Source organism: Myodes glareolus, chromosome 15 (assembly GCF_982192425.1).
Source record: "Myodes glareolus chromosome 15, mMyoGla1.1, whole genome shotgun sequence".
Taxonomy (NCBI): domain Eukaryota; kingdom Metazoa; phylum Chordata; class Mammalia; order Rodentia; family Cricetidae; genus Myodes; species Myodes glareolus.
Genome location: NC_142040.1, coordinates 38,594,397 through 38,738,575, shown reverse-complemented (window position 1 = coordinate 38,738,575; position 144,179 = coordinate 38,594,397). Strand labels below are relative to the sequence as shown.

Below are 144,179 nucleotides of genomic sequence, written 5' to 3'. Positions count from 1 at the left end.
TTTTTTTCCTAGAAGAGATTCTCAAAGTCTTACCCCTCTTATGCTCTCATTCACTATTTTGTTCTTTGCATAATGAAATATAATCAATAGCACGTAGACCATCTATGGAATGAATGGTGGTTGCTTTGCTGGGGGATTATGATGGCCAGATTAGACGCTTTGCCAGACCAATTTGCTGAGTAACCTTGGGAAGATAGGGAGACCTCTTGATGCTTCCGTTGACACATTCCCACAGTAATCCTGTTCAAGAACAAGATTGTCACCCTTTTAAAGCCCGAGAGGGAGACCTTGATTAAGACCATGTGGCAGAGGCAGCTGGACTGAGCTAAGGACATTCCTGAGTCCCAGCTCAACACTCAAGAAGGCAGCCCTGTATTTTCAGGGGAGGATGAGGGCCTTGAGCTTTCTTTTTTATAAATGCTGAGATGTCTGGATTAAAAATGACACATGCAAGCTTATTGCTAATACCAAATCAGTAAAGTCAGGTGGTCACAAGATTAGGAGAAGCAGGGGTGGTTCCAGAAGGAGAATTAGAGGGCTGAGGTACCCTTTGCCCTTTACCAACTCTTCCCTGGCATGTTTTCTTTTTCACAGCCACTGTCTCCAGCATTTTGGCTCTTGTCCCTCGAGGCTTTTGCTATGCTCTATGTACATCAAGCGGATCTCAGATTACACCCATTATTTCTTTGCAAACTGCAACTGGATTTTGTCACTTCCGTGCTCCTCTGGGGCAAATCATGCTTGCTTCCGACCCAGCCGGTCCACGGTCATCTACTTTATCACCCAGGATTCTTTTCTCTCAGCAAACAAGTCAGCCCCCATGGCTGAGCTGATCTCTGAGATGCCCCTGCTGGAGAAAGGAATGTGCAAATTAAGACACTACAAATCAGTTTGAAAACTCACTGACTCCTGCCCATAAATCTGTATCCTTGATATTAAAAATCATTTGGAGGTGCTGAAAAGACAGAGAAGTGGTCGCTACAGAAAACAGTAGTTCCGCTCTTTCCGGGGTACCAATTAGTAGTGGAGAGGGGTTAGGCAGACCCAAATCCATATTCTGGTACCAAAAATAGAAAAAAGGAAACCTTTGAAGCTAAAGAAGGCCTAAGAATAACTGTCAGCAAAGAGAGAGCCACACAGACAGGAAGCTACGCTCGAGTGGCAGTTCTGTGCTGCCGTACCCGCCTGCCCCTGGGCTTTTCACCTCCAGCCTGTTAAAAAAGAGCCTTCAAAGTCCCGGCTTCAGCTCGGACAAGTCGGCCTGCACAGTCCGCCCTTCCACAGCAGCTCGGGGCCAGCTCTGAATGCTGCCTGCACGCAGCCCTGGGGTTCGGTGTCACTTCCCTGGTGGCTCCTCTCAATCTGTTTTTAAAGCCGAACAGTGGCCGTTTCAGAGGCTGCGCTGCACGGACAGCCCTCAGTAGGAAACAGTTGGCCGAGAAAACACTCATTTCCTGTTCGCCGCCTCTTCGTTCTACGTTGCAACCCAACCTAGCTTTCATCTCTGGGTTGTTCTGTACTTGGGAAAGTCAAAATGAGTGCGTCGAATTCATGAGGTTTGTGCGATCGTTAGGGCCTTAAAAGACACTAGACAAACATATCATTGAATATATCCTATAAAAGCTATTAGTGGTAGAAGAGGCCTTGGGGAGGGCTTGGTAATGACTGGCTGGACAAGTGGAGGACCAAGTGGGAGAAAGGGCTTGGATTAAGAGGTGGAGAAGGAGCCTAGTGTCCACAGTGAGAAATCAGTGGGTAGGGGCTGAGAGATAAGAAAGGCAAGGAAGGGGACATCAGGGGGTCAGTGAGTCCTCTATGCAGCTGAAGCACAAGTCGGAAATGAGTGCTACTTCCTTTGAGCACAGCCGTAAGCCCTACAAGGCGCCAGTCTGAGATTTTATTCCAGGTCTTTCCACAAGGCATAGCCTGCACCGTGCCTTACATGGGGGCCTCAGACAAAAAAACGTTCATAAGAGATTTAAAGGCCCAAATGAGGAACTAAAGACATACTAGAAGAGTGTGTGTGTGTGTGTGTGTGTGTGTGTGTGTGTGTGTGTGTGATAGATGCTTCAGTAGCATATCGGAAATCTGGCTGAAGTCAGATTTTTTTCTGACGGTTGGGGTTTAGTGGAGGAGAGTTAGCAAAATTGAACTCTTTGAAGCAGTAAGGTGAAATTATGTCTCATTTTTCTTCTGGTGCCAGTAGTATTGGTTTTCAAGGAGCTCCGTTGTCAGTCTCACTCAGTGAACAACTTCCAGAACTAATATTCATATGCTTTTTGTATTTGCTTGACAGGATCGAGATCTCTGTTTAGATACAAACAGCTCCAATTATCATCTAAGCCTGACTCTCAACTAAATCACATCATTTGAGCTTCATATGGTGACTGGAAATTCTTTTTCTTTTTAAAATATTCATTCGTGTGTGTGTGTGGAGTGTGTGTGAGTGTGCAGGTCCTCCCTAGGGCCAGAAGAGGGTGTAGGGTCCCCTGGAGCTGGTTACCGGTAGTTGTGAGCTGCTCAACTTGGGTGCTGGAAATCAAGCCCAGGTCCTCAACAAGAGTAGCAAATGCTCCTAACCACTGAGCCTTCTCTCCAGGGAATTTTTATCTGGTCTTATCTCAAAGTTTAAGGAATGTTCTACTGAAACAACTGGCAGCCCCACATCACTTAGACTGAATTTCTATTGTCTTTATTTGCAAGACCCTGGACTTGAATTTGTACAACAAATTCTTGCCAAATTGTTCAGGTTAGATCCATGAGTGACATTATGACCAGGAAAAGAGAAGATGACAAGAACAACGTGTGAGAGAAAACAAAAGGACAAAGATTAAAGCAGGTCCTTAAACGTTTACTACTGAAACACAGTGTTTAAGCACTGAGGCTAAAGCTCGGTGGTAGAGTGCTGGTCTCATGTGTAAAATGTGGGCCTGGTTTCCTTCACCACACCATCAAGCATCCATACACACTCACACTCACACAACAGTGTGTCCCTCTGGTGGTGACAGGTGACATGCTCAGAGAGGTTGGGAAGTGGGCAGGGGGCACTTGGGAGCCTTATTCTTTTTGCTTAATTTTGTTATGGGCCTTCTCATAAAATTAAAAAGCCTATTAAGCAAACACAGTCGGTAAAAGGCTTGTCTTCCAAAACATATCAGATGGATCGACCTGGTGACAACCGCCCTTGCAATGCTGCCATTTGCCCTCCACATCTACATGCAGTTTAGGCAGTGTGTATTCTGAACCTGTTGGCACACTCATCAGCTGTCGTCTTTGGGATTCACTCTTCCTGTCGACCAGGCTGGCCTCAAACTCAGAGAGATCTGCTTGACTTTTTTTTATTAATTTTCTAACATCAGCAAGATTCTTGAGAACTAGGGTTTCTGGGCTTCTCACTGACTTAATGCGCTGTTCAGTCCACCTTCCAGAATCGTCCATTCTTACGTGGAATGAGTATCATAGAAACAGATTTCCTGTCCACATTTTTCCAGGGACTCTCTGTCATCTATGAAGCAGGGAGCAATAAATATGGTAGTTTCTGGCGGGTTGTTTTTTTCCCACTTAAGGAAACTACTTAGTGTGAAATAAATAAGTATATACATACATAAAATTTTGGCTTACAAATATTAGACTTTTTAGCTCAAAATTTCCCTGGCAAAACCAAAGACTATGAAATATTAGTCACAAGAGACTTCTGTTGTGCTTTAAATGGAGAGTTCTCTAGTGGTCTAGAAAACCCCTCTAAGCATCCTATCTGAAGTCTGGGTTTGGAGGCAGCTGGAGACGTATTAGTTCATTTGTTTTATTTTGTTCTAACCTAATTTCTCTTTACTATTTTTTCCCATGCAGCTTCTCTTCACACAGTCTAAACAGTCTATTGCTTAGGCCTTCATTCCATGACTAAGAGGGAGCCATTAGTGTGTGTATATACCGTTTACACATTTATAGATCCTACTGTTCCTTTTACAGACACCATCTCACTAAGAGCTCAGACAGCTCTTTGAACAAAGCATCGCCTTGTCACTACCTCTTAGTAGATGAGGAAATAAAAGACGTGGACAGGCTGAGAGTCTCATCCATGACCATGCAACAGCAACTGACAGAACTGGGACTCGGTCCTGGCCTTCCACCCGGATGGGTGATCCTGCTCACGTAGCAGCTTTCTGGATCCCCTAAGGGATCCCCTAAGACATCCCCAACAGTCTTGTGCATCATGGGCAGGTTCCTTGACTCCCAGGATGACAAACATTCAGCCTGATGGGTGAAGGGGTGAGCAGTAACAAACACTGGCAACCTCGTGACTCAGCTTCCAGAAGATGTTAGCACAGACTACTGCATTCTCTATTGCCGCTGACTCAGGAGGGTAACAACCAACATAAAAGATCTGGCATTATGTTGATGGAATTGTAAAGCCAAAAGCAATATTAATTAAGGTTGTACTTCAAACTGGACAGGTTTCCTGGGGTTTTATGTTAAGTCTGGAACTGGTTTGGTGCAGTTAAATGTGATAGTTGCTCTAACCTGATTGCATTTAATGGAAGCTACAGTTTGGATCTGGACTGTCTCCCTAAGGTCTATATATTATAGAAGTTTACTCAACAGCTTGCTGCCATTGGGGGATGGTGGAACATGTAAGAGGTGGGGCCTGGCAGGTAGTCTTAGGTCATTAGTATATGTCCTTGTGGAGGAGAGTAGGAATCCAACCCCTCCCTCTCTCTCTTTTACAAGACCCCACCATGAGATGAAAAGCTTTGCTTTTCCACACAATTTCCATTATGATGTGATGTTCTGCCTCACCAGATGCCCAAAGTAACAGGATCAACTGACACCTCTGAAACTGTGAGCTAAAGCAAAGCTTTCATCTTCGTAAACATATATTGTCTTAGATTGTTTGTTACAGTGTTGGAAAGCTGACAACCACAATGGAGGTGAAAGCAGGTCTTGTCAAGTACATGGGACCAGTGAGATGACTCAGTGAGTGAAAGAGAGGTGCTTGCCACCAAGTCTGACAACCCGAGTTTCATACCCAGGACCCACATAATGTATGAAGAAAACTGACTCCCATGAATTGTCCTCTGACCCATGCGCACATGTATGTACACATGAACATTTAGCAAATATAGTTTTAAAGGTTTTTTAAGACTTTTGTGGTATTTTGGGAATGACCCTCGTAGGCTCACATATGTGCCACTGTTGGAGGAAGTGTGTCACTTGGGGACGGGCTTTGGGGTCTCAAATTCTCAAGCCAGGCCAAGATCCCTGCTGCCTTCAGATCCAGATGTAAACTCTCAGCTAACTTGTTCAGCAAAACATCTGCCTGTGCGCTGCCATGTTTCCCACCATGACCACAATGGACTAAACTTCAGAATGGAAGCAAACCCCAACTAAATGTTTTCCTTTATAAGAGTTGCAGTGGCCATGGTGTCTCTTCACAAAAATAGAACATTGACTAAGACAATGTTAGAAACAACCTAGCTGTCTCTTATTGGAGAAATAAATTTAAAACTGTAAGTCAGTTTGGATAGAGAGGAAGGCTATACAGTAAATAAAACAAGTACACACATTCCAGAATGATTATAAAATAAATTGCAAAATAAAGAAACACAACCTCTCAAGGCAAGCCTACAAAGCAAGTTCCTGGGCTGTTACACAGAGAAACCCTGTCTGGGGGGGGGGGGGAGAGAAAGAAAGAAAGAAAGAAAGAAAGAAAGAAAGAAAGAAAGATGCATGCTGTTCAGTATTCCTTTACAATGTGTAAATATATGTCGCTGTGATTGGTTTAATAAAGAAACTGATTGCCAATAGCTGGACAGGATAAGGTTAGGCAGAAAAATCAAACTAAGGACTGGGAAGAAGGAAGGCAGAGTCAGGAGTTGCCAGCCAGATGCAGTGGGAGCAAGAGATGAATGTGCTATGCTAATAAAGGTACTGTCATGTGACAGAGAGTAAATAAGGAATATGGGCTAACTTAAAATGTAAGAGCTAGTTAGTAATAAACCTGAGCTATTGGCCAAGCATTTACAATAAATATATCTCTGTGTGGTAATTTGGAAGTGTCTCCTGGGATGGAGAAAACTCTGTCTTCATATACATAAAAATGTGATAAATGTATGAAAATACTCCTGGGAATTATGTACACCAATTTCACAGGTGTCCTGTGGAGAAGGATAGAAACTGTAAAGCGAAGGTGTTCTATCAATATTCTTAGAAACTCTGTCGATGATTTTACTTTTTACAGTATTTAAAACAGCACAGTATTTGCATGAAAGTAGGCAGAACAACCAATAAAATAAAATAAGGGGTTCTAAAATGTCCTCAAGGCATAGTCAGATGGCTTGCAAGAGGAGAACAGGCACCAAACTGGGAAAAAGTCTGCAGCAAATAGCACTGAGAAAATTGAACACCAACATTTAGAAGAATAAAGTTAGGCCATCATTTATTCCATATTTATAGATAAAGTCAAAGTGAATCAAAGAATTAAACATAGATGCTTAGAAGAAAGGATGGGAGGAAAGCATCACAGCTTGGGGCTCAACAATGATTTATTGCAACACCAAAAGTTTAGGCCACAAAGCATATCTAAATTGAGTTTCATTAAAATTTAAAACTTATATACTTCAAAGAATACAGTTAAAAAATAAAAAGGCCGTCCCCAGTGCTGGAAAGCAGTCGAAGGCAATATATCTGGTAAAGGGTTAATGTCCAGGCTTTCGGAGAAAAGTACACAAGCCACAACTTTAAAATAGCCCTGTCTCAATAAATAAATAACTAAATGGTCAAAGAACTTGACAACATTCCCGCAAAGAAGATAAATAGATAGCAAGTTAAAAGGTGCTCACTACCACCGGTCACTAGAGAACGCACCTTGGTGAGATGCCACTTCCCAGCCGTGAAGACGAGACAGGTCCGGAAGAGAGGATATGTTGAAGATACTGTTGAGAAACGGAAGTGCGGCCACTCTGAGAAACAGCCACACTGTAAAACTGAAGCCCAGAGCCGTTATGGGACCTGTGCATTCCGATTCTGGATAAGTTTAAAAAATAAATTGATAAGAGGACTCAAAAAGACATTTATACATCAATATTCATAGCAACATGATTCACAAAAGGTGGTGGAAAGCACCTAAAAGTTCACCAACCAATGAGTACAAAGATAAACAAGCTATGATGTAAATATTCTATGGAGTATGGTTCTGCCTTTAAAAGAAAAGAAAATTACTGGTGCAAGTCAACATGAATGAACCTTGGAAGCATTATGATAAGTGAAGAAAAAAAACAGCCAAAAGAACACATGCCTCCAATTTCACTTAGTGGAGTTACCTAGACTAGGAAGATTCACAAACTAAAATAGTAGTGGCCACAGACCAGGGGAAGGAACAATTGCTACTGCTTGGTGGGTCAGAGTTTCACTTTTTCACTTAGGAGTGCTGAATGAAGGTTCTCAGATGGACAGAGGTGGCATGGCCTCACATGTGAGCATGTTTATTTGACTGTCTCTCTCCCTGCTCTCCATCATGTCACAAGATCAGGGTGAAAAGGAGAACCCCATGCGGGAACTTCGAATCGAATCTGCAAGCTCTGCCTCAGTATCTGTCTGTGTTGGTGGGAGCGGAGACAGGCTGACCCGGGGAAGCCAAGGTGTTAGAGCAGCTCACAGGACAGACACCCGTATTTTCCAAAGCTAGATACACCGCTAGGTCCTTAGGCACAAGAGAAATGAAAAGATTGCTGTTCACTGCCCTGTCCATGGAGCCAAGGTAGAATGAATCCTGGAGAAAGGCCTGAAGGCTCAGGAGTATGAGTTACGGAAAAAATAACTTCTCAGATACTGGAAACTTTGACTTTGGGATTCAAGAACACATTGACCTGGGCATCAAATCTGACCCCAGCAATGGGATCTACGGCCTGGACTTCTGTGTGGTTCCAGGCAGGCCAGGTTTCAGTATTGAAGACAAGAAGTGCAGGAAAGGGTGCATTTGGGGCCAAACACTGAATCAGTCAAGAGGAGGCCTTGCACTGCTCCCAGCAGAAGTGTGAGGGGGTCCATCCTTCCTAGCAAATAAATTGTATCCAAAAGGCCAATAAAATTCTCTCAGAGAAAATAATTTATTTGACTGAATTATACATTTATATATATATAGTTCATTTTATATATATTGTTATGTATTTATATATATATAATCTCAATAAAAGTGTTTTTAATCAAGAGACATAAGTCAGATATAACAAGTAGTTAAAATTAGACCTAGCTACACCAAGCGGTGGGCAGTGCTGTTTCCGAGTTCCTGCATTTTCCCTGTGCATTTCAAATGCCTCACCTTAATTGTGAACTGTTGGCAATTTTGAAAGAAAGTGTCCAAAAACTCCTTCTGAAGAATCTGGGGCTCTGCTTGCCTGCTGGGCGCTCTGATCACATGATTAGCCTAAAGCAAAGCCTCCTAGAGCTGGTGTACAAACAAATGACCTTGCGATTGTGTTAAAATGCCAGCCCAGTTGGTCTGAAGAGGCCTGGGAGTCTCTGTTTCTAATTCCCAGGTGATAATGATGTTAAGTCCAAGTTGTGAGTAGCAAAAATCCAAAGAATGATAGTTAGATTAAGTAACTTAGATTAATTTAGAAAACCTGATGTTTTCCTTTTATTTGCTTGGTTTGGGCTGTTTTTTGAGATAAGGACTTGTGGGAGAGCTGGGCTAGCCTGGAACTTCCTATGTAGCCCAGGATGTCTCAAACTCATGAAACAGTCTTAACAACTGTCCTAGTTCGAGTTGGGGCAGATTGACGCAATTTCGAGTCCGTCTGACAGGAGGGAACCCAAGCTGAGGACATGCCCCCATCAGATTAGCCCAAGGGGCACTTTCTAGATTGACAGTTGTTGTAAAAGGGCTAGCCCAGTGTGGGCAGTGCCAAGCAGCCCTGGAGAGTATAAGAAAGCGAGCTGACCAAGCCATGAGGAGCAAGCCAGTACACAGCGTTCCTCTGTAGTTTCTGCTTCGGTTCCTTGCCCCCACTTCCCTCGGCGATGGAGGATAACTTGCGAATTATACAACTCTCAATGAACCCTTTCCTCCCAAGTTCTTTCTGGTCATGGTGTTTTATCACAGCAATAGAAACAAGTCAATTACATACCACTCAATAATAAAGAGCTGGAATGAGCCGTCAGGACTCTTGCATATAAAATGCTAGCATCTGCTCATTTGTTAGATAGATAAGCCTAAGATCAAATTAGAATTAAACCCTAGCCATATTGGAAACGTTACAAGCTTCAGCTTACTGCCTGGAAACTTCTGGCTCTGCTGCCAAAATCTAAAACAAATGCATAGCTTGGACTATACAATTCCTCTTCCCACAATTTATTTTTGAAACAGGGATTGTGATGGCACACATTCCAATTGATGACTTTACGTAATTATATAGGCCTTGAACAGCTTTTCTGACATTTTTTTTTTAAATTGTAGGATAAACCCAGGCTGGAACCTAATAATTTCACCTGCTATAAAATGACTGATTAATTCCTAAATTGAAAACAGCCTTAGGAGAAGATTTCTTGCCAGAACTGTTTAGAATCCATTCTGTCTTATAGGCCCCGGGTGCCAGTCTAATAAAGTTTTTAGATGCTCCGATGCCCAGAATGAGTCTAGATGTCACCCAGCTGACTCGCACACAGGTTCAAGTCCTCTGCATCTCTGGTTAGTACCCCAGCGTAACCACAGTGGTCAAGAGGAAGAACATCTCAACCATAATCATCCTGCTGTTGAACTATTTTTGTTGCCCCTGATGATGTTCTGGGCAGCACAAGGCTGTTTGCAGCCTTCATCAATCTTTCATTAGCCTGTCAGGCCATCTTTAATCCAAACTAAGAACTTGACCCATGTTCTAGGTCAATGGCACTTCTTGGACTATACACCAGGGCTTCCAAACAGAATACTAGCTCTAATGATAATAAGAGTTAACAGCTAAACTTCATGGTACCCTCAAAAGCGTCATCTGTAGACATTTCATGTAAATTATTCCACAGCCCTTGAAAAAAAGACATTATCATCTTCAACTCCTAATTTCAGGGAATCTCAGTAAATTAAATACATTCAAAGCCGCAGAATCCTATTATGTATCACAATATTGTAACATGAGGGGCCGACTTGGGGTTTCTGTCCCGCCCAGTACCCCACAGCCGGCAAACCCCAAAGAAAAATCACACAGGACTCCTTAAGATTATAAACTGATTGGCCCATTAGGTCAGGCTACTTATTAGCTCTTATAACTTATGTTACCCCATTATCCTTATCTACATTAGCCACATGGCTCCCTATCTTTCTCAGCTGGGCAAGTTACATGCTGCCTCTTCTGTGGTCTGCGCAGGAATGGCGAGGAAGCTTCATGCTTTCCAGAATTCTCTTGTTCTCATTGCATCACCTCTACTTCCTGTCTGGTATTCCCACCTATACTTCCTGCCTGGCCAATCAGTGTTTTATTAAAATACATAATTGACAGAATACAGATAATTCTCCCGCACCACGATATCATTTACTTTCTTTTATCCCTTGCTCTCACACTAAGACATGGTCACCCTGCAGAGCCCAGGCTGGTCTGCAGCTTGAGACAATCCTCCCGGCTCAGTCTACATGCTAGGGCTGCAGGAATGAGCCACTGTGGTTTTCTACTAGTAATTGCAATTGCCAACTGCTCCATAAATGGTGTCAAACTGGGCTCCTCCAAACTGCCTCACGGAACGCTGACAAACAGGAAGGCAACTTCTTAGTAAACAGTCTCTTCCATTCACTCTCCCTCAGAGTATTTATTAGGCCCACATGGGACTGCTAACTAATTACTGCCATGGGAAAAACTTCTTCCCTGTGGCAGAGAACCTGCACTGTTTAACCAGAGGATCACTGGTGTGCCTGTTAAATGCTTCAGTTCCTTCTATAATGGCCACTTAGCAGTTTATAGCAGGGTAAATACAATCTAGGAATTTGCTGAAATCCTTCCTTTTACATGTGTGGGGGGGCGGTGGAGACAAAGAAGCTCAGCAGACAACTTCCAGGAATCAGTTCTCTCCTTCAGGTTCCAGATATCCATCCCCAGTAGTGGATTGAAGGAGAATGACCATTGTATGATGCTTCACCCTTTGGATTTTTGAACTCTTGTAGGGGGTGGGGGCTGCTACCCTGCTCTCAAATAAATCACACAGGGAGGCCTTTGAAAAAAAAAGTTATAAATACACAGCCTGAGTTTGGCTTGTTTCTTGCCATCTTTTCTTAAATTATTCCCATCTATCTTTGGCCTCAGGATTTTGATCTTTCTCTATTTCTATCTTTTCTTTCCTTCTTACTCCGTGTCTGACTGTAGTATAGTTGGGTGACTGGCCCCTGAAGTCCTCCCCCTTCCTCTCTCATTCCCAGATCCTCAGATCTCTCTCTCCCAGATTTCTCCTTGTATTTATCCTCTCTGTCTGCCAACCTCGCCTATTCCTCCCTTCTGCCTTGCTATTGGCCATTCGTCTCTTTATTAGAACCATCAGGTGTTTTAGACAAGCACAGTAACACAGCTTCCCAGAGCTAAACAAATGCAACATAAACAAATGTAATACACCTTAAAATAATATTCCCCAACACTTATAGACTCATATGTCTGAATATTTGGTCCCCAGTTGTTAGAACTATACAGGAAGAATTAGGAGGTGTGACCTTGTTGAAAGACCCCTGCCACCACCATCACCACCACTTCCTACTTGTAGATCAAGATGACAACTCTCAGCCTCTGCAGCAAACATGGCTACTTTTTGCTGCCACACAGCCCTGCCATAATGGATTCATAACCCACTGAAAATGTAAGCCCAATTGGTGCTTTTTTTGTTTTATAAGTTGCCTTGGCCATGGTATTTTATCACAGCCATATATAAGTCACTAAGATAGCAACATTATTTTAAAAAAAAATCTCAATAAAATGTAATTCTACGACAATGTCCTTCCCAAACCACTGCCTTATTTATTCCCCTGGGTTTGGGCAACATTTTTTTATCAGGCCCTGAAGGCACTAATGATTCACCGAGATGAAGCAGCTCCGTAAGGGCACTGAAAATGAGCAGTAGACCTTTTAAAATGAACAACTTGAAAGCAAACACTTTCCAAATCCCACTGAAAGGCAACTGTGTTGTCCAGGAGCAGTCCAAACCTTAAGCGTATGTCTCCTAATTACATGTTTCATTCTCACCCATTGGGGAGGGGACGGCAAAAATAAAAACATGCCTTTTGATTGGAATCAGAATTATAGGGTGGCCATTAAGTAGAGAACATAAATACAATCTTTTCTTAAAATAAGGAAGAATTGGAACCCCTTGATCATGGTGGGGGGGGCTCTGTGTGTTAGTGACAATCTGAATCAGGGATCTTCTAGGGATTCTCATCACAGATATGAATTCCGTATCTGTGCATTGTGTTCATTATAGTTTTGTACACTGGACTGTGTCAGTAGAGAGGAACAATCCAAAGGATACCTAGGTGCTGTAACATAGCGTGCACGTCATTCATTATGTATAACTTGCCAGTGAGTCCAGACTTTATGCTTACGCGACTAGTACATTATTCTATGTAATAGACTAATGTTTGTCAAATTTCGGTCCTAGGACCTTTTCACATACTTAGAAATTACTGAAGACCCTTAATAGCTTAGGGTTTTTTTATTGTTGTTGTTGTTTGTTTATTTGTTTTTATAAAACAGGCTGCATTTACCATTAGTTACTGCATTGGAAAGTAAAACTGAAAAAAATAAATTTATTTATTAAAGATTATACATGGTGGGTGCCTCCTTCCTGAATTAGAGCTTTCATAGTTCCAGAAGGTGTTATGCAGCCTCCAAAGGAAGGGAGAAATCAAAAGTCCTTTCCAACCACAATTACCAGCATGACCTATAGGAATAATAGTGGGTTGCACATCTTGTCAGTAACCAATAGCTATTTAATTGGACTATAGGTCTACTCAATGGGAGGAAATCATGCCTGGCTAGGGAGGAAAAGAATGGGGAAATTCTTAAACTCACAGATATCTGCCTGCCTGTGCCTCCTGAGTTCTAGGATTAAAGATACATGCTACCATACATAGGTAGGATCTTGTTTTTGGTTTTGTTTGGTTTTTTGTTAGTTTGACTTGGTTTTTTTGATTGTTTGCTTTCTTTTGTTTTTCTTTTTTGGTTTTCAACACATGGTTTCTCTGTGTAGCTCTAGCTGTCCTAGAACTCACTCTGTAGATCAGGCTGACCTTAAACTCACAGAGATTCCCTTGCCTCTGCCTCCCAAGTGCTGGGATTAAAAGTGTGTGCCACCAACACCCAGTGGTTTTGTTTTGCTTTTGGTTTTTTGTTTGTTTTGTTTTATAATCCAAGGAAAAATACTTTAGTATTCTCAGTTTGGGAAAAGATTCAACTCACTGGGAAAATATAGTTCATAATACATCTTTGTTCACAATAGTTAAATATACATATTTATAGGATACAATGTGGTCTGCATGTGTATAGTGTGCAACGATCAAATCTGGGCAAGTGGCAGTGCTCCCTCTTTATCTTTACTTTGTGTTTGAAGATTTAAAACTCCTGTCTTGTAGCTATTCATAAACTAAGTAATAGGATATTATTAACTATGGTTTCCTATGATAAAGATTATTCGAGCTTGCCATTCTGTTTGAGAGGAGCATTTCTGTAACCTCTTCAGATAACTTTGACTATGACTTTTTGATACTACATAAAACTTCAGTAACAGTTTCTTTAAAATTAACTATAACATGGTTATAAACAGTATCCATGAAGTTTTCAGATACACTAAAATCCACTGGCCTCACATACTTTGAATGAATCCTTCACTATCATGTTATATATGTATGTAATCTATGCCAATTAGAAAATATTAACTCTCTGGTTATGAATGTCTTCCAAGAACTGAGGCATTAATTTACAAACAATAAATTATATTTGTTACTAATTAATATTTAGTAGGTGCTATTAGTATTTGTTATTATAACACTGAGCTCAGAAAACTCTTTAGGTGTTGTTTGGTAAGCTTCATCTCATGGTGACTGATACATTGTATTAGAATTGTATTTTTGCTTGAAATCTGAGATTTTAACATTGACAAACACATTACTGGTTGTTTTTCTTGAAATAGTAGCACTGTATTATTCTGGGGAAAATACCTGCCAAATACCCAGATTTTAATAGTCACAGCTTACCAACCATTCTTTCAAGTAAATATGCTATTCCCAAAATAAAATGAGATTGTTATAGTGCCTTTTAAAAAAAATATCATCTTCTCTGACAACAAAGCAGAACTCCCATACCATCACCAGAATCTTTAAAAAGTGTATCAGTTGTGGGCAGCAAAGAAGACAATGGCAGCTGGTACCATCAGAGGCTTATTCGCATTAAAACATCTGCAGATTTGCCAACCACTGCTCTGGAGCCCACAAGTCCAGATGACAATATAGTTTCCAAGGGAAAGTCTTGTGGGTGCGGAGGTGGCTCAGTCAGTAAAGTGTTTGCTGTGCATGCAGGAAAACCTAAGATGAATACACTTGTAATACCAGCACCAGGGGCGGGGGTCTCTGGTACTTGCTGAAAAGGCCATCTAAGCATTCAGGGAGATGCATAAAACTCCAACAATGCTCTATCAAATAACTCCCCAACATTTATTAGTGATAGAAAATAAAAGCATGATCTAAAATGACTCCATAGTCCTTATTGCATCTGAAACACATAGGCCATTTCCACAAAGGAAACCAAACTTATACTAAAGCTATCTTGAGCAATGCTTATTTAGTGTTTCTAAAGTTCGTTGCATTTTGTAAATCATGAAAGGGGATATACAACAATGCACAGGGCCTGACCTCTGCCTCATATGTCACGGCTGAGCCTTGTTTTATTGAAGCTACTGTTCTAGACAGTCTTTATAAATTAGAATGAAAATCCCTTATCAAAAACTGCCTCACCAGAAGTGTTTCAGCCTTTTTCAAGTTTCTAAGCACTTTTTTTAAAACATGGAATATTTGCATGGTCCTTACTGAGTTAGCATCCCAAATTCAAAAATTCCAAACGCTCCTTTGGGGGAATTGCCCTGCAGTATTTATGCCCTCACACCCTCACCCCTTGGATGTCTCAGTGTCTGTTTTCTGAGAACCCAATTTGTGATTGGGGTACATGGAATTCTTTCAACTTTGTCACATGCTGAAGATACAGTACAGAAAGAAATAGGAAAATACACCTAATAGGATGCAGTTTGTTGTGGGTTGGGTTTTGCCCTTAAGGCTTTTTTTTCTTTGACAGCAGGAGCAGACTTTAGACTGTTAAGCTACACCTGGATTCTCTGTGTGCTCTAGCGGCGGGCTTCTCCCATTCTCGGGTTGGGTTGTGAAAGCTAAGCCCAAAGCTTGCACCCTGGTCAGAGGCTTGTGACCGAGAACTGCATTAAACCTTCCTAGCTATGGAAGCCAGTACCTGAGTTGCCGCAAGAAGTTTTTACTTAGCTTGCTGTTTCTGGTTTCTATTTAATGCTCTGGCTAAACAGCAGTGCCTCTTAAAGGAGCCATGTGCCTTTATTTTTCCAAGCCCTCCGTGGAAATTCAGCCCTGTGTTGGGTGCCAATTGTCCTCTTTTTTAATTATTGCTGCCTTTTAAGCTACAACTATCCTACTATCCTAGCCAATAACTGCAACTTTGCTGCTACCAGCAGCACTTCAGCCACAAGAGCCCTGGCCTGGGGAATAGCAAACAGCTCACCTAGCTCACCTTGAGTCTCTCCAGATGCCCTCGGGCTTCTCCTCACGCCCCTCCTTAAAAACCCTTCTCCACCTGGCTCCTCCCTACAACTTCCTGCCAACCAGTTGCTGACTCAGTCTCCTGACCACAGGTGAATTTTATTTAATCATACACAACTTTGAGTCATAAAACAAATATTCCAGAGCATAAACAAAAGTAACACACCTTAAAATGATATTCTACAGCAATTGTCTGCTGTGTCTATGTTTCCATGTTGCTTTGAAGTACAATCATGCTCCCCCCACTTCAGGCTATTTGAATTCTCCCCCATTATCCTAGGGTCTGTATTGCTGTGAGGAGACACCATGGCCATAGAAACTCTTATAAATAAAAACATTTAATTGGGGCTGGCTTACATTCAGAGATTTAGTCATTATTGTCATGGTGGGAAGCAGACAGACATGGTGCTGGAGAGGTGGCTGAGAGTCTACACAAGGATCGACAGGCAGCAGGAAGAGAGAGGGTTCTGAGACACTGGGGTTGACTTGAGCTTCTGACACCTCAAAGTCCATCCCCAGTGACACACTTCCTCCAACAAGGCCATGCCCATCCAACAAGGCCACACATTCTACTCCTTTCAAATAGTGTCATACCCTATGACCCTAAGGAAACCATTTCTATTAAACCACTCATCCCATGAAGAAGGCTGTAGAAAGTATTATTCTCATCCCCTTACATATTGCCTTTCATGGGAGAAGGCTACTGTTGTTTACCTTTTCAGAGTCATGCAAGTCCCAACACCAGAACACCAGAGCCTCAGCCTGACCATTTCCTTCACTGACGCAAATTTCAAGAACCACAGACAATTAAGATGTTGGAAGGTGGAAGGATTCTGCAGTTCTGTATCCCCACTTCACTGATAGAGAGGTTTCAGATCATAATCATCATTTCCTTGCCTTCCTTTGAGACAATGACAAGGAATCTAGAAGCCAGCCTTACCCAGAATGTTTCCTCACAAGAGCACTCACAAGGAAGAAGTTCCTTTTTCCCTTCTGTGATTTTCTCTTACCTATTCTTGATGTCTGTAACTATGATAGTCATCTGACCCAAGGAAAGACATCACCAATATGCTATAGATGGCAGCACCATGGAACAAAAGAACCCATGTTATTCACCCTTGAACCATGGGCTGGCCCCTGAAATAAGTCAGAGACCTGGATTTTATGTGTGGCACATTTCTTATTTTTAAAGCCATTTTTATTGGGGCATTCTGTTCACATCCCAAAGCATCCTGATCAGGAATCATTTCATCAAATATTTTCTTTCATAAATAAAGCAACTGAGATTCACATGACCTTGCCTTCCCAAAAGAGAAGCAGAGAAAGAAACAGGCTCTAAATGCCTAAACAACTTGCCCAACAGCACAGTGATTAGGTGACACAGTTAGAACACAATTGCTAGTGTACGGATTCTTAGGGTGAGCATTTCCCGGCAAGTCCTAGAGAACAAACCAGCTATAGTCAAATGGAAAGACAGCCAGAAAGCAGCCTGGCTCTGCAGGGAAGCCATTCCGGGCACTCAGGGAAAAGGGATCCCTGTGAGTGGTTATAGACCAATGGGACAGGATCAGAGCCAACTGTGTTTCTTCTGCCTTATTCTGGACCTAAAGCCCACCCTTATGTCCCAAGAAAGTCAATTAAAAACACTGACCATGTCATTGTCCTAGATACACAAAAATAACAATACTGTACATGACCAACAGTAAACCAGATTCTCTGCATTTTTTTCCAACTTCCAAAAATAGTTAGGACTCACTGCCAAAGAGAGTGGGGCCTGAATTCCCATGAAAAACTTCAGTCCATGGCATTTGCTCCAGTGTAGAAATAATTAAATACACAGTGAAGAATGGAATTCTCAGTGCTCTTTCACCCGATCAGCTTGCTTTCTGAAAGTTAAAAAAAAAAATCAACAATGTAGCAACCATAGTGTTGCCAAGAATGTCCTAGGTTTGTAATCAGGGTTGTAGTATGAAGAAAAAAAAAGTTGCACTCTGCAGCTAGGACGTATCTGATCTTTTAAAATTAACTAGTTAATTTTTTGGAGATTTTAGGAAGCCCTTGTCTTAAGACAAAGAACACATCCCACTGCTGTGTACATTTAAAGGGCCAGATACTTACATTTCCGGCCTCTCTTGCAGCTAGCTTGGGTGCCTGACCTAAGTTCCACTGTGATGGATAATGACATGTGCCAATTCGACCTGGGTACTGGGTACCCAAATATTTGGTTAAACTTCATTCTGTGTCTGTGAAGGTACTTCTGGATGACACTAGCCTTTGAATGAATGGGCAGAGTAAAATAGATTCCTCTCCCTGATGTGGGTAGAACTCATCCATCCCACTGAAGAACTGAGGGGAATCAAAAGAGAATAGGAGAGACTTTATTTTCTCTGTCTGCTTTTGAGTCAATGTATTCACTTTGTTCAGACTTCCAGTTCAATTTGGAACATACATCATTGGTTCTCCTGAGTCTCCCTCCGGTTTGTCCACTACAGATCTTGAACTCCTCTCATCCAAAACCATGTGTGCCATTTACTTACTTACATAGACCCTCTCTTTAGGTTCTGGCCCATTTTCTCTGGGGAGCTTTGATGTAGCTACCAACCAGAAGTACCATCCTCAGATTTTAAATTGGGAGTTGGGTTGGCAAGTTAGTCAGAAATAGGGGTTGGCAAAGAAGGAAGGGGAAAGAGTGGATTAGAAACTCCTAACTGAGATCTGACTTGGAATTATAATAAACAGTTGGTGAGTTTTACAGAAAAGATGGCTTTTGTTGTCTTTCTCAGTGTTGAGACACTGGACATGACTGATTCACAAGTCTGGCTTGGATTATTGTCCACACAAGAAGCTCCAGGAGGAACAGGCTGCCCTGGCCAGTTTGCCACTGGATTCTCAGGAACTGCCTCGGTGCCTAGAACTCCACAGCTGCCCAAGAAAATCTGCTGAACAAATGAAACCCATTATGCACAAGAACACATCAACCTCTTGTTTTTAATTTTATTAGATGGTGATGATGATGATGATGATGACGATCAGGAACATCTGCAGGCATGTCTATGTACCACATTCATGTTTGGTGCCTGTAAGGGCCAAACGAGGGTTTCATATCCCCTGAATACAACAATTACAGATTGTTGTAAGCTGTTGTGTAGGTGCTGGGAATTGAACCCGGGTGTTTTGGAAGAACAATCAATGCTCTTAACCTCTGAGCCATTCCTACATCCCCGATACCAACCATTTCCTAAAGACAGGACTGTTTTGTTTTCAGATTTTTAAATACTGATTAAATCATACTTTGCTCACTCTGGGGAAAGTCTTAGACTCGCACAGACATCATAACAACCAAGGCCTGGACTGGAGCTTAACGTCTTGGGTTTAACTCTTAGGAAACAACAGTATTGGATATATAGCAAGTGAGAAAAGCCATAAGTGGCTTTGTGCCTTGGCTAGGAAATTGGTAGCTTCCAACCCCTATGTCCTCATAGCTCATGCTAAGATGGTCTTGGAGACAGGCACCCAATCAAAAGCACTCTGCAGAGGCACAGCTCTCATGCCTGTCTTGATTGATACATTTTTGCTGTTGGTTTTTGTATTAGTTATTTCCTTGTCACTTTTGCCACAGTACTGACTAGGAACAAGACAGGGAATATTTATTTAGCCTCACAGTTTCAGAGGATTTGTAGCCCATCCCGATGGGGAAGGCATGGATGGCAGTGGGAGAATGTGGAGTCCTGTTCATTTCATAACAGACTAGGAAGCAGAAAGAGTAGGCCGGGAACTAAAGGCAGGGAGCCCAACAAAAGCCCACCCCCAGTGACCTACTGTCATCAGCCAGGGTCCTCCTCCTAAAACTCCAGAGGCTACAAAACAAGGCCACTAGCTGGGAACAAGCATCCAAGCCATAAACCTCTAGAGGACCATCTCATGTTCAAACCACAGCACTACCAAGACATGAACAAAAACAAGGGAGTGAGCAGATGCCATTTATAATGGCGTGGAGCCAGGTCTGGAAGTCTCTGTCTTCTCCATGTGTTCATTGTTAGAGAATTGAATTTAAAAGACAACATGAAAGCTAGAGTTGTATTTTAAAAAAACAAACAAACAAAAAACACTTTTTTTTAGAATTGTATTTCTTCAGCATTTACACATGGCCATTAAAAAGGCAGAAAACACAAAGACTTCTTTTCTTGGCACAGAACCATCTCTGGACAACTGAATGTATGATAGGAACACGAGCCAACACCCATGACTTCTCACGTCAGTCGCTACCACTTTACCTGTGTTTATGGAGACACTCCTCCCGAATCTCCATGACATGCGTCACTGCCATACCTACTTTGCAGCTAAGACAAAGCAGACCCTGAGAAGTGAGTCTCTTGCCTGAGTTTTCACAGCTAGGAGACATACAGACTACACCCTTCACTGCTACCCAACACGAACAATGGCGGGAAAATGAGGTACTACCCAGCATACAGAGTGCAGGGCTTATTTCCAACAGAGGGGCCAGTGCTGAGCATCAGCGTGTAAAAACTAATTAAGGAAGAGAAAGTCAAGGAAAACCTCTTTAAAATGTACAAAATCATCCCTACTGCTTCCTTCTGAAATCTAATATATAAAAATAACATAAATATAAATAATATACTAATTGGAGGACGTGTGAAAAACACTAACAATATATCGAAAAGAAAATAGAACCTGACCTATGTCTGAGTGCTTTCCCTCTATCCATGGGTCTAACTTGTTGATTATTAATCTCCTTTACCGATTCAGTCTGCATTTGCCAAGTGCTGTGCACAGAACTGTAGGACAGTCCATTCTAGTTCATTTAGAAGAGGGAGTTAAACATACATAAAATATTTCTTGTTATTTGTGATTGGAAACCAGTTGTGATAGAAAATGATACTTGTGGAACACAGGGATTTGGGTCAAGGGAGCTGCTCTACCCAGTGCTGTCATGGTACATGCCGTGCTGTAGTGTTCTAACAAATAGACTGGACAATATTAAGCATAAGCCTCAGTGCCAACTATGAACTTTGATGATCTGATGTGACGATGTGGGTTCAGGGAGGCTACAGAAAGGTAAGCTATAGACTGGGGTCATGCTGGGTGACACTCTCTGGTCAACTTTGCTATAAACCTAAAACCACTCTAAAAATTCAAGTGTCTCAAATATCAAAAAGAGTAAGCTTTTTAAAAATTGGTAGGAAGTTAAAATAACTAATGCGTCTCGGGTGTATGTTGTAGGGCACACAATTTCTACATGAATTAGCTCTCCCGCTCTTCCCTTCACTGAAGGAGGTGAGAGGACCTTTGAGCTCCCCTTTTATAGGTGAGGGAACTAAGGGGCAGAGAAGGGTCATAGCTTACCCAGACCATAGTTGTTACTAAGGAGCTTGTATTAAACCCGAGCAGAGCAACACACAACTAACCATTATGAATGGCGCCCTGGTGGAGATTCAGGGAAGGCTCACTGCCAGTGGTCGCTGATGCTCTAAAGAGTTTCATAAGAGCAATGGCGCGTCTGAGGTACATGAAAAATAGACAGAAACCCTTTGTCCTGACCCTGAAATAACCCAGAGCCTTGCGATAGCTGTGTTAGCTTCTTTGGAGGCCCCAGCGCTATTTCTGGTCGTTCTATTCTTTCCCAGAAGAAACAGCAAGGGTCACAGTCAGTGCTGCTAAGCACGACAGATACCTTGTACCTTTAAGGTGAGATTGCAGTTTTCTGTATCCAATTGGTCACCTTGTCCAGCACCTCCTACTTTCCTCCCCTCAGCCCTCTCAGCTGTATCTCTGATCAGTTCCCAGAAGTGGCATCTCCCACCATGTTCCCTTCAGGGCTGACCCAGCGTTCTCCACATACTCCCTCCTGCCTTCTCTGCTCTTGGTGAGGTTTGGCCCTGGAGGTCTGTTGGACAGGGACAGCCTGAGTTGGACTTCAGGGAAAGGGAAGTTCAGTGTTTGCCTGAGGCATAGCTAGTCACTCAGCAGTCAAGAACTTTGACCTGCGAGCACTCTACCCCAGCCGTGACTTCTCATGGCACCCTGGTTCTATTGAGGAGGGTCAACCCCAACAGTCTACTTGTCCTTCAAGGGACATGAACGAGAGTGCCTTCTATAGAATCTTTTAAGAGGAAACGTCATAAGTCTCTAAAATTTTATCAAACTATACTTCAACACCTTTTCAAAAATAATCTGGACTCCAAAGATGGCTGCCAATCTTTGACACCTTCTCTAAAAGCACATGCCACTCTTCCTTGCGGACTCTATTCTTTCTCATCCTGAAATCAAGGTTGGTTTTGCTGTCCATTGTAGAATATGGCGGGAGTGACACTGTGTTAGATATGAACCCTCATCTTTAAAAGGACTGTCTGCTTCTACTGCCTGCCTCTTGGAGCTCTGAGTACCATGGGAAAAAACCTGTGCGTATGAACCAGTCATGTCAAATGCCCCATTCTTTCTGACTCCCAAAGGGGGGAAAAACCTGAGTTCAGCCCACTCACCCAAGGGGACGATGTTAAGACACTAAATTTTATACTAACTTATTATGTAGCAACAGATAACTGAATTACAACTGTTCACTAGAACACAGTCTGAAATATAGTTCACGATTCATGAACAAACATGCTGACTTCATGTTGGAAGTCAACATTAAAAATAAGGAACAAAAAGGAATTATACATATGCTCTATATTAGCATTTAAACAATAATACATGACTTTATAATGTTAAAATGTTTTGAAAAGGAAGGCACTAAATTTAAACAATATGTGGCCTTTATCACACAATATGCATACATTTAGAAATGACTAGCAATAAAAATAAATGACTAGAAATAATTTAACAAAAATTTAACAAAAGAAAATGCCACCAGCACTTTTAGCTGACAGTAAAAACGGGAAGAGTGCTACTAGCTTGTTTACATTTCTTATATTTTCCTACGTTTTCTATAAGGGGTGTTTATTTCAGATTTGTTATCATAAATTGAATGCATGTACATTGTCGAAGAATTAGAAAGCACAGGCTCTACCCAAGGAGATCGATCTGATCTGTCAGCCCAAGTCTACCTGATGGAGATAATTTCTGCGGACATTTTCAAGTTGATTATTTTAGAGTTTCTTCCTCTGGGGATTTCCATGTGTATATGTGCATTTTGAATTAGAGTAGGGTGCTGTCTGCTTTAGTTGCTCTTGTATTCTGACTTTTGTTCCTATTTTATAAAAAAAAAATACCAAAAGATATAAAGTTGGCGCTATTTTTCTCAGACTACCCCCTGAGCTTTATCCGTTCCCTCACACGTGGGCTGGCACCAAGAAGGCAAGCCTGAAAACACACAGGAAGGTGCTAATGTCCTAGGTGTGGGTGGACCCAGGCCTCGCCAGGCATTTCCACTCTGTCTGCCCAGCTCCCATCTTAGGGTGGCTCCTTTGTCCTCTCTCCCCTGCCCCTTATCCCCTCATGGGTGGCTTTAAGTCTCTTTCCTGAACGACTGCTCTTCCTGTTAAGTTTCCTCAAAGGCGGTGATGGAAGCAGCATCCAATCCATCAAGTCAGGGAGCACGAGGAAACCTCTTTCTCCAGGGTACAAGAAGAATTTTAGGGGGAAAAAAGACACAATCCTCCAGCTCACCAGCCATCTGTCATTCCTAGAAACACCCTACCTAATCTTCTCGCAGAACTGCCTGGCTGACATCGTTTTTGTTCTAAGAATTCAGTTCTTAGAAGTGTCTAGAAGGGAAAGCTTGACTTGTTCCCAAATGAAACTGTATTACAGGTAGAGTTCCAGGGTCTGAGGAGATGGCTTGGTGCATAGAGTGCTTCATGGTCCAGAGAACTTGGGTTTGGATCCCCCATACCCTAGTGAACAGCCAGGAATGATGGCCTTCACTAGCAACCCCAGAGCTGAGGGCTACAGAAACAGGCTGATCCCTGCAGCTGGTTGGTCAGCCAGCCCAGCCCAATCGATGAGCTCCAGGTTCAGTGAGAGACTTTATCACAAAAAGCAAGGTAGAGGGCAGTCCAGGAAGACAACAGATATTAACCTTTTTGTCTCTCTCTCTCTCTCTCTCTCTCTCTCTCTCTCTCTCTCTCTCTCTCTCTCTCGTGCACACACACACACACACATACGTAAGCTCCAAAGTGATTTAATTAATTAATTAATTGTTTTAAATTCATTGTTGTCTCCACTGACTAAGGTCTTCTGTGTATTCTCTGTCTGTAAATGAACAATCCACAGCACACTACCTACTATCTCAGGGTTGATAGTACAGGTCATTAGTTGAGCAAGCTTCCCTAAGACATGCAAGGCCCTGGGTTCAATCCCCAATACCACAAAAGAAAATAAAACACTACGATGAAATCCATTTCTCTGTATGAAAACCTTAAAATTCAATTTTTAAAAAAACCAACTTTTTGGAAAAGAAACAAAACCTCTATCTTCATTTGGCCTCTTTGACTCTTTATCTTCGCATTTTAATTGTCGATTGCCCCTTTAACCCTCACAGAGGCACCGGTCATTGTAGAATATTTCTTTCTGTTCCCTGATAAACCCACAGAAAGGCTCTTTGGAGATGGATTAATGCGTTTCTCTTCCCATCTTTGACAGCTTGACATGACATGGCCCCAAGGAAAGCTTCCTCTCCGTGGGTGGGAACCTGGGATAAAAATGGAAATCTCCTCAGAGAAACCTGAAGCTAATTCCAGACTCCGCATAGCCTTTCTCAAGTTCTGCTTCTAGAAGAATCCAAGACTTTGCCCTGGATGAGAACAGAAACACTGTGCTGCTGGGAGGGGTCCTCTTAACAGGGCTTTGGCTCTGCCACTCAGCCCTCATTATTAATTTCCTTCTTGTGGGTGTAATAGATCCAGAAGTGCCCAAGGCCACAGCCTGGTCCAAGAGGCCCTGAGCCCAAGCCGAGGCTACCACTGTCGCCTCTGGATCTCAGCCCCACAGCTGCACACAAGGTTACTTCTTTTCTAATTTGCTCCCGTATACCCTCTAAAACAGGGAAATGTGAAAAAATATATATATACATACATACATATACGTATATACATATATACACACATATGTGTATATATATATATATTTCAAGAAGTTACTAAATTAAGCACACACACTAAATACAAAAAATAAATAAAAATAAAAAAATAAATTAATGATTTGAAAGGCCAAAGGTCAGCGAGAGTGCTCAGCGGGAAACGTTGCCAGGCACCAAACATGACAGCCTGAGTTCCAGCCCTGGGACCCACGTAGTAGAAGAAAAAACTGACTCCCCAAAGTTACCCCCCCAACATGTGCTCCCTCACAGATTCACACAAACACACATGCAAAATAAGCCAATCAAAACACAATCGTGATTTTAGAGGCTGGGTTTTTGAAAGTGAGCTGTGGATACCGTGGCCTAGATGTGGGAGGTTCCTATTTGTGGTTCTTTACAACACAGTGGTTTAAAGAAGAAAAGGGACCGAGAATCTGAATCTTTACGCCACAAAACGTATTCCTCTTAAAAGCCAGTCAGAATGTATTGATTATACCATGAGGATGTGAGGACAGGGGCGTAGATGTGACAATACCGAGAGTCACCGGGTGAAAGGGACACAGAGAAACCAAAGTCATCATCACAGTATTCCTGCAAAATTCCTCCCTGGACATGCGTGCTGCCTATCTGTGTTCATGGGTGCTGCCTATCTGTGGACATGCGTGCAGCTATTTCTTCTTAGACTGGCAGTTATGCAAGAAGGTTCTGGTCCTTTTCACTTGAAGTCCAGCTTAAAATTCTTCAATTGAGTTTGTTAACCGTATGCAAACGACAGGCTCTTTTTAATATAACAAATGTTATCCGAATAGGAATCTACAGATCATTTTAACTATTCCCTATTTTAATTTTTCTAATGTTAAAAACCTGAATATATTATTTTGAAATGAAATATCATTTCATTATGCTTCCCAAAAATCTGGGAAAAGGATGACATCACACTTAAGTTAGATTAAAAAAAAACAAAACAAAACAAAAAACTGCCTTGGAACACTCAGTCCTGAATGGTATGTCTTCAGCAAGTGTCTTCCCTCAGGGCTCAGGGAATCCTTCTTTAGGCAGAAAGATTGTCTATGAGCCAGAGGGGATGGAGGACACCGAGGAAACAAGGCCTTCTAAACAGAGCACAGCTGACGATGTGCAATGAACTCAGAGACTAAGGCAGCACCCGCCTGCTCCAGACGGGGTCCTAGAGCTGAGAGGAGACGTGGGCACACACTCACCCCCAACCCGGAGCCAGCTCCAGCTAATAACCACTTGCAAAGGAAAAGTTAGTTTTTCCCAAGGGAGTCTCACTAGAGAAACGAACCACCCTCCAGAAGATGGCCATCAGAAAACAAACTCAATATCTCAGGCTCTTGGTCTTTTTCTCTCATACGTGTGCCAGGCACTTTGCTTTGTCTTGTTTTTAAGGGGGAAAAAAAAACCTTTGTGTATATTGTATGACTTCTGGCTTCGTCTTTAGGGGATTCCTGTGTGTGTGAACGTGTTTGTTTCTAGATCTGCCTGTTTCTTATGCATTGGCTCTTTCTCTTCCATCTGTTTTGTCCTACTCTGATGCATTCTTTTATTGTTATTCCTTAGAGGTTTATTTTCTCATTAGAGACAAGGGGTGTGGAGCTGAATGTGAGGGAAGCTAGGAAGAACTGGGAGGAGTTGGGGGAGGGGAAACCATAATCTGAGTGCATTGTATGAAAAAAATCCATTTTCAATAGAAGAAAAACAAACCTACGTAATAATTAAGTTTAGAAAAATTTGATCTAACGGAAAATTGGCCCAAAGCCCAACAACCATAATTTCCCCTATCCATTTTCTTTGAACAGATACATATAACAAAATTTATTTTTTCCACTGATTATAATCTGAATATTTTCCATACCATCAAGTAAATTTTCTTCTGAAAAAGAAAAATAGATGTACAACATCTCTACTAATCCAAACAGACTTTTCCCATTTGCATTTTTACTTTACTGCCTATGCATGACCAGAACATTTTAGTTCTGTCAAAAGCTGTTATATTTTTCTAATTTAAAAAAAAAAAAGTTCTGAAGTTAAAAAATACCTGAAAGCCTAGAATAGAACTTTTTAAGCATATGGTTATACTTTAACTGGATCCATAGGACAAAAATAATCTGTTTTCATGTAGATGTTTTTCATGTTGATTGTAAGGATGCATGCCACGTGCATTCTCACACTTCTCCATGGCACACAAAATGTCACTGCTTCCTGCTGTGAGTGTCTGTGGCCTCTGCTGAATATGAAATAGCCATCTCCATCACTGAGAACATCAGTCCCCAGAATATAGGCATCTTAGGAAGGCAGTGTTTGCGGCATTCAGCAGCTGAACCCACCGGTCACAGAAGAAATGCCCCCATTGTCCTCCAAAGCAGAAATGACAATTCCCCACAAACAATCACTTGTCCATTGCTGTTATAAATAGACTTTAATACACAGCCAGCTGTCTGAGAGTCTCCAAGTGTTGGCCGAAGGCACGGTAGGGAAGGGAAATGAGAGGTTTCCATACGGCAGGAGAACGGCTAGTCTGCAGGCCATAGTAAGGATGGATCCACACAACGCTCCATGTAAACTATGTCAGCATGCCTGGGTGCAGGCTACAATTGTGGGAACGGCACTATGAACCTCATGGGGGAGTCTCTCAAGAGATGCTGTATTCTCCCCTCTCAAGCATCCATAAATTCAAGATTGTGAAATGAAGGGCAGCTACCAGCGAGAAGCTTGTAGAGCGTCGGTCATGAGATATTCAGATACAGCATGATGTGCCCCAATTTGGCTGTGATAAGAACAGAGTCTTTGCCTCAGCTCTCATCCATTTCCTGTTCTGTTTTCCTTCATCTCCCTGAGAATGGCTCTTTTTTTTTCTTTCTATTTTTCTTTCACAATTTTTCTCATGGGTAGTCGCTAATGTCCTGGACAGTTAATTTTAAACAGACCCGGTCCCTTGAGCAAGAAGTCTCAAGAATCTGATCAGGTGTGACAGAGAACAGGACCCAGAACAGCCAGCTACGGACACATGACTGTCCTAGCTGCAATTCGTCCCACCCACACTGCTCAACCCCGGGGCAACAAGAAAGAACTTCATGCGGCGGAGACTGAAGATAAGAGGAAGGATTATGGAAAGCCGGCTGAAACCGAACAAGCTGGACCCATGTACCCTAGGGAACCAAACACAGAAACAGAGAGGACACGCAAAGACAGAATGTTGAATGCTTCAGAAGAAGCGAGTGTACCCTTGCCCAGAAAAAAAATAAGTGAACAAGAAGGCAACTCTAAATTGAATGCTATATTTGTATATTTTAATATATCTCTTCCCCATGCATTAAGGTTGAGAGGCAATCGAAGTTTTTCAAATGCCTTCCTTGTTTGACTCTCTACCTATTAAAAGCTTTAAGAACACCACCAATATTCTAACTCACTTATAAAAAATAAGCTTATCATGATTTCCTTAAACCCCCAGAGCCAGTATCCATCCTTCAAGCTAATATGTCTGCTAAATTATCAGACATAAGAAGCATACTGAGAGTATTAATTAGAACATTGTTTTTCTTCCACCTGAGACATGTAACATGGGAGCCTGCTTGTTGGGGTTTCTGTCCTGCCCAGTTCCCACAGCCGTTAGGTCCCAAAGAATCACACAGAAGTTACATTAGGTATAAACTGATTGGCCCATTAGCTCAGGCTTCTTATTATCTCTTGTAACTTATATTAACCCATTATTCTTATCTATGTTAGCCACATGGCTCAGTACCTTTTTCGGCAGGGCAGGTCACATCTTCCTTCTTCCGTGTCTGGGCAGGACTCGGGAGGAATGGGCTTCCTCCTTCCCAGAATTCTCCTGTTCTCATTGTCCCACCTCTACTTCCTGTCTGGTTGTCCCACCTATACTTCCTGCCTGGCTACTAGCCAATCAGCATTTATTTAAAACATAATTGACAGAATACAGAACTGTCCCACACCAGAGACACATAAAGGCTAAGGCCAGGGCCTGGGAATTGATAGCTGCCTGGAGGGCAAGAGTTGGTTGACTTGAAGGGTGGGAGGCCGCTGCTCATAGAACTCACTCCAGTGGACAGCCACATACCCACGAACATAGAGGCAGCAATAATCAGACTCAGTGTCAAGGAATACATACGGTTAGCTGGGTATGGGATGGGGTGAATATGATCAAATTATGATATATAAAATAATTTAAAAAAATATTTTAAATGCTTCTGTTCCAAGATGACAGCTTTCTAACTAAGTGGGAAAAGGCTTATTCTCCCATGGCTGTGTGTTGACAGACGAGATTCTGCTGCTCATGTGCAGGTGACTTGTGATCCTGGCAAAGCCCCTGCCTCAGTCTCTTCTTCTGGCAATCATCACCTCCTTGGGTCTGTAGATCAACTGAGTTTCTAGAACTTTGCCTTGTTCCCAGAACTTAATAGTGTATCTGTTGCAAATTAATTCACTTTAAAATTTTTTCATTGCTTTTCTTTCAAGGTAATTTTTTATTGAAGAATAATAATACATGCAGAAGTACACATAAATACACAACTTGAACTTTCACATATCTCCAAGGCCTCTGTTTAAATATCCAGAACATTCTATACTTTCAGAACTCTCCCCATTTCTCTCTTCCTCACTCCACAGCTCCACCTCAACTAGCAGTGGCCATTAACCCCCAGTGATGGTACGCTTGTTTTAAGTTAGATATTTAATTGTAATAAAACACACATATAAATTACTACTTTAACCACTGTTTTGATACAGGGTCTCAATATATATAGACATCACTATATGTATGAAATGCATTTCATAGACCAGGTTGGTCTAAAACTCACTGATATGTTGCCTCCTGAGTGCTATAATTAAAAGTGTACCCAACCCTTTTAAAATATATTTTTGAAGATTTATTGTAATTTTTCAATTGTGTGTCTTGGGGGAGGTTGTGTCCATGCGGGTAGGTACCTGTGGAGGTCAGAGGCATCAGATCCCCCTACAGGCAGTTGTGAGCCATCAGCTGGTTGGTGCTGGGAATGGAACATGAATCCTCTGCAAGAGCAGTTGTGTTTGTCACTGGTGAGCCATCTCTCCAGCCCTACCTTAACTGTTTTAAATGTATAGTTTTGTGCATTAAGTACAATCACAGTTATGCAATTATCACCCCAATCCACCTCTGACACTCTTCATCTTGCATAGCTATACTACATACCACTAGTGAGCTCCATATTCATCCTGCTGAAGCCCCAGGCAACCCTCAGGCTCCTGTGAACCTGACCATTCTAGTTACCCCCATAAATGGAATAAAGGTCTGTGTCCTGATCATGCCATTGTCCTTCTGTACAAATGGCAGATCACACAGATACCATTGTTCCCTTGGCTGCCTTCTTCCCCTGAAACATGTCTGTGGGATTCTCTTCCACTATGACCGGTCATGTTTCATTCATTCTTATCATTCATGTTATTAAATATAAATACCTATCGAGGACAGGTGTTTGTCGCTTTTCAGTTTTGAGTTTTTACATATAGTATCAGTTTACCTTCTGGTCAAATAAACGCCTGGGAGCAATTATTAGACCTTGAGATACACCACGGGTTCAGCATAGCAGATATCCACAGGGCTCCACCCAGAAGAATTCTCTTCCCAGAGTTTAGCTACATTCATTGCCCTCAACCTCAAATTCATGACTCCACTGGGCTGCCCGCACTTGCTGGAATACTAGTCTCACACAGCAACCTTGCATCCCATTCCCAGCCAACCATCACCGTTCTCCCAACAATACTAGCTTTGTGAGCACAGCGTCTTTCAGCCTATGCTTCCCTCTGCTTGGATTGACAGCTACTTGTCACTCAGACCTCGGCTTTGAGAAGTGGTCCCAAAATGTGAAAGTGTGTCTCTTCACACGTGGGACTGAGTCTCTCCTTGTTTGCTTTCTGTTGCTGTGATCACATTCTGACCAAAAGCAACTTGGGGAGGAAATGCTTTATCTTCTAGTTTGTCCTAGCTTGCTTTTTATTTGTTTGATAAAAGACTGACTGAAACCAACCCAAAGAGGAAAGGACTCACTTGGTTTCCAGCTTACAGTCTATCACTGACAAAGTCAGTAAAGGGGTTGAAAACAGGAGCCTGGGAGAAGAAACTGAAGCAAAGACCATGGCAGAATGATGCTCACTGCCCTGCTCAGCTACTTACCTTATACTACTTGTCTTATACAAAGCCCGTGGCTCTTCTGTCCAGGGACAGGACAACTCACAGTAGCCTGGGCCCTCTCATATCAATTCACAATCAAGAAAGTGCCCCCACAAACACACCTATTGGCCAATCTGATGGAGGCAATTTCTCAGCTGAGATTTTCTATTCTCATATGATAGGTTTGCCTCAGGTTGACAAAAGCTAACTATGGCACACTTCCAGCTCCTTCTTTGAGGAAGGTTAGGGCAGGAACTCAAGGCAGAAACCATGGAGGAACTTTACTTGCTTGCTGCCTGGTGCATGCTCATCTAGCCCAGCCATGCAGTCAAGTTATGCCTGCCTAGGGAGAGTGTTGCCCATAGTGGACTGGCCCCTCCTCCATCAATTAATGCCCTATAAACATGTTCTCAGGTCAGTCTAATGAAGGCAATCCCCAGAATAAGATTTCCTCGGAGAGCTCTGGGTTGTGTTGAGTCGACAGCCGAACCTAACCAGGAGAAGTCTGTTTTTCTTCTTAGAATGAACGTTGAGGTTCTGGAATTTTCCTCTTTCCCAGGTGGTCTTGACACTTAATGCGTCCCTATCTTTTGGAAGTCATCTCTAGAGCAGTGCTTCTCAGTCTTCCTAATGCTATGATCCTTAAAGGGACCCTTAAAGGTTCCTTATTCACAAGGGACCCGTAGAGTTCCTTGTGCTGTGGTAACCACCCAACCATAAATTTTCATTGCTACTACTAACTGCAATTTTGCTTTATCAGGTAAGAATGCATTTGATAGATAATAACCAAAGAACAGGGGCCAAAAACAAAAGAGATTATTCCTGGTAGAAATCAGGAATTGCTAGTATTGGACCACCTACTCAATCATGAACTCATTATCGGCTAGCAGACACATCTGAGAGTCAATCACTAGTTTTGCTATGTTGCTCTCATAGCTGGGGTTTCTATTGCTATAAAGAGACACCATGACCACTATAACTCTTATAAAGGAAAGCATTTAACTGGGGCTTCATGGCAAGAAACATGGCAGTCAGTGTTCAGGCAGATATGGTGCTGAAGGAGGAACTGAGAATTCGACATCCTGATGCACAGGCCTAGCTTGAACATACGAGACCTCAAAGCCTGTCTCCACAATGACACACTGCCTCCAACAAGACCATACCTCTCAATAGTGCCATTTCTTTGAGCCTTTGGGGGCTAATTTCATTCAAACCACCACAGTTGCAAAGAAAAAATAATCTTTATGTAGTTCAAATAAACTTTTTGTACAGGGTCTTTATTCTGTAACTTGGAAGACAGGAACAAAAGACTATCTTAAGACAAATGAAAGTAACATTAATTTTAACTCCCACAAATAAAGTCTTAGACACCCCTGTTCATTTGCTTGCATTTCCTCACATGACAGTTTTAATATGGGAAGTTCAGGGCAGAGCGGCTCCAATGAGATTCTCAAGACATTTACTCTCAGGCCCTTCACAGATGAAGCTTGCCCGCCCTGGCCAGAGAAGCCCAAGCTCCATTCAGCTTTCTTTGCTGTTGTCCTCAAATTGCCTTAGCAGTGTGGTTCTTTGTTAGCACAACCTCGGCCCTGGTTCTGAAACCAAAGCCTTCCTAGAATCTCAGCCAAATTCTGGCACATCCCTCCCTAGACCTGAGAGATCGACATCTCTCCCCAGTCAGAAACAAGTTCCAGGAAGGAGAGGGTATGGAACCAAGACACAGACATGAGAGCTGCAAGCTATAGAACTCCTGTGGTCTTTTCATAGGAAAGACTTAAGTAAATAAGAAACTCAGGATCGATAAACATGAGTGACTAATTTATTCCTACAAACTCCGTGTGGAGTCAACTGAAGCATTTGTGCACACTTATAAAACTCATTAAGAGTTGTATAAACTAGGGGCTGGAGAAATGGCTCAGCAGTTAAGAGCACTGACTGCTCTTCCAGAGGACCCGGGTTCAATTCCCGGCACCCACATGGCAGCTCACAACTGTCTGAAAATCCAGTTCCAGGGGATCTGACACCTTCACACCAATGAACATAAAATAAAGATAAATAAATCATTTTAAAAAATTTAAAAAAAGAGTTGTATAAACTAGCGGGCAATGACAGCGCATGCCTTTAATCCCAGCACTCAGAAGGCAGAAACAGGTGGATCGTTGTGAGTTTGAGGTCAGCCTAGTCTACAAGAGCTAGTTCCAGGACAGGCTCCAAAGCTACGGAGAAACCCTGTTTCGATAAACCAAAAAAGGAAACTGGGGGAAAAAAAACTCAGACTTCAGAAAGGCTTAAGAAATAGTCAAGTTCTTATTTTAAAAAGGTGCAACTGGAAACACAATGATGTTTTTCTCATCAGAATAACTTCCCCTATAGAGAAAATGAAGACACTGTTGGGATTGGGGGGATAGAATGGGCAATGGTTAGAGAGAAGCTCAAAAGTTGGGCTAGGCCAACTCGACTCTAACTAGCAGTTCTATGCCCATATTCCCACCATTTCTGCTTTAGAAATCCTTCTATAAGGTTTGTGTTCAAAGACAACAAGCAACATAATAGCCTAGGACTTTAAATTCCCATCTGAGCGTCTCCCAATAAAGACATTGACTAAATGTGTTGTTGAAATCTTTAAATTAGTGCATAACACTAACATAGCAAAATTATGGAAACTTGAGGGTCATAATTTTGAAATGTCCCCCACAGCACCTTGTTAAAGAGCTTCAGGCAAGAAAGCAGTGCCAAAGGGCCAGTTAGACCTAATGCTGTCCCAAGCCAGTCTCCCCAGGCAGAATTGCATCTGAACAGGAGGCTTTTCGTGTTGTTCCTGTGGTAGATTCTGCTATGGAAACCTAAGTCAAATGTAAATTACTCCTGCATCTGCCAGACTTGGATCTCATGGACGTACCAAACAAATCAGGGCCCACAGAAGGTGAAGCCACTTGCCAGACAACCTGTGTTCAAGTCTCATGACTCACATGATAGAAAACTGACTCCCACAGTGATCTTCAGACCTCCACACACATGCCACACACATGCCCCAAAAAGTTAGAAGCCACTACCAAAGCCACCCAGGACTGGTAGAAGCTTGACACCCCTATTTACTTTAGAACTCCAGCCCCTGCCAAGAGAGAGCCCAAGGAAAGCAAAGCTAGGACGCTACCCCAAGGCCCGCTGTAAAACCAGCTCTCACTCCATCCTTCCACATGGATTCAGAGACAAGACAGGATCATAAGGCAGTTTCGGGATGTCTAGATGTCCCGAGTGTGTTCCTCTTCCCCTCCTGTTGAGGGGGCAGAGCATGTGATGTTGGAAGGTACAAAACGTTTCTCTTCTGCGCCAAACCGAAGTGTAATTTTGACATGAAGTCCATCCTGGAATCCTTCTCTATGTCTATTTTTGATCATTTCAGAAGTCATTTGAGTGGATGCTAGAATAGGCAAAGATTTATCACCAAAAGCAATTCTTTTTTTCAGGGTCCTTAACGATGAGACTTTAAACCCAACGTATACTCACTCGTCTTGCTGGCTCAAGGAAAGGAGGTGGGAAATCCAAATTAAGAGACTCTCAGTTGATATGATAGCAGTTTATTGAAGAGAATTTTAAAAAGCTAATTTCCATTAAGTTAAAGTTATTAGGCAGGAAGTCTCTTAAAACAGTGATACTTAATCCTCCTATCAGACAAAAGACCTACCCCCACTCATATGAAGACAAATGAGAGTCGTGATGCCCTCCACTCATGGCTAGCCTGTGACACACTATCCATTGGCAGAGTTTCCACTTACTCCAGAGGCCAGAAATTCTGGGCTAAAGGAACTGTCATTCCAAGGCTAGATCAGTTTCTAGTCAACCCTAAACCTATGGTTCAGACAATAGCAATAGCCTGGAAAAATCCAAAACAGGGCCCCATTTAAGCAGTAGAGTTTCAGCCCAACACAGAGGGGAAATTGCCCCCCTACCCCCGTCTATGTATCCTCAAAGATGGCCGTTAAACCTGTCCTCCCTAGACAATTCATGACAAACAAACAGATACCCAATGGGCCCAGATTCTCAATGATACCAATGCCTTAAAATAATAGTGCAGTGGATTCTGCCCAGAAAAGAGAAATATATATGGAGAGCTGAGTCCTGCAACTCCATCTTGACTGTGCGTTGGGAAACAGAAACCAAATCCCCTCATCGACCCCCAAAGAGCTCTGGACACCAGACCTTTCACAAACCACTAAGACTTAAGCGGATATCAGACCCACAAGCAGCTCCACGAGATCTCAGGAGCAGCCACACTTTTCTACTATGAACGTGTTCGTGTAGTGCACACTCATCTTGTGTTCGTCGTCCTGGACCATCAAGGAGAAACGACGAACCTTGATAGGACTACAGACCTGAAAGAGCCTGGAGCAGGTGGGTGCCTCCCTCTGCAGAACAAAGGACAGAAAGGTGAAATCTATTGTAGTCTTGGTTCCGTAGTTAGTCAGCAGACATGGCAGGTTAAGTGGAAAAGGAGGCTGGGTACATGAAGCCTCCAGATTAGGACTTCAGAATGAACTTTTAAAAACTGGAGGTGTTCAAGTGGGCACGGTGGCTTACTCCTTGAATTAGAGGCAGGTGAGTTCAAGACCAGCCTGTTTTACATAATAAATTCTAGGACAGCCCAAGCTATACAGAGAGACCCAACCCTGTCTGAAAGCAACAAAATAAAAAAAAAAAACTGGAGGTGTGAATTATGAACAAAAATTATAGTTAAATAAGATCACATTGAGTGAAAGACATGACAAACTACATTAGTGCAGATTACATTAGCCCCACTTCCACTGGCTTTTTTGGCTCAAAAGGAGACATGCCCAGAGAGCCAAACATTTAGTGTTATTCCAATAGAGTCCCAAATAAAAATACGACTTCATTCTGTACCTTATAGCATTCGAAATTGGAGTGAAGGAGCTCACTGTTCAGGGCCAGGCAGTTCCCCTCACAGGAAGGGAAGCTGAAAGTCTTGGGTGCCACGATACACTGGCCCCACGAAGCTCTATGAAGGTTCACCTTTTGATCCTGCAGATGACAGAGCTTCTGTGTGGGGAGATGAACCTGGTCACGGTCCACCTCCTGGTGATTCGGGCTTAGGAGCAGCTGTTCCACATTAGGGATAAAGGGCTCCTGGACGTAAGGCAGGTGAAACAGGGATGGTTGCGCGTAGGTCGAGGATACAAACAGCAGTACTACATCGCGCTTGTCTTGGGTTCTAGAGCATTCCCTCAGGATGGCTCCGGGGGCATCAGTGGACACAGACTTTTCTGCCAGGAGGATGGGCACCATCTCCATCCAATACACTAGCAAACAGTAGATCTCCAATAGAACTCCTCCTTCCGACTCATACGATGTGAAGATAACAGGGAAAGTGTCCAGAAGGATCCTTTGTTGGTCCTTTTCATGGTCCTTGAACTCTAGAATGAGCTCAGAGGCGTGAGGAGGAATTGGGACCCAGGCCCAGAGTTGTAATCGGGAAGAATCCAAGAAGGGGGCTGCTTCAAAGTGCAGAAGCCAGTAACTATGTAGGAACTGGCTGCCTGTGGGAGCAGAGGGAGGCTTCAGAAGGTTGCTGTCACAGTCCCGCAGCGAAAGGCCTCATTCCCTTCTTACTTCCCGCCACCCCAGACCTGCAGGCCAACCAGTTGCTTAGCAGATCCAGCTGCTAACACCCACTCATGAAGCCAGCTCTTGATCCCATGGAAACTAGAAAACGGATTTCTCATCCTCTCCACTTAGGATCCCATGATTGAAATTAAACCAGGGAAGGGCAGCCTCGGGGCTGACGACCATCTACTGGCGCTGCTTGACCCAGGACAAGCCACTTGCCCTGCTACATATCATAGCACACTAGAGTTGCTGGCAGGACCACCTGTGTTGTACACTCCATACTTTAGAACACCTTTGCCTACAAAACACCAGGACGCCTGCCGTTAAGTCTAAGTCTACCTCTGGGATCCACAGAGCTGAAACCAGGACACAGACCTGAAGACAGCTGCGTATTCCTACCCAGTAACTACTCCTGGCTACTCAACTCCCAAGAAATACAAATGTCTGTGTTTCCCTACTAGTCCCATAAAATCCTACCGCATGGCTCCCTGATTCTTGACTCCCCAGCAGAGAACAAAATTGTAGTCACTCACTTTTAGATGTGATGGTAAAGCCATGTTGTCTGGAAGAAAGAATCTCACTGACACCAGAAGGCAGAATGTCAGTGCAACATTCCAATGGCTGCACCCAGCTAAAATTCATGTACCAAAGACCCAACACAAAAAGACCACAGCTAAGCCAAGAGCGGCCACCCATGCTGCAGCGAGATCGCACCTCTCTCCAAAGCTGGCGGCCCCATCTACTGCCCTTATATACCCACCCACCCAGGTGTGGGCCTTAGGCTCACCGATACAGCTTGAGCCTTATCAGGAATCCAAGGAGAAGTGGATTCAGGTGGGAGAATCTGTCATTCTCAGGACAGCTTCAGAATCTGCTTATGAGATCATACAGAGTATTTCTCAAACTAAATTCAGAATGTGCAATAACATAATAGCATGTCTAGGGAGTGTGTGTATTGACAGAACGTGTCAATCCAAAGGCTACAGAGAGGACAGGTTTGGAGGCTGAACCAGCTGCACTCAGTCTTGGGTCCTCCAGAGCGTGGTTCTCAAACTTTAGACAACCGAATGGCCTCAGTGTTGGTTTAAAACGGAGACTGCTGAGTCCCTTGCCAGATGAAAAACATCAGTTAATGGAATCTGAGAAGTTACCTTTCTAGCAAGTTCCCAGATGATGCTGAGGCTGCTGGTCCTGAGACCAAACTTTGAGAATCACTGATACATGTTGTCTACAGTACACAGCCAGTACATAGAAAATGCCCAGTAAGTATGCTTGCTCATTAGACATAAAAAAGGGGTGACCGGGTATTGCAAAACTCTGGAATTTTTTTACAGAAATTCCTTCACATCAAAAGGGTAAAATTCCCTAGATCTGGAAGTATCAAATCAAGTGCCTATCTTGTCTTAATTGTGTTTAAGGAGAGGAAAATTGCAAGTCGTCAAACCAGTACAAAAATGACAAAAACCAAAGATGCTGCCACAATCCTCTTCAAGAGTCAGACCTAGTGTTTATTCTGAGCACATTATACACATATGTAAGTATAGAATGAACCTGTCAATTAAGGTAAGACAAGCTTCACTCATGAGTTAACTGCTTGGTATAGTACTTGCTTTTATTAAAAGACCAAATTACATCGACATACACCCAATCATAAAGAAGAAACCTAAGGGAGATTTAGTGCCATGGAAAAAAAACTGTCTCAAATTATGTAAATAAGTATATCAAAATTAATAATCCGCACATTCCATCTTTAAAAATGTTTCCCCGGCATCAGTTCACGGACTCACCCAGCAACACAGAAGCTTGTGGGGTCAGCATTCAGATAATTGCTTTGTAGCTGGAAAATAGAAAAAGAAAGGTAAAGACAAGCCCAAGACAGGCTTCTGTCAGTTTCTAAGGCAGAACAGGCTGTGCATTAAGATGGTTTTTCTGAAATCTTGCTCTTTGAAAATCTAGAGATGTTGCCAGATGTGGTGATCTACGTCTTTAATTCCAGCGTTCAGGAGGCAGAATCAGGTGGAACTCTGAATTCTTTAGACAGGTTCACACAACTAGTTGCAGGACAAGCCAAGGCTACATAGTAAGGCCCCCATCTCTGAAACAGAATAAGATAAATGAGCTACAGGGCTAGGGATATGGCTCAATCGGTGTAGTATTTGCCTAGTGTACATATTCCTGAATTCAGTCTTTAGTGCCCACAAAACCAGGCATAGCACACATTGATAATCTCAACAACTCAGGGGTGGAGGCAGGAGGATTAGAAATTCAAGGTTCTCTTCTGCTACATAGAAAATGTGTAGCTAGCCTAGGCTTCGTTAGACCTTATTCCAAAATCATAATAATTAATAAAAATAATAATATTATGAAACCAGCTCAATTGAAAAATTGAGCTTTGGTGAAGAAATAGGTTCTTTTAAAAGCTAAAGATCGAAAACTAATTTAGAAAACAAATAATTTTTGTGTGTGTGTGTGTGTGTGTGTGTGTGTGTCCCGGGCAGCCCACTAATTGCCACCAGTCCCTCTTACTTTCCTATCCAGTGAGAAAGTGATGATTAGCCTCTCCTTGGAGCTGAGCTATGCCCTCTGCTTTTTAAGGAACAGATTTTACAGAACTCCAGTTAAATATGTAGTGAGCTGATGGAATCTCACTGCAAACCTGGATCTCCTTTTTGTTTACATAAATTAATCTTCAAATTCTCAGCAAGGCTTCAAAAGCTGCACCAAGTGTGAATGTGTGAAGGAAATTCCTTCGAGAACTTGTAAATTGCCTTGAGAAAAAGCGGCAATAGCCATCCGGGTGTAGAAGCTTGTTTTGGTAATTTGTGGCTAAGCAGCTGTTGTTTTGTTAGCTTCTTTTACCGGAGAAAAATCTGAAAATGAATCAGGCAGAAAGGCCAGATTGCTTTGTATGGTAAATGTTTCCATACGCTTCTCAGAGGGCTTTCCTGTTTGCGAGAAGAGTCAGCAACAGAAGGTCATCCACTAACTGTCCCTCTGGAGAAAGTGTTGACCAGTGATATGGACACCTCAAATTGTAATGGATTATATCTATGTGTCACACCATGCCACAACTGGGGGTGCAGGGTGAGAACACAGACTAAGAAAATGGGAGCCAACGCCTCTGGGAGCCTGCAAAACCTAGCAAAGGCCTGGAGGGGAAGGCTAGTGCTGATGCTGGTAAGGTGCAGGCCCTCTCCGTGCCCTTCTGTGCATGTGGATGTCATGAGGATTAGAAACAGCTGCCAACACTTCGTACCCGATATGTTCCACCGATCGGGGTGCTTTGTAAATTGTAAACTGTGTGCCCCCTCTGTAGATGGGGTGTCACGCACACCATAACGCAATCATCTTTAAATTTCCTTGAGTACTTCGCCCATAAAAAGTAATTATACAGGTTCAGCCATTAAGAAGCCAAGGCTGGCAAGATGGCTCAGCTGGCTAAGATGCTTGCTGGAAGGGCCTGACGGCTTAAGTTCAGCCCGCAGGACCCATGTAAAGGAAGGAGAGAACCAGATCCACAAATTTGTCCTCTGCCCTTCATGTGAATACCTGAACACACGCACACACCACCACCACTACCATCACCACCACCACCACCAACAACAACAACAATAAAATTCAAGAAACCTTTAGAAGTTTTTAGACAAAAATAAATTATATAAGTAAAACTATAAGCATCGTTGATATACCCTAAAACACAAAAACGTAGAAATAGAAGAAAAATACATAGGAATTCTATTTTTAGTGTTTCCTTCCTGCCCCCAAAGGGGGATGGTGGAGATCTCCCTCTAAAGTCATACCAAACTTATTTGAAGATAAAGAGTGATTACCACATTAATATTCGCGTAGTACATGCAAATACTGCTAAATATGACTAATTCTGGTTGCTCCCACTATACTAACTTGCTTGGTGTTGATAATGGCCTTCAACGGGAGGTGTAATTACTGTGTTTCTTTCTCAGATGAAACTGAAGTCCACATGGTCTCTTAATCAATCTATCTGCCGCCACACAATTACCACGGAGTAAGGAAAGCATTGAAGCCCAGGCAATCGAAAGCCAGAATCCTGCTAACCTGAACCTAGAGGGCCTGGTAAATGATCCCACACTAACCAGTTAGGGAAAGGGTTCCTGTGCATTGACTCCCACAGTGTCTGAGGGACGGAGTGACAAGTGACTTTCCGTGTTATAATTGTAGCTTCAAATGTGTGTCTGTGTTGCTAGTCTGAAATGGCCTCTGGAGCAGAGTCGGGTGTGTGTTTACACGGCAGCATTGAACACCTACACCTACGCACTAGTGCTCTTGGTAAGTGTTGTTAAATGGCTGCTGGGTAAAAGAAAAAAAATAAGAGAGAGAGAGAGAGAGAGAGAGAGAGAGAGGAAAAAGGATGAGTCAGATCTCCTGGGGCTAGAGTTACAGGTGGTTGTGTGCTACCCTGCTGGTTATGAAAATGAGTTCTGGTCCTCTATAAAAGTAGCAAGCATTCTTAACCACCAAGTCTGCTCTCAAAACCCCAGTTGGGGGGGGGATCTCAAAAACTGGGTACACGGAAGGACTTAACAATCAACAATCACAAATCACAATCAACCCAAATCACTGCTTGAACTAGGACTGGAACTCTCACCTATTAACAGAAATACTCAGACTTTTTTTTTTTTAACTAAGAAATCAGTCTATTGTTAAGCCAACACCTGGGGGAAATGGTCATGGATATCATCAAGCTCAAGCGTGGATACTGGCCATTCACGATCTCCAGACCCTTGAGCTTAGAGAACAAAGGGAAAAGATGAAAGAAGAGAGATAAGCTAGGGCTTGTGGGGCCCTATTCTTGTCTCCTCAGAAGAGTTGAAGAAAATCTGTGTTCAAGCTCTGGAGACAGCGGGAACTATATCTCATTGCAACTGTAGCCTGTGTACCTGTTTTTTAAAAAATAGTAATTGAAAATTAAAAAAAAAAAACCAAAAACATGGGTGATTGACAAGTGGCGGGCTTCCTTTGTATAAACCTGGTTAATACGGCGTTCACACGGGATGTACGCTTTTGCCTCCTTGATGGTTGTTTTGTCGGGTTACCCAGGCTGCAAGATCATGTGACAGTTTACCCCGAACCAGGAGGGGCAATGTGCTTCCACCCTTTTGAATAGCACAGTTTGATGCTGAGATATGAGGCCCAAACCTTGAAAAGTCTCTTCCAATATTTGCAGCTAGACAAACCCCAGGGCACACCGATTTAAAACACAAAGTCTCATCAAATGTGTGTATCTTTTTACACTAACCCTTCGCACCCAAAGCTTGGTATACAGATCCCCTCAATGAACACAGTGACTGTGCAACTGCTTTAATAAATTACTGCTTAATGTAGCAGGATGAGTTCCATATAAACAATTGTTATCAGTTTTCCATTACCTTGCATTGTTTCAAATGAAAGGCGGTTTTATAAAGGTTGAGTTCTGACCTCCATCTTGTAATTTATTTGACCATTTACTGGTGAATTGTCACCCTTTGGGGCTTTCTTTTGGCAATTGTTCTGTAACAATGCCTCTCCAATTATGTCACTTTGAGAGCTGTGTCTGTCTTTATTTTCTTCGTTGTCTTTATTTTCTGTTCTCCACAATGGCAGCCATCGTAGCGACTGTAAAGTGTTACTGAATTGTATCACAAGTGAACTATTTAGGCAAAGCTAGGCTGCTTCAAAGATATTCATCTCTTTCTTTTTCATCCTTATTTTTATTTTATGTGGACTAGTGTTCTGTCTGCATGTATATCTGTGCACCATATTCATGCAGTGTCCAAGAAGACTATAAGAGGACATTGGGTTCTCTATGCCTGAACTTACAGGCAGTTGTGAGCTGCCGTGTGGGTGCTGGAATCTCACCTAGGTCCTCTGGAAGAGTATTCAATACTCTTAACCACTAAGAGCAAACTTGTGGGTTGTGACCCGTTTAGATCATCTAAGTCCATTGAAAACATCAGATATTTATGTTACAGTTCATAACAGAATTACAGTTATGTCATAGCAACAAGAACTATTTTATTGTTTAGGGGTCACCACAACATGAGGAAATGTCTTAAAGGGTCACAGTATTAGGAAGGTTGAGAGCCATTGGTATAAAGCATCTCTACAGTCCCGAAGACCTTCCTCTTAAGGAGTAGAGAAGTCAGAAGAGCTCTGCTGCTTAGAGAGGGGAGAAATGACATCTCCAAGGATCCCCAGTCTCCCGCAACAGCATCTTCAGATGCAGAATCCTGCAACTTCTGGCTCTTAGCATGCTTGAAGCGGGTAGACTGAAAAGGAGATTCTGATTCAGTGGGCTGTGAAGGGGCCAAGTCTCTGCAGCTGCTACGGCTCTCATAGGGGCTTCATCAGCTCCTCAGTCTGAAGCAAGGAGGCTGGTGATGAACCCACACCTTCAAGGTCTTCTGCTCTCAGCAAAAGAATTTCCCTGGAAAAGTCAGCTGCGGCAGCACAAGGATTTACTTAGCCTGTCGCCTGTGATAGCCCTTTACAGTGGAGTGATTCTACTTAAAAAGATCATGCTATTTTTCCATTGGTTATCACGCTGTGTTAAACACAGGTAGAACCTCAACTCGTTATCTGATAGTGCTGACATTTGGCCCTTCTATCCGGCTTACACATCCTATTAGTTGATACCATTAAGACCAGCCAAATGCCATCTGAAATGGTTATTTTTAAGAGAGACAGAATCAAAGTTGTAATTCTCAAGTTGAAAAAGGGGGGCTTGCCTGTGTTGAAGTGTTTCATATCTTTTATGATCTAGTGTGTTAAATGCTACTGAAACCAAATAAAAGTATTCCAGAACTCTCCACCAGCCTTAGCAATGATCAAATGATTCCCTCACCAGCTTCCTCCCTGACAATTGAAGCACAAAAACAATTAAAAGGAGAGGTTAGCAAAGGGCCTGACAAAGTAGATTGCCTCCCTGAGTGATGTGAAAACAGAAAGGAATTCCTGGGGATGAGGGGGAAGGAGACAAGCAGGGAAGGAAGAGTGACAAATTTGATATCAAAGGTCAAAATGAAACCTACTCCTTGGTGTGCTCGTTAAAAGGTAAAAAACAAACAAAAAAACATGTTCAATAAATGGTGGGACCTAACACCACAAACAAAAAGTCTACTCGTTCCTCTATATCAGTGGGTCCCAACCTCCCTAATGCTGAGACCCTTTAATACAGTTGCTCATGCTGTGGTGACCCCCAACTATAACATTATTTTTGTTGCTACTTCATAACTGTAATCTTGCTACTGTTATGAATCATAGTGTAAACATCTTTGGTGATAGAGTTTGTCAAAGGGGTTGTGACCCACAAGTTGAGAACCACGACTCTATATCCAAATCTTCCAAGTGTGGTCCCAGGATAAACAGTACTGTAGACAGAAGTGTCTGTCCTGCCCAGTCCCGTAGCTATTCAGTACCAAATAATCATATAGAGGCTTATATTAATTATAAACTGGTTGGCCTATTATTCAGGTTTATTACCAACTAGTTCTTACAGCTTAAATTAACCCATAATTCTTATCTGTGTTATCCATGTTACTTGGTACCTTTTCTCAGGGAGACTTTCTCATCTTGCTTCCTCTGTGTCTGGGTTGCCACTGACTCTCTGCCTTTCCTCTTCCCAGAATTCTCCTAGTCTAGTTTCCCTGCCTATACTTCCTGCCTAGTTACCGGCCAATCAGTGCTTTATTAAACCACTATGACGCCATGTAGTGATGGCGCACGCCTTTAATCCCAACGTTTGGGAGACAGAGACAGGCAATCTCAGTGAGTTCAAGTCCAGCCTGGTCTACAGAGCGAGCTCCAGGACAGGCTCCAAAGCTACAGAGAAACCCTGTCTCGAAAAACCAAACAACCACAAGAACCAATATGAGCGACAAATCTTTACAATGTACAAGAGCGGTATTCCACAATACAGTACGGCCCCTGGAATGTCTCAGAGAAATGAAGTTTCCGACCCGACCCTGTCTCTACAGGTCAAAAGCCTCAACTAGGACCAACAAATCTGCTTTTCAATACCCCCTCATGCTAAGATGTGAAAAATATTGTTCTCTCTATAATCTTCTAGAATTATCACATCATTTTCCCAGAAGTTAAAGGGCTTCCAGATGAAGGAATGCGGTTGCCAGGATTTGTGTGTATGTATGTGTAGGGCTGCATGGGAGAGGTGAGGTGTATATGGGTGTGCCTGTGCACCTGTGTGGGGACCAGAGTTGACATTTGATATCTCCCTCAATGGTTTCTTCGTTTTATTTTTTGAGACAAATTCTCTCACTGCAGTTGGAGCCCACTGATTGGCTAGCCTGGTTGACCAGCAAGCCCCAGGGCTTCTCTTGTCTTTGTCTCCACAGTGCTGGGACTCTAAGTGTGCGCTGCCATGCCTGGGTGTGAGCATGTGGGGATCCACACCCAGGTCCTCATGATCCTGAGATAATTACTTCACTGACGGAGCCTTCTCCACACCCTAGGGATTTTTAATAGTATAAAAACAGAATAAACCCAGCCATGATGATGCCTGCCTGTAACCTCAGCAGGAGAACAACCCCAAACTCTAAACCAATCTGGATTACAGAGTGAGACTCTGTCTCAAGAAAAAAAGGAAAGAAGGTAGGAAGGGAGGGGAAAGGGGAAGGAAAAGAAAAGGACGGAAGAGCCAGGCCAGCCTGGTCTACAGAGTATAAGACAGCCAAGGCTACAAAGAGAAACCCTGTCTCTGGGGTGGGGGATGGAGAGATGGAAGAGAGCAAGAGAGGGAAACTTAGTTCCAAAAAATTAAGAAGAAATTTCAAATACAGAAAGCCTCTGGCAAAACAATTACAGTCAGCGGAGTATCCCCAGGGGTGGAGTTTAATCCTCTTAGTGGAAAAGAAATGTGGCCTGGGCAAGTGAGGTGTGAACCCAAATTTGCCTGCTCTGTAAGTCAAGGGCCCTAAGGAAAGGAGAGCTTGCAGAGCCTCTGTCCCTCCAGGGAGCTGCTCTTTTCCTCAGACGCAGAGTGAAAAACAAAAGCCTGACTCCAGTCAGCAGTCGGGCCACACCGGAATGTGCAATCAGGTTCCCAGCGCTGCAGGCTGTGGAGAGCCCAAGAAATCCTGAAACACCCCCACACTGCCCTCCATCCCTCCACTCCCTGGGGCGCAGCTGAGGCCAGCAAGACACCACCCTGCGGGTGGGCGTGTTTGCCCAACTCCAGGTGTGGTCCATTGCCCTGGGGAGCTAGAGAGAAAGAAGCACCCAAAAGACAATTTCAAGCAAAAGCCTGGAAGAGGATGTGCATGTTGTACCTAGGAAGAAGATTTTACAGCTTCGCAGTACAAGTCTAAGAGCCTAAAATGAGCAAAAGATTGCAATAGACATTTTCCCGAAGAAGGTAAGCGGGCGGCAATGGGCATGTGGAAAATTGCTCAGCATCATTAGTCATCAGAAATATATAAATGCATCACAATAAATACCGCTTCACCCTCATAAAGAGAGGAATCAAAAAGACTAACAGTTGTGTGTGTGCAGCATTTGGATCCCTCAGATGTTGCCGTTGGGAATGTGAAATGCTGGGGCCGTTTTGGAAACTCCATTGGCAAAGTCTACAAACACTAAACATAGAGTCAGTGTGTGACCCACTAATTCCTCCTCTAAGGACACATCTGTCACAAGAAGTGGCGATATATCTCCACACAAGAACTTACCATGGCTGTTCATGGCATCAGATGTGAAAGCACTCCAAATGCTAAAAACGCAGATAGGGGTAAACACTACACACACACACACACACACACACACACACACACACACACACACAATGAGAGAGAGACATACAGAAAGAAACTCTGAGAGAGAGAAGCAGACAGGGGGACAGAGTTGGCATAGACTGTAACCTCAGAACTCAGACAGCTGAAGCATAAAGATTATGGCTGTAAGGGCAGCCTGAGTTACTCAAAGACTGATGGAGGAGGGTTATCTGTCTATTGTGTTATTTTCATTGGTCAATAAAGAGACTGCCTTGGCCCCTTGATAGGACAGAAAATTAGGTAGGCGGAGTAAACAGAACAGAATGCTGGGAAGAGGGCTATGAGCCAGATGCCATGAAGCCAGCCACCAGGTCAGACATGCTGAATCTTTTCCGGTAAGCCACTACCTCGTGGTGCTACCACGAGATTATTAGAAATGGGTTAATATCAAGATATGAGAGTTAGTCAGTAACTAACTCTCTAGAGAAAATGGGCCAGGCAGTATTTAAATGAATACAATTTGTGTGTTGTTATTTCTGGGGCTAAGCTAGCTGCCCGCAGCCCCTCACTACAAAAGACAGCCTAGGTAGGTTACATGTAAAACTCTGCCAATAAAAAAAAAAAAAGAAGAAGAAGGAAAAGAACAAGAAAAAAAGAAAAAGAAAGAAAAAGAAAAACACCTTTTATTATAATATGGCTACAAGTCTTTGGGAACCAGGGATGGAATGTGAGCTATATACTCAAGCCACACCCAGGATTTCAGTTTACTTCCTGTTGCCTTTGGATCAAGATGTAAGGACCCGCAGTTCCCGCACCACGTCTGCTTGCATGCTGCCGAACTCCCAGCCACGAACTCCCCTCCATGGTGATAACGCACTAAACCTCTGAAACTGTAAGCCCCCACCTCAATTAAATGTTTTTATTTATAAGAGTGGCTGTGGTCGTGGTGTCTCTTCATGGCAGTAGAAACCTGAACTAAGATGGTTTCTTTGGAGAAATGTCCATTTTAATCCTCTGCTCAAAAGCTTTTAAATTGAGCTTTTCTTTATTATTAAATATATAAATCCTTGATGTTCTAGATACAAGTCCTTTATCAGAGTTTCTTCTGTTTCCAGATGTTTTAAACTCTTGAGGCCCTTAAGATAATTATTCTATCTATGATTATTCCAGATGAATTGTTCCAACTTGAACTGAGTGCATTCCTTAATAACAGATCTTTGGAATAGTCTTCAATGTGTGTATATAAGGCATTCATACAGAGACAAGCATAATTCATAGCGGTAAAGGTATATATCTATATACAGTTTTAGAAAATTATGTTGACAGCTATAGAGACACATACGTACATAGATACCTATTTTTACTTGTAAGCTTCTACATATAACTTCTTTTCCAATTGACTATTAGTCCCCCACAGAGTATAAATTTTAATTCAAACTAACAAAAGAAGCTGTCCGTCCTTGTGCACTAGGGTATCTATGTCAATTCGTTTTGTGTCATGAAGGACATAAATCCCCCAGTGTCATCACACTGGTCTTTAAGAAACTGAGGGGAGTGACATTTAGTTAAACTTTTAATAAGTCTTTTCCTGCAGCGAGGAAGACACTCTGGCATGTGAGACCTGATTGTTTTTCAAATCTTTAAGTCGCCCAATATATGTCTTAAGATACTGCGCTAAAAATATCAAGAAAGGACTCCCCATAAGTTAACAATAAGCAAGAAAAAAATAATATAAATAGGCAGCAGGCTGTTTGTGGGCAGCAAACCCGGTTTTCGATCGCTTCTCAGCACTGCCTGGGGCTGTGAGAAGGCAGTCACTATGGCAAGTCTGAGGAGACAGCTTGTCGGAGCTTGGACGTTAAATGTCCCCAAAAGCCCACACACCAAATGCTCCGGCTGCATGGTGGTGCTATCAACAGATGGTGCAACCTCTGGCTGGAGCTCAGTAGAGTGTCCTTAGATCACAGCAGGATGGCCTCGGAGTGGACTGTGAGAGCCTGGTCCCTTCCTTTTCTTTTGCTTCCAGGTCACAAGGTCAGCCGTTCCCTCTGCCAAGCTTTCTTTCCCTACCTTTGCCATCAGGCATACTTCCCCAAGCATAAAAGCAATGAGTTCACATATAAACCTTTTCTCTTTATAAGCTAATTATACCAGGCAGTTTAAAACCAGAAATAGGAAGCTAACCAAACAAACTTGTTGCTAGCAAGAAGAAAGGGATTTACAGACCAGCATGAGCAGGTTCCATGGGGTTCTTTATGGCAGGGTCATCATTAAGCCTGAATTACTAGCACTCATGGTCTTCGACTATGGACAAGAGAAGACAATTGAGATCGGGCCCATCTGGGGATTCTGAGTATGCAACTGAAGCTATTTCCTCCCTTGACCCTTGGGGAGAGTGCAAGGCTTCAGACTTTAACATCTGTCAGGTAATATTATAATACTTTGACGATACAGATACTAGGAGCATTGCGCTATGTATGTGGGGGTTAGGAGTATCCCAGGACTTCCATGGCCGTCCTGAGGAGCAGAAACTAAAACATGGGAATAATAGTAGTTAACACTATCTTCAGGGAAAGTAATAATTATTTTTCATAAGTTAACTATGAGTAGTAACTGCTGTCATGAAAACACCAAGTTCCTACAAAACCCAAATCAAAGCTCAACTGTAGACATGGGTGAGGAGTGTATGATAAGAACAGCGGCAAGGGAGGGGACTAAACCCTCCTCTTCTCTTAGGGTAAGAAGGCAAAGTAGACCCAGGTCGAAATAACCAAGAAGCAGCAACACCACATTTTCAAAACACAAAGAGATGAGCCTAAATCACCAGCTGAGTGGTGACCAAAGTTTCCTGAGAGAGGGGAACGTGAGAACCGGATCAAGGAACCAGTCTTTTTCACAACAAAACTCACAGAACTGACTGAGTCCCTGAGCTGTTTTTATTGGTACAACTTATAAAAGAAGAGGAGGTGATGAGAGCTTAGAGCTGGGACATCAATTGCTCAGCCATCACAATAGTCCAAGAGCAACTGAACTCGGCCAGAAATGGTGGAAATGGGGAGACTGGAGCAGAGAAGTGAAGACTGCCACAGAAAACAGAGAATATTCGGTACCTACACAGGGACAAGAGATACTGAGATGCTCAAATCTCAAGTCAATCCGCTGGGTAAGTGGGATCTACTCAAGAGAATAAATGAGTGTCATATCACCCACCTCATACAATGAGCAGATTCCTATAGACCAGAGGTTCTCAACCTGTGGGTCAAGACTCCTTGGGTCTAAAGACCCTAAGACGATTGAAAAACACAGATATTACATTACAATTCACGACAAAAGCAAAATTATAGTTATGAAGTAGCAATGAAAATAATTTTGTGATTGGGGGTCACCACAGCATGAGGAACTGTATTAAAGGGTCACAGCTTTAGGACGGTTGAGAATCAATGCTATAGACTCTGCTTTTTCAAAGTATGGAGCTGGGAACGGAGCCCTTGATTTATACAGGGCTGTAATTTCTATACTACTAATGTCCATATTGTTTCGACTCTACTATATGAAGATCCCCTGGCCCCACCTAGACAGAGATATAGCAGAGTCTCTGTAAACGATCTAAGGTGATGGAGTGTCTTTGGAGAAAGTGCAGACTTTGATGTTGAGAACTAAGGAGTTAAAAAAAAATGCCAACCTGTTGTTTCTAAAGTTACGTCATAAGAGCTGTAGGCATGGCTCCATAGAGAAGTGTAACTAACGGTGCACACTTGCAGTGTCTTCCGTGTGGCTTGTGTGCTTCAGTCACTCACCCCCACATTGACTCCATAGGCAGGAGCCACTATAACCCTTCAGTCGTATATTTTATACATGGGGAAGTCAGTGCACGGACGATGGGTTAAGTAATCTGCTCATGGTTGCCAGCAAAAGACCGTTGGACATGGATGCTTGGGACAGGTTTTCAAGTTCACTCAAGTTGGTTCATTGTTTTTCAAGTAAAATGAGACTTGGGTTGGACTGATTGGTCCTTCAACTCATTTGCTAAAGTGACTATTTTATGATATTATTTCTAACTCAGCCACGTGCATATAAGAGGAGAGGTCAAAAGCGGAATAGCAGTACAAAGTCTCTTCACTCCACCCTGTACGTAAACAAACTGGACCTGACTATGCTTCAAGCGCCATCCTGGGGACTCTTCTACCATTTTGAGTTTGGTGACATTTTAATTGGGGAAGGAAAGTGATTCAGAAAGGGGTGTGGCTTTGACCCACAGACTTCTCTAAAGTTAAACATTGATGCGCAGTGACAAATCTCTCCTGTGACTGCTCACCCAGGATGAGACGCATTGTCTTGAGCTCACTTTGTTCCTGCACCATTCAGGTTTGAATACCTCCCTTCTTCCCTCTCCAATGGACTTGCGTGAATCCTGCTGGAGGCAAACAGCAGACTTTAGCACTGAACGTGAAGTATAAGTAAGACACTCTCTGTTTACAGATATTCACAACCCCTGGAATTGCATCCTTTGCTGACGCTGTCCATGTTAATCCAAAGTTCAGTGTCAAGGCCTTCAGAAAGCAAAGCGTTTTCTTGACACCATTGTCCAATTCCTTTCTTACATAAGCATGCAAGTACCTTTAGAGCACTGGTTCTCAACCTGTGGGCTGCGACCCCTTTCCCAGGGGTCGCCTAAGACCATCAGAAAACACAGATATTTACATTACATTCATAACAGTAGCAAAATGACAGTTATGAAGTAGCAACAAAAATAATTTTATTGGTGGGGGGATCACCACAATATGAGGAACTGTATTATAGGGTTGCGGCGTTAGGAAGGTTGAAATCCCTGTTGTAGAGGAAGGAAGGACTGAATTTCTGAAACTGGTTTGCTAAAAAGATGAACGTGAAGTATTCAGTTTACAAAGCAAAGAAAATATATGAATACAAGTATCACATCATTTGTCAGAATGTTACCAGGAGGTGATGGGAGTTTGAGGCAAGCCTGGTCTACAGAAAGAGTTCCAGGACAGCCCAGATAGTTTTTCGAGAAACCACATCTCAAAAAACAAACAAGCAAAACAAAAAAAAGAAGCTGCTTTGCAAAATTGCCATTCACAGCAGCCCCTTTAATAAAGCTTCCTCAGCCAGGAGAGGTTGCCCCTTAGTCTTTCCACCAATAATTATGACACCTTCGTCTTGTTCTCTAGATTATTTAGTCCTCTCTTTGAAGCAATCTACATTTTTGACAAATCGCAGAAGTAAAAAAAAAAAAATGAAGAGAATATTAAAAATCACAACAATCCTAAAAAAGGATTAAAATTGTCTGTAGGACGCCAGTATTACCATACAGAGTGGCCCAGGCTTCCACATAGATGTGGGAAATGCCAGTACCAAGTCCAACAGAGACTCCCAGGGAAGGGCAATGCTGGGCTTCCACTGAGGATGCCATGGATTCTCACAAAGAATGGCCTAGACAGCTCCATCCCGAAGCTAACATCATCATCATCATCATCATCATCCTTGTTTCGGGACCCAGGAAAAGTTATGATTAAGACCAAGCTCCTTCAAATCAAATGAAAACAGCATCCAAGGAAGAAAGCAGAAACACAAGTGAAGGGGCCTAAGGCAGCTGAGGTAGAAACGGCTGCTCTAGACAGCTGCTTGGTCGCCAGGAGTCTGTCCAGACGGGAGTAGCCAGACCACCTGAGGCCTTCCCTTTCCTCAGGTCAGGGTGACTGACAGGTGACTGGAGGAAGTGGGGCTATGCCTAAAACCACACCAACGAACTCTCATCTGTCCAGGGGACTGCAGAGAAGTTGCAGGATCAAAAGTGTAGATGTCCTGGGGATCCTCTGTCATCATTCAGAAGGAGCACAAGAACCAGCTGATTGATAATCTACGGGAGAGAAAAATTACTTTAGAAAAAGATGATAGTTTTAAAAACCCATCTGAGAAGGGACTGGAGAGATGGCTCAGCAGGTAAAGGCACTCAGTGCTCTTGCAGAGGACCAAGGTTTGGTTCCCAGGATCTACACGGCTGCTCACAACCACCTTCTCAGGGTATCTAATGCCCTCTTCTGGCCTCCACAGGCTCCTGCATGCAGCGGCACACATAAACTCATACAAACACACACACACACATGTAAAAATAATAATTAATGAATTATCTTTAAAAACTGAGAGTTGTTCTTATATTTCAGCAAGTTTTCATTCCTAGTGATATTTCTATGCACCTTTTATCCTTGAACAATAAAACAATAAATAAAACCTGAATCTTTTCCAGTTTAAGTGCAATGCAGAAGAAGATAGATCTTTGTGAGTCCAAGAGCAGCCTGATCTACAGAGTGAGTTCCAGGACAGCCAAGGCTACACAGATAAAGCCTATCTTGGAGAACAAAACAAAAAGAAATATAAAGAAGGAAAAAGAAGAAAGAAAGAAATCTCTAAGAGTCCTCTGTTTGGTCTGATGTTTAGGGTTGTTTGTTTGTATGCCTTTTTTTATGTATCTCTCTCTCTCTCTCTCTCTCTCTCTCTCTCTCTCTCTCTCTGTGTGTGTGTGTGTGTGTGTGTGTGTGTGTGTGTATGTAATGGCGAATCAATCCCACACCAGTTAGGTTTTAAAGGGGTATTTATTTTTGGGGGGTAAAACTTACATACACACAAACCGTCAGGAAAGGAGCCTAGTCGCTGGAGCAGGAGCCGGAACCAAGAGCCGGAACCAAGAAGCCGACTCGAGGCTTGCCGCTCTTTTTAAAGAGAAATATACCACGCCCCAGTGGGCCGGTATTTCAGCGGCTATTGGCTGAAGGAGCAGAAGGTACTCCCGCAGCATCTCCCCCTTTTGTTTAAGTAAGAGAGTTCTAAGCCTACGAAGAAATTATATACAGTAAGTACAAACCTACAAAATTATATACAACAAGTACAAATATCTTATTCTAACTAGCTTAAGTCTTGTATAATAAATAACTTGGCCAAGTCATGAGAGGAAAGTAGCTACATTTATCTAGTCTTCAACCCCAAAGAAGATCCAAGAAGGGAAATAATGTTACCTGAGTAATTAGGAAGTGCAATCAAAGAACTTCCAAAGCATGCAACAAATCACAGAGACAACTGGCTACCTGGGCAATCACCAAAGACCTGTTTGCAGCGTTGAAGCAACCAACTTTGACTAAGGCCTAGAATAACTGACAGATTATTTTTAACATGCAAGAGATTTTTCAAAACCATCTTACCCTGTCTTGGCAATATTTAACAGTTCTGTTTATTCATTTCTGGATTTTATCCATTTCCAGATTTTAACAGGCAAGAGATTTTTCAAAACCATCTTACCCTGTCTTGGTAAGATTTAACAGTTCTGCTTATCCATTTCTGGATACCGTGTATTTGTCAGTAGTTGAGGTACCTTGACTTCAGAATTTGGATCTAAGGATATGATACTTTGGAAAGGAGGTTCTTCTTTTGTTTTCACAGGGGATGAGACCCTGTGGATTGCTTCTATCCCAATATGGTATGATAGACCACGCCCTCCTGAAAGGTTGCTATGAACACCCTCAAGAAATTACTTTGCTCAACTGCCGACTGAGATGAATCTAGCACACAGTTTATACCATGAAAGACCTGATTAACAGCGCCCCTATACAGCAGGAAGAAGTTTGGAGAGAAATAACTGCGTCCATATTCCCAAATATTGCTTATAAATGTTCTTTTACATTTAAAGGGGGATATGATTTAGATATGAATAATTTATAGTGGTATGGATTTTAGGTCAATTTTGCTATATGTACATGTGTTTTGATAGCTGTTTTGTTATATGTAATTTTACTATGTTAAAGTGAAAGCCTTTCTTTTTTTTAAATAGAAAAAGGGGAAATGATGTAGGTGGGCTTTCTTCTGTCTATGTGTTATTTTCATTGGTTAATAAAGAGACTGTCTTTGCCCTTTGATAGGACAGAAAATTAGGTAGGTGGAGTAAACAGAACAGAATGCTGGGAAGAGGGCAATGAGGCAGACACCATGGAGCCAGCCACCAGGTCAGACATGCTGAATCTTTTCCGGTAAGCCACCACCTCGTGGTGCTACACAGATTATTAGAAATGGGTTAATCAAGATGTGAGAGTTAGCCAGTAACTAACTCTCTAGAGATAATGGGACAGGCAGTGTTTAAATGAAAACAATTTGTGTGTTGTTATTTCCAGGGCTAAGCTAGCTGAGCAGGAGCCGGGCAGGACGAAAAGCAGGCCTGCCCACAGCTCCTTACTACGTGTGTGGGGGGGGGGGGGGCGGGAGGTGTAGATGTTTCTATGTGTGTGGACATGTGTGTGAGGTGCATGTACACGTGGGTACACATGCACGTGAAGGCCCGATGCATGCCTTTGGGTGCCTTCCTTGATCACTTTCCACTTTATTCACTGAGGGAAGTTCTCTCCATTGGACACGGAGTTCCCCAGTAAGATACCGTGTCATATTCTATTACAGCACAGCCCAGTACATCTTCTGCTCACTACATCCTCTAATACAACAGCTGTATTCCTGAGTGCCAAGAGGTGTTTGTGAAGCGGGAAGAGGACTCTGCAGAGAGAACTTGCTCTTTAGAGTCACTATTTCAGTGTCTGGTTTACCGTCCATCTTGGAATTATTTCTTTTGTTCAGGTATGGTGGTCCACACCTGTGATCCCAGCACGCAGCTGACTGAGGTCAGAGGACCCCTATGAGCTCCCGGGCAGCCCACCAGGTTCCAGAGTAAGACCTTGTTTCTAAAACCATCAGAGAAGGGGCTGTGGAGATGACTCAATGGGTAAGAACACTTGCTGTATATGCACAAGGACCCAAATTCAAGTCCCTAGAACCCACATAAAATCTGGGTGTGGTCATCCAGGCAACTCTAACTCCCATGCTGGGGTAAGGGAGCTGAGACAGGAGGATTGTGAGGTCTTACTGGTCACCAGCCTAACTCTAGGTTCAGCAAGAGACCTTGTCTCATGAATAAGTAGAAGGCAATGGCAGGACACAAGTTACCTTCCTCTGGTCTCGTGTGTTCATGGACTTGCATACACACATGTAAGTCCTCCACAAACTTACATACACACAAACAAATAATTGTTCTAAAAAACTGGGTGTAGGACTAGCTATATGTTCAATAGGTAATGGAGTTTGCCGGCAAAGTGTGATCACTTCAACTCAATCCTTGGAACACACTTGGTGGAAGGAGAGAACTGAATCCTGCATGTTGTCCTCTTACCTGCACACACACAGTGTCACATAGGCACTCAGGCATACATACATGCATACACACGCGTGCACATGCACACACACTCACACATATTAAATGTAATTCTAAAAAAAAACAAACTTAAAGAAAGAGAAAGCTGAATGTAGTGACTCACTCCTGCCATCCCAGACAGATTAAGAAGTCAAGGTCAGCTTTGGCTACATATCAAGTTTGGGACCAGTCTGGGTTACATGAGACTATGTCTCAAAATCAAATCAAATTAGTCATTTTTCTTCTGATGAACGCTCTGGAAAACTTTGTTGCTTCTTTTGGTTCTTGGATGAAAGCCCTCTTTTCTGATTTTCAAGAGTGAAGATAGCAGGGAAATAGGGGGACCAGATGTCTTCTCCTCCTGCTTCTGGCCCCTAAAAGATTCAGCTAGGATGAGCAAGTCGTGACTCTGTAATTAAAATTTGGCCTGTTGTCCATGTTGGATACGCTTCCCTAAAATGACAGCTGCAAGGAATGTACACCTCTAACTCAGTACCTACACTCTGGAAAGTGTCGTGAGAACAGATCCAACACCACCCTGGTGGCCCCGGCTGCTATGTGCTGAGTCTTGCTGTGGGTTTTTCCAGCTGATTATCAGTGTTTCTTCATCTTCACTGCTGGTAGCTGGTAAGACCTGGTATTGGCCACCTTCCCCCTGCTGTGACGAAATACCCAAGCTACTTAGGTTAGTACCTGAGAAGGTTTGTTTCCGCTTGGATTTCCAGAGGTTTCTGCTCATGGTTACTATGTCATCACTTCTGGCCCTTGGCACCTATGTGGCAAAGGAGGCCTGTTCACTTTACAGTGCCAGAAAGCAAAGACAGAAAGGGAACAAGAACCCTAATACCCCCTACAAGGACAATATTCCCCAATATTCCCCCAATAACCAAACTTCCTTCTGATGGAGTTACCTACCTCTTAAAGGATCCCTCCCCCAGGAGAAGTACAGACAGGCTGGGGACCATGCCTTTAACATATAATACTGTAAAGACCCAAATAATCGTGGTAATCATTTACTATTAAATACACCAAGGTTACCACACAAGTCACATAAGGGATCACATTTTATAGAAAAGCCATCCCGCCAAGCTCTATCTTTGTGAGTACCTTTGCAATGATAGGTTTGGGGTAGGGCTTTCTAAGGAATCTGTCGCTTTTACTGCAACACTGAGATTCCGGCATATGTCACTTTACAAACATGACAAAATATAAGATCAACACAGTATCTAAAACAAATATCAAACCAAGAGTTGTTGACACAGACCAGGATCAAAAAGCAAAGCACACCAGAGATCTTAAAACTTTTAGAATTTTAGAAGCCTCACGCTCCACCAAACGACACATGGAGATTGGCATCTTGCTGGAGAGCGTTGTTCTGGAGTTAATGTCATCTGCTTGGATGGGGCAGATACTTTTGTTTTAACAATCACAAAACTAGTTGAAATAATGAAAATTAGAAGCCTTTGGAGGCAATTCCCATATTTAGAACACCTGAGATGTAAATGTACATTTTGATGTCTGGTTAACTGGCTATTATACTGTAGTGGCAATTGGTCGTCTGTTTGGTCATTGGGAAAATCTAGCGTTTGTAGAGGGCTTTGCTTATGCTTTTTTTTAATTATTTATTTATTTATTTATTTATTTATTTTTGGTAATGACTTCGACTTTTCTAATTGCTCTCTCCTCTCCTGCTTTGAGATCTACCAAATGCAGACGGTGATGCAGGCTTCTTGGAGAGTGACAGAAACTCTGACAGGGGAGTGGAGAATTGGGAGAAGAAAAGAGAACCAAGGAAAGCTGCCTTTCCAAGCTTCCAAGCTGGTCACTGTGGGTGGTTGGAGCTTAATCCTGTTTGGGTAAAAAAAAAAAAATTATACATATTTTTATATGTTATATATATTATAAATTTGTTATTTATTATATATATTATATGCTATATATATATATATATATATATATAATAAAAATTATACACAGAGAGAGAAAGACAGAGAGAGATCTGTGGAACACACCCCTGAATTATCTTACCCACAGGGTAACAGAACTAGCACACACTGGTCAATATTTAACAGCTAGCTCTGAGAGAGTGGCAAAGCCCTGATTTGCAGGGCCTGCCCATTTCTGCTGTGTATATATTCCCAAGATAGCCAGGTTCAAGCTACCTGAGTAATAGCTGTAGACTTGGAATTAGGAAGACGTATGCACTCTAGGATCTCATCCGTTGTACCAGCATCTCCAAGGCATTCCCACAATTTCTGTCTCTAGCTGAGGACTGCCTAGAGTATGAGGCCACTTCCGGTTTGCCATGCAGTCAGCAAAGCAAACCTTAGGGTTCAGAGAGATGCAGGCGCTGCCATGGAATCAGCTTTGTGTGCACCAGAGTGGTGGCCCCCCATAGTGACTGCTAGCTCCCATATCAGTGGGTGGCACGCATGTATCTCGTTGATATGTACGGTCACTGCTTGTCATGGGAAAGCTGGTGCAGACACAGTGCTGACAGGTACCACAGCCCGCTTGTCACTGTGTCATGCTCCTTCTGCCGCGAAACGCTGTAAGTCTCATAACACGTGAGATTTTTCTTTGGAAAATTATATTGCATTACCTCAGGAAGATTACCATATCAAGGAGATCCATATATTCAAGTAATGACTCAAGACAATAGCCTTATTCCTGGGAATAAATTAAAGCTGTCTAGGGAACTATCCTCCACCTCTACATTCAGGGATCCTTTTGTTCTGTGACTCTGCAATAGCCGAGCCACTGTCATCATCTGCATCCAGATGTGCCCTTTCTCTAACCCACAGCTCACATACTTAGCTGCAAGGCATTCTGGGATACACAGGCCCTGTCAAGGCAATTAATTGCTTCCTAGTTGTGCCTGATCATGGACGGAAAGAGAATTTTATGAGCAGCTGTCTCTACCATACTTTCTCATAGACCATTAATGCTGAGATAATATCTTCTATTTCTTTTTAGAAGGAAATTTAAGATCCATAGTAATTTGGAAGTTTTTTTCTTTGAAGTTTATGTTCGGTCAGAGTTTTGTTTTTCAAAAAGGAGGTTTGATTCAACTTTGAATTTCGGTTAAGAACAAAACAAAACATAAAGTGTAGTATCCTGTTCCCCATTCAAAAGGTTTTTTGGTAAAGAGCCTCTTGGTATAACTTTTACTTGAGCGGTTTAAGGAGCCACTAAGGAATTATATCTAGACCAAGACAAGGCCTTTGAAAGGTCTTATGAATGTGCTTATGTCTATTAAGAGAAAAATAGCGACCAACTTCAGAAAGGACATCAAAGCAACTCTGAGGTTAAAAGAATGTGAAAACAGGCTGTCCAAGTTCAAATCTTACGTCTTCTAGTTGCTAGCTGAATATCCTTGGCTGAGTTATTAACCCTCTCTGTGTTTCACCTACGTCTGTCAAATGGACGTGATTGCAATACCTACGTCATAGGGTTATTATGTAGATTAAACGTTAATAATATGATGTGCTTACCACTGCTCTGGCAGTAAGTACTCAATAAACATTTGTAATTATCTTTAGTAATATTTATCACCTGCTCTCTAGAAACTTTTAGAATCTTCTTCCTCTATCCTTTGAAATGTGTTTGTGTTATAGAGACATTTTTCCCCCTAGGTTTCTATTCCATATGCCCACTGTCTTCTGCCTTTATGAACCTCAGTACCACCTGAAGCCCAAGCCACTTTTCAAGGCCCTACTTCCTGTGGTAACTCCCCTTGACCTCACTGAGAGGCAGGGGCCACCAGCTCCTGGCCCCAGAGGCTTCTCTCCCATCTGCGTTGTGCGGAATGAATTTCACGGATATGGGTGGCATTCTCCTCCTGCCTCCTTCACCAACAGTCCCAGCGACTCCAGAAGCACACACAGCTTTAAGGCCTGAGTTCACCCCCCTTTATCTTACTTAAGCTTGCCCAGGGTCTCACTGCAAAACTTTCCGCTCCTTCTCTGCCACCAGTTATCCTCAAAAGAGACCATTAGGAGGACTGGGGAGATTGCGCAGTCAGTTAAATGCTTGTTATGCAAAGTAGGAAGGCCCAGGCAAAGTAGGTGATCCCAGGCACCCAAGTACAAGTCAGGCATGGCTGTAACTCCTGCGCTGGGAGGGTGAGGGTGGGGGTGGAGGCAAGAGATCCCTGGAGCTCACTGGCCAGCCAGGCTAGCCGGATCAATAACCACCAGGTTCAGTGACCCTGTCTCGATAAATAAGATGGGAAGCAGTAGAGGAAGACAACTAATATTCACTTCTGGTCTATCACACACACCTGCACACGTGCTCACAGACACACGCCCGCATGTTCACAGATGCATGCCCGCGTGTCCACAGACGCATGCCCGCGTGTCCACAGATACATGCCCACGCCCCACATGGATGTGTCACACACAGAGAAAAGACAATTAGATTATATATAAACAAATCCTGACTTTTTTCTAAACTGAATTCACAAATTTGCAAATGAAGCAATATTACAAGGAAATTTCATGTTTGTCTGGGACTGGGGGTGGGGGTGGAGCCGAAAGGCATATCCTAAGAACTTTTAGACAATGTTTTGTAACCACCTAAATCAGCGCCTATTTGTTGAGTTTCTACTAGCTAGAAACCCTGGAGAGGTGAGTGGCGGTGGGGAAGAGGAAAGGCCTCCCAGTTATGGCCAATAACAGCTGGAAGCATGTACCTGTACACAGTGGCCCTAAAACAAGGAGATTTTGTAAGTTGCCCCAGGCAACAAGCACGATCTCATTTTCTCTCCTCCAAGAACCTAGAAGCGTGTCCGCCCTTAGCAGGTGCCCAGCAGTGCCTCCCTCAGACCCCGGGGAATTCTACACTTGACCTGCTCTAGAGGGTGCTGTGTGTGGTAAATTTGGAAAAGCAAATTTATTAAAGGCCACCTGGTCATTTGGTGCTGTCACATGGTGGTGGCTCAGCATAACCTAGCACCCTAAGCATATTCCCCCATAAGCCCCCAGGGAAATGTTCCTTCACATGCTTGCCTACGGCTTGAAGAAACCAAGGCTCGCAGATGATCTGCCGCTGATGCTGAAGAACATCAGCTGTAATCTATCAGGTGGTGGGGGGGGTCACTGGTTGTAGTGTTTAGTAGGAAAATAAATGAATAATCTATTAACTTGCCAAATCCATCTCTTAAAATAGCAAAAACCTGGCAGATTCTGGAATAACAGCATGGGACATCCTAGTCACCTGAGGATCTGAACTCTTGCTTCTCTCTGCAGCCCATTCAGTGAGTTCCCAAACTAGTCACACATCAGCAATATTCACATCTCTACAGAAATGCTAAAGAATGGAGTTGGAGAGATGACAGGGGGATGGGGGCATGAGGGGTTCCTACAGGAGACTTGGACTCAATTCCCTGTACCTGCCACAAGGCAGCCTACAACCATCTATAACTCCAGTTCTCGGAGATCTACTACCCTCTTCTGGTTTCCACAAGCATTGCACACATAGGGTGCATATACACACAGTCAAAACACCCATACACATAAAATACAAATAAATCTTTTAAAAGACACTAAAGATCATTTTTAATATTGAGACATATATACATAAATCTATATTTGTGCAATTAAAACATGAAGCTTGTTGCTATTCTATACATTGTTAACTATGTTACTATGAATTGGTGGAATTACAGTTATATTCTAATAAAATATTTAATAGCATTCGACTTTCAAGAAGTTTTAGTACAAGCTCATTTAAATAATTATTATTCAAATTGTTACTATCCATGAACTTTGCATTTTAAACTTATTTTTGCCTTTTAAAAATAATATAATAAAATTCATTTACGTTAAATTTAAAAATAAGACCAATACTTCATTGAATTATTTTAATGGATTTAACATAAGTTATGTGAAATGTAATTAGAATTTTTAAAAAATCAATCTTCAGCATCATTACATAAAACTGGGCAGGGTGGGATGCACATGTAATGCCTCTAAGCACTAGGGAGGCGGAAAGAAGATTGCCCCAAGTTTGAGAATATCCTGGCTACGTAGTAGTGAGTTAGAGATCAACCATGGCTCTATAGCAAAACTCTGCCTCAGAAAGCTAAACAATTTTCATCCTAAAAGTTCTAAAATTATGTATGACTTTACTCCTCTATCAGCCCTGTCAATCGAAAACCCGCACATATGCCACTAAATACAACCATCTCTGGTGCTTTGTCACGCCAAAGTGCTTTGAATGTAATTGGTTCACATAATCTCACAGGGAGGGCCACTATTAGGAGGTGTGGACTTCTTAGAGTAGGTGTGGTCTTCTTGGAGGAAGTGTGTCATTGTGGGGCGGGGCGTTGAGGTCTCATATGTGCTCAAGATACTGCCCAGTGGTATCACACCTCTTCCTGTTGCCTGCAAGATGTAGGACTCTCAGCAGTTCCTCCAGCCCCACGTCTGCCTGCATGCTGCCATGCTCCCTGCCGTGATGATAATGGATTAAATCTCTGAAACTGTGAGCCACCACCTCAATTAAATGTTTTCCTTTATAAAAGTCACCGTACTCATAGTGTCTCTTCACAGCCATAGAAATAAGACACCAGTCGTATCAAACCGAAAGTTGCACACACAGTTCAATTTTGTATTTATAGAAAATATTCTGTCCGGGCAGGAGCCTCCAGAATGCATTTACTGTTGATTCATACATTACCTCGGAAGGATGCTGGTATGCATAGATACTTGCAAAGTAAATTCTTCTAAATGGGAATATTTTCTTCCCCATATTTTATGACAATCATAACCACGATTGATTTGACAGACGTCTTCCATGCCTTGCCCACATTTGCTCTTTGAAGCACTTATTAGTTCCATTTTCATCGACAGTTTTCATTTTCCCTTCACACTCATATTTTATCGCTCTAATAATAATCAATTGAATGACATCTCATTAAATTTCACAAGAGCGTTTGTAATAGGTGTAGTCAGGTTCGACAACTTCACTGTGTTTTCACGGGCCCTGCATCTCACCTACTGTGAGCAGAAGTGTGCAAGGACACTTCTAGCACGGGCCATGAGTCTCCACTGAGCTGTCATTTCCCTCAGCGTGCTGCGTGGCACACCACCGCACCAGGAGCAGCTAGTGTGTGCACTATCGTGTGGACACTCATTAGGAGATTTGCTACTGTAATCTCACCTACAGTGCCCATACATAACTTAAATCATCTGGAATCACATGGGTAATAGTGTCTGGGGAATAAAAACATGAAGGAAACAAGGTCTAGCTTCACGTCTCTAGCAAGGATCCCAAATAAATATTTGTTAGCATGATAAAACGCCAGCTTCCATCTTATTCTCAAGGTTGCATTCTTTAAAAAAAATAAATAAATAAACTCTTATTTTAACTTGTGTATGTATGTGTGCGCGTGCGTGCGCGTGTATATGTTGTCTGTGTCGGTGCCCAAGAAAGCCAGAGAGGGTGTCGGGTCTCCTGGAGCTGGAGTTATAGGCGGTTGTGAACTGGGTGCTGGGAACCAAGCTTGGGGCTTCTGGGAGGACAGCAAGCACCTTGTTTAGCAGGAGCCATCTCTCCGGCCGCTCATTCTTGCTCTGAACTATCTTCTTCATATGGGGATCTCACAAGCAGAGCTTTGATGTGAGCATGTTTACATACCCCTGGATCTGAAAACATGCCAGTCAGCTTGACAGATACCCACCAATAAAAACATTTGCAGATGAAAATGTTTTATTCTGTGAAAACAATCAATGCCGCCCCCCGAGAGGAATAAAAAGTCTGGCTTGTGCAAAAGAGCTGCTGAGTAAATACGAGCCGCATGGCAGACAAGCGGAAATAGTCTGCGAGCATACACAGCTTTTCATTTTCATGCCCTGATATTTACGCGCAATGAGGAAATGCCCCGGGTTTATCCTCCAAATGAACTTGGTGTGGCAGCTCGAGTGTGACTTGGGCCATTCCCGGCAGCCTGCTGTGGGAGCGGTGACCTGGAAAGTTCGGTGTAAAAGTTACTGAAACTGTCAGTGTACAGGAAATCACTGCGAAGTTTAAGTCCAAGTGAGACTGGAAATCAAGAGGTTGGAAACCATAGCTGGGAGAAAAGTGGGGGAAATGGAGTCAAATTAATGCAATGTGGAGCCTGCAGCAGCCTGCCATCTGACGTGCCTCTGTGCAGGAACACATGGAAGGATCCAAACAGCTCCAAAGACCAGGGTAGAGGTGGGGGTAGTCTGTGTGTGTGTGGCGGTGGCGGTGGTGGTGGGAGACACACTTGATCACGCTTAAGACTCACAAAGTTGGGTAGGAACCTATCCACTTAACTGCTTTCAAAGAAGATTTTTTTTAATTAACATATAGTAGGGGTAATACTTCCTTAGTCAATCTGGTCTCTTCACTATTTATCTCTGAAGGAAATCTGTGAGTCCATTCATAGATGCGTATGGCAGCCAGAATATGTCCATGAAAGATGAAAGGAAATGGGATTCAAAACACCAGGAACGGAGGGGAAAACAGCACTTCAATTTCTTTATCGAGTTACGTGGTGTGTGGAGGTCAGAGAACTGTAATTAATCCATTGGGCTTCATTTGATGCCCCTTATTTTTGCACAGTTCAGCCACTGTACAAATAAAGAGGAAGGGGCCGAAGAGATGGCTCAGCAGTTAAGAGAATGGGCAGCTCTTCCAGAGGACCTGGGTTCAATTCCCAGCATCCACATGACAGCTCACAACTGTCTGTAACTCCAGTTCCAGGACACCTGACACCTTCAGACATACATACATGCAGGCAAAACACCAATGCACATGAAATAAAATAAATAACTTATTTTTTTAAAAAAAGATAAAGAGGTAAAAGTGACCTTTTCCTGCTGTTTTACTTTGCTACTCGGGCCAAATTTTCAAAACTGGTCCAAAGATGGATTAAAGGTGTGTGCCACCACAGCCTGGCCTCTTGTGGCTTAGCTCTGCACTCTGATCTTCAGGCAAACGATATTTGTTAAAACATAAACAAAATATCACTACACAGAGGCTAAAGGCCTGCACTGACTTTTCTCAGTAACAGGTACCTAACTACGAGTGTGCCAATTTAAAGTTTATTTTAGATCTCAGTAGAAACCGGGAAAGCTAATCCTTTTCAATGTAGGATTTGGTGGGTGTGGCCATCTAGGAAGACCTGGGAAATAACTACTGTTTGGTTTGGATGTTATGCTTGTCTACCATTAAAAGAGCATATAATTATAGCCTAAATGTAGACCTGGATCTTGAACAGACTAATATAAACTTTCAAAACTTGTACCTTTTAATGTAACCACTGAAAACTACAGTATACCAGATGTTATAGTACTGTTGAAAACATTGAGCGTAAGCCAAAGTCAGGACCCTTTAAAAAGCCCTTTTGTGTCATCTTGCTCTACAGCTAGCATCATGCACTCAAGCGGGTGGGGGAGACTTCAAATTTAAATGAATTATTTTATAGATAGCTCAGGCTTTTGTCTAAAGGCAGGAGAGCTCTCTCCTTTCTCTCCGAGAGAAACCCTTCTTACCCCTCCCCCACTCCTCATAACTTAATGCTTCAGAAAATAAATCCAGAGATGTGAGTTCTGAGAGATTGCCTATTCTAGACAAAGTAGAGGAAAACAAGGGGAGAAGAGAGATAGCAGCTCTATCCCGTAAAAAATCACTATCACGTACACACTTTGTGTGTGTGTGTTTATCCCCAGCACCTTCTCTGGAAAGGCAGTGGAAAGGCGAAGGACACCGCTTAGGACAACCTGGGAGCGGCGGGGGGTGGGGGACCCGGGAACCCGGTCTGTCACCTGACTGCCAGGAAGACGGACGTGCAGCGGGGAGCATCGAGGGTGGCGGGCGGGGGAAGACGACAGGCTGGTAGAAGATGGCAAGATCCAGCGCTTCCTGGCACAGCGCTGGCTCCTTCCCCAGACGTGCTCTCCCGCTTTCGGTCGGAGCCTGCCGTTCCAAGACTGGGGAGTAACCCCTAGCAGAGACCCGGGTTGGTCCCTCTACGTAGCCGGTGGGAGGGGGAAGGGTGTCCCAAACCAGCGGTTTCGGCTGTGCACAAGGTAGTACAGGAAATCTTAAGTTGTGTTATTTGTGGCACGAGGGCGGGACAAGAGGTCTGCTTTGCTAACAGAAGCCTTTCGCGTCCCTCCGGTTGAACGACGGCCTATCTTAGGCGGCCGGCGACAGTCCCGGGCGCCACCTGCGCGTCGGGCGCGGGCCGGATCGGTGCGAGCGGACGGGACCACCCGCTCGCTACGAAGCGCGTGCAGTGACCGACTGTGAGTCCTCCCGCTCGCGTCCCCTGCCAGCGCCACCGACTCAATCCCCAGGGACTGCCTGCACAAGGGTGGGCGAGCTCCCGCCGAGCCGCGACCCCGCCCCGCACTACCTGGCCGCCGCGGGCTCGCGGCACACAGCGCCCCGCGCGGCCTCCGTGCAGCCCCTCCGCCCTCCCACCTGCGTCGCGCACCCGCCGGCTCCGCGCTCCCGGGCCAGGCGGCGCGGCCTCGCTCGTGCCCGCGCCTTCGGCCCCAGCGCGCGCCCGCCCGCCCGCCGGCCGCTCCGCCCGCCCCCCGCGCTCTCCCCGCCCCCTCCCTCCCCCGCAGGCACGAGCGAATGTAGCCCGCGAGAGAAAATGGCGGCGGCGGCGGGCGATCGCGCCTCGTCGTCGGGATTCCCGGGCGCCGCGGCGGCGAGCCCCGAGGCAGGCGGCGGCGGCGGAGCTCTCCAGGGAAGCGGCGCGTCCACGGCGGGCGCGGGGCTGCTGCGGGAGACGGGCAGCGTGGGCCGCGAGCGCGCGGACTGGCGGCGGCGGCAGCTGCGCAAAGTGCGGAGTGTGGAGCTGGACCAGCTGCCCGAGCCGCCGCTCTTCCTCACCGCCTCGCCGCCCTGTCCATCCACTTCCCCGTCGCCGGAGCCCGCGGACGCGGCGGCGGTGGCGGCGGCCGGAGCGAGCGCCTTCCAGCCCGCGGCGGGGCCGCCGCCCCCCGGAGCGGCGAGTCGCTGCGGCGGCGCCCACCCTGCCGAGCTGGCGGCCGCGCGGGACAGCGGCGCCCGGAGCCCCGCGGGGACCGAGCCTCCCGCTGCAGCGGCCCCCTCCGGGTGAGCGGCGGGCCGGGCCGGGTCGGGCGGGCGGGCAATGAATGAAGCGAGCACGAAGCACGGCTTCCGGGGCTCCACTCGTGGGGGCCCCGCGCCCCCGAGCCCTGAAAGTCGGGCGGCGCCCGGGACGGGACGGGAACGTGCGGGAGAGTTTGTTATTGTTTGCGGACATGTGACAGGCGTGCGAGCCGTGGAGATGCGGGGCTCCCCGGGCCGGACCGAGCCTCCACGGCGCACGGGGAGTGGGGGACGCGGAGCGCGAAGGTGACGGCGGTAGGTCCGCGCGCGGTGACTGGAAAGAGCCCCTCGGTCCCCACGGGGACGCGCACCCGCGGCCAGGTACCGGGCCGGGTTCGGGCGGCGCGCCCGCGGGCGGCGGCCGGGGGATTCCGGGGACTGCAGGGGAACGCCTGTCAAATGGACGCGGTCGGTCGCTCCGAGCTGGCGGGGCGGCCGGGTCTGCGGGGACTCGTGGCTCCCCTCACTGCGTGTCCTTGGGAATTCCTCCTGCACCTCTGAGGCTACAGCGCCTGGTGCTGGGAGTTTGAATCCGCCTTTGAAGTTCGCATTTGGCGGAGTGCTGCAGGATTCAGGACCGGATGTGTCAGCCATTCAGTTTCAAGGCGGTGGGGACTGCGCCCCTCAGCCCCGCTGCGTGGCGGGGACAGGGACCGTGCGGGGCTGCGGGCTTCGCTTGCAGGGGTCTTCCGGTGCACCAGAAGTAGGATGTGCGTAAGATAGTTTACACCAACGGCCCTTTGGCCTCGCCCTTTTTTGGCTACTGGAAATTTTTCTGTTAAGGGAAATTCTTTGAAGTATATGAAACTTCAAAAATTCTGATTCAGCTATACAGAGGCAGAATCTTGACGAATGTGTGAAGTTGCTAGATATGTTTTTGTGATAGTCGCCCGGTGACCCGGTAGGATTTCTTGACATTTGCTATGAGTGGAGAGTGTTTGTGTGTCGAATCTGACAGTTAGGAATCTTTGGTTTCGGTTAGTTATCAAAGTAATTTGACCCTTTTTTTTGTGCCCTGGATTGTTTAAAATCACGGTCAATTTATTACTCGGAGGTGGTTTCCCTCCCCAACCCCCGCCCCCAGTGGTAAAAAGTGTGCTGAGCCCTGCCTGTTCCCTGGCAGTGTGGGGAAGAAGGGAGGTAGTGGCCCTGCTGCAGCTCTCCGTGTGCACTTGTACACGTTCTCACAGCAGATACTTTCCTTTAGGATTTCCTGTTCCTGTGAGGATTAGAAAACCAGAATAAATCTTAGGTGGCATCTGTTACTATAGATCATCTGGAGGTGAAAGAAGAAGAAAAGGCTAACTCCAACTTTGAGGAATTAATTTTCTCTAGTCTTATGAACCTATTTTTTTTTCTATGTGATAATACAGCTTGCCACACTTAAGCATTGTAGTCAGTATAATGACCCGAGTGAAGAACAAGCAGAGCTACACAATGTCTGTAGAACTTCAGTGTGGCCTCTGGACACCAATCAAGGACAAGGTGAAGGCAGGTAGAACTGACTTGACCGAGCAATCTGGGATTCATTTTCGCATTTCTCTCTCTCTCTCTCTCTCTCTCTCTCTCTCTCTCTCTCTCTCTCTCTTTCTCTCTCTCTCTTTGAGGAGTGGCTTGTAATTAATTGTACAGGCAGCCTCCAAAGTAAGAACTGTTAGCTAGGATGCTGGTGGTACATCTCACATGTAATATGGGAAAGCTTCATTTGCAGTAATATTGATTCTCTATCTTTTCTAGATAATAGTGATATCCCCCCACCCCGTGTTGTAGTACTAGGTTGAAATTTTTTTTCATTTGCTGGTATAAAGCTTACATCACAAAGAAGAGGTATTCACAATTATTGCCATGTATTTTGTGTTTCCTGTTGCAATGCTTTATTGTTTTATCACTTAAAGTCTTGGGGAAATGATTGTACAGCAATCAGATCAAATCCCAGCTGAACAGTGTTCCCCTTTTCAGGAAGGTCATGCTCATGTGTTAAAGAGGAAAATTTCGTACTCTTATTTCGCGGGTTTATTTTCAGTAGTAGTGAAGGGCTGATGACCCTTTCTTTGTGTCTAAAGACCTATTGCATCATTTTTGCTGTTGTTTTTTAAAAACCAGTTTCCAAATTTGAGTCTAAAAATTCAAAGTGTAGAAAATACACATTTGTAAAAAATAATTTATGGGAAATTTATTAAAATCAAAGATTGTCTGCCCCCTCTCCTTCAGAGAAGTAACTGAAGTCAGTGAAAGTTTGTGCCTGTAAGTGGCGCCCAAGGGCTGGGGATTTTTCCTTATACTACAGAATGAGGGGCTTCTTCCTATTTACTGCCTTTGAAGAAAACTTACAGCGTTACTCTCCATTGAACAGGCTGTTGTGAGTTTGGCAGATATAATTACTCCATCCTATTTTTGTAGCTTCCACCAAACTATCAATTTGCCGTCCTGTGAAAGAGCAAGATATGCTGTGCTTGTTAATGTTAGCGTTGCTTAGAACTAAAGCCATTTCATAAGCCGCCTGGCTCCTCATAGGCCTCAGTTTCACTTCCTTTAGAAGCTGTTAGGCTAAAAATATAACTGACCCTTTGCTAGAAGGGAGGTATAAGAGCACTAATGATAAACCTAAAAATAAGTCCCTTCAGACTTTGAGTGGATGATTCTCTAAAATCGTAGAGGCAGCCCCAGAAGTTAGCCTTGCATGAATTCCTAGGGTTTTGTACTCAGGAATTCTCTCCAGGTTTTGTTTCAGACCAGTGAAGGAAATTACTGTATTTTTAAAAGATTAACCTTATTAAATAGGATTCTGGAAGAGAAGTATCAGAGCGAGAGTGGTTGCCAGCTTTTGTTTTCTCTTCATATCTGATCTTGGCAAGGGTGACTGGTTAACCAGCATTCCTTACTATATGATTTCCAATACACTACAGTGACTCCATTTTGTTAGCTAGACTCACTTCTGTAGCACTTCCAGCATGATGTGTTGCATGTTTTGGAAATGGTCACTGAACTGTGGCCCCAAAGAGTTCAAAATGTGCAGAGAAAGGGGTGTTCTGTTGCTCTCAACAAGAGTAAAAAAAAGCAGCTGCAGTTTGCCTAGGCTGAGTCTGCTGCACTGTCCTCCACCCTGATAACCAGTTCCAGAGGAAGAGGGGTATGAGAGGGACAGGTAGGGGGAATGGGTTATCCTGAGGAAACGCGAGGGGCGTTCCACAGTGCCGATTAGTACCGCCTTTGCATTCTGTGCTCCAGGTGCTTGCTTGGGCTGAGGGGTAGGTAATGTGTATGGAAGAAGTTGGGAAAACACAGCTTGGGAAGCTCCCGAGCCCCGTGCCTCTGCTCTTTTCACCGTGGAGGGCTTTGTTTGTGTCACGTGCCTTGTATATCCTTTAGGCTGCTTGTCTCCCTCAGTCCTGGCCTTCCTGTCCCTTTAGTTAAAAGTTAGAGTTGCTTAAGAATGGGAAAGGACCCTGTGTCAGAACTCAGAGGTAGAATGCGTGTCCTAGCGTGATGAGCAAGGCCTTGGGTTTGATTGCTAGAATGTGCAATATTAAAAATAACAAAGTCGTCTTTAAGAAATGATTTGAGAACATTAATCATGAAAGAAGTGAGGGCCAGAGTTAAAATAAATGACTCACCGCGAATGGGAAGGTAGTCTGATACTCCGCAGATTGCTGAATGTAAGGATTTCCCTGTGACTGGGTTTGTAGATAGACAGGCATGCTTTAATGTAGTCACCTTTCTTTGCCTTCTGTGTGGCAGCAGGTCATGCAGGCCACTGCAGCCCTTTCAGGCATGAGGAGTGCTGTTTGGGGAGGTAAAAATTAATTGGAGATATAAAAACCCCGTGATCACTCAGCTAGGAGACGAGATAGGATTCAACCCAAGTCACCCTGCCTCTGTTGCCCAATTCCTCTCATTAGTTTCTGCTGTTTCCATTTTTTGTTTTCAAGTTAATTATTAAATTAATTGATGAACTTTAAAAAGGGAGTTGTTCAGTAGGAGTCATGAGAGGACTGGCTTGGACTCTCCCCTGCTTGTACAGCTATGACACATTTCTGTAACCCAGCCTTGCCCAGGACAAGTATTTTACAAGTCAGTACTATTTATGCCTCCCCCAACACTTCGGAAAAGAGAATAAATGATTAGTGTTGAATGTTTCCTAGATGCGTGCAGCATTAAATCATAAGTGAAAGGAGACAAAAAAGCTGGATAGTGTTAGATTTCTGTCTTAGATTTCATTCATTCAGTGTCGATGAACTTTGCAAGACAGTGGTCTGGTTGACAGAAAGGTCACCAGTGCAGAACCTCTGTTTCAGCTTGTGGATCGTAGAGCGAGCGTGTTTCACCATACTGCGTTAAGTGCAGAGAGACAGAGACAGAGAGACTAAAGCCAACGCACTGGACCTCACCCACACCTTCCTAACTCCCTGAGGCCAGTTAGTAGCTGCCCAGCCTTGCAAGTCAATAGCTGGGAAAAGTGGGTATGCTGGTTTTGCTCCTTTCTTGTGCTGTCCTTCTCCCAGAGCAGCCGTGCTGTAGGTTTGGGTTGCGGCTCGAGTAAATAGACGCAGACTTGGTTTACACTCTGTGCCTGCTCTGATGGATGTCGACAAAGCTGCTAGTACAGACTTGAACTTTTTTTTCCTGTTCAAAGAGAAAATTAAAATGAGCGTATGGGAGCAGGAAATTCAATATCTGCCAACACTGGTTTTAAAACTCAGTCCTTATTATTAGTAAAAGCAGCTCTGGATAGTTAGAAAAACAATGCAGGGAACCGCAGAACGTGCTCTAGGGCGTAAGATGACCACGACTGCCTTGTCTCCCCTGCAGTCCGGTAGTGCACCCCACTTGATTCAGGCATGTTTGTGTGGAAGGCAGTTCTGTACTGCCAGTGTTTGGGTCATTGGCTGGATACTTTGATGTTATAGACTGAGATGTTATGGAATGCTAAGCAGAAATTTTAAGTCCTAGCTAGTACACATTCAAAGTGCATGACTGTCCACTGGGAATTCTTACTGTGACCATTGGACCTCTTGAAGACAGATTCAAGGTCTCGAGCCACATGGGGCAGTATGCACTGTGCTATAGTTAGTGAAAAGAGTATGTCACGTGTATGCCTGTCTGTCCAGGGCATGTATGGAGTAGGAGGGAGTAGATACTAGGCGGCAGGTGGGAGCTTGGCTTTCTGGATGGCTCAAGTAATCATTAACTGATGTGTTATCGAGTCATCTTAAACAGGTCGTGCAGCATTCTGAACCCTAAATATCCTATCAGGACCCTGTTCTTCATCCCTTTTCCCAGAATCAGTTTTTAATGTGTTGTACCTTGCTTGGGGTAGAGCAGCAGTTGCTGGTATTTAGTGAGCAGTCATAGAAAATGCCACAAATAGAATGTCAAAGCTGTAACCATTAGCTTATTTCAATAACTTAAGTGTAAGTATAAAATAATTTAGCAGTTCTTCCTTGGAAACTTTAGGCTTAAGTCCTCAGGGTGGCCTGAGCCTTCTCTCTTCTGTTTCCTTACACTGACCATTCAGAATAACTCTGGAGTTTGTTTTCCTGGCCTTGACCTCCCTGGCTGCACACTGTACCAGAACCTGCCATTCTTTCCTGCCCTTTCTGTTATCCAGCTCCCGCTCACTGCGTGCAGACTTAGGACCTAGGAATCCTCCTCCCTCGGCCTTGCTGACTCTCAGGTGCCTGGCAGTTTGACCTGTGGCCTCCTCCCTAGTTGAGGCATCCACCATCTCTCATAGACCTGAAGATCAGTCTCTTCGGCACCCTGTTTCCCACTCTTGCCCTTCCAGTCCACTTTCCACAATACACACCTGAGTGACCATTTAAATGTAAACCTAACCTTTGCTTCCACCCTCCAGAAAAACAATTCTATTAAGTCCAGAAACTTTCAAACCCTTTTCATTGGAATAAAGAACAAATGAATCCATAGCATTCCCTCAGGAGTCCCTCTTGGACTGGTTCACTGCCTCTCAGGTCCATCCTGGCTCACCCCAGTCCCTAGGCTTCCTCATTCATTTCCTTAAAGTCCAAATACTGCCTCCTGCTGGGGGCCTGTGCTTTTCATGTCCCCTCTGTCTTCACTCTTCTCTCAGTTCTTGAGGACAATCTTAGTCCATTGTCCCTTTCTTAGGGAAGCTTTTCCACTTGCTCTGTCTGGGTTTTGTGTCTGTAGTGTCACTATTGATATTGTTGAGATTTTAAATTTGACTCCTTTGTTGAATGACTGCTAGCCCCAGAAGTCCATGTGACCTGAGTGGGCTGGACTGTGGCTGGGTAGGAATGGAGCACCCAGCAAAATGCCAGGTACGTATGTACTAAACGCTTGGCAGCTGTGTGTTGAAACAGAACGTGAGTGAGAGCGCGCCATGGCTGTTCAAACAAGTGGATCCTCTGTTCCTCCCTCTGGTCAGATGAAGTTTATGGCATAGCCCAGAGGGGCTCAAGCAGCAAAAGCATAGACTCGGCTTACAGGCTCTTGGTAAACTAACTGGGAAGTTCCTGGACTTTAGCAGTGCCTGGAGCCTCCATTAAGTAGGTCAGCTCAGTGTGGTCCAGAGTGGCTGTACTACCTGATCACGCTCAGGTAGAAGGAATTTGCTCAGTGCCTAAGACTCTTCTGTACTTACTGGGAGTTGAGGATGCACACGTAGGAATAAGTTCACCCGTACAGGTGTTGTGCCTTGATAGAACTATTCTTTTACCAGCTTCTCGGGGCACTGTTCAAACTTAAGATACACTTTCAGGATTTTTGTCTTTGAAAACTGGCTTCTAAGATTTATAATCTTGGTAAGTCACTTTGGGATGAGTAGAAGTTCCCATTCACATTAAAGAAAAGATTTGCTAGGCAAGCACCGTATGAGATTTCAGGCGCCGTGGAGCTGTGTAACAGGAACCAGACAGGCGGTAACTGAACCCAGCAGTCCTTACCTAGAACATGGTTTAGTACTGGAGACGGCCCTGGCAGCCACAAGGGGCAGGGCGGGGGAAGGTGGATTTGTGAAGGCATTTGATTTTACAAGAGTCTTGGGGCATTTGTGCAAGACTAACACTTATTTGGGGTGTTGCAGTCTTGATGTTCCTGCCTCACGGTATTTAAAGGAGCACAGTGTGAGCATTGCAAGAAACAGGCAGGTTCCTTTATGGCAGAGGGCTTGGCAGGGCCTCCCGGTGTTGGTACAGTTAGCTCCACCTGGATAGACAGCATCGTTTGTTAAGTCATAGCACCATTCAGTGTCATGACGTGGAGCATCAGCTCTTTCTGACCTGTAACGTGGGAATCTAGGTATAAAATCATGTCCATTTATAAATAAGAAGTATGGCTTCTTACTTAAAGTTGTCGTCTTCCGGTCATCTCAGAGCTTGTAGTGTGTATTAAGGAAATTTTCCCAGCTATTTATAGAAAACGTTTTAATGCTTCAGATGGTAAGCCTCTTGGTTGTCTCGAGCTGCAGCCCTGCAGCCTAGATGGTGAGTAAATGAAGTGTACTTTAGAATGGCATAAAAGTGGATGCTGTGGATTCTCCGCATGGGAAAACCTCTGTGTTTGTTGGTCTGTGTCATTTTAAACCCTGCACTTTCTCTGAAATAATAATAAGCATTAAGTTGCCACCAGTATATCCTGGCCTTTTCCCTAGATTTCCAAGGGTCAGGCACTCAGCTGCAGCTTCTCAGCATTGACCAAATTATGTAAATTACTGGAGGGTTTGGGTTAATGTTAGAGCTACTTGCAAAATATTAATTGTGTATGTGTTCTGTGATAGTATAGTATTCAGTTTCTATTCTTTTCCTTCCTAAAAGTATTTTAATTGGCTCTACCTGTTACTGGTCTGCAAGATTTCTGTTGGTGCTTTTTTATTAGACCTTAGTTTTTAGGAAGATGTGACAGGTTGGAGAGGTGGCTTAGTCGTAAAATATGCTTAGCAGGCTCAGAGGCTGTGCAGAGAAAAGTAAACGGATGGACAGACAGAAAAAGATGTGCTAATAGGTATGGATATTCTCATCTTTTATATATATATAATATATATATATAGGGTTAGCATGCTAACCAAGGGCTCTCCCATCGAGCCAGATTCTTGAAACGGGTTTTGTGTCTTTCTGGGGTGACAGGCATTAACATAGGGTCTTCTTATGTAGCTCAGGTTAGCTTTAAACTCAGAATGTAGCCTGTCTGCCTTGAAATTGCTAAATCCCTCTGCTTCTGTTTTCTAAGTTCTAGGACGTCTTTACCACACCTGGCTTAGTTTTTGTGTCTTAATCTAGTTTATTCTGAATTTTAGAAATAATGTTTTGGTTTTTGTTTGTTTTTTAGTATACTGGCACCTCCCAGCTGTTTATATTACAGGGAGGATTCAATGGCATTTTCGTTTTTTCAGATCTTGGTAATAGCCACAATTGAAAGAAGTAAACTTCATCAATAAAGTGATAAGACAGTCCTTTTGGAAGCAACAGAAGGATATATTTGTTAGCAGTTTTGTTAGCAAATGGGGTCTTAATATACTGTGTAGCCCTGTAGAAATTTCTCCTTGGCAGCATTGTGCTAACTGAGTAAACATGGCTATTTACTAAGGACTGCATAAAAGCCTCAAATAATGTCAGTAACTAGACAGTTTATTATCTTTAGACATTTATATTGCTTTGAGTTGTTATATTAAGCTGTAGTGACTTATATATTTAATATATAAATTAAATATACTTACAAATAAGTATATATTTATATACTTGTGCCCTTAGGTTCATAAAATGGGTATACTGGCATAAATTACTGGTCAGAGGTAATGTGTATTTAAAAATGCAATAATGTAGCCGCACTGCATTGTGCCAGTTCACATTCACAGTAGGGGGCAGTGCCCATTTTCCCAGCCTTGTCAGTATGTAGATTACCACAGCTGTGTTTTATCTCCTGTCCTTGTCGGCTCACTTTAGTTTGTGTCTTAGCTTTTCAGTGTGAGTGTCCGTCTGGTAAATCCAGACAGTTTCACGCTCCTTTTGTGTTTCGTTTCACACATAGAAGGAAATTATTATCCTTACTGATTTCTAAGGTCTTTTTGAATATTAGTAATATTACCCCTGACATTTATTGCAGTTTTCTTGGTTTGTATTATGACTACAGCTTGACTGTAGTACTTTCTCACTCAGAATCATTAGTTTTGTTTTCCTATTTCAGTTCTTTCTTCCAGGGTGTCTGGAGTGGGTCTGTATACAGAGTTGTGTGTGCGTCCGGGTTCCCCCACTGCAGCGGTGGGGCTGGAAACTTGGTTGACTACTTCAGAGTTGTTAGGAAGGCTGAAAGAATTCACTTTTGTGTGGCTCTTTTAAAAAGTGCTTAGTAAACTGTAAATGCTGTCTAAATGTTCACTATTATTCTATTAATATTTTATTGGTTTTTAAAAATAACCCAAACCTCAGACTCGTCTGAACGTTAGAAGGTGACTTAAGAGGTAGGTAGCATTATTTTCTTCGGATGATTGGTGAAATGTCTCATCACTGTTTATTGGGTAAAAAAAAAATTGTTTTCCTTTACCGTCTATTAAATTTTCAACATAATTGAAAATTCCCAAAGACGTGTATTTCAGATTTTTTTTTCTTGCTTGGGGTGGGTGTGGGGCAGGAGTTCTACATCCCTAAATCACCAGTTGTCACAACATCTTGTGAAAGATAAGGTGAAAGCCAGCCATTGCCCAGAAACGGGCATTCTGCTGACTCATCCGTGATGGTGTTTGGTGTCTAAATGTCTTGGCTTTGGTGAGGCACTCTGCGTCCAGCTGTCACCTGGGTCGCTCCCCCGGGCGGGATGATAGTGCTGCCATGAACTGTCAGCCCTTCCATCCTCACACCGGAGGTGCCTTCCTGGGGGAAGTGATGCCGCCATCTCCCTAATTGCTCCACTCCCATCAACCTCCTCACCCTCCGTTGGCCTGCCTCTGTCCATCACGGCTGTCAACCCAACAGACTTTCCTCCATCCTTAAAATGCAGCCCAGACATGGTGATGCCCTGTAGATGCTCTGGGGTGCAGCCCAGACATGGTGATGCCCTGTAGATGCTCTGGGGTGCAGCCTCTTCTCACTCTTGGCACTCAAGGTCCCTACCCACCGAACATCTGCGCCCTCCCATGGTCATCCTTTAATGCAGATGTTGTCTCCCACTGTGGAGGATTCCTGTCTGAAATGTTCATTCTGTTTCCACAGTGAGGTATTTTGTGTGGGTTTTTTATTCTCTTTGAAATAAAGAATTATTGGTATTCTACTAAAAATAAATGTCTATTTGTGGAAGTCAGTCCTGTGCTGTAAAAACTGCTGAACTCTTTGATTTACAGCTCTATATTTTAGAAAAGCACTGTTTTTACAGCTTTATAGTTTTCTCTTTATCATCATATCTGTGATCATGGCTTTCAGCACAACAGTATTTACAAAGAAATGTCTGAAGGTTCATTGTTGTAAAATGAATCAAATGTTCTAACTGATTGCTGTTAAAATTTCAGACTTGCAGTGGCAGGGGAAAAATGTTGGTACCAAGCCGAGACTGCCCTTGAGACTAATCCAGAGCCATCATGGGTCAGACAAATATGCTCAAATGCTTCAAGCAGAGAGCTTGGCTGGGCATGAACACGTCTGTGGCAGGTTTGTGTCAGCTGTCAGGCCTCCACAGCCCCTCTCCAGGGACCTGGAGTGGTGTTAGAGAAGTGGAAGGGTAGAGTAGTGGGTGTGCCAGGCTGAATGGACTGTGTGCCTTCTCTGCACTCCTGTGACGGGACACCACACCTGTGTATTGCTGGGTGCTGGGAGAAGCTGGGAAGTGTGTGCAGGATGCTGTTTAGTCCTGTAGTATTCTGAAGACTGGGACACGTGCTTTCCTGGACCGAATGGGTGGAAAGTAGAGAGGCCCACAAATCAGTGGTCATCGATAATTAGAAACATGTCAGGTATAGTTCAGGCAGCCCCGCCCGAGTGGAATAGAGTACAGATGGGGCTCAGAGACCAAGCTGAGGACAAGGTCCCTAGCCCTGGCCAGCTGGAGAACTGGACCGAATTCTCTGCCTTATTTTTTGCTCCACTGACTGATCCTTAGGTCTCAGTGCTTAGAACAAAATAAAAAGCCTTTGTAGTTGGACAGGTAACCACAGTGCACCAGGAAGTGGGTCAGCAGGCTTAGAGGAGTGGCCGAGCTGGGAGCCAGACCGTCAGCTACCTGTTGCCAGCAGGCTCCTAGGAGTGAATGCCGCTCCTTCACATTTCCCAGCTCCAGAGTGAGGCTCCCAGTGGGAACCGATGGTGGTGAGACAAGATTCCTTTTAAAGTTTCTCTTTAACTGTTGTCCACGGCTCCTGAGCTTGAAGGCTTGCCCCACCTTTGCTCACTCCCTCAAGGTTACCCTTTAGCTACTCTTGTTTTAGCAAAGGCTGTTTGTGTACATAGTGATCATCTCGTTAGAAATTCATTTTCTCTTACTATTTTGAAAGATTTTTCCAGAAAAATGGAAAACCGCAGCTTTTAGTCTCTGTGATGCAGGGTAAAATAGCTGACAGACCGAGCTTTGGAGGCTGAGGCCCAAAACCATTGTGCTGTGCTGCTCAAGTGGAGTACGGTCCCAAGACAGACCCAAGAAGGAGTGTCAGAGAGCTGTGGTTTGCAGACTGGTGGCCAGCTCAGGTGCAGCTCCTCTGAACCTCCTGACCCACGTCATGGTACACTGTGATTACTGTTGCCGACCAGTGTTCTGTACGGTGAAGTGAAGTGTTTGGTTTACACATCCCCTACTTTTTCTTTTAAGTTCTTGTTCCTTTTTGAAACTTAATTTTGAAAGTTATTTTTTGTGGCTAAACTTATTGAAACAGTTTTTTTTTAATTTATAAACTCTTGCTATTTCAAACCTATATACCACCCATAAAGAGATGCTTAAGTGAATATAAGGAAAAACAGTGGAAGGCTAAGCATGGCTCTATCTACCTGGAATTCCAGCACTCTGGAGACTGAAGCAGGAGGATCTTCCAGGCTAGCCTGAGGGACATATCTTAAATTAACCCATTTCTGTTAATCTGTGTATGTGGCTTGCTGGTAAGGGTCTGGTATCTGTCTCTTTCATGAACTACATGGCATCTCCCTGACTCCACCTACTTTCTCTCTGTATCTCTTTTCGGATTTCCCGCTTGGCTTTACTCTGCTCAACCATTGGCCCAAACAGCTGCTTTACTAACCAGTGGTAAAAAAACACACAGCATACAGAGGGGAATCCTACATCCGTGACAGATCCAGTCTACACACACATACACACACAGAGAGAGACATACACACACACACACACCAGGACGGGGCAGTGAAGCCACAGGAAAAAAAAAATCATATATGAGATAACATTAAGTAATGAGGAAATGTTTTTTAAGGAAGCTTGAAATTGGTGAGGAGAATATTTTTTTGCAAAGCAGAGAAAATAGAACATATTTAGCAGGCAGTACCTAGTTAGGAAGCAGACCTGACAGTAGCTATAAATCTACTTTCTGGTAACTTCTGCTACCTTTTTAGCTCAGAGTTAATTCTGTAAAGGGATGTTAGCCAGGGACAGCCTCTGATGAGCAAAGCCACCCTGCAGCTTCCTGTGATAAAAAGGCTGGATCATGAACACACATGATGACATTTTTTTTTTTTTTTTTACTTAAAACTTGGTGACAGTTTCTAATTGTGAACGTTGATAATGATATCTTGATTCTTTTCACATAATTTGGGCAGGAGTAGAAGTTTCTGGAAACTGAATTAAACTATGACTCCTTTTATGTTTCTTCTGCATTTAATGATTTTGTTTTCAAACTCCAGAAAATGATTGTATTGAAGTAGGTCTGGAGTAAGACCATTTGACTGATCTAGACCTCCTGGTGACCCCAGCTTGAGGAGAGTTCACACAGACCTGGCGCATGGTTGTTTTTCAAACACCACACTCACTGGGCCTTTAGCAGTAATTACTCTTTGTCTTGGCTTGGTGGTGAAGAATCCTCGACCCTTCCTGCTTCCAAAAAGCCTACCCCATTCCAGCAGTTGCCTGGTCCTGCAGTCAGATGTCTAGATATGTGTTTGAGGTCTTACAGTTTGCTCCCAGCCTGTCATTCCCAGACAAGGCAGCATGAGGGGTGGAACAGTTGTTAGGAACCCTGAACCCTGAAACCATTCGGAAGCCCTTGTGACAGACTGTGCTAGCCGGCGGTGAGTTGTCACTAGGAAGTAAGGCAGCTGGAAATAAAGCGCTGTCATCTGCACAGTGCTCGCTGAGCCCATCCTGCAGTCTGCAAAACGGAGAGCGGGGCGTTCTCTTCACTGCAAGAGGGCGTGCTAGGGGAGCCTTGACCGCAGTGCCAAAGCCATGGGGACAGAGCCTCCCCTCTGGGGCGGAGATCCACAAAGGCACTGTGGGCATCAGAAAGGAAAGGTTTATGCTCCAGAACTTGTTGCTTTCTCTTCTGCCCCCTTCCTGGGCCAAGTTTTGTTGATAAGGTACAAAGTCATTAGTGTCTGGAGTCAGCTAATCTCTGAATCCAGAAGTTGTCTAAGAAATGCCTCCAGACGTCTGTTGTACAGTATAATGCTGTATCTGTGTTGATGGGTCCCCAAAGGACTGAATGTCACAAATCTTAATAAATACAAGTTAGCAGAAACCTCTTTTCTAGGGCTGGAGTTGTAGTTCAGTTGGTCATGTTTGCCGGATGTACCTGAAGCCCTGGTTTGATCCCTAGTACCACGTGAATCTGGGAGTAGGGGAACATGCCTTTGACCTCAGTGCTTAGGAGGTGGAGGCCTGAGAATAGCCAGGCCTCTGGAACCCTCCAGAACTGGTTTGGTGGGGTTATTAAACCACCCTTTCACAGGGGTCGCATACCAGATATTTACATTGCTACTAATAACAGCTGCAAAATTACAGTTATGAAATAGCAACAAAGCTAATTTCATGGTTGGGTTCACCACAGCTTGAGGAACTGTAAAAGGTTCACACACAGCATTGAGAACCACTGCTCAAGAAAGGGGGCTGAGGGCCACCCTTTATTAGGAAGCTGCTCTTTGGCAAGTTGGTCACTCCCTTATGTCCCTCTCCCCTTGAGATGCCACCCACTGCCCTCGGCATCTGAATGGTGGTCTTCGGTGCTGCCTTTTCACCGCCCGCCTCCATGCTGCTCTCTGATGTGCTACCACAGGGTTTTTATGCTAGGTCGTCTTTCCCCTTTTTTCTCAGTGTCTTTCCTGTTGTAATCAAGCACTGTGTGATTTAGCATTTGTTGTGCCATGTTACTGGGTTGTTCTGTCTTTTAATGCTTAGGATTACTTATGCTAAGCTCTGTCCTTGTACTTTGGGTTCCGTCTGCTCCAGCTGTTTCTTTTTGTGTGTATTTAGAGCACATAAACTAATTTTATAATGACCAGAATTTTTTTCAAATTGCAAAAATCAGCCCAAAGACAAAAGTGCTGTTGGCTGCTGATTTTTTTAATACTAATTTAGGATTTATATTTTTTAGTGCATTGATAATGACAATATTTGCATGGCTTTGAAAGGGTTTCAGTATAGGAATCTGCTTTAAATATTGATTCATTCTTTTCCCACATACTTAGGCAGCCACATTAGTTAGAATCCTTTTATATATAATGTTCTTTCCTTAAATAATTAAAATTGTCTTGGAAATCTCATCACTGGCTATTCTAACTTAGCCTTCCATGGGTCTTGCTGTTTATTTGGTTCACTGAACTTGGAGGTCAGAGCCTGTAGTCATTGCAGAATCTGGTAGCTCTCCACACAGGCTAGGGTAGGAGCTGGGGACTGGTCTTATCATCTCTCTAGATCCTGTGGCTTTCACTGTCTCCAGCAACAGGAGCCTTTTAGAGTCTTTCTTTTGTTTCTTTGTTTGTTTGTTTGCCAATTCTAATACTGTCTTTTTTAAAATTGATTTTTATTGAGCTCTACATTTTTCTCTCTCCCCTCCCTGTCTCTCCCCTCCCCTTCAACCCTCTTCCAATGTCCCCATGCTCCCAATTTACTCAGGAGGTCTTGTCTTTTTCTACTTCCCATGTAGATTAGATCCATGTATGTCTCTCATAGGGTCCTCATTGTGGTCTAGGTTCTTTGGGATTGTGAATTGTAGGCTGGTTTTCTTTGCTTTATGTCTAAAAACCCATTATGAGTGAATACATGTGATGATTGTTTTTCTGGGTCTGAGTTACCTCACACTCTCTTAAAATCTTCCAACTGAGGTTGTATAGATGCCACTTCGGGACTTGGGTAGCAGAGGCCTAGGCTGCATTGCTGCACCTGAAACCTGGTGGCCTCCCAGGACCGAGGATTCAGATACCCTGTAACTGTCTTCATAAACAAGTCTTTCTCAGAAGGACATTGAGCAGCTCTGGCAGCAGTATGCATGTAGCCCTGGGTAAAGAAGCAAGAATATGCATGCAGCCGTGGGTACGGAAGCAAGAGTGTGCATGTAGCTGTGGGTACGGAAGCAGGAGTGTGCATGCAGCCATGGGTACGGAAGCAAGAGTGTGCATGCAGTCATGGTTACAGATGCAGGAGTGCACGCGTCCGTGGTTACAGAAGCAGGAGTGTGCATGTAGCCGTGGGTACAGAAGCAGGAGTGTGCACGCAGCCGTGGGTACAGATGCAGGAGTGTGTGCACGGCTGTGGGTACGGAATTAGGAGTGTGCATGCACCTGTGGGTACAGACACAGGAGTGTGCACGCAGTTTTGGGTACAGACGCAGGAATGTGCACGCTGCTGTGGGTATGGAAGCAGGAGTGTGCACACGGCCGTGGTTACGGAAGCAGGAGTGTGCATGTAGTTGTGGGTACAGAAGCAGGAGTGTGCATGCAGCCGTGGATACAGAAGCAGGAGTGTGCACACAGCCGTGGGTACAGACGCAGGAGTGTGCACGCAGCCATGGTTATGGAAGCAGGAGTGTGCATGTAGTTGTGGGTACAGAAGCAGGAGTGTGCATGCAGCCGTGGATACAGAAGCAGGAGTGTGCACACAGCCGTGGGTACAGACGCAGGAGTGTGCACGCAGCCGTGGGTATGGAAGCAGGAGTGTGCACACAGCTGTGGGTATGGAAGCAGGAGTGTGCACGCAGCTGTGGGTATGGAAACAGGAATGTGCACGCAGCTGTGGCTGGAGCAGGAGATGGAGAGCAGGAAAGTGGGATCAGTCCTGAGTCCTGAACTTCAAAACCTTCTTTCTAGGTAATTAGACCTTGAGAGAGGAGAGGAGGAATGATCCCAGAAGCTCTTGGGCCTCCTAATCTGGTTTCTGCACTCACAACAAAAGAGAGACCCAGTCTCAAGTACGGTGAAAGATGAGGACCAACACAAGAGGTTGTCCTCTGACTTCTCCATATTCCGATGGCACAAATGCTCCCACACCCACACAATTGCTACACATTCACGATTCTTGTGAAACCAAACACAGATTTAGGTTTAAATGCATTCCCTCTGACAAGAGACTCGACTCCAAATGTGGTTAAATTCCCTTATTAAACACACGTTGTTTTTTGGATTTTGTTTTGTTTTGCCAGCAGAATGAGAGATGTGTGGGTGTACGCATTCATTAAAAGTAATTGTTAGCACCTGTGCAGCACTTTACCTTGCTCTGAGAGCTTGCCCAAACTTTGGCTCTCATGGGGGAATAATTCTTGTTTCACAGATGGTAATAATTTAGGAGGTTGGGTGGGAAAGGGAAGAGTGACAGTTCCAGACCTGAACTTTCCGCTGCCCGTAGCCCAGTGCACTGTGCACACTCCCCGGAGCTTCCTCTGCTTCCTCAGCATTTGGGAAGTCAATTCATGAATGAGCTCTAGTGTAGCATAGGCTCCTTATTAATGAGTCTGGAGATTGCTGGGAGAAAGCTAGTTTTACCTTCCAGCAATGATCATTTTAAACTCATTTTAGACCAGTATTTTTTTTTCTTTTGGTATGTTTTGATTGTTGGTCGAGCCTCTTAACTAGTCTAACTAAAGACCAGCATCCAGTGTCAAGTTCTGCCTAAATAGAGTTTGAATCATTTGTTCTCCTGCTGCTACTCCTTCCACTAGTGAAGTGAGTTAACGAACGCCTGCCTACCAAGTGTGGGGCTTTATTTTGTGTTCAGTGGGCATCTTTGATAATTAAAAGAACTTAGTGGCTTTGAGAGAATTCAGTCATTTGCTGTTCCAACAAAGAAGATGCTTTTGAATTTAACTACAGAGAGGACCCTTAACTTTGTCTCTTACATTGCCGAGCCTTGTTTTCTTCAGTACTGATAATGTGTTTGCCACCCCATAAATCTCATATATTGGCACTTTAACTTGGTGCATGACTGGCACATTTTACCATGTGGTGCCGCTATGCCAGAAACTAAGCCGTCCCCAAGTCAAAGCTGGTGTTTGGGAGGTCCCCACAATGTGATGCTTGGCTCTCGAGCCACCTTCTGATTCCTGGGAGGTGATGTCTCCTGGGGATGCTGGGTCTGAGGACACCTGGAGACAAAGAGCTTGTGTAAAGGTCATCTCCTGTCTCACTACACTCATAGTAATTCACCTTCAGGAGTGTGTTTTCCTCGAATGCTACCTTTGCTAAGAACATGATTGACAAAAATACTGAGTTGGTTTTTTTTTTTTTTTTTTGAGAAGTCAATGGATGGTCCCTAATGACAAATGTAATGCCTTAGTGGTAGCTCCAGGTTCATGTCCATATCTCTGAGAAGACAGCAGGGAATGTTACATCTGGTTGTTCCCTAAGGCCAGTATTTCCTGGAAGAGGTGGACCCTACTGAGGAACTGGGACATTGCCAAGTGAGGGACACAGGAGAGGCAAGAAGGAGAGCTTTCCCAAAGAGCAGATGGTTAGACAGATGAGGGCCACAGAGGGTGGTGGAGAGGTAGCTGCTGTACTTTAGTGTGGGACAAAAGGCATGTGGAAGCACAGGGTAGCTCTAGGCAAGCCTGGGGAGGAGGGAGGCTAGAGAGAGGAGTGTGAACCAGGTGGTTTGCAAAGACTAAGTATTTGGGGACTGTTAGGTAGGTTTCTGTCTTAAGACAGAAATAGACAGATTTTCACAGGTTTTTGGAGCAAAGAGTTTTGTTTGTTAAGTAGTGAGTGTGCTTTTCTGAACCAAGTTTCTCGAGGAAGTTTAGGAGGGGCTTGACTGGGGGGTGGCATGGTAATGAAATGAAGTACATGCGTAGGAGTTTCCTTGTTTAGTTATTATAGTTTGTAATGTAACAAAACCCTGGCTCAGCAGACTTATTAAGAATTGGCTATGCCAAACGCTAGGACTAAAACAGTGACAAAATACAAGTCCCTGCCCTCACAGACATTGCATTTTATGGAAATGGTCCTGAGTGTGCCCAGACCCATTAGTGTGATCTGGTCACATTTTTTTCCCTTGTTTTTTGGACTTTTATAAAATGTTGTAAGTGCATTCTTTAACCCTTCAGTCCATTGTTCTGCCATCCAGATTGTCCTTTAGATTATCTTGTACAGTCTGTACACAGTCCCACTTCCTCAGCGTGTCTGTGACTGCGTACATTCAAGCTTTGCTGTCTTAGAAGCAGAGGTGTGGCAGCATCTGGTGGGCAGTGCAAGGATTCAGAATCCTGAGGAGATTCAAAGTTTCAGAGTGATTGTTTAGAGAAACAATTTGAAAGGTATAGAAGTACTATCTATAGCTCACTCTCTTGTGCATGGAGAGCTTTGTCAGACGGACAGTGTAATAACACAGCTAATAAGATAGAGATGTTTAATTTGTTTTGTTTTGAGACACAATCCTGCTAAATAGCCCCGACTTGCCCCAACAGCATCCTCCTGCTGGGATCACAAGACTGCCCAACCCAGTTCATTCCTACTTTTGTTTTGGTTTCTTTTGTAGTGTTTGCTAGGCAAGTGTTGCACCACTGAGCTACACCCCTCGCTCCAGAGTGCAGTCTGTCTTACAGGATGTACTTGGAATAATGAACAAAATTGAGTTTTGTGGCTTGCTTCAGTACATTTCAGTTGTATAGTTAGGTCACATACCTTTGGTTTTCAGGACAGGGTTTCTCTGTTTAACCCCTAACCTGTCCCAAGACCTCGCAGACATCCACAGATGTCCAGAGATCCACCTGCCTCTGCCTTCCAAGTACTGGGATTAAAGGTGAGGCTACCACCACCTGACAGTCACAAAGCTTTTTGCTTATTTTGTTGTGTACCTGTACATCTTGCAAATCTTGGAATAAACTTGAAAACTGTAGAAATAAAGGCACCACTGTTACAATAAAAAAACTGGCATGTGTCCACGGAATAGTAGAGAGGACCAGGAAAAGCTGCAGGTGCAGCCACCTGAGTTCCTTTCTTTCTTTAAGAGAAATGTTGGAATTTTTTCAGAATGATGTTGGGGAAAGTCTGTATCTACACGCAGAAGAACGGAACTAGATCCCTGTCTTCCATCCTGTGCAGAATCAGTCCAGAGTAAATCAGAGACCTGTACATGGGACTTAGTTACTTTAAGGTAGAAGTATAGACAAGGACTTTCTGGAAAAGTCTTCAGTGGCTCAGGACACAGCAGCACGAGGTAAAAGGCTGCTGCCACAGCTTGTTTACCGCTGCTCATCTGATGGAATTAGTGCTCAGAATATATAAAAATACCCCGGTTGGTAATTGAACAAATGAATAGGCAGTTCTCAGAGGACGTACAAGTGACCAACAAATGAAAACGAGAAATGTTCACAATTCCTGACCATTAGAGAAATACAGATTAAAACTACATTGAGCCAATGGTAGTGTATGGACGTGACCCAGCACTGGGGAGATTTTAGGAGGAGGGAGGATTAGGAAGCTGAGGTCATCAGGTACATCGTGAGTTCAAGACCAGCCTCAGCTGCATTAAGATCCCTGTTGTCTGGAAAACGGGCCGCTGCAGATGAGGATGGTGGCAGCACTCCTACCCTGCTAGTAGGAGCGTTAGCTGACTCAGCCACTGTGGAGGTCAGTTTGAAAGGTCCTTAGAAGAACACGTAGAATTCCTGTGTCATCTCGCTATCTACTCCTGGGTAGCTTCCTAAAGAATCTTAAGTCTGAATACTTGCAGCGATACCTGCACACTGCAAGGTATAGGAGCAGCCCAGATGTCCCTCAGCAGACGACTAGATAAAATGTGGTGTGAATGTACACCAGGCAAAAAGGCAGAACTGCAGATTATTGTGTTAAACAAAATGAGCTAGACTCAGACAACTACAACACATTTTCCCTAATATCTATATATCTATATACATAATACAATTTTATATATCAGAAAGACAGCTATTTGCTAAGAAGGGGCTAGTGAGATGAGGTGTCAAGAGGGTAATGGTGGATGATCAAAGTATATTACACACATGTATGAAAATATCATAATGAAACTCACCATTCATACAGTTACACACATGCGAAAAGCCCAGCTCAGCATCTTGGTTCTTCCCCTTCAGATTCCTATGCCTGTCTTCCCCTCTGTCTGTGGGGAAGATCCCCTGTTCTGGCGCCCCCACCCCCACCCTCCACACACATCCCACTCACTGGCTAGCTCAGTTCCCTTTTGCCTCCCAGGTTGCCTACCTTATAATGCACAGCTCAGGGCTTTCACCTCCTCCCTCCTGGACACAAAACCTTGAGATTTTCCTCAAGGCTTTCTCACTAACCTCAGGAAAACCAGGTTAACTAAATTACATGGGCAGGTTTCATGCAATGGGAAAATTCTTCTCATGGAGGGTGAATGATCTAAACTCACAGCGGCTTCTTTACTGACCATGACTTGGTCTTTTCCCAGGGATGAACTCTGTCTTGTTAAACCAGGGCTAGTGTCTGAGCTCCCTTTTCATGTAGTGCCCTCAGAGCAACACAGATGCTTACACAGAGGCCTCAGAGAAGCTCGTTTGCCAAGGAGATCTTTTGGTTTGGAGGCTGCTGTAGAAAGGACATTGCTTGCTTCCAGGTACCAGCCAGCACTGCTTGGAGAATGAATGACAGATCGTGCCCAGGTAGACACAGCCGGAGGAGAAGGAACAGTCCACGGTCCATTCAGCTTGGATTTACCTCATCCTTCCCGTGTGCCAACCTTCCTGCCAAGACAAGGATAATAAAGTCGAGACCCACTTCTGCCCTCAGGGATCTCATTCACAGTCTGGTGCTAGGGACAGGAGAATGGTGCTGTGTGCTGGATGGGGCCCGAGACAGGGCTGTGACCAGTAGGTAGCTGAGGGTGGCATCTGGGGCGGTTACCCTGTGGCCTGTGAAATGTGACCCTGTAGACTGTTAGGAAGACCAGGGCCAGGGTTGGAGGGACCGGAGAGGTGGCTCATCAGTTCAGAACTCTTGCAGAGTTCCCAGGTTTGATTCGCTCCAGTCTCAGGTGCTGTGACTGACACCCTCTTCTGACCTCAGGTGCTTAGCACACTTAGAGTGCACAGAGAAACGTGCAGCAAACACTGTTAGGTAAAATGAATAATTTTAGTAAAAGAGTTTTAAAAAATTAATTTTTAAAAGAGACCAGTGGACAGACCTAGGAAGAACAAAGCAAATTGTAGGGTTTTCTTATATTCTTCCTTCCATGGTGCTAGGTAACCTCGGGTTTTATCCACGTTTCAGTCTGAAAGTTTCGAGGCTTATAACTTTAGTCCACCATAAGCCTAAACGATAGTTAGTGGAGGTAGCTGTTCTTCAGAAAAGGACTGGTTTGATCTGCTTAGGAAAGGGTCTTTCTGCTTGTTTGGTGGGAATAATAGTTTCTGTGTCATCCCCCTCAGTATCTTCCTGCGTCTAAAACTAGGAAGTGGTTATGAGGGGAGCTCTTGAAGCATGCACCTCAAAGTGGCAAGCCAGACCCTGCCAGTGTGAAGTCGAAGCAATTTGTTCTTAGGGCTTCAGGATTCCTCTGAAGTGAGGAAGACATTATTTAGGAAGAGTGTGACTTCAGCTATATTTGGGGCAGGATATCAGCATGAACAGGGACTTGTGGGCAGGTACTTTTGCTATTAATAGCTGCCCAGATTACATTTTTAAGGAAAGAGCGCCCTCTACTGAGTACAGTGCAGTTTTTTCTTAAACCCTTTCCCCTTCTGTGATCTATTTTTCTGGTCACCACAGTTGACTCTCGTTAGTTCATCTTGCAGCAGGGGGACTACAGCAGCCAGGATCCTCCAAAGACCACCCAAACGGCACTTGGCAAGTTTCAGAGCTTTGCCGTCATTGTAATGCACTAACGGGGTCACTATTTTTCTTTGTCTTGTCTCCTGATGGACACATTGGCAGGCGGAAGAGGCCTGTTCTAAAGAGTGAGTAGGGAAGAGTGAGGAACATATGGCCTAGACCAAGCTCTCTTAGGAGGCTACATTCAGGGGGAGGGGCCACCATTACCACTGAGATCCATCCCAGCCTACAGGTCACTGGAGGAACTCCTAAGAGCCAGTCACAAATCCACAGATCTCCCTGGGGTTTGCTCATTATTAGTCCTTTAACAGTGTGCATCCTCTCATGAGAAGTTGAGCACATGGACGCTAGCAGACATCCAGTGTCAGAGCTAAGGCATGTCATTTCACAATTTTGTAGTCATTTTTAGTCTGTTGATAACACTTTTGGTGGCTTGGCTTAATCGGTTACTAGGCATTTATCTTAGCTTTTTCTACTTTGCTGGACTATACAAGCATAAAGTGACTTTCCGGGGATGTGTAAACTACATGCTGAATGGATTTGTACTTAGAGTGTGTCCATTTGCGTTCTATAATTCATGAAATGGTATATTAAGATCATAAGCTGATTAATACAAGTATAGGGACTGAGAGATGGCTCAGCAGTAGCACTTTTGCAGAGGAACTGGCTTTGGTTCCCAGCACCTGCTTAATAACCCCCAGCCATCTGTAACTCCAGTTCTGGAGGATCTTACCCCTCTTCTGACCTTCATGGGCAGTGAACATGTGGTACACAGACAAGCATGCAATACAAACACACGTGCACACAAATCGATATTTTAAAACACTGCAGCTATAAGGCATTAGTGCTTAATATAAAATGTTTCTGCGTCTAAGTCCAATCTGTCATTTTTGTATCCAAAGAACCAAATGATGTTATTCCTAAGAGTGGTGTGGGAAGTCCTTCTGATTGTGTTGCTTTTATTGGTTAATGAATAAAGAATCTGCCTTGGCCTGTGATAGGGTAGACTAGAGCTAGGTGGGGAAAACTAAACTGAATGCTGGGAGAAAGAAGGCGAAGTCAGGAGAAGCCGTGTAGCTCTGTCAGAGACAGATGCCAGACAGAACCTTGCTGGTAAGCCACAGCCACATGGCGATACACAGACTAATAGAAATAGGTTAAATTAAGATATAAGAGCTAGCCAATAAGAAGCTAGAGCTAATAGGCCAAACAGTGATTTAATTAATACAATTTCTGTGTGGCTATTTCGGGGCTGAGCAGCTGGCAACAAACAAGCTGCCTCCTACAACATAAGAGTTTAGTCCTGTTTTGTTGTTTTTTGTGTTTAAGGTGTATCTTGAAGAGGCAGATGCCTGAATAATGAATATTAGCTGGCTGAATAGCAAATAGTCCTGAGAAGATGGTTTTAATAATATAAAATACTTGGTTATTACAGTAATTAGGCACAACACAGCAGTCTTCAGGTTTGCCTTCTGAACGGGACAGGATTGGTGGTGCTGGGCGGGTAATGGTTCTGTTTTGTGGCTTTGTGTTTTTCAGACAATAAATATTGTGTCAAGAAATAACAAGCAGCACAGTTTAGGAAGAAGAGGCCAGAAAGACCTGGTTTTAAAGCTCCTGAGTTCTCACGTAAGCAGAAATTCCCTAGACTACTTAATCTTTCTGCACAAGTCTATCCTTGATGACGATGTGGCCAGGCCTGGTGCCACTGAATACGGATGGACACCAGGAGCAGCACCTGGGACTGAGGAAGTCTCCCTAGAATTGCGTGAGCAGTAGTAGCAGTAGTCATAGCTACAGAATCTCCGTTAGCTCCATTTTACACAAGAGATTAGCAGGAGATATGGAGTTCCTCCTGAGTACTGTACACACAAATCCGTGCTCTGGAACCCACCTTCTACGGTAGGTATTGTTAACCCCACTTTAGAGTGAGGAAGTTGAGGCACAGATGTATTATTGACTAACTTAGACCTCAGTTGCATAGCTAGGAAGAGCTGACCCTTGGATTGACCCCAGGCAGCCTGGCTCCAGAGCTCACATCCCTGGTCATTGAGCTGACGTCTGACCTTGTCAACGCCATCCTAGAAACGTGATTTGTAAGATATCATCTCTGTTGATGACGAAGCCTCCTGAGTTTGGCACATATATGAATAATGTGTATAAATTTTCTCACTGAGTCCAGCTTGCTAAGTGGTATCGTTTTGATGGACGCTCCCTCGATTTTTCTGGATTTGGTGGCTGTTGTCCCATTGGTGCCACTAATAGTCACCTCACAGGCACTGCATTCATAAGGCTTCCTTGTGTCCTCAGTGTGACTTGGTCTGTTCTCTATGCCTTTTCTGGAGATCACTCCTTCTGCAGCTGTCACCGTCACCTCCTTCAGCTGTTCTGGCCTCGCATCCTCTTCAGGGCCTGACGTTGAATGTCCTCTGACATGATGCATAGGTCAGTCACTCCAGTCGCTCAGCTGTGTGTGCTGAAGATGGACAAGTGCTGTGTTTCATCAGAATCCCAGGGTCTGTTACAGTGAAAAGAGAACACTCTTGAGGCCCCTTTTAAAATCCCCGTGTTGGGGCTTGCTTGTGGCAGTAGAGAGGTCTAGAGAAAATGGTGGGTCTTAATGTTTTTGGACTTTCTCCAGAACTGACTTTTTGGCTGGTGTACCTGACGAACTCGGGCTCTGCCAGGAATTGGATGGGTCAAGCTGTGGAATCTAAGGACCTCTTCTTTCATGGAGGGTAGGGAGAGGTGGTATTCGGATCTGGAGACTGTTGGTGCATGCTGAGTGGCCTGTCCCACCCTAGTATAGATCTTACCTTGAGGATAGGCTGAATTTTTGTGACCACTCAATCCCTACATAACATGGAAGACATTTAGTATCGGGTTCTCTGGATTTTGCTTCTTAGGAATACTGACTCTTAGAACAGGGAGTCTCTAAGCAAAATCCAGAGCAGTCTTCTTGCAGTGTGTTCATGGAGCGGCACCTTCCTATTGGACATGTTCTGCTAGAAAGAATTTCCACACTGTGTCCCTTCTTGCCTGCCATGAACTTGGGTTTTCATGAGAGGCTCTGAGATACCCTGCACTGAATAAGGTGTCTGTTTCCGCCGGTATTTCCTGGTCTGCACACGTGTGATATTTGGAATTATAAAGCATTATCTCTTCAAAAGGTGCAGCTTCTCTGTAGTGTGTACACTTTTGTTCCATTTTGCATTTATTTTTATCCTTCTGCTTAACCCAGTGCTTAATGGGTAGGTGTGCCATTCATTGAGTAGAGTGGTTTGCTAGCATTAGGAGCACAAAGAGGAAAAGCCTTGTCAGGAAACTGTCCTTCTATTTCTGAGGATCCTAGCTAACGCACCTTCCTGCCAGCCACAAGGAAGGACTGTAGCCTCTGAGCAGAGGCTGTAAGAGAGCTTTGCATTCACGTCAGTGGGAACTCCTCTTAATTTCAGAACATTTGTGTATTTAACTGCTTTTCCTAAAATAGGAGATAGAAATCTGTAATAACAGATTGCGTCCCTCAGGACTAACCTTGTTTAGTGAATCTCTTAGAAAGATGCTCATAAGTTTGGAGAAGGTCCCAAAGAAAACCCACACCTCCACACCACACACTTAGGATCTTCTGGTTGTAAAGCAAACAGCGTAAGAGCAGTTACCGTCTCTGGCGATTGCCTGCCTCGTGTCGTGGCACATGCTCTGGGCAGTGCTCCTGGATGGAGTACTGGCGGGAGGGAGCAGCCTGCCTTGCTGAGCACTGCACCACACAAAGGTGGAGATCCAGTCTGCTTCTCTGGTGAAGTGGGAGATATGCACCACCGTCTGGTAAACTTTCCCAAACCTGGATGTGTCAGCACAAAGGGACGGAGTTCTTGAGAAGAAATAGACAGCTGCACACTGTAAAAGAGCATCCTTTTCCTTGCTTACTGAGGAAAAGGACGCGTACAGTATCCCGTTACTCCCCCCCCCCCAAAGGTTTCTAAAGGTCCTAAATCAAGTATCAAGGACTCAGCCAGGAAAAATATAAACACCGGAATTTTTGGCAGTGAATATCAAAAGACTACAAGCTGTCTTGGGTGTTGGTTGGAAAGGAACAAGTGGGAAATGGGTTTGTGTTGATCATAAACTCTCTTAGAAAACATGGCCACTTGGGAATTTATTCACATTAAATCCAACAGCTTTTCCAAATCACTGAAGAGAATCATTTAGAAGTACTGTTACAAAGATGACTCCTTTGATGTGTGAGAAAGGATTTAACTTATTTTTATGTAGTAAGTGTCCCAAGGATGGCCAGTAACTTTACAGCTCCTCTGTCCATCATCGTGAGATACATTCTTTCCTGTCTCTGCAGTTCTCATGCATTTCACACGATGACAAATCATGAAAAACACTACTCATATTTCTGCCCAGTTCTCTCATTTCCCACTGTCTACATAAATACTGCAAACTGAAAGTTTACTTCCTAGCTCCTGATGGGCAGCGGGCTGCCCTGAACTTGAAGACAGACGGCTGGCCGGTTTCACTTCAGTCTGGCTTGTTTCCTTTGGTGGCCACATGCACGAACCCTCACCCTGACAGCACAGCGCCCTCGCCCACTTGCTCTCCACTACTGCTCCTATTAAAAACCTCGTCTCACATTGCCTGTTGTCTAGGTTACTTGTTCCCTGACCAACTCACTTCATTAGTGACCTGCTTTGTCCTACCTGCATTTCTTCAAGCTTCTTTTCAGTTTCAATAATGATGGGGTATTCCTGTCTCCCCCGCCCACTGCTAGTGTTTCATTTGTCTGAATTGTCTTTTCTTCCTAGCAAGCCTTAATTTCTGTGGCATTTTGATGTTTGTTCAACTTGTTAATGCACATAATTGTCCCCGTAACTTGACAAAGGACACATGATGTATTTTCATTCTTACAAATGTATTGTCATATTCATCCAGTACTATTAAGAAAAATTCTCTTCCACATGTAGGTATAGCATTTCAGTGACGTTGCCAGTTTCATGAATTAGATTTGTACTGCATTTGAGTAACTTGAATTTGGTGGGTTTGACTAGACTCTTCAGCTACATATCAGGGATACTTGAGGTGCCAAGGAAACACCATAACCCAATTTTTGCAGTATTCTGCTGTTTCCTTCTTGGCCTACTAAGCAAAGAGATGATTTGGAAAATGCTTGCTTTCCATTGTTATCTGCCTTTATCTGGTTTAAGCCACGAGAATAGAGCCTGTGGGTTTGGTGATGGTTGTCCGGAACGGTGTCCTCCTGAAAGTCTAGCCTTGTTGCTTTACCATGTGTCAGTCATTCTGGGGGCTACACATCTGTCTGTTCGTTTTGCAAGATTTGCTTTTGCTTCAAGACAGTTTTGTTTTTTTGTTTTTTGGTTTTTTTTTTTTGTTGTTGTTTGTTTGTTTGTTTTCTCGAGAAAGGGTTTCTCTGTAGCTTTGGAGCCTGTCCTGGAACTAGCTCTTGTAGACCAGGCTGGCCTCGAACTCACAGAGAGCCACCTGCTTCTGCCTCCAGAGTGCTAGCAATAACCAGTTTTTTGAGTCGTATTTGAATATTCATGATAGCTTTTCCTCATAAAATACTCTTGAGCAGAGTTCAACAGTATAGTTTATTTTTTAAAAAAAAACTTAATGTAATAAACTTTTCATTCTAAATTATGTGCACTTGTAGTATTCTGTATAACTGATCTTAAAGTTTACATGGTGTCGGAATTGAATTACTATAATTTACCTAGCGATCCCTTAGAGTTTTCTCAGCATGCTCATACAGTTCAAAGGCAACAGGACACATAGCATAGCAGACCTGTGTAATTGAAATGCGGGTTTCTTTTGGTTCATTGACTTGTCTTCTAGGTAGACTTTGGGCCAGCAAGATGACTCCGTGGGTAAAGGATTTGCTAACAAGCCTGACAGCCCACGTTCAGTGCCTGGACCCTACAGTTGTTCTCCGATCTCTGCATGTGTGAACGTAGGCACACACAGCAAATACGTGTCAAAAAGATTTTAGCAAGACTTGGCATGCAGTTAGCTTCATAGACTGAGTCATAGGTGACTGACAGGAATGTTGGGGGGGGGGAGCCATAGAAAACTGTTCACTTTAAAAACTGGCGTGAGGGAAATGGGTCAGCACAGGAAAGCCTGTCCACCTGAGCTCAGTTCCTGGAGTTCACATAAAAGCCAGGTAAGGTTGTCTGACTCTCTAATCCCAGCAGTCCCGTGGCAAGATGGGAGGTGGGGGCAGGAGAATCAGCTAGAAGCTGTAGATCAGCTAGCCTGGAGCACAGGAAAGAACAGAAGCTAGAGAGACCTGCCTCAAAACAAGGTGGAGACAGATAGCTTCCATGTGCGTATCAAGGCACTTACACGTGTACACATACAGTAAATTTGAAAAGTGGTTTATGCCTAGTAGCTCTCTGACATTTTATAAATCCCTGTTATTGAGTGTTCGTGGTAGCTTTTCAAACTCATCCAGAGCAGTAATTTAGAAGTAGGGAGAATTTTTGGAACTATCTGTGGTAGGAGGCCCAGGTTGTGAGTGCTAGGTCCATCACACACAGTGTTTCTTCAGGTCTGTGTTGGTTAGAAGTGATAGTCATAGTCTCTGTTGCTATAAGGTTTACTCACAGAGGACAGGAAAAACCTTCCTAGCACCATGTCCTGGGTCAGTTATGAGCCGGTGTTTGCAGCATGTCTATGCATTGTTTAATGTTACATATAACCTTGCATTTCTGTAACATGTTTTACATTGCAAAAACCCTGCAACCACTGTTAAGATTACTTTTCATTTTACAATCCCACTGTGTGATATTTTAATAGAAACAAGTCCGTGAATCCAAGTAAATGAATTCATAAGCATATATGTGATTAATTGGAATACATTATAAATGTATATCAATCAAAATAGCATGGTGGAGCCTGCTGTGGTGGGACACGCCTGTAATCCCAGTACTCGGGACACTAAGATAGGAAGAGAAGTTTGAGATGAGCGTGGTCAGCATAGCAAACCCTACCTCAGAACAAAAAACAGGAACAGCTGGAATGGCTCAGCTCAGCTGGTGCGTCCCCTCTCACCCAAGCCTGACAACCTGAGTTTGGTCCTGGAGGAAACAGGTTGACTCCCACAAGTTGTCCTCTGACCTTCACAAGTGTGATATGTCTATGTGTGTGAAGTCACGTACATGCAGAGTTAAAAAAATGTAATCAAAATGTGTGGTCACAGGGCAGTATATGTTGTTAATGGTCACACATCATAGTGTAGTCAGTCAGAGCATGAAGTTTTTGAAGGTGAGTTTATCCACTAAAGACTGAAAAGGTTTTCACATATAAATAGAAATAACCCTGTCCCCAATGGTTACCAGTGTAGAAACTTGTTAGCCCATCGTCAGTCACACATTAAGAAACAGCAGTCATGGCTGAGCAGTGGTTTGATGGGCGAGACTCTTGCCGTGCAAGCAGGAGGACCTGAGTCTGAGCCCCAGAGACTAAGTGAAGCCACGCTGGTGCGTAGAGAGACAGGAATCCTGGAAGCTCGCCCTGCAACCAGGCTGCTGTGCACAGCAATGAAGATCAACAAAAGAGACCCCTTGTGAAGACCCATACCCAGGGAATGCTCTGACCACCCTCTCCCCCCATGGAGCTACCTGCCTGTGCACACTTAAAACTTAGAACAGTGGGTGGGGGAGGGGGCAGGTGACTCACTCTAGAATCAAACACTCCTGGAGGCTGAGGCACTAAGATGTAGCCTAAGCTACAGAGTGACCCTGTACCTGGAAGAAAGGGAAAGAGGGAGTAGTCACAGATTTTTGTTGTGCCAAAGAGAATGGTCACACAACTTGGGCAGAGTTAGCTTGTTTCTCCGCAAGGCAAATAAGAATTGCTTGTTTTTTCACGCTCAAGGTGCATCGTTGCTGAATAGCCCAGAATAAAATCTCCCATGAATTTACTTTGCATAGTGTGAACGTTTTATTTGCCATGACTGCCTGTGCAGACTTGATAAATGTTGCATTGGGTAAAGGTGGAAGAGCTGCCCTTCCCTGTGGTTCTTCCTGCTCGGTGAGAGAAAGCCAGCTGTGGCCAGTGACAGTCCATCTAGAGAGAACACGACTGACCCGATGCTGAAGGACAGGATTTTGTTGCGTTTTGTTTTGTTTTCCTGTCTGCACGTGATCATATGTAGTTGAGTAGTCATATTTTTTCTTGGTCACCTGGGGAAGAAAAGAGACTGAAGTCGCCCATCAGCATGCTTGGCTTGTTTGGGGTTTTGCCTTTTAATTTAACCAGGGACTATTTCACTGCACATAGAACTTCGCCTCCCTTAGCTTTTCTCGCCCGTGCAATGAAGGGACGGTTGAGTCCGGCTCCTGAGAACTGAGCCCAGCTCAAGTGGAGCAGTCAGTGCTGTGCCCCTTGGTGAGGAGTTCTCAGTCGATGGGGCTCATCGTACACTAGTATTTTCTTTCCTGGCTCCTTCCTTTGTCCTTCTCTTCTCTTCCCGTGGTAGCAGTATGTGTATTTGGTGTATGAATTTCTGCTGGAGGGAGGGCCTACAGGTAGCTGTGGGCTGTGTATGTCTCAAATAACCTGGGTCTTTTTTTTTTTTTCCCAAATTTTCTCTTCTGGACACCAAGAGAATCAAGAATCTTCCTGCTTCAGCCTTCCCCCAGGTGCTGGGATTACAGAGTTGTGCCCCAAGACCTGGCTCACAAAATCAGACTAGTGCCCTTACCAGCTGAGCCAGCTCTCTAGCACACATTTAGATTTAGCCCTCCTGTTATTATAAAGCCTGTCAGGGATTTCGCCATGTTAGTAGTGAGCATAAAATTTCCAAGCTAAAATTAACCACTTAACTTTTTTTAAATTGTAGGATTCTGCATGTCATTGAGAGTCTTGTGTGTCTTCATTTTGCAGAGCTGAAGTCCTCATCAGGCTCTTTGGGATTTTTTTCAGGGAATAGAGTAGTAGGCTGCTTCATTTAAGACTAGAAATACTTTGGTTTATATTGGTAGATTAATTTAGGAATGATGAAAAAGCACTCTTAATAAATAACTTTGAAATCTTGGCTTAGCTGGTTAAAGAATCTGTGAAAATGTTTCCCTCGCTGAGACACACATGTGGCCCCTGGAGAGTTCCAGCTTGTCACTTGGGGTGGTACTAGGGAAGGACTAATTACCTAATAGCTGCCGAGGGACCCAGCACAACCCTGGTGCCTATTTTTATTGCTTCTCCCTCACTAGCTGTGTGCTCCCTGAGTTCCGTCTTCTCCCTTATTCTGTCTCTACATCTACAGTATCGATTTGCTTTATTTATTCTAATGCCATTCTTTATGCACTGACACTTTCCATGCACCTTACTTTCAAACTCCCAGAGAGAGTGAGCCAAGGTGTACAATACCATCTAGTATGGAGTGTCTTTGAACCAAGGCACATTATTGGACCAGCTCACTATGAACTACAGGATGGGTTCAGTACACAACAGAAGGAGAGGTGACATCTGGGGGGAACCCCCAGCATGTCACTAAAAGGTACAGTGTATCAGGCCCAGCAGACTTGGTGTTACCCATAGGAAAATGGTGAGAATGCAAACCATCCTGGAAGGTTTCCTGTAGGCAGAGACTTGATAATCACACAGAAACTATATTAATTCCAACACTGCTTGGCTGTGACTCAGGATATTCCTAGCTAGCTCATACATCTTAAATTAACCCATTTCTATTAGTCTGTGTATCACCACGAGGCTGTGGCCTACTGGTAAGGTTCTGGTGTCTTTCTCCTTTGGCAGCTACATGGTGTCTGCCTGACTCCACCTTCTTTCTCTCTGCATTCAGATTAATTTTCCTGCCTGCCTATACTCTGCCCTGCCACAGGTCAAAGTAGCTTCTTTATTAACCAGTATAAGAAAACATATTCATAACATACAGAGGAGAATCCCACATCAGTCTCTCAGTGCTGTGAGGAAGGCAAAAGTTTAGACAGATCCTCAATTTTATATCATATTCCAATGGTTATGTAGCCTGCTAGAAAGGACTAACTAGCGACCGTAGACATGTGGGAGGGATTTTGTACTGAAGGCATGTGAGAAAAGGAAAGGATTGCTGGCAGGAAAAAGTTAAGTGGGGGAGCATATATATGCTAAGATGTGTGAACTGTTGGCATACTTAGGAAGGAAGCATATTAATGCTGTAAGAACAGAGCATGCCTGGTATGTAAGGTGCTCCAGGAAGGAACTTACTTTATGGACCTGATGAGATTAGTAAGATGATTAGACCCAGACATTAATATAATAATAATAAATAGTATAATAATGACCTCCACAAGAAGGGAAGGGTGGGGCTTCACTTAGTGTGCAGCAGCTGTATTCTGTCAGTGTAGCCAAGGGTTAGAAACCTAACATCAGGCTGAAATGGGCCTTTAAAGCCCTAGGTCAAACATAACATGTCTTCTGAGGAATGCTTAGGAAAACAAGAAAGGAAGCCGCGTGTACCCCAGATAAATAGGAAATGACCCCCCCATTCCCCCATCTCTTAGTGTTACTCTTTAGGTTTGTCCAAACCTTATTCTTGTCCTTAAGTCTTCAAGGTAGTTTTCCCAGACATGATTTGGCTTTACTAAAAATCAGTTAACTTGAAAGGTCTGAAATGCCTGAGCTATTTTAACTAAAACCAGCACACTTTGAGGTAATAATAGCCATGGTTACCCCCCCCCCCCCATGCACATACACACACCTGCCATGCTTAACCAGCCGTTAGATTTCCTGGGCTTCAAGGCTTTGGTTAAAAAGGGAGTTTGTTCTCTCCAACTGTAGTGTTCCTTGACTGGCAAACCACTGCTATGTACACAGGCATACATACCTGGCAGAACTGGAACCATGTCTGTTCATGCGTGGAAGGTATGCTTACGGTTGTAAACCGTGGAAGTATTTGGAGAAGGCTTATTTTCTTTCCAGCAGGCTTGGTCTCATTTCAGAGAAAAAAAAACCAATTAGCTATAATTTCTTCCTGGTGTGAAAAATGGAATGATCTATGTTTTGCTGGATCTGAGACCCCAGTGTTTGTAAATTATACCATTTTATAGTCTATGAAGGAAGAAAAGTTACCTATGAAAGTACAGCTTCTGGTTGCATGGAGCCATTCAAATTTAGGTGATAAAGTGTAAAAAATGCACATTTTAGGATTAATTATATAAAATTATTTTGAGGAAACTAAAACACTTTGTTTATATTTGTAGATTAATTTAGGAATGATGAAAAGTCTCTTAATAAATAACATCAAAGTTCCAGACTTAATCAGAAGTGCAAAATGATAAAAAATATTAAGTAATATGGAAGACATTCAACGTTAGAAGCAGAAGGGCATCCCTTAGGACTGCTGATGTGGCCGTTCATTCACTCTGTGTGTGACACTCTCTCTGTACTCCCTGAGCTTGGATGCGGAGAGTAGACGAATAAAGCTCACGCCAACTACTCCAGGAGGGTGAGACCTGTTTGTTGTCGTAGAGGTCACTTTGAGGGGGGCTGTGGAAGGGTGAACTGACGAGGTCTCTGAGTAGTTGAGGAAACCAGAGTGAGTGGATGAGTTGTGTCAGTGAGAAGTCAGGAAATAGCCTGTGCAGAAGAATCCTGAGCCAGGTGTCCTGGGTGCTGGCGGGAGAGGGGAGGGGCAAGCTCTCTGCCAGCTGTGGATTTGCCAGGGACTCAGCCAGACTGGAGCACCCCGTCCCCAGCAGTCCTTACCCTGGAACAGGGCCTGTGACAGACTCTGCTAAGTTGAGGAGCTTCTTGAGGCTTCTTAGTTTGTTTTCCTCCAGGTCCTTGAAGTGTTCTTTCTTCAAGTCTTAAGTTCTTTCCACCTTCAGGCAGGGAGCTGGGCAGTTCAGAGGAATAGGTTCCCGCGTTTTACTTTTTGCCTCCTCTCTCATCTCCTCCCTTTATGTCCTGTCTGCCTTTCATGCTTCCTCTCTTCCTCTGACAACACCAAGCACACACCACATCATCAACACGGAAACAGCCAGATACTGCTAAGCACCTGAATCACTGTCTAAAACAGTGTTTTCATCCTTTGGAGCAGTTTTGGTAGCAGGAATGTTTGCCGTGTGCCCCGACTGCCCATTTGTAAGATTCGGATGAGGTGTTACTGCTCTTTGTCTTCCTAAACGCAGTTAGAGCCGTTTCTGACATTGTGCTTGTGTGTGGCCCGGCCCTCCACAGTGTAGGTATTTCACTGGAGTCAGATGGGCATTTCCTCTCTGCGCCTGTTTGGTTTGTGTTTTGTTTGCTTTGCTGAAGCTGCTGCCTCAGAGTTATGAATAACTGGAAAATTCCTAGACAAGTTCGAAGTTGACATTTTAGTGAGTTCAAGGTCATCATTCCTGACGCCACTGTACTTCCTCTTCCTTCCAGGGTAGAAAACTATTATTCTCTAACTTTACTGGCTTTAGAAAAAAAGAGTTATTGAGGTTAGTCTGTAATTTTAAAACTTGGCACTTCTCTCAGAATAGAGGTACTTAGTTTCCGTCAGAACACAGCTTTGAAATCTATGCGGTGTGGATGTATATGCGTACGTACATCGAGATGGGTATGTTTTGAAATTAGTGATCTTCCAGAGAGTGCTGCTTCACCTGTTAGACTTTGTCAAATTAGTTCCCAAAAGTTCCTAGCTTAAAGATGATCTTAATTCTGGTGACGCGTCAGAATGTTTGTGGCAGGTCATTTCTACTCTGTTATGAAACCAAGTGCATTATCATCGTGTTCTTGTTCCAGGAACACGCAGACTTAACATTCAGGCGGTGCAAAGTTATTTTAGGATATAGTTAAATTCTACATAGTTTGTTCCACCTTTACTTAGTTAATTATAGAAACTAAGCGTACCTCCCCGGTTCTGTGTACGCTGACATGAAAATTATAAATTTTGGAGTAAGGGTAATAAGATACAAATAAGATATGTGTTTCTTGTGTATTATAATATTGGTGTGGTAGGCAGTCTGTGTTAAAGCAGTGGTTAATGTTTTGGGTTAGTTTGGGTAACTGCTGGGAAGGACCTGCACTGATATTATTAGTAAGCATACAACCTCTGAGTAAAATCTTTTTTAGAGATACTATTTTTTTAAATGTATTTAACTTATTTATTTTATGTGCATTAGTATAAAGGTGTCAGATCCCTTGGAACTGGAGTTACAGACAGTTGTAAGCTGCCATGTGAGTGCTGGGAATTGAACCTGGGTCCTCTGGAAGCGCAGCCAGTACTCTTTACTGCTGAGCCATCTCTCCAGCCCCCTTTTAGGGATGCTATTAAAGTTGATGGTAGCAGATGACATTCAGCAGTATCCACGTTAAGCACAGTAATGATTATGTACATTGTGTTCATACTTGACCTCACTCTTCTGTGGGTTCTACCACCTGTCTTTTCAGGTTCCCGTAACCAGAGTGTAAAACAACCACACTGTTCACTTGTCCTTGGAAATTATCATTTTTTAATCTGACTTTTTTCTCTTTGTCCTCATTTCTCCCTTGATTTTAGCCGAGAGATGGAGAATAAAGAAACCCTCAAAGGATTGCACAAGATGGAGGACCGCCCAGAAGAGCGAATGATCAGGGAGAAACTAAAGGCCACCTGTATGCCCGCCTGGAAGCACGAGTGGTTGGAAAGGAGAAGCAGGAGAGGCCCTGTGGTGAGCTCTGAGGGCACCGCTCTGGGAGGGAGCATAGAGGAAGTAAGAAACTCGGCAGTCGTTTCCTATTTCCTGAGCTAAGCCATAATTAAAACCCTGCTCATTAGACAACTTAAATGACTGTAAGAAAGCATTTGATGGAGCACCTGGAGCCACACTGCCCTCTAATGTTAGCGTCTGTGCCTCAGCAATTTCATAACGTACTTTCTGATAAAAATCGGTTTATTTGTGATGGTAAGAAACAGTTAGATTAAGTAAGCCCAGGAGTTAAAGATAAAATTTCTGGAGTTTGTCAAAAGAATGACCAGGTTAAGAAAGACAAGGATATTGTATGCTATGCTGTGATTTTTTCACTAAAACATGGAGGATGTATTGTAAATGCACTTCTGCATTAATACACAGGAAGAAGGACCTGCTGCCAGTCTGTCGATCTAATTCTGTTTATATTTTTCTTTTGAAGTAGAGATAGCAGTGATAAGATTTATTACACTCCAGTCAGGACCTGGTAAAACCGCCCCATAATCGTCTAGCCTTCATCTTCATCCCACTGACCTCTTTAAGTTTAAATTAATTAGCTAAATATGAAAGAAAAAATTTAAACTTCCAAACATTATTTTATGTGTATTCGTGTCTTGCCTACATGTTGTCTGTGTATAATCTACATTAATCTACATAACCTGGTACCCACAGAGGCCCGAAGGCCTCGGATCCCCTGGGACTGTACTCGCAGATGACTGTGAGGCACCATGCAGATGCTGGGATTCAAAACTCAGGCTCTCTAGAACAGCACCAGCCAGCGCTGCTAACCGCTGAACCATCTCTGTCCCCACCAAAGTTTAAGCCTAGTTGTCAGTCATATTAGCCACCTTCAGGGGATGCCAGGAGGAGCAGGCTTCAGCTGTCCTGAGGATTTGATCTGAGAGGCCTGTATTTAAACATGGCAGTAGCAGCAGCAGGCCGTGTAAATTGCATGTTTCCAATTTAAGAAATTGGTCTTTAAGCTTGAAGCATCCTTGGCTTTTTCCAGCCCCTGAATCTTTTTTCCCCCTTATTACTGAGACTTGAACCGAGGGCCTCATGCATGCTGAACCACCACTGTACCACTGAGCAGTGCTCCTGGCCCTTCCCTGGCTTCTTGAACTATGCCTTAAAACTATTATAAAATAACATTTTCAAGATAGTTTAATATCACCAAACTGTATTTGACTACTTAAATTAATACCCATTATTACTGTTTTATGGCTTATATTTTTTCAAAACAAGAGAACATTTCTTTTTTTTAATTACTGTTTTTATTGAGCTATATATTTTTCTCTGCTCCTCTCCTCTCCCCTTCTACCCTCTCCCACCGTCCCGATGCTCCCTTCACTCCCTCTCCTCCTCTTCTCTCACATGATCCCCACACTCCCAATTTACTCAGGATATCTTGTCTTTTTCTACTTCCCATGTAGATTAGATCCATGTATGTCTCTCTGAGGGTCTTCATTGTTGTCTAGGTTCTCTGGGATTGTGAATTATAGGCTGGTTTTCTTTGCTTTATATCTAAAAGCCACGTATGAGTGAGTACATGTGGTATTTGTCTTTCTGGGTCTGGGTTACCTCACTCAGTATGATGTTTTTTAGCTCCATCCATTTGCCTGCAAATTTCAAGGTGTCATTAATTTTTTCTGCTGTGTATAAATGTACCACATTTTCCTTATCCATTCTTTGGTTAAGGGACATTTAGGTTGTTTCCAGGTTCTGGCTATGACAAACAATGCTGCTTTGAACATAGTTGAGTATGTGTCCTTGTGGTACGATTGAGCATCCTTTGGGTAAATACCCAAAAGTGGTATTGCTGGATCTTGAAAAATGTTGTTTCCTAATTTTCTGAGAAATCGCTCAAAGAAAGGGACTGTACCAGTTTGCACTCCCACCAGCAATGCAGAAGTGTTCCCTTTACCCCACATCCTCTCCAGCATAAGTTGTCATCAGTGTTTTTGATCTTGGACACTCTTATAAGTGTAAGATGGAATCTCAGAGTTGTTTTTGCATTTCTCTGATAGCTAAGGATGTTGAGCATTTTCTTAAATGTCTTTCAGCCATTTTAGATTCCTCTGTTGAGAGTTTAGGTCTGTACTCCATTTTTTTTTATTGGAATGTTTGTTCTTTTGATGACCAATTTCTTGAGTTCTTTGTATATTTTGGAAATCAACCCGCTGTCCAAAAGAACATTTCTTGAAGTGCTAATTTTTCTGCATTTAATTCCTAATTTGTGTTAATTCTGAATATTAAATGAGCTAGATGACAACAAATAGCAACTAGTAGTTTTTCTAAAATTTTGTACAGTAACTTTAGTGTGAACGCAAAATAGTGACATTTGTGTAAGTAAAAATAATCTCCCAACATTAGTGACAATGTAATACCAAATAAAATGTGACCTATTATCTGGTATAGTTGTATTAATATTGTATAGTAACACATTTATTTCCCACTCTGATGTTCAGGTGTACTTTGTATATATTTAAGTAATCGAAACATTGGACTATTTTTGTTTCAGGTGGTGAAACCAATCCCTATTAAAGGAGATGGATCTGAAATGAGTAACCTGGCAGCTGAACCTCAAGGAGAGGGTCAAGCGAGCTCTGCTTCAGCAGCCCCCAAAGGCCGACGCAGCCCATCTCCTGGCAGCTCCCCATCAGGGCGCTCAGTGAAACCGGAATCCCCAGGAGTGAGACGGAAGCGAGTCTCCCCGGTGCCTGTGAGTTAAGATCAGAACCGTTTGTTCACTCGCTTCCAGCACAGAGAGGGCTCCCAACAGTGCGACAGAGCAGCCGTGTTTAGAGTGTGGTTGATCTGAGGGCTGATGGGGGACTCGGAAAATGCTTTCTGGAGTCTGTCAAGCCCAAACTATCTCCATCCTAAAGCCTTTGTGCTGTCACTGTCATTGTACACTCGTAATTGTTAGAGCTGCTGATGCTTTCACCCCAGTTAACACTAGGCTCTGGCACTAGAATTGGAGTTTCCCCTTTACTAGCATATATTTATTGTGCAAAAAAAATCAGTTTTGTTGGGGCATTTTCATGCCTCCTGTGCCCCTGCATTTACTCTGTCGTAGAGAGTTTTTGCTCTTCCTTGCTATAGATTGCCCATGAAAGAAATGGGCTATTTTGTTTTTAAGAAGAACTTTGTCAAGGAAATTACTTGTTGAATCTCAACCCCTTTTGGTATTCTGTGGTGTGTGATAAAATGGAACACTTGGATGCAGCGCTTCTGCCGTGCACTATAGTGTGGTCACCATCTCGAGGAGCAGCCTTTAGACAGCTCTTGGGGTTGCAGGCTGGGCCAGTCATCCTGTTTTCATGGACCAAAACTATTAATTGAAAGAATAGCCAACAAAGTCTGATTGTTCAGACTTGTATTTAGCATTTTCCCTAAAGTGAACTTAATGAAACTGTCTCACCAAGGAAAATAAAGTATTTTCACCACTGATGTTTGAAGTTCCAAAGCAAAAATTAAACTTTTAGAAAATGATTTCCACTATGCTTTACTGTTTCTCAGTATTTAGACTTCTAAGACTAATGATAAAATGTTTTTTAACATTATATAGTTAAGTATATCTGTAATTTAGTAAACCAATATTTACCAAATAAGTATATATGTTGGAACAAAAACATCCATAAGATCCATTCAGGGGATAATGCATAGCATATGGATTTAATATGCCGGCTGGAAGAAGCCAATACTGTTCTTTCATAGTCACCTCACAACTGCTTCCATGAGGCTGGAGAGGTAGCTCAGCAGTTAGGAGCGCTGGCTGCTCTTCCTGGAGCCAGGTTCCAGCCCCAGCACCCACAAGGTGGCTCACAGCTGCATGGGACTCTAGTGTTGGGGTACTGATGCCCTTTTGTGGTTTTGTGGGCCTTGGACATACACAAGCACATACATGCATGTAGGTAAACACTTGCACACATAAAATAAAAGCAAATAAATCTAAAGAAACAATCTGCTCTTTGAGCTTTGGCTCATATTTGGGGCCATGTGATGGCTACCCTAGAAAATAGGCATTTGTGGAAAGCCTCTAAAGTCCGCCTTCCTTTGGTAGCGGACACATATCACAACAGGCCAAATGCAGCATTTTATGGTAAATATGCAGAAGGACAGTAGAGACGGCTAGTGGTGGAATTGCACATTAAAACACGTGCGAAGTTTGAAGACTAGGTGAGCGGACGTCAGTGAGTACAGTTGTGGGAGCACATAAATCTAACCAAAGCACACTGAACCTTACTAGCTCGCACACTTGTCCCTGCTCCTCATAGCCTCTGCTCAAACCAAGCTTGCTTCTCCCTCATGCCTTGCTTCATTCTCAAAGCTCAAACAGTTGGGCTGTTGGCACCTACCTCCTGGTGTGGCTGCTGGATCGGAGCAGAAGCTGCTGGCCTGGGAGCTCTTCTTAAGTCCCCATTTGCATTTTGATTTCATGAGGCCTCAAAGCAAAGAGGACTGTGAATACATATAAGCAGAGTCACATCTTTCCATCCCCTCCCCCAAACCACCCCACTTTTACAGCACGGTAAGGACAAGCTAGACACCATTGGCCTGAAGTTGTTTCTGTTCTTGGCAATCAGGCTGAGCTTTAGTCAACTACAACAGAAAGCCTATTCATTACATAACCAGGGTGTGCCCATCACACACACCCCAATATGGCAAAGGCTCGTTGTGGCCGGTCCAGCAGTTGCTTCACCTTCCTTTGTGTTCAGCCTGTAGAAGCTGCCTGGACATTGCTAAATCAACCCTCTGAAACTCTAGGTTCTGACTGCTGCTCAATTCCTGGGATCTCCCTTGCTCAAGTAAACTGCTGTTTATGTACAGCTCTGTTAGTAGCAATCTTCATTAGCCCTAGGCAGTCGCTGGCCCATTTTGTCTGTGTGTTTGCCTTTTATGGGTAGTCTTTACGGCAGACACCTTTGACTCAGGTCCTGTCACAGCATGCATCCGTGTTCCATTTCAATTGTTGGATGTTTCCATACACCGCATTTTGTTTATCTAAATGGACTGCATCTTTCTTTGGGCTGCTGTGAATAAGACTGGTGTGAACGTTCACCTCAAGTTTGTGTGTAGATATGTCCTAATTTCTCTTGAATTCATACCTGGGGTGGAATTCCTGGATGAAAAGTTTAACATTTCCAGAAACTATTAGACTGTTTGTCACAGCAGCTGCACACCTACACACCGCCAATGGGTTCTGGGCTGCTTCCTGGTTTTGCGACCATTAATTCAGTCCAGGTGTTTCCACCAATCATAATTCTTGCTGGATGTTGATGACAAGACCTCAAGTTCTGGGGGAAATGAGTAGTGTGGTGAGCATGTTTATGTCTGTGGCCACAGACAGTTTTGCTCGGCCTCCAGTGGGGAGTTTTAAAGAAGGAAGTGTGTATGCAGTGTTGCCAGTGTAGCTGGGGAGGATTCCATGGCAGTGTTTGTGAGTCCTACTCTAGGGAGCGCTAGCCAGAGCCTTAAGTAGAAACCCGGAGAATGCGTGTTTGCATTTACTGCTAGAAACAGCATTTCCTCTGTATGGTGGCCACTTCATGCCTCTCATTTTGGTTTGCATAGTATTTTAGAAGACTCAAGTTTATGGCCTAGCCTGTAAAAGGACCATATGGTGTCTCTCAGGCAAAGATTTATCATCACTTCTAGGAGTGACTTTGATTTTAGAAGTTCTTCCAAAGGAATGTGTCAGATAACAGTGTTTTGCTCTTCATTATATTTCATACATGAAGCTTTTTTTTTTCTGGGAAATCTATCACATGACTTTAGGTATGACCTGTCTTAAAATATTTATTTTTTATCAAGAAGCGCGAAATTTACCTAATAAAGAACAATGTTGTAAAGTTTCAGAGTGGCAGAATCACACCACCCCGAAGAGCCCCATCACCAGATGGCTTCTCACCGTACAGCCCGGAAGAGACAAACCGCCGTGTGAACAAAGTAATGAGGGCCAGATTGTACCTCCTGCAGCAGATAGGACCCAACTCTTTCCTGATTGGAGGAGACAGTCCGGACAATAAGTACCGGGTGTTCATTGGGCCACAGGTAGTACTCGACACTTTTATATTTTATTAGTGTGTGGTACCATTTTAAGTCTGTGTACTATTAAATCATTTTGTTTCTTGTGTGTGCATATGTGATTAGAAATTGAATGCTTCATGTTCTCCATGCAAGTGTTAGCTCATCCCCAGACATTAGAAGGTTTCTTTTAGCCTTCTTGTTGGTGCTTAGTTTTGTTTTGCTTTTTTTCTGTTATTGAGACAGGGTTTCTCTGTGTAGCCCTAGCTTCACAGACAAGTAGACAAGTCTGGTCTCGAACTCAAGACCAGTTCCTCTGCTTCCCAAGTGCTGGGATTAAAGGGATGTGGACCACCACCCTGTTTTGTTTTCATTTTGTAACAGGGTCTCACTATGCCATCTAGCTTGCTTCAAATTCACTTTATAACCTAGGCTTGCTCTGAATTCACAGTGAGCTTCCTGTCTGCAAGTGTCAAAAATACAGGCATGTATGTATCTGGCTCTCAGTTTTATAAAGTGAATTTAAAATGCATCTAGACTATGGATGATGTTTTTTACTATAAGAATACCTTAAACAAAATAAATTTAATCAATTAAGTAAATTCATTGAAAATAGATTAATGCATGGAAATATCTATATCTTTATATGTGAGGATAGTGAAGGATATTCATAGAAATTTTAATAAAATAGACTTAGGCGTGCCCAAGCAGTATAGGCACAGACATTCTGATGAACCCTCACTGATTTATTAACCCATGGACTTTCCTTATGGTCACCAGAACTGCAGCTGTGGGCGCGGAACGTTCTGTATCCACCTGTTATTTGTTATGCTCCGTGTGTTTCAACTGGAACCCTCTGACCCAATGTTATGGAGAAAAACTTTAAAAAATTTTGAGGTAATTTTTTAATATGCAAAACTAGTGTAAAATTGACAGTAAACTTGTATGATAGGTCTTGTAATTTTTCCAAGAGTACTGACAGTGGTGGTCAGACATGTGAATCTACAGGAGAATTTTCTGAGGCCTTTAAAGTTGTTTGGTGATTTATTGAGTGATAAGTGGTTTGGATTTTTTGTTTGTTTCTAAACTGTAAAAAACTTAAATAAGCACTAGTGTGCTGTAAAAAGCATTGTGCCTAGTAAACTATGTTCTTATGTTTGAAGCTCTTAAGTCAGTTTTATGCAAAATTTATGCAAATAAAGATGAGTGACTCACCTCTTCATATGCATAATTATGGCATCAGTATCATTGACACTGTCTTTTTCCAATGCTAGGTTGAGAGTTTGTTCCAGAAATATCACAGTAGGCGTAGCTCAAGAATCAAAGCTCCATCTCGTAACACTATCCAGAAGTTTGTTTCTCGCATGTCCAATTCTCATACATTGTCATCATCTAGCACGTCTACATCTAGTTCAGAAAACAGGTCAGTACTCGGCACAAAACTGAGATCGATCTAGTGGTGCTTTTTAATTTTAGGAATAATTTTTATTCTACTTAATTGCTATACAATGGTGTAATTATTGAGTCTTGACTTGTCATGTTCATGCAAAAGTAAAGGTTATTAGAGGTCGCTTGAAGAATTTTTGCTCTCCACACTGTACATTGGAAATGACAAATTAGCGTAATGTCCCTTCTTGTGAGAAAGCAGGTGGCAGGAGCAAGTTAGTGAGTGGCTGCTTTGTCAGACATCACCTTAGCCAAGCACCTGATAGCACTGTTTCCTTCTCTTCTTTTTCTTTTCTTTTTTTATTTTTCGAGACAGGGTTCCTTGTGAAAAGTCCTGGCTGTCCTGGAACTTGCTCTGTAGCCCAGGCTGGCCTCGAACTCACAGAGATCCACCTGCCTCTGCCTCCCAAGTGCTGGGATTAAAGGTGTGCACCACCACCATCTAGCCTTCATTCTGTTCTTAGGAAAACCTTGTCAGGTAGATTTTATCATATTCTACAGTGTGAGGTAGAAGGAAACGTGGCAGAGTGGCTTTGCTATCACTTTCAGCTGTAAGACTTTTATGTCGTGTAACATCCATACTTCATTCATCGATGTTTCCAGAGAATCTTTACCTGGGAGAAGAGAAGCACATTCTCGTTAAGTAGACTGGTCAGCAGCAGCAGTAGTGGTAGTAGGTCTGTAGTAGGAGGTTCAGGAGCTGTTTCCGTGGTAGCTACGTAAAGTTCACAGTGCTTCACAAACTCTGCATTGCCCAGTTCCTGGGAAGATGGAAAGATAAGCTCTGAAGGATACAAAATGCAGCCTGAAATACTAAACGTGGGTGTTTCCAAGTCTGCAGTATTAGATGGAGTCTGTTATCTACTCTGTAACCTAAGTTTCTGTCTATTCTGTGACATGAGCTTTCGGTGTAGAAATGAGATGGTCCAGTTACTGCGGGCAGGAGAAAGGGCATCTGTGGTCCTGGGCACCCTGGTCTTAGAAGCACTAGCTGGCAAGTGTCATTTCTTCCCACCTGTCACTTAGACTTGTGACCGCCTCAGAACATGGAGCTGGGGGAAGCAGTGCAGTGGCCATTGGGTGGACAGGGGATTTTTAAGTTTCAAGTTATTTGTGAAACTAAAGATCTTCTGGCTTCTTAGAAATGGATGAAGCCTAGAGAGGTAATAGCATACGTAACCAGAATTTGGGTATCTTGATTCCTGACTAAGGTTCCTTTCTGTTACCCTTTGTCTCTACTAAATATATGAGGGGAAAAAAAAAGAAAAAAGAAAGGTTGATTTCTTTATTGAGCTTCTGAAGCCAAACTTACTTTATGCTTTGTGTTGAAGAAAGAGAATAAATGTTTAAAGCTAGACAAACACTTTCTTAGTGTGGGCCGAATTTGAGGTTTCCAGGTGCGTTGGCATATCAGCAGTGTGGGCACAAGCATTTGTCATACTGTAATATAGCGTGTAAGTTTTTGTTCCATGTAGTCACATATTTTTATGGAAAAACTAAAATCAATAAAAAGAAAACACTAAAGGGTATTCATCTGGGGATCTAACTTTATAAAAATTTCAAATAGTATTTCCAAAGAACAGAATATGGACGTAGGGGCTGGAGAGGTGGCCCAGCAGTTAAGAGCATCAGCTGCTATGCTGATGAACCAATTGGTTCCAGAGGACCCAAGTTCAGTTTCTAACACTCCCATGGCAGCTTACAACCATCTATAACTCCAGTCCTAGGGGATCCGACACCTTCTTCTGGCCTCTACAGACACAAGGCATGAACATGGCACATATACATACATACAAGCAAAGCACTCATACACTTGCAATAAAAATTCAAAATAAAAAATTAAAGCAAATGGAAAATACACAAAACGGCTTCAAAAACCGAAAGTGCACAGATGATCCTAGAACCTCAGTGTATAGATAAAATGCAGAAAGAGAGACTAGCAAGCATGCTTAGTCAGCCCACTAACATTTTGAAAGATGCTTAAGAAAAAAATACACTGGGTAGAGAGGAGGAAGGTAGGAGAGGATGAATAGAACAGAGTATAATGACGTATGTGTGCAGGTGCCGTAGTGAAATCCATTCCTTGTACTTTTTACATCTATATGTATATATGGGTTATAGTTGCTGCATTGACTTGCATTCACAGTGAGAACAGCCTGACTCACCACAGTTGTGGATCTGTGTATCAGTAGGAGAGGGAACCGCTCTGTGGTTGTCAGGTGGGGCTGTCAGACAACGCTCTCTGGTTGATATGTGCATAGTCCAGAGGAGAACGACTTGGCGCTCAGTGTTTTGCTTCCCTCCCTCACAGCATAAAGGACGAAGAGGAACAAATGTGTCCCATCTGCTTGTTGGGCATGCTGGATGAGGAAAGCCTGACTGTGTGTGAAGATGGCTGCCGGAACAAACTGCACCACCACTGCATGTCCATCTGTAGGTGGCTTATCTGTCCCCATGCTCAACCTGGCTGCGTTCTAGCTCACTGTTATATTTGTGATTGCAGCATGGCTTGTGGGGAGATGAAGGAGAGCAGAAGAAAGTCCTGCTTAAGCTGCATGTGAGGTTTTTAGCAAATTAGGATTTAGGATCTGTGTAGATGGAAAAGTGCAGTGTATGGAAAAGTGCAGGTGATGCAGGTGGAAATGGAAGGTGTGCAAACCTAAAATTTCCCGGCCCAAAGCTGTGAGCTGTGGGAGACGTGGACGGGCTTTCCAGCGGGTGAATCGAAAGACTAGCCACAGAATCGAGTAGGGAAGAGTGTTTGGAAGGATGGCGAGCACAGCAGTGCCGTCCTAAGTGATAAGGCAGCATTTCTGTAGATGCAAGCATCGGAATAATTCGCTCTGCTGCCTTGGCCAGATTGATACCCTATCAGACTGTGAGACTCCTTCCAAAGCAGTCTTACACTAGCTGTTATGAATACTCAGGATTTAGAAATGCATAATGTTAAGTTTTACGTTTTTGTAATATTTTTTTCAGGGGCAGAAGAGTGTAGAAGAAATAGAGAACCTTTAATATGTCCCCTTTGTAGATCTAAGTGGAGATCCCATGACTTCTACAGGTAAGAATTTTGAATTACTGATTGGTGTATATTTAACAAAGAATTGAAATGACATTCTCTAGCCTCTCATGGTGGCATACACCTGTGATCCCGGCTCTTGGGAAGCTGAGGCAGGAAGATCATGAATTCAAGGCTAGCCTGAGCTACAGTGAAGCCTTGTCTCAAAGTGCCAAGTGTGACTTCTGTCTGTTAATATTTTGTAAGAAGTTTTATAATATTTCATTTTAGCCACGAGCTGTCAAGCCCAGTGGATTCCCCTGCCTCCCTGCGAGCTGTACCTCAGCCCGTCTCCCCACAGCAGCCTGTGGCTGGGTCGCAAAGAAGGAACCAAGAAAGCAACTTTAACCTTACTCACTATGGAACCCAGCAGATCCCTCCTGCTTACAAAGAGCTGGCTGAGCCATGGATCCAGGTGAGCAGTTCTTCGTTTAGTTCAGCTCTTGTGTTTGTCCCTTTCCCTCAGTTGTTTCTAATTTAGGAAAACGCTTCGCTAGTGTGACTCCTAGCTGCTGAAGATTTTAATCCAGCCCTTGGGTTAATTCCTCTCGGCATGCGTGCTGCAGTTTACCCTTGAGAGTGTCTTTGTAGTTCCCGCCTACCTAGCTGTGTCTTCCTAAACTAACAAGTGTACAAGGCTGCACAAGGAAGGGAATTCAGCTCTTTGATGCTGACTTGCCCCATGTTTAACCCCCATTCCTGACAAGTGATTCTATTTGCTGCCATTTAAACCCAGTGTCTCCTTTCTGTGTGCCAATACATAACAGGCACTTGCTGAGAGGACACGTAAAGATTTAGAATGGTCTTGGGTTAGGTGTTTTGGTTGCCTTTACCTCTTTAGAACAGTTTCTCGTCTTCAGTAAACACAGATTTGTTGGCCAACTTGTAAATTATGTCATTCGTTGCTGGGTGCTTGCTATATTTTTAAATGTAGGCTCTATAGCCATTGCTCCCAGGAGAGAGGTAGTGAGATGGTAGTGAAACCAGGTCATCAGCATTTGTAAGACGTTAACTCCATCATAGAATATGCTGCCTTTCTGCTTTGTGAGCCTTGAAACACACTCTCCATGTTAACCCCCTGCTCCTTACCAAGCTGATCAAATCCATAGAGTTTATAGACACACCTTAATTCTTCCGATTTATGACGGTATTCTGCAAAGGCCCTGTCTGTTTGAGGATCTCAGAGAACTGTCTGAGTGGATTCTGAGCTGTTAGATGCCATTCTGGCAAGGCTGTCATTAGCTGTGTTTTGCTTACACCTTAAGTGTCCTGTAAGGTGGATTGAAGCTGCGGCAGTGCAGGAAGCGCATTTCCTATGTGAAGTTAACTAGTGTTTCAAGTAGAGAGACACAGTATTTTAGTCATGTGTCTTGTTGCTATGACCAGATACCTGAAGAAGTAACCATAGAGCAAAGGATTTGTTGCAATTTACAGTTCAAAGCATAGAGCCGGCCATGGCGGGTGGGCATGGCTACAGGATCAGGATGACTGCTCACATTGCATCTGCCCAGAAGCAAAGGGAGATGAGTGACTCGTCAGCTCATTTCTCCTCCTTATTCCGTCCAAGGACCTGAGCTCATGAACTGGTGCTGAGCACATTTAGGGCGGGTCTTCCTGTGTCAGCTGACCTAACTTAGAGCCCGTGCGGCCAGGTAGTGGGGCACAGCCCTTGATCCTAGCACTCGGGAGGCAAGGCAGGCCGGTTTACAGAGCTAGTTCCAGGACAGCCGGGGCTGCACAGAGACACCTTGTCTCGGAAAAACCAAGAGAAAGAAAGAAAGTCCTCAGTAGACATGCCAGACATTTCTAAATAATCATGGAGTTGACATTCAAGGCGCTGGGCAGATAGTCAGGTGTTTGCAGGGTGTCCTGTGTTTGATGTCCAGCCTCCATAGAAAGCTGGCTGTGTTGGTGTATGATGTCCAGCTCCCTGTAGAAAGCTCTGTAATCCCAGCTCTGGAAAGGTGAGACAGGTAGACCCGTGGGGCTCAGCAACCAGTTAGCCTAGCCTAATTGGTGAGCCTACTAGAAGACTCCATCTCAGAAAAAAAAAACCCAAAGTGAACAGCTCCTGGAAACAGCACCTAAGGTTGACCCCTGGCCTCCGCAGTGTGGAAACATGCACAGACGTGTACGCCCATGCCCCCACACAAGAATGTGTATATATTACTATAGTTTTTCATTGTAAAAATTTGACAATCAAAAAATTATCAAGTGTAATAAAGAATTGAGAAGTGGCTGATTTTTCTTTAATTATCAGAAACTATTCTTAATATACCATAGGTTCATTAATTTCTCATCACTTTGTGTTTGTTTAATATAGGTGTTTGGAATGGAACTCGTTGGCTGCTTATTTTCTAGAAACTGGAATGTAAGAGAGATGGCCCTCAGGCGTCTTTCTCACGACGTTAGTGGGGCCCTGTTGTTGGCAAATGGGGAGAGCACTGGAAATTCTGGAGGCGGCAGTGGCGGCAGCTTGAGTGCTGGAGCCGCCAGCGGGTCTTCCCAGACCAGCATCTCAGGGGATGTGGTGGAGGCGTGCTGCAGCGTCTTGTCCACAGTCTGTGCCGACCCTGTCTACAAAGTGTACGTTGCTGCTTTAGTAAGTACAGTATTCCATAACCATATCTTTTTGAGCTTTCTTTCTTTGGTCTTTTGTAGGTATCAAATTTAAGAAACAATAAATCTACTTTACCTAAATTAACTTTAGAAAATCTAATTTTTTATTCCATAGTTCTAAGAAATTGCAATATCCCATTTTATCTCTCCATATAATTTTACTGATTTTAATCTGCTTGTGATTTCTTATTTACCTTTATCCTGTGTAGTAGTAATGTCTTGCTATTCATATATTTTCTTGAATAAATACATTATATATGACCAAATTAAAACTTCTTGATGGTGATGAAGGGGAGGGTAGAGGATCAGGAGTTCAGTTGGTCTCGAGCTATCCTGGGGGTTCAGTGCTAGCCTGGGAAATAGGAGGCCCTGTCTCAGGAAACAGAAACAACCAGGCAAGACTAGAGTTAGAAACTGTCCTTTGGGTTTTGTTGTTGTTTGTTTGTTTTGCTGTATGAAAACATTAATGAATATTTATTTTAATAAAAAAAACTGTTCTTGGCTTTAGTAAACGTGAGAAAATTCAGAAGGATTTTTGCAGAAAATGGTCCCACATTCTCTCAGTTTCTTTTCAGTGATTGTGACAAGAGAAACTTCAGAAAGGAAGGGTCTATTGTGACTCACAGTTCCAGGTGACAGCCCACCCTGGTACAGAAGTCACAGTGGCAGAGACTCCTGGGATCTGGCCACATTGCATCCTGTCAAGAGGCTGGGAAAGACAGGCAGGCATACACACAGTACATGGCTCACATCTGCTCACAGTTAAGATGCCGACCACAGTGTCTGCAGGCACTGCCTAGTGACCCTTGGAGCCCAAACTCACATACCCTCAAGAGTCCCTGCCTTAGGGAAATTCTGGAAAAAGAAAAGATCACAGTTAGGAGAGAGGGCTAGGGTGTGTGTTCCACAGCTGCGTGTGGAAATGAGAGGGCACTGGCAGAAACCGGTTAGCTCCTTCCATGTGGATTCAGGGCTCAAGACTGTCATGTTTGGTGACAAGTGCCATTGGTCACTGAGCCATCTCGCTGGTGTAATTTCTTAACCTAATCTGTTTAAACTTCAGTCTCTTGTAATCTTTTTTTTTTTTCTAACATCCTCATAATTGGGTCTCTAGTGAATGTTCCTTTTGAGAAGTATAAGTAGCTATGAATATAAATTGGGGTCAGAGTTCAGTGACCTCAGAAACCTTTTACAACTAGAGCAGCATGTTAGTTGAACTGGACATGGAGCAGATGTTAGAAACCTTGATTCCACCTCCAGCTGAAATTGCGCAGCAATGCTCTGCTTATCGCCACTGGGTTATCCATTTCTTCTTATTATTAGTGCTTATTTGCTCAGATTATCTCAGCTTGGAACATTTTCTTTGATGCATTTTGAATGTAGTTAAACTGACCTTCAGGTTTCTTTTCTCCCCAGAAAACATTGAGAGCCATGCTGGTATATACACCTTGCCACAGTCTAGCAGAAAGAATCAAACTTCAGAGACTTCTCCGGCCAGTTGTAGACACCATCCTAGTCAAGTGTGCAGATGCCAATAGGTAAGGCCTCGCTCTAAAATTCCTGGCCCCACCTCACACTTAGTGTTTGATATACCTGTGCTAGTGAATCTTCAAATATTATTACTTTGTACTGTGAGGTCGAAATTAAAACATAGGGCTTAGAGCTTGTAAGGACTAGGGAAAGAAACCCCAATGGCAGGTAAAAGCCAGGCCAGCAGACTGTGTAGGGCTGCACATGTGAGGTATTATGATTGTAGTGTTAGTCTGAAACCCAGGCGATAAGAACACTGAGTAGCCTATAGAACCATAGGAGTTAACTTGCTTCAGAGAACATTCCTGTTCCGTTAGCTATGGATTTTTATTGTCATTATGAGCGTTTTTAACTTTCGAAGTTTCATATCTTCCCATGGTATCTTCAAAACTGACAGCGAAGGGCAGTGACAGTCAAAGTGAGCGCAGGCCACGCCCCTTTTAGATCAATGGATGGGAAAGCTCACCTCTGTTTAATGCACCCTGGTTGATGCTACTTGGCAGTTCCTGTCTGCACGTCGCAGCACGGCTTGATTGGCCACCACTCTTCCACCTCCTTTGCTTTGCTTCTGCTGCTACTCTGGTATTCTGTCCAGGTCATGAGTTAGTTTGTAGGGAGTGTGTCCATGTGCAGGACAGATGATGGTTTTCAGTACAAGGATGGGCAGATGGTAGGTATTGAGCAGCCCACTTTCTGGAGCTCTGCAGTTGGTTGTTTATCCCAGGCAGTTGCTTGAACAATTGAGAACATAAGAAGTACTGCAGAGAGATCTCGTAATATTTGCTGCTCATCAGTGAGTTGTTGACCCACTGCGGGTATTAATTAAGGTCACTCTCGTTTCTTTGTAGCCGCACAAGTCAGCTGTCCATATCTACACTGCTGGAGCTATGCAAGGGCCAAGCCGGAGAGCTGGCAGTCGGGAGAGAAATACTTAAAGCTGGTAATGACGTCTACTTTAAAGTTCGTGTAGTACAACTTATGTTTTCTTTGACCTAAGATTTGCATAGAACTGTTATAAAATATTGAAGTAATTTTACAAATTGGTTAATTCACTCAGCTGTTTTTAGAATAGGAGTTAATTTAATTTTTGACACTGTTTCTCCATCATTTGTTTTTGCTTCTGTAGGATCTATTGGTGTTGGTGGTGTTGATTATGTCTTAAGTTGTATTCTTGGAAACCAAGCTGAATCAAACAGCTGGCAAGAACTCCTAGGCCGCCTGTGTCTTATAGACAGATTGCTGTTGGAATTTCCTGCTGAATTTTATCCTCATATTGTCAGTACTGACGTCTCTCAAGCTGAGCCTGTTGAAATCAGGTAATTTTCTTTGTGGAACTCAGTACCCCTCTTCCTGCTGCTCACATATCCCCAAGTGGTATATACTAATACCTTAGTCCTTGATTATAGAAACCTGAAGAGTAGGCTAATTTTAGTTAAACATTCACAAATTCTTTGTACCAAAATGGTTTTTGTGTACAAGGGCAGGCTATGAGTTGTCTTTTAAGGAATATATGTATTTTTTCAGTAATTTGTACTTGTCTAATTGAAGGTGTTATGCTTTGTTTTTCTTTCAGGTATAAGAAGCTGCTGTCCCTCCTGACCTTCACTTTGCAGTCCATTGACAATCCCCACTCAATGGTCGGCAAACTCTCTCGAAGGATATATTTGAGTTCTGCAAGAATGGTGACTTCAGTGCCCGCTGTGTTTTCCAAGCTGGTAACGATGCTGACCGCTTCTGGTTCCACTCACTTCACCAGAATGCGCCGGCGTTTGCTGGTGATTGCAGATGAGGTGGAGATTGCTGAGGTCATCCAGATGGGTGTGGAAGACACTTTGGATGGTCAACAGGACAGTTTCTTGGAGGCAGTGGGCCCTACCAACTATCCAGAGAACAGTTCCATCCAGCACACGGTCCATTTAGAGAAAACTGGAAAAGGATTATGTGCTACGAGACTGAGTGTCAGTTCAGAGGACATTTCTGACAGACTGGCTAGCATTTCCGTAGGACTTCCTAGTTCAACAACAACAGAACAACCAAAGCCAATGGTTCAAACAAAAGGCAGACCCCACAGTCAGTGTTTGAACTCCTCTCCTTTATCTCATTCCCAGATGTTTCCAGCAGTATCAACCCCTTGTTCATCTGCCCCATCTGTCCCAGCTGGCTCTGTAACAGATGTTTCTAAGCATAGACCTCAGGCATTTGTTCCCTGCAAAATACCTTCCGCATCTCCTCAAACACAGCGCAAGTTTTCTCTACAATTCCAGAGGAACTGCTCTGAAAACAGAGACTCAGATAAACTCTCCCCAGTCTTTACCCAGTCAAGACCCCCACCCTCCAGTAGCATACACAGGCCAAAGCCATCTCGACCCGTCCCAGGTAGCACAAGCAAACTGGGGGATGCCTCAAAAAATAGCATGACGCTTGACCTGAACAGTGCTTCCAAATGCGATGGCAGCTTCGGCAGTAGCAGCAACAGTGGTGACGCCGTTATACCCAGCGACGAGACAGTATTCACCCCAGTGGAGGACAAGTGCAGATTAGATGTCAACACCGAGCTCAACTCCAGTATCGAGGACCTTCTTGAAGCATCGATGCCTTCCAGTGACACAACAGTCACTTTTAAGTCTGAAGTTGCTGTCCTCTCTCCTGAAAAGGCTGAAAATGATGATACGTACAAAGATGACGTCAATCATAATCAAAAGTGCAAAGAAAAGATGGAAGCTGAAGAAGAAGAAGCTTTAGCAATTGCCATGGCAATGTCAGCATCCCAGGATGCCCTCCCCATAGTTCCTCAGCTACAGGTGGAAAATGGGGAAGATATCATCATCATCCAGCAGGATGTGAGTGTAGTCTTCAGATCTTACAGTTTCCTTGGGACGGCTTAAGATCTAGGAGAAATGGTGCTTTAGAGATGATCGCAAGGGTTTTCCATATATAATTAAGTATGTAGTAATAATTTTGAGTTATTGCAGTGGCAGTACCCAGCCCATTTTAGAGCTACTTCTGACAGATTCTGAAATGACTATCACTTAACACCTTTGATACTATTGTTTACCTTGTCCATTCAGAGATCAAATTTATAGGTGGTTTGGGAATTACAGTAGTAACAGACTAATTTTACAAGGTCATGCTCTTTTAACAGTAAAATGGTTGCTTTTATTTCGTATGCAGACCCCAGAGACTCTGCCAGGACATACCAAAGCAAAACAGCCTTATAGAGAAGACACCGAATGGCTGAAAGGACAGCAAATAGGCCTTGGAGCATTTTCTTCTTGTTACCAAGCACAAGACGTGGGGACTGGAACGTTAATGGCTGTTAAACAGGTTGGTATCGGGAGGACGTGCAGTTGGGAGACGGGATGGGACGCTGGTGTCACTTGTGTTTGCTGTGGTTCCGAGACAGGGTCACACTGCGTAGCTTCAGGCTTGGGGCCGTCGTGCCTCCACTTCCCTGGTGTTTGGAGTACAGGACTGTGCCGCCACACTTGACACGCTTAAATTCTGTTATTAAAAGTTGGGGCTGGGGCTGGAGAGATGGCTCAGAGGTTAAGAGCATTCCAAAGGTCCTGAGTTCAATTCCCAGCAACCACATGGTGACTCACAACCATCTGTAATGAGGTCTGGTGCCCTCTTCTGGCCTGCAGGAATACATGCAGACATAATACTGTATACATAATAAATCATGTTTAAAAAAAAAAAAGTTGGGGCTGATCATTGTAAGATACAGTATCAGGATGGTCAGAACTGTGGTTTGTTATTCTGCCGCTCTCCACTGTGCCAGTTGATGCTGTCTCAGTCTGTCATTTGCCTTTTGTAATGAGTGTACTTACAAGTACATTCAGTGAGCATATCTACATAATACATATGATGAACATACAAAATGCAAAAATAATGACTTTTCGTTAAACTCATATTGTTTGTTCCTCTGTAGTTGGCTTTTCTCATTTTTACTCTTTTTCTGTTGTTGCAATCTTGGCTACAACACCCTCCCCTTTTGCCATTTTCCTGATTTTTTTTACAGTTTATTAAGCTATATCCGTATTGTCTAAAAGTACTTGACTTGGGTTTCCCTGTTGATTTGTTGGTTTTATGTAAAGAATCCTGCGTCCATGAGGTTAAATGCCATTTGTTGTCTATATTTAAGATAGTTTGGATTTGTCAGTTTTAGATCAGGTTGTTTTGAAAACAAAGAACATCAAAACTCAAAACCTTGTTAACGTGTTTATTAAAACAGGTGACTTACGTCAGAAACACGTCCTCTGAGCAGGAAGAAGTGGTGGAAGCATTAAGGGAAGAGATAAGGATGATGAGCCACCTGAACCATCCGAACATCATCAGGATGCTGGGGGCCACATGTGAGAAGAGCAACTACAACCTCTTCATTGAGTGGATGGCGGGTATGCACAGTGTAAAGCATCAGTGAGCAACAGACTGAACTTTCCTCATCCTCTTAAACATAGACTGAACTTACTTCTGTAATATGTGTAACAGTGACTTAAGATGGGACAGCTAGCTTATTTAGGCAATTATTTAAGTTCTTGTGTGATTTAAGAGTACATTTCTAGTTCATGTTTATGTGTGTTTATTAGTGTGGGTGTTTGCACATGTGCGTGCACATGTGTACATGTGGGTATCTAATCCAAGGTGGTGGGTGTGTTACCTCAGTCCCTCTTCACCTTTGTTTTTCGAGACAGGGTCCATATGAACCTGAAGCTCATCAGATGTGCTGAGCTGACTGACCCATATTGAGGCTACAGACACGCACCACCGTGCCTGGGCTTTTAATGTTAATTCTGGGGATTGAACTCAGGTCTCCATACATGCATGGCAGGCACTCTGCCTACTGAGCTGTCTCCCCAGGGACACCCAGGAGTTCTCCAGTCCCTTGCTTCCCTGTTGTTTTTCTTGGGGACATACAGAACCGATAGGTTGGCTCTTACAAGTATCTATAAGTGAGGCTCATTGAGTTTTTGGCTTGTCCCATCAGAGCTTGTACATGGGATTTGATGCCTGACTGCCTTCTTCCTCCTGCTCTTTGCCTTTTGCTAAATAAATGGTCAGTGTTGTTTACTTAATTCTGTAGTAGTTTATACACTTGGACTGAAAAAGAAAGATTCTACATTGCTAAAATAGTTCAGTCTAAAAATGTATAACTTTTAGTGTTTTCTGAAATCTTGGCCCTGTAGTAAGCTGGTTTTATTAGGGTTCTGTAGAAAATGTTTCCTAATTTACAGTTTTGAGGTAATATAGAAAATCAATTTTACTTCTGATATGCTGAGTCTAACATTTCATATGAGCTCATAGTGTAAGCTTAAGAAACTAGAGTGCAATAAACACGTGTAGCTCTGCCAGGCTCACACAGTGTCTGTCTTTCAGGAGGGTCTGTGGCTCATCTCCTGAGTAAATACGGAGCTTTCAAGGAGTCAGTGGTCATTAACTATACTGAGCAGTTACTCCGTGGCCTTTCGTATCTCCACGAGAACCAGATCATTCACAGAGATGTCAAAGGTAAGAACCCAGTGTTTTCTCATGACAAGAAGGCAAATGTAATCTTTAACCTTGACCTTTGATGGTTTCTACACAAGTTTTTAGGTTTGGTATTAAATAACCCTCTGAATATTAGAACTAAAAGGACCCTTTAGTTACCAGGCAGTGGTGGTGCACTCCTTTAATCCCAGCACTCTGGAGGCAGAGGCAGGCGGATCTCTAAGTTCAAGAGCAACCTGGTCTACAAGAGCAAGCTCTAGGACAGCCAGGTCTACACAGAGAAACCCTGTATCAAAAAACAAAAAAAGGTCTTCAGACCACCTTTCTCCTTATGTAAGGCGGTGTGTTCAATACAAGGAAAGGGGTGTGACTTGACGGGAAGTGTAGAACCGAGGTCTCTGATCCCCTGTCTTGGCATTATGATGTATTTCCAGGAGATCCCTGCTCTTGGTATTTCTGAGATAATTGGTACATCATAAACTTAAAAAAGTCATAGCCGGGCAGTGGTGGCACATACCTTAAATCCCAGAATTTGGGAGGCAGAGACAGGCAGATATCTGTGAGTTCTAGGCCAGCCTGGTCTACAGAGCAAGTTCCTAGACAGCCAGTGTGGTTTACAGAGAAAAATCCTGCTAAGAGGATGTGGAGGGTGGGGGAGAAGTAAGTCAGTCAGTCCTGTCAAATCTTGCAGTTAAGATTATATTTATTAGCTGGGCGGTGGTGATGCATACCTTTAATCTCAGCTCTTAGGAGGCGGAGGCAGGCGGATCTCCGTGAGTTCGAGGCCAGCCTGGTCAGTCTACAAGAGCTAGTGCCAGGACAGGCTCCAAAGCTACACAGAGAAACCCTGTCTCAAAAAAAGATTTATTAAAGGCAATTTGAGTTTTCTGTTATGAATCTCTTGAGTATTGGAGTGTTGTTTAGAATATTGACTTTTTAAACTATGTTGAAATAAGCATGTAGTTAAAATTGGCATATGTTAGTATGTATCAACACTACTTGGTTCTAAAATGTAAATTGTACCAAAATTTGAATTCTGGATAGATTTTGCCAAAATCATCATTTTAAGGGTTTTAATCCTTTCTTTAATGGGTCTTTAAGTGTATTCCTTTATCTCTGTGGGCCTTCAGGATTTTCTCTTGAGGCTTTAGGTCAGTCTGCCCTAAAGAGCACTAGTGTGTCCTCAGCAGAAATGGAGCAGAGGAGGACAGGGAGGGCAGGAGCAGCTTTCCCTGCAGCTGTGACTGCGCCCACGCTGTTTAGTTCATCAGTGGGACTGCAGGAGGCTCTCAGCAAGTCCTTACTTGATTTAACATGCCTGGCCATTTCTGTTTCTGTTGACAGGTGCCAATCTGCTCATTGACAGCACAGGGCAGAGGCTGAGAATTGCAGACTTTGGAGCTGCCGCCAGGTTGGCATCAAAAGGAACCGGTGCGGGGGAGTTTCAGGGACAGCTACTGGGGACAATTGCGTTCATGGCACCTGAGGTGAGACGTGGCTTTGTGTGTAATGTAACAGTCCTGTGGGGCATTGTGCCAGGGTACTTCACAGTGAGATCCAGAACAAACCTACTGATTGCAAGTCCACGACCCTAGAAGTTGGTTTTTAATAGTACCCTGTAGTTCAGTCCCTTCCTTTCCACCTTTCCGGTTTTATCTTAACAAGATTACAAAAGATAAATCTTCAACACAATTAACATGAACTTAACAAAAAGCAAATTTAACACAAAATTGTGGGGTTAGTTTGTAATAGTTGTTTTATACTAAAACAAAACTACATGTGGTAGCAATACGCAAAAGTTACCTTTCCTTCCTGAAGGGAGGTAAGCCAGAGGTGGCTTTGGAACCCTGTGGTCCTTATCTCTGTGCCGTGTGGATAGTAAGCTTGGTAATGGGGTTTCAAGTAGTTCGTGTAGTTGCCGTTTGTACCCGTGTGCTCTGAACTCGTACATAAAGAAATAGATCTCTCTTTTAAGTAAGTCACATTTGCAGATTTCCTGCTTTGTTTTAGGTACTAAGAGGCCAGCAGTATGGCAGGAGCTGTGATGTATGGAGTGTCGGCTGCGCTATTATAGAAATGGCTTGTGCAAAACCACCTTGGAATGCAGAAAAACACTCCAATCATCTTGCTTTGATATTTAAGGTAATTATGAGGTGACAAATTTTTTTGTACTAAAATTGGGAGAAGTCAGATTCCCATGAATTGTCCCTACTAATCGCTGTTTGTTTGTTTGTTTGTTTGATGTTAGGTGTGTATTTTGCCTGCACATACGTTTGTGTAGCTTATGCATGTCTGGTGGCTGCAGAGGCCAGAAAAGGGAGTCAGATCCCCTGAAATTGCAGGGACAGATGGTTACTGGTCTCTGTCTACCAATTAAAAAAAAACCACCTGTTTTCTTATTTTTGTGTATGGATTATGTATGTAGATATTGGTATGTAAGAGTATGTGCATGCTATGTCATGTGTGGAGATAAGAGGACAGCCTAGGAGTTGGTCTTGTTCTCCATCTCCTTTGAGGAGGGATACTTTTGTTGACCACCACATTGCATAGTCCAGGATTTCTGGCTGTGAACTTCGAGAAGATTCTCCTGCCCCCAGTCTTATTGTAGGGGTGCTAGACTTACAGACAGGCATTCTCATATCTGGGTTCTTTTGTTGGTGCTGTTTGTTTTTGGTTTGTTATTTTTGGTTTTGCGAGACAAGGTTGCTCCGTTCAGCTATGGGGCCTGTCCTGGAACTCCGAGTGCTGGATTAAAAGGCGTGCTCCACCGCCTCCTGGCTATCTTACCTGGTTTTTCACATGGGTTCTGGGGATCCAAGCTCAGACCATCAAGCTTGCATGGCCAGCATTTTTCCCACTGAGCCAGTTCCCTAGTCTACTCCCCCAGTTTTGTTTTGTTTTGGAGGGAGGGCAGTGAGACAGGGTCCCTATGTAGTCCTGGCTGGTCTGATGTACCTGAGTGCTGGGGTTAAAGGTGTGCCCACCACACCTGGTTCTACTTCAAAAATTTTAAGTGCACTTTTTTGACTTATCTGTGCTCCTTATAAGAAATTTACTCCATGTTTCAAAATGTTTCAAATTTAGGACCAGGCAGTGCACTATGGCTAGAGCTCTTATAACATGAATTAAATGAGGTATTCAACAGAAATGTTTGGGGCTTTTTTTTCCCTGTGAAGGAAAAACAAGAGCAGTGACTGATTACTCTTGGGCAGGTGCAAAGAGATGTCATTTTGGTTTGGTTTTTGTCTTATGGTGTATTAAGAAGCATATGCATCTACTCAGTGTCTCTACATAGACAGGGGATCACGGATGTGTGTGTGTGTATCCATTCAATGTTCCTAGATCACAGACTTTTTAAGGTTTTTTTTCTTCTGTCATTTTACATTTTTCAGTAATGATCCATGAAGTTGCTAAAGGGAGAGTTTTATTGTGATTATGAGTCAGTAGGTAGGTTTACATTATTTAGATTCATCCTCTACCTGTTTATAGAATAGTCAGCTCTTGTCTGGGCTTGGTGGTGCACAATTGTGACTGAAGAAGATCCAAGCCAGCAGCCTGTGCCGAGACCTTGTCAAAAGAGAAATAAAAAGTTGTTTGCACTTTTTGGTATAAAGAATCAGGATTTGTCCAACACCGAGGAAGAACACCCTGTGTTACCACATAGGTGCACACTGGTAGAGGCTATGAAAATGATGCCTGTGTTCTGTGCAGAGTTAGGATGAAAAGTTCAGTGCTCTGGTTTTGTCTCCTGCAGATTGCTAGTGCGACTACTGCACCATCCATCCCATCACATCTGTCCCCAGGTCTGCGTGATGTGGCTCTGCGTTGTTTAGAACTTCAACCTCAGGACAGACCTCCATCAAGAGAGCTACTGAAGCATCCTGTCTTCCGTACGACTTGGTAGTTAATTGTTTGACTATAATGGAGACAGGAGCTGCAACAAGGAAAGAATAAAAAGAACTTGTGGGCAACCACGTTGACAATCTACTGGCCATCATGCCACTGAACAGCTAGAGATGAGGCCAGTAGGGAACCCTTACCTAAGTATGTGATTGACAAATCATGATCTGTACCTAAGCTCAATATGCAAAAGTCCACAACTTGTGCAGAAACTGTAAACCGTGCCTTTCAAGGGACTGGCTCTAGGTGAACAGGAAAGCAATGGAGTTTGCATGATTAAATAACAGAAGCATAAATTTATTTTTGGAGCACTTTTTCAGCAATATTAGCAGCTGAGGGCTCAGGATCTGTTTTCATGTGTCACTTCTTCCATTCCGTCGGGTGAGCACAGCAGGAGGTTCTGCAGTTCCCTTTGGGTTTTTTGTCACTGGCTGTAAAAAAAAAATCAGTGTCTGCCTCTTTTAGGTCAGAGTATGCTATGAGTAGCAATAAATACATGTGTTTTTAAAAGTTATTAACTTCTTTATCACCCACAGTTGACTTTTTTTTGACTTGTGGTTGATTGTGGTTCATTGTGCATTTTACTGTTGGCCCGTTCATTTCGTTTTTGGAAAATATGGTTCTGTATTTTCATTTCACCTTCATTTGTGTTGAATATTCAGGGAAAGGTGATCTCTTCAAACCAGAAAAAAAAAAAAGAAGCTATAAGTAGGTGTGAACTAGTTTTTTAAGTCTGTGCCTATTGCAAGAGTTGTGTTTTCTTCTTATAGGCATCTAATGAAATACTGGCTTCGTGAGTCAGCCTGCTTTCACCATGCGGGTTAAGTACATCCTCACTTCAGAGTCAGCACAAGGCAGGGCGAGATTACCTGAAAGTTAGCTGAAATATTTCATATTATTTTGCTAGCCTATAGGAAATTCATACCATTTAAATCTTCCTCTTTGTAACAATCCATCATTCATGCCCACTGATTATAACATAACTGCTATTTTCCTTCTGCCATGCATGATGTTTTATACTAGACCTGGCTGATAAACTCATTTACTTACCTATCAATCAGTAACATTTTTAAACAAACAATAAATTTACTTTGCATTTAGAAAATGCTCAGAAAGAAAAGTTGAATTTCATTTACACACTAATTCCTGAAATTTGCACAACTATTTAATTGTCTTAACTTTGAGTTAATTCAGATGCATGGAATCCTGAAGCAAAATGGTAGACCTTTGCATGTCTGTCTTTTAAATCAAGTACTGATTAGCTATTAAATGTAACTTTGAAATGTTAAGTTTTAACTCTTCAGAAGCCAGTGTGAAATAGAATTGGTTATTCTCAAAGACTCAGGATAAACTAAATAAGCTATATTATAAGTAGTACATTTGAAATGTACTACACAAATTGGAAGCAAAATAAGTTCCAAGATAAGTTTACAGGGATATATTGCAGATCATTTTCAAAGGCAGTTTTTATGTGAATGTGCTTCTTAGTGAAATGTTACATTCCTTTGTTTTGGAAGATTGGCAATATTTGAAGAGTTAAAAATAATTCAGAAATGTGAAGTTTGGTAATGCTAAATGTGTTGTACTTGACTTCCTTTTATATTTTCTTTTTATTTTTACTTTTTTGACTACTTAGAATTTTCACGATTCTAATAAGATTGTTTCCGAGTCTTATGTGCAAGCTTTAAAGGACGCACTCTTGCCATTTTATATACTGGAAGATCGTTGGTCAGATTAGCACCGTGACTGACAGAGGTGTAAACTGTCTAAACTGAGGAACCTCAGCTAATCAGTATTACTGTGTAGATCAACATGCCCACCACATTTCAAACTCAAACTGTCTCCAGATGTCAAGATCCACTGTGTTTGAGTTTGTTTGCAGTTCCCTCAGCTTGCTGGTAATTGTGGTATTTTGTTTTCGATGCAAATGTGATGTAATATTCTTATTTTCTTTGGATCAAAGCTGGACTGAAAATTGTACTGTGTAATTATGTTTGTGTTTTTAATGTTATTTGGTACTCGAGTTGTAAATAACGTCTACTGCTGTTTATTCCGGTTTCTACTACCTCAGGTGTCCTGTAGATTTAAATTTCTTCTGCCAAAGTTCGCTCTCACAATGACATTCTATGTGCTGTGTGACTATGATTCCTAAGACTTCCAGGGCTTAAGGGCTAACTCCTATTAGCACCTTACTGTGTAAGCAAATGCTACAGAAAACCTCTGGGTTAAGAAAATTTGGCTTAAATGTATCCTTTGTTATTTTAAATATATCGAGATATTTTAATTAAAATTTTTACCCCTTTGAACCAATTTTATAGTATTTGTACCTATTTTGGTGTTTTGTCTTTATAGTAAATAAAAGTTTTTGAACAAAAGTTAATTGGTACTTTGGGTTTTTTAAATAATTTCGTACTAGTAGGAAAGTTGTGAAAGCACTGCAGAGGATCTCTGCCTTTCATCCCGCTCTACCCCAGTGCTTGCTCACACCGCCACAGCAGAAGCTGCACCACAGGATCGCAGGTTGCCTGCAGCAGTGTCCTGCTTTTTTAGTCTCTTTCAGTTTTGAACCACACCTTACTCCTTCCTTGGCCTTCATGTTTTTATGATTATATTGGCTATCAGCTTATGGAAGACCCTCAGTCTGAGTGTGGCACTTCCTTGTTGGACTGGGGATTGCAGGTGGCTGGGATACTATGGGCAGTGCTGCACTTTCGACGCGATGGCTGGAGGGGCCACACCGTCCATTTGTTCCTGCGCTGCTGCGATGACCTGAGCAGCACTGTGAAGCCACTGTTTCCCCTTTTTAACCAACAGACACCTTCACATTAAGTCCTCCGTGAGGGAGACTTTGAGACCCCAGAAGTAGCTCTTGTCAGCCAGTTTAGCTATGTGCTCTTAGCCTACATGCTTGTGATAGTACCCTAATTGATGCCAAATAGTGGCTTTTCTTTTTATTTCCTCATTCCTCAACATGTGTCGACTGTATTTCGCTATTGGGGAGCAATTTCTTCCATTTTCTTATTGTATGTTTTCATGGATTTGCTCAAGTTGTCACAAATCAGTGACTGACAGAATGGCAGTTTCTGAGGGTAGCGTCTCTGTTCCTGGCTAGTGTACTAGTTGGGGTTCCGTATAAAAGCCAGTAGAAGGAATATATATTGCGAAGAGCATTTATTAGATCGAATTATCGATACTCTCCAGGAGTCACTGGTAAACTGCTCAGTCCGGGAGGCCGAGCGCCTCAGCAGTCCCATCTGGCCCTGAAGGCCTGGAGGATTTCTGGAGAGCCACTGGCTTTCCAACTATGTAGGAAGGGTGAAGAAGCTGAGCTTTGATAACAGCAGCAGTAACAGGGTACCAGCAAAAGGTGAAGGCAGGCAAACAAAAGGCAGCTTTTCCTAGGACCTCCTTAAATACAGGTTGCCACTAGAAGGCACTTCTCAAATCCTTCCAGGAGCATGTCTCTTAGATTTCAAAGCCAGTCAAGTTACAACCATACAACCAAGATTACTCTTCACAGCAAGCCATCATTAGTCTATGAATACTTAATGTTTAGGTTCATCTTGCGTATTTGTCTTGTGTAGTCCTTGGAGCAGCCCATTCTTCCCAAAGAGCGCTGACTCCTTTGATGGGCAATAGCATTTAAAAATTAAATATGCATGTATCAAACAGCCCATAGTACCCCATGAATGTGTACCATCATTAGTTATATATTAAAAAATAAATGTAAGCAGGGCATGGTGGCAAACAACATTAATCCCAGCACTCCGGAGGCAGAGGCAGGGAGATCTCCTTTGAGAACAAGACCAGCTTGCTCTTCAATGTGAGTTCCACGACAGCCAGAGCTACACAGAGAAACCCTGTCTCAAAAAAATAAATAAATGGAAAAACACTCAACCCAAAGAAAGAAGAAAAGGGGGAATTAAAAGTGCTCAGGAGGCAGTGGCAGATGGATCTCCGTGTGAATTCGAGGCCAGCCTGCTCTACGAATCGAGTTCCAGGACAGCCAAGGCTCCATAGAGAAACCCAGTCTCAACACCAAAGAGAAAGAGAGTAAAGAATAGATGAGACAAATGGAAAGCATGAGAAAATATCAGACCTAAATCTGCTGCTCAGTGATTATGTTAAATTTGAATAAGCATCCATGTAAAAGATAGACTAGTGGCTACTGTGTGGCCAGCCCTTCTCACAGAATTAGAATATACAGTTGTGCATACATGCAGAATGGGGAACAGTGCAAAAACCTACATGTGCATAGCTACACACAGAAACCAGGGGTTTATACCATGGTTTTGACCAAACGCCAGCAGATTCAGTGAAGTTTTTCTACTTTCTAAATTTATGGTTCTTTTCTCCAAGAGCTGTGGCTGTAGTAATTCCCAATGTACTTGCTTATTTTAGCTGCTCCCCATCTCTCTCCCCTATGGAAGCAGCCTCTTGATCCTCGTACCTGGGTTTCACAGAAAGAGCCTTCCTTTTGTGGACTCCCAATTCCTACGGTGTCATCACTGCTCCTTGTGGCTTTGTTTCTTACTGAACTTTTTTTTTTTTTGTCATTGTTTTGTTTTTTTAGACAGGGTCTTACTGTGCAGCCCTAATTGTCCTGGAACCCACAAACTTCTGTCTGCCTTTGCTTCCTAGTATTAAGGCTATGCCCCCACACCCAACTTTTCATGTTCTTAAGTTATCTGTACATGCATGTCTTTTAACTGCCGAGATGTATCAACATTAGTCACTATGTGATGCTTCTATGTGTATGATTGTAAGATTTAATTTTTATTTTTATACATGTATGCTCTTCACATTCAAGGTAAACATCCCAAATATTTCTCCATGCTGAAACCATTTTAAATCTTACTATTTTTTTTTTAAAAAGTATACATAGTGTCATTATTCATACTCACACTACAGTGCACACCAGTCTTATTCCTTTTTGGCGACACTGGTGATAAACCTAGGCCCTTCTGTATGCTAATGTTCTACCTCTGAGCTCTATCCTTAACCCTTTTTTTAAAGGCAGATTTATTTATTTATTATGTATACAACATTCTGCCTCCATGTATGCCCACAGGCCAGAAGAGGGTGCCAGATCTCATTACAGATGGTTGTGAGCCACCATGTGGTTGCTGGGAATTGAACTCAGGACCTCTGGAAAAGCAGCCAGTGCTCTTAACCACTGAGCTATCTCTCCAGCTCCCTCGTTAGCCCTTTTTAGCTTTGATACAGTATGACTAAGCTGCCCAGGTTGGCCTTGAACTTTTGAACTACCTTATACCACCTCCTGGGTAGCCAAGATCTTAGACCTATGCCAAAAGCCTAACTTCTTTGTGGTTTCTAACTATAACTTCATTCCCATTGCTCAGCCTCTCCCATCCTTTCCCCCCAGCCCCACTACTCTCCTCAGCCTCTGGTAACCACCTTTCTACTCCCAACTTCCAGAGGATCAACTTTTATAAATTCTGTGAGAGATCATGTGGTACTTCTCTGCCTGTGCCTAGTAAATTTCACTCAACATAATGATCTCAGTTCCCATCTGTGCTATCCTAAATGACAGGATTTCATTCTTTTTTTTTATTTAAAACCTTTTTTTTTTAAGATTTTATTTATTTATTACGTATACAGTGTTCTGTCTGCATGTATGCCACCAGGCCAGAAGAGGGCACCAGATCTCATTATAGATGGTTATGAGCCACCATGTGGTTGCTGGGAATTGAATTCAGGACCTCTGGAAGAGCAGGCAGTGCTCCTAACCTCTGAGCCATCTCTCCAGCCCCCGATTTCATTCTTTTTATAGTTGAAATGCACTGCACTGTATGTCTGTGCCACAGTTTTAGATGTGTTCATCAGTTGGTCAACATTTAGGTTGATTACACATCTTGGTATTAGATTGTGCTTCAACAAACATGTGAGTGCACATGCCTCATTGACATTCTGATTTTGTTCATACTTGTAGGCATCTACACACACACACACACACATCCAGGAGTGGGGTTGCCGATTAATACTGTGTTGGATAAACTTTTAATTTTTGAAGCAGTTAGGTATAAAGACAAATGAGGCAGAAGGCACAAAGATCTGTGCCCTCACATACAAGGCTTTCTGATCCTCACCGCCTGCTAGAAAAATGAAAGCCACCATGTTGTGAATAATATGGAACTTTTGGAAATGGCCTTGAACTGTATCTAGCATACAGTGGGCATGGTTGTATATTTGTCTCAACAAGCGACCTAATGGTTACAAAGTCAAAGACCTGTGGGACTAGAAAAGCCTAGTAAAGGGTCACAGCAAACCTGAGAATTCATGCCAGCTTCCATGTCTAAGTAATGTAATGTTTGTCATGTTAGAATGATAGTTCAGTGTTGCCAATGCCCTTAAATCTTCAAAAGAACATGGATCTGTAGATTGTATGTGAAATTTCCTGATGTCTAAACATTGTAGATAGTCAAGTATATTGGTCCATGCCTAGAATCCCAGCACTTAGGAACTAAGATTGGAGAATCAAGAATTCAAGGCCAGTTGGCAGTGGTGGCACATACCCTTTGTCCCAGCATTTGGGATGCAGAGTTAGAGGCAGAGGCAGACAGATTTCTGTGAGTTTCAGGCCAGTTTGCACTACATAGTGAATTTCAGGACAGCCAGGACTATGAAGAGAGATCCTGTCTCAAAAACAACAACAAACAAGAATTCAAGACCACCTGCCTTACCACAAATTAGATAGATAGATAGATAGATAGATAGATAGATAGATAGATAGATAGATAGGATAATGATGATGAAGATAGATGATTGATAGATAGATAGATAGATAGATAGATAGATAGATAGATAGATAGATAGATGATAGATAGACAGACAGCATTGTAGTCATAGACTAAACAAAATTCATCACTGGAGTGTATTGGCCTGTGGTTGGTTACTTTTTGTTCTCTCTTTTTTTTTGTGGTTGGCTTACAAATATGAAATTCAAAGAGGGGGGATCTCAGCTTTGAGAAAATTGATATGTGCGTCTACACTTCATTACTTTGCCAGATATGTAGAGATAAAAACCAAACAGACTTTGTAATGAGCAGATCCTTCATGTCCAGAACTCCTTTTCTCATTAATAGGGGAAATGCCAAAATGCTTACTAGGACTTAATTCTTAGATAACCAAATGTTTGTTTTCCATAAAGCCAATTTGCCCAATAAGACCCCTCAGCATTTATATAAACACTATGAGAAGAGCTGGAACGTGGGTAGGAGAGACAGTAGCGGTGTCATATCTGTACTTGGAATCTTGAAGCGTTTAGTGTGGGCAATACAAAAGGCAGAAAAGCCAGCAGATGATTTCAGTGGTTCTCAACCTTCCTGATAGTACAGTTCTTCATGTTGTGATGACCCCAATGATAAAATTATTTCATTGCTACTTCATAATTGTAATTTTGCTACTGTTATGAATGGTAATGTAAATATCTGATATGCAAGACATCTGATATGCAACTCCAAAGGGGTCATGACCCGCAGGCTGAGAACCACTCACTGGAATAAAACTACCCAATTACATATTAAGTGACTTCAGTGTATAAAGATGATTTTGTCCTCTCTCCTATTTAAAAATGATTTTATTATTTTTATTTTAGTATTTTATGTGTATGCCTGTTTTGCCTACATGCATTTTTCTGTATCGTATACAAGCCTGATGCTCAGAAGGTCAGAAGGGGGCATTGGATTCCCTGATACTTGAATTGGAGATTATGAGTCACCGTGCAGGTGCTGGGAATCAGACCCAGGCCCTCCACAAGGGCAGCTGTGCTCCTAACTGCTGAGCCATCCCCCCAGTTCTAAACAATCTCTCTCTGTGTGTGTATGTGTGTGTGTGTGTGTGTGTGTGTGTATACTTCTCAAGTCCTGGGATTATCATTCCTAGATAATTCTGTGCTGGGGTAACCAACACACTGGTTGTCCTCTGATCTCCATACATGCATCATGGAAGGCACGCACATATACACACTCATACACCATGCCCACAATAATAATAATAATAATAATTTGTATAAAGAATCTCATGTTGAGTGTGGATCAAGCAGAGAACCGACATTTACGACCGGCAGGTATTTGGTACAAAGAATCATCTTCAAGTGCCCGGCGCAAAGTGTACATAATTGGAAATCTCACAGTCAGAAATTATATGGAAAATGATTAAGTTTAACTGAGTGTGTCAAAATCAATAGTGTAAAAGATCAGAAAGATGAATTGGAGCAGGGAAAACAATGCTCTATTAAAACCACCAGGAAATGATTCCTGTCTTTCAAGAGGCTCTCCCCCCAGAAATCGAGTTTCCCAGCCTGCCTCTGTCCCTGACCCACTCTTACTCCCTGACATCAGTCTCCAGCTCACAGTACTGGGGATTGGCTGTCTCTTGCTAGGCAGACACACCAGCACCCTGACACGGTCCACATCTGCTCTGCCCCTTACCCATGCTCTCTCCAAAGCCCATCCCCATCCGTTTGTCTCACACTGTGTAACAGCTACACTTTACATGCCAACTGAAGGTGTCTGCATTTTCTGGAATGTTCTGTGCACAGAAGTGACTCAAACAGTTCTCATCGAGAAAGGCAGCCAAGGTGTGGAAAGAAGAACCGAGTACAACGTTCTGGGACTTTCAGAATCCAATGCTCTCATAGGTTGTTATCCAAACCTTTTTGCAGTTTTGACATTCTTTTTAGGAATGGACATAACTAGGAATTGTCCCATGATAGAGAACTTGAATTCCCCTCCTTTGGGAATTGTCTTAGCCCATGTTTTTTTTACTGTGAAGAGACACCATGACCGCAATAACTCTTACAAAGGAAAGCATGTGATTGGGGTTTGCTGACAGTTAATTATCGCCATGGAGGGGAAGCATGGCAGCGGGCAGGCAGACATGCTGCCGGAGAGGTAGCTTAAGAGTTCTATCCAGATCATCAGGCAGCAGAAAGAGACAGTGGGCCTGGATTGAGCTTTGGAAACCCCAAAGCTCACCCTAGTGATACACTTCCTCCAACAAGGCCACACCTCCTGCCACATTCCTAATCCCTCTCAGGTAGCACCACTCCCTGACACATTCGTATGCACGAGGCTATGGGGACCATTCTTACCCAAACCACCACAGTGGACAGAGAAACTGTCCAGTGGGAAGTGATTGAGACCAGACCCTAATGAAGATGAAGACTGAAGAGCCAATCGGAAAAGAAGCGGAGCATTATTAGATGGCGGAGAACAAGGGGTCCCACTACACAACTAGAAAAGCACGAAGTCAGGGAAACCAGGAGAGGAGAAATAGCTGAAGAAAGGAAGTGTGGTGGTCAACATCTATACTCCAGGAGCCACGGTTGAGGCTTTCTGGACTCAAGACCAGCCCGGGCTATACAACAAAACTCTAGGGGGACACAAGGGAGGGATGAAAGGAAGAAATCAACTATTTCAAAAGCCACAAATGTGAAGATAAGAAGTGTGCGGTCTGGATATGGAGTGTCTCCTAAAAGTTCATGGATTAAAGCTTGGCTCCTAGCTGGCCCTGCTGTGAGAGCTGAGTCAATCTGAAAGGCACTGACTCCTTTAATGAATTTACACTGAAGGGCCTATTAGGAGGTGGGGCCTGGCTGGACAGAGTAAGTCACTGGAGACGTGTCCTTGAGATGTATCGCTCATCTCTGGCATCTTCCTTTCTCACCACCGGCTTTCTTGCAGACTCATAGGTTGAGCAGCTTTCCTCTGGCACCACGAGGGTGTTTCTGCCCTGTCACAGGCCTTAAAACAAGAGAGCCATCACCCATGGACCTCTGAAACTGGGAGCCAAAGGAGCCCTTTCCATGTTAAGTTGTTTAATCACAGCCATTTTGTCACAGGAAAAAAAACTAACACAAGAATACCAAGTCTCTGAAGATGAATGACAAGGACCACGTCAATGGAGCAGAAAGAAAGGAACGAGGCCATGCTTAACCGAGAGCCATGGTAATGTGTGGGCATGAAGATGATGTACAAGAAGTTTGCCTAGGGGGAAGAATGAGTACAATCTGTACCCTACAATGGGTATGAATGCAGAGAAAGAAACACAGCAGTTAACATAGCTTAAAGGGTTCTTTGCATGACCTGCTGGCTGTTCAGCTCTGCCCTCGTGACACCCAGCTTATCAGTGAGCTGTCTTAGCAGCCATTGCTGGCTCCCGGCCTCAGCATGATCTCTTGCGATCAGAGGCTTCCACCGGGACATCCTGCCCCTCTCAGAACCTGGACTCACTCCTACTTTCTCTTTAAAAATGCTTACTTTTACAATTCATCTTTGCTGTGAGTGTTTGCAGGCGTGTATGTATGTGCCCACGGAAGTCAGAAGAGGGCATCAGATCCTCTGGACTGGAGGTAGAGACAAGTTGTAAGCTTCCATGTGGGTGCTGGGAACTGAACCCTGATCCTCTGTAGAGCAATGCAGCTCTTAACTGCTGGGTCATCTCTCCACCTCAGAAGACTCTTAATTCCTCTAAGAAACCATGCCTACTCAGGCTAAGATGATCTTCTTCTATAATACCTTAGTACCCATCAATTTCCTTTGCTCCCTCCCCAGTGTATATGATGTTTGAGGTTTTTTTGAGACAGGGTTCCACTGTGTAACAGCTCTGGCTGTCCTGGAACTCACATTGTAAACCAGTCTAGTCTTGAACTCAAAGAGATCTGCCTGCCTCTGCCTCCCAAGTTCTGGGATTAAAGACAAGGCATGCAGCACCACTACCTGGCCCTTAGTTACGGTTTCTATTGCTGTGAAGGAACACCATGACCACAGTAACTCTAATAAAACATTTAACTGAGGTGACAACTTACAGTTCAGAGGTTCATTCCATTATTATCATCATGGGGGCCTGCAGACAGACATGGTGCTGGCTACATCTTGATCAGAAGGTGACAGGAAGTATCTGTGACACTGGGAAGTATCTTGAACACAGGAAACCTTAAAGTATGCCCCCACAGTGACACACTTCTTCCAACAAGGCCATACCTACTCCAACAAAGCCACACTTCCTAATAGTACCACTCCCCATAAGCTTAGAGGGCCAATTACATTCAAACTACCACAGACAGTATATTCTTTATTTCTATATTCTCAGTGACTAACACAGAGGCTAAAACACTCAAGTTAGTTGACCTAGCTAGCAGTCGAGAGGAGGACCACTGTATAACACCAGTGTCTCAGAAGAATGTGTATGGTACTATTTTGAGAAGGCAACTATTGTTTAGGACAAAGCTACCCTGGAGAGGCCAATAACAAGGAACTACCACAAGTCAGGGAAGCTGGGGACAACTTGACACAGACCGAGGTGGAAGACAGCCATAGGGAAGCGGTCATGGAGAGGGAAAGAGCTAAACTCTAACATATCAGAAAGTTTCAGGTGGTATGAGGCTCAGCTCAGGTCATGAAGGGTACGCGACTGGTGGCCTCACCTTCAGTGCCTAGGAGCTGAGCCCATCGCCTGAGGACGACTGCCCCAACTGATAGACCCTCGGTCAGCAGGTGCATCAAGCCCTGAAGAATTCTGACGAGCCGATGGAGTATTCCAGATCCTCAACCCCGTCCTCTCTCTCTCTCTCTCTCTCTCTCTCTCTCTCTCTCTCTCTCTCACACACACACACACACACACACACACACACACACACACACACACACACACACGGGCAAGGGTGTAGAATGAGGGAGGAACCTTTATATACTTCAGGTGTGAATGAGAAATTTCCAAAATGAACAGTTAGAAAAGATATTTTGAAGTCAGAATAGTCTTTGACTTGACTGGAGTTTTAAAAAGAATTTACCTTCATTTTTCCTTGGAAAAAAAAAAAAAACTTTTAACTTCTCTTGCAGCCCAGTGCCTGCCTGTCATTTTCTGTCCTCTGCACCTACTGAAAAGAATTGTTTGACATAAGCCATGTCCAGGAGAGGGCAGCAGAGTAAAACTTTGATTTAAAGGGCTTCTTAGAGTGTTGACTTTGCTACGAAATATTAAATTCTGTTATTCCCTACTCAAAACTATAAGCACAAATTCCAGAGATCTCCTCAGAAATCTGAAAAATCACACAAAAGTCATCAATAATTCCACTTTTTAAAACCAACTAGAACCTGTATTTGGTGTTTATCTGCTGTCTAAAAGGACGCACCTATCCACCTCTCCCCCGCTTCCAGCCCTGTGCAGAGAGGAGACACTCGCACTTTCCTGCCAGGGCCCCTGCTCTCAAGACCACTTCATTCCTGGCTTCTAGTCATCTACCCATCCACCCATTTATCCAACTGTCCACTCACGATCCTGCCAATCATGGCTCCTTGAGCTCTGCGGACTATTCCTAACAAAGCTTCTTCAGAAAATACTGAATTTAAGAACATATTATATGCAGGGTGGTGATGGCACAGGCCTTTAATCCCAGCACTCAGAAGGCAGAGGCAAGTAGATCTCTGAGAGTCCAAGACTAGCCTGGTCTACAGAACGAGTTCCAGGCCTGACTTCATAGTACTGGGAAACCCTGTCTCAAAAAACAAAAAACACATATTATAAAGAACACATGTCACAAACAAGATGGGTTTGTTTCAGGAATATAAAGATGATTCAACATACACAACATACATACAATATAGCACATAAAATTGAATCAAAGCTAAAAATCACAAGATCATCTCCATAAATGTAGAAAAAGCCTGCCACTTAAGTTCAACATCCCTTCACAATAAAAGCCCCGAAGAAACTAGGAACAAACAGAACATATTGCAATACAATAATGGTTATACTACTGAAAACATGGTTTCTAAACTTAGGAATAAGATAGGGATAGTTGTTATCTCTGCTCTTACCTAATATACTGCTTGACATGTTAGCTAGAATAATAAAGAATGAGAAAGAAATAAAAGGACTTCAAATAGGAAAGGAAGACATCAAACTATTCCTATTGTAGATGGTATAACCCTCTGCTTAAGAAACCCTAAGGATTCCACCTGAAACTCTTGACTATAACAAACACTTTTAGTAAAGTATCAGGATATGAAATCAACGTAAAAATAGCGGCTTTCTCTATACCACTGAAAAATCTGCAAAGAAAGACACCAGTAGGAAAAAAGATACTATTCATGGCAGCTTTAAAAAAGTAAAGCACCTAGTAATTAAACCTAATCAAAGGGCTGAAAATCATCACAACGACACTTTAAAACTGAAGAAATATGAGCTCAATCAGTGGTTAAAAGCACTTGTTGCTCTTCAAGAGAACAAAGGTTCAATTCCCAGCACCTACATGATGGCTCACAGCCATCTGTAACCCCAGTTCTAGGGGATCTCATGCTGTCTTCTGACCCTCAAGTATGCCAGGCATACATATGGTGAGAATACATACATGCAGACAAAATACTCATACCCGTGAAATAAAATAAGATTTTAAAACAGGAAACTGAAGAAGACATTAGAAGATGAAAAGACTTCTGTGCTCAAGAATTGGCTGGATTTTTATTGACAAAAGCAGTATATAGATTCTATAACATCTCTATGAGAATATTCTATCACCTTCTATCAGAATCTGAACTCTGTGATTCACAGAATTAGAAAGTAGTCCTAAAATCCACATGCAAGCAAGCCGTATTTAAAGAGCCAAAACAATCTTAAGCAGAAAGACAAGCCCAGGGGGCTGGAGAGATGGCTCAGCAGTTAAGAGCATTGTCTGCTCTTCCAAAGGTCCTGAGTTCAATTCCCAGCAACCACATGGTGGCTCACAACCATCTGTAATGAGGTCTGGTGCCCTCTTCTGGCCTGCAGACATACACACAGACAGAATATTGTATACATAATAAATAAATATTAAAAAAAAAGAAAGACAAGCCCAGAGGTGTCACAACCCCTAACCTCAACTTATATTATTAGAGCCACGGTAACAAAACCAGCAAGATTTCAGAAGGGAAAAAAACAACCATACCAGTAAACCAATGAAACAGAATAGAGGACCTAGGAATAAACCTGCACAGCTACAGCACCTAATTATTGACAAAAATGAACAGTTAGCCATTGCTGGTCGGAATGTAAACTGGTGCAGCCACTATGAAAATTGCTATGGGCACACGTGCACAGACACACACACACACACAACACACACTTAAAACAGAACCACTATATGACTAGTTTTGTCTCTCCTGAGTATGCACCTGAAGAATTCAAAGAACACCATGGAGACATTTACACACTCACGTTTACCATGGCACTACTCATGATAGCCATGATATGGGACCTGTTCAGATGTCCATTAACAGGTAAACAGCTAAAGAAAATCTGGCATATAGCACTAAGATGATCTAGCCAGCCATAAAGAAGAATGAAAGTATGATATTTGCAGGAAAATGGATGGAACTGAAAATCATAATTTTAAGCAAGACAATTCAGATTCACATTTTCTCTTCATACAAAACCTATACTTAAATATATATATATTTAATACTACACATATTAAATATATATGTGAATGAATCAAACTATAAGAGTGATTATGAAGAGAGCAGGGAACAGGAGGGAGTAACATGGGAGTTAGAAATAAAGTGTATAGTATGTTTTCTCTAATGTCTGGAATCTATGTTTAACAATATATGCATATATATGACATGAAAGCAGAAGGTGACCGTCTTCAAGGAGGAAAGACACCAGCAAGGCGGGGTAGAAGAATAGAGTATGATGCTGGTACGGGGAATGCGATCAAAGTTTGAGATTTATATGAATACAAATGCCATAAGGAAACCCATTTTGTTGTACGATAACTAAAAAAATAATTACAAATTTAAATATATAGTAATAGAATGTTTTGAATAATTTCACACTGACAAATCTGAAAACCTAGACTAAATGAACAGATTTCATAAAAAAAAAAAAACTTGCCAAATGTTACACAAGAAGAAATGAAGTTTTGAATAGTCTTTTCATCTGTTGCAAAACTGAACTCAGTGTCAAAGGGAACTACAAACCCAGACACTTCTGCTGGGAAGTTCAATAAGAAAACCTAAAAGGGAAAAAAATATTGGTTAACAGTCATAGCATATATAACTAGCTGTACGGTCTTACCAAAGAGATACTCCTGAATTAGTAGATTTATCTTGAACTCCTAGGGATGCGTCAGTACCTGAGAAGGCATGCCTATAATTCTGACAATAACATAAGAATGCAAATGAAACAAGCAGTCTACCTTCTTAGTAACTATTAGGAGAAACATTTGGTTATTATTCACTGAAAATTAAGATGAAAGTTTTCAGAGAGTCAAAAATAAATATTCCACAAATTACAACTACCAGAGAATTTAAAAACTCACTCAGAATACTATGGATCTACAGGAACAAATAAAGGTTCATCAGTGCCCCCAAAATAAAACCTGCAGAAAACATGTCACCCTGACAACCGCTGAGTACGGACGGCGAGGATCAGTCAGAAGTAGTGCAAGTAACATACTTTAAGATTTAGCTGTCACGGTTTTATTCTAAGAAGGATGATTCCACAAGTTCCTCACTTTAATACTAGAAGCACCAGAGATGCCTGGTGATGGTGCCGCACACCTTTAAGCCCCGCACTTGGAAGACAGAGGCAGGCAGAGCTCTATGAGTTCGAGGCCAGCCTGTTCTACAGAGAGACAGCTGAGGGCTACACAAAGAAACCCTGTCTCAAAAAAAAAAAAAAAAAAAAAAGCACCAGAGCAATATACTTGATATAAGTAAAGAGTCTATTAATTCTTAATTACTTTTGGTTCTGTGTAAATTTGGAGATTATAAGGACATTCTGTTCATATGCCATTATGGAAAACACATCCTGGAACTGAACCAACTTCATTAAGCTGGTCAGATAAATCTGATCTATAGCATTGCTAAAAGCAGAGTCCAGGAGGAAAGCCTCTAAGTTTGCCCACAGCCTTGACCGCAGTGGAGTAAGATAAAAGGAGGTACGGGCAAACACTCCTGCATTTTCTCCTCTGGAATAGAGCAGATCAGCTCCAAGGCCACGGGCATCTGCCCGCAATTTCACTAAATCTGAACCATTTGTTCAGGTTGGGGTTCATCTTCACTCTCAGGAACAGGGAAGTCAATCAATCCTCCACCCTGAAGAAACAGCAGCAACGCATTCACATTTTAATAAACCCATGTTGAATTGAAGCCGGTTCAGGAATTCTAATAGGCTGTCTGTCCTCACTGGAATTGAACCTTGTCCAAATCTCTTGTATGGACACCAGACCTATTTGATACACATGGGTACTTCCTGTGTGCACTGGGTGAGTTCTAAAAATTCTTTCAAATGTCACCTATGGAGGGGATGGTTTCTCACTGTTTGGTCGGAAAACTGGATAAAAAGACATCCAACTCAAGATTATAGACCCATATCTCATGTGTGTATGTATATATACATATATATGCATACATATATATATATATGCAAAACTTCTAAACAAAATCTTACCGAAAGAATCCAATAATATAACACAGAGAATAATATATTGTGATCAAATTAATCCAAGGGCAGAAAGCTTAATTTTCACTTGGGTGCTGGGAGTAAGAACAGGTGGGAATGGTCAGAGAAAATTGTAACGAGATTTTGAAAATGATGGATATGTTTGCAATCTTGATTTTGATTAATGCATGCACAAAAGACTTAGCAAATGGTGCACTTTAAGTGTGTGCAGTTTATCATACACCATCTATATCATTAGAAGCTCCTTTAGAGCTGGGCGGTCGGTGGCACACGCCTTTAATCCCAGCACTCGGGAGGCAGAGGCAGGCAGATCTCTGTGAGTTCGAGGCCAGCCTGGGCTATAAGAGCTAGTTCCAGGACAGGCTCCAAAGCTATAGAGAAACCCTATCTCGAAAAACCAAAAAAAAAAAAACAAAAAAACAAAAAAACAAAAACCAAACAAACAAACAAGCAAAAACCCTCCTTTGGGTATTTAGGAGAATGAAGTGCAAACAGGGTATTTGTTCTTACCTTTATAGATTGACATAGCGTTCAATGACTTAGCAGTTAAGAACACTTTTGCAGAGGGTCAGTGTTGGGACCAGTTGAGTTCCTGACCTTCAGCTGCTCTTCCCTACTAGGGCCTTCTAATTGGAGTTACTAAAAGCTGTGCTTTGCCTAGAGGATCAGAGGATGGGATTTTCACCTGTTGGTCATTGACTGCAGGGTATTTAAGCCTCCACGGTGCTATTAAACAGGGCCTTTGTACCAGTGATTGGTGGTCCCTGTGTTGGTCTGTCTCTGCCTGTGTTTCCTCAACCTCCAGCCCCTTGCTCGAAGCTCGCGAACTGGATTCTAGAGCTTAGAGTGCAGACGAGGGTCCGGGGTGCGCGTCAAGCCAGGGTTCGGTTCCCCAACAGCCACATGATAATTTACAACCATTTATAATTCCAGTTCCAGAAGATCCGATGTCTTCTGACCACCGCAGGCACCAGGTAAGCATACGGCCCACGTACGTCATGCAGGCAAATCACCAATACACATGTGCTAACTACATCAGTGTTTTTAAAAACCGCTTTGAATGGACTCGCTCGC

General features: G+C 43.3%; 2 protein-coding genes, 1 long non-coding RNA gene and 1 pseudogene across 5 annotated transcripts; 2 read left to right on the top strand and 2 right to left on the bottom strand.

The window, feature by feature from the left end:
* The first annotated feature begins 7,513 nt into the window (after positions 1 to 7,513).
* LOC125406083 (large ribosomal subunit protein uL5 pseudogene) lies at positions 7,514 to 8,036 on the top strand (annotated as a pseudogene).
* Positions 8,037 to 34,576: 26,540 nt separating this feature from the next.
* LOC146891595 (uncharacterized) lies at positions 34,577 to 37,343 on the bottom strand. The gene is made up of 3 exons (XM_085676950.2): positions 37,170 to 37,343; positions 35,914 to 36,566; positions 34,577 to 35,420 (listed from the first exon to the last, which is right to left on the bottom strand). The coding sequence occupies exons 1-3, from the start codon at positions 37,330 to 37,332 to the stop codon at positions 35,274 to 35,276; spliced, it is 963 nt and encodes a 320-aa protein (XP_085533076.2). The 5' UTR covers positions 37,333 to 37,343; the 3' UTR covers positions 34,577 to 35,273.
* Positions 37,344 to 51,115: 13,772 nt separating this feature from the next.
* Positions 51,116 to 65,554, bottom strand: LOC146891596 (uncharacterized). Of its 2 annotated transcripts, XR_015734994.1 has the most exons (3): positions 65,415 to 65,543; positions 56,311 to 56,389; positions 51,116 to 52,254 (listed from the first exon to the last, which is right to left on the bottom strand). It is a non-coding gene; the product is annotated as an uncharacterized LOC146891596 (long non-coding RNA). The 2 variants fall into 2 exon arrangements; XR_015734993.1 differs by lacking the exon at positions 56,311 to 56,389 and having other exon boundaries at positions 65,415 to 65,554.
* Positions 65,468 to 129,013, top strand: Map3k1 (mitogen-activated protein kinase kinase kinase 1). 2 transcript variants are annotated; one of them, XM_087896885.1, is made up of 20 exons: positions 65,468 to 65,608; positions 102,400 to 102,550; positions 105,090 to 105,290; positions 108,425 to 108,625; positions 109,379 to 109,495; positions 109,873 to 110,021; positions 112,356 to 112,477; positions 113,024 to 113,105; positions 113,334 to 113,517; positions 115,426 to 115,704; positions 117,138 to 117,259; positions 118,100 to 118,191; positions 118,378 to 118,567; positions 118,825 to 120,091; positions 120,423 to 120,575; positions 121,486 to 121,648; positions 122,628 to 122,759; positions 124,083 to 124,225; positions 124,749 to 124,880; positions 126,493 to 129,013. In XM_087896885.1, exons 2-20 carry the CDS (start codon positions 102,407 to 102,409, stop codon positions 126,640 to 126,642), a joined length of 4,023 nt encoding a protein of 1,340 aa, XP_087753011.1. In that variant the 5' UTR covers positions 65,468 to 65,608; positions 102,400 to 102,406; the 3' UTR covers positions 126,643 to 129,013. The 2 variants fall into 2 exon arrangements, with proteins under 2 accessions (XP_087753011.1, XP_085532835.2); XM_085676709.2 differs by lacking the exon at positions 65,468 to 65,608 and adding an exon at positions 66,239 to 66,720.
* The last annotated feature ends 15,166 nt before the right edge of the window (positions 129,014 to 144,179 follow it).

Bases quoted from the DNA above. Each gene is read 5' to 3' on its own strand.
- LOC146891595 (XM_085676950.2), bottom strand. From the start codon at position 37,332: ATGGGTGGCCGCTCTTGGCTTAGCTGTGGTCTTTTTGTGTTGGGTCTT. The intron at 36,567-37,169 runs GTGAGTGACTAC...CTGCTCCCACAG, and splicing joins CTTTACCATCACATCTAAAA to GCAGCCAGTTCCTACATAGT. The intron at 35,421-35,913 runs GTACAGAATGAA...TTTGTTCTGCAG, and splicing joins CCAATTTCGAATGCTATAAG to AGGGAGGCACCCACCTGCTC.
- Map3k1 (XM_085676709.2), top strand. From the start codon at position 66,254: ATGGCGGCGGCGGCGGGCGATCGCGCCTCGTCGTCGGGATTCCCGGGC. The intron at 108,626-109,378 runs GTAGTACTCGAC...TATGGTCACCAG, and splicing joins GGGTGTTCATTGGGCCACAG to AACTGCAGCTGTGGGCGCGG. The intron at 120,576-121,485 runs GTTGGTATCGGG...TTATTAAAACAG, and splicing joins CGTTAATGGCTGTTAAACAG to GTGACTTACGTCAGAAACAC.